The sequence below is a fragment of the Plecotus auritus genome (genome assembly GCF_963455305.1).
Source record: "Plecotus auritus genome assembly, chromosome: 6".
Taxonomy (NCBI): Eukaryota; Metazoa; Chordata; class Mammalia; order Chiroptera; family Vespertilionidae; genus Plecotus; species Plecotus auritus.
This window is the reverse complement of record NC_137773.1, coordinates 88,462,959-88,590,829: the sequence shown is the minus strand read 5'-3', so window position 1 is coordinate 88,590,829 and position 127,871 is coordinate 88,462,959. Positions and strand designations below refer to the sequence as shown.

General features: G+C 49.4%; 4 protein-coding genes across 6 annotated transcripts; 2 read left to right on the top strand and 2 right to left on the bottom strand.

The window, feature by feature from the left end:
• Positions 1-15,890: 15,890 nt before the first annotated feature.
• OLFM2 (olfactomedin 2) lies at positions 15,891-83,013 on the top strand. 2 transcript variants are annotated; one of them, XM_080674826.1, is made up of 6 exons: positions 15,891-16,020; positions 77,973-78,122; positions 79,751-79,897; positions 80,125-80,344; positions 80,679-80,785; positions 81,888-83,013. In XM_080674826.1, the coding sequence occupies exons 1-6, from the start codon at positions 15,958-15,960 to the stop codon at positions 82,563-82,565; spliced, it is 1,365 nt and encodes a 454-aa protein (XP_080530952.1). In that variant the 5' UTR covers positions 15,891-15,957; the 3' UTR covers positions 82,566-83,013. The 2 variants fall into 2 exon arrangements, with proteins under 2 accessions (XP_080530952.1, XP_080530951.1); XM_080674825.1 differs by lacking the exon at positions 15,891-16,020 and adding an exon at positions 34,114-34,474.
• Positions 83,014-86,895: 3,882 nt separating this feature from the next.
• PIN1 (peptidylprolyl cis/trans isomerase, NIMA-interacting 1) lies at positions 86,896-98,210 on the bottom strand. The gene is made up of 4 exons (XM_080674824.1): positions 97,797-98,210; positions 95,643-95,855; positions 88,609-88,719; positions 86,896-87,508 (listed from the first exon to the last, which is right to left on the bottom strand). The coding sequence occupies exons 1-4, from the start codon at positions 97,852-97,854 to the stop codon at positions 87,399-87,401; spliced, it is 492 nt and encodes a 163-aa protein (XP_080530950.1). The 5' UTR covers positions 97,855-98,210; the 3' UTR covers positions 86,896-87,398.
• A 6,276-nt stretch (positions 98,211-104,486) lies between these two features.
• On the bottom strand, positions 104,487-114,848 carry UBL5 (ubiquitin like 5). Its single transcript, XM_080674823.1, has 6 exons — positions 114,557-114,848; positions 105,825-106,122; positions 105,523-105,579; positions 105,239-105,322; positions 105,074-105,111; positions 104,487-104,645 (listed from the first exon to the last, which is right to left on the bottom strand). The coding sequence occupies exons 3-6, from the start codon at positions 105,576-105,578 to the stop codon at positions 104,602-104,604; spliced, it is 222 nt and encodes a 73-aa protein (XP_080530949.1). The 5' UTR covers position 105,579; positions 105,825-106,122; positions 114,557-114,848; the 3' UTR covers positions 104,487-104,601.
• On the top strand, positions 114,281-118,852 carry FBXL12 (F-box and leucine rich repeat protein 12). 2 transcript variants are annotated; one of them, XM_080674822.1, is made up of 3 exons: positions 114,281-114,588; positions 114,676-114,748; positions 116,106-118,852. In XM_080674822.1, the coding sequence occupies exons 1-3, from the start codon at positions 114,485-114,487 to the stop codon at positions 116,925-116,927; spliced, it is 999 nt and encodes a 332-aa protein (XP_080530948.1). In that variant the 5' UTR covers positions 114,281-114,484; the 3' UTR covers positions 116,928-118,852. The 2 variants fall into 2 exon arrangements, with proteins under 2 accessions (XP_080530948.1, XP_080530947.1); XM_080674821.1 differs by having other exon boundaries at positions 114,292-114,748.
• Positions 118,853-127,871: the final 9,019 nt, after the last annotated feature.

Here is a 127,871-nt window from a genome sequence, read left to right as displayed (position 1 = left end):
AGTAGAGGTACATAGCAGTTGCTATGGGTAGGGGGTGGGAATCGTCAGTTTGGTAAGTCAAGATGGGATCAGTTAAGATGAGAGTTGAGTTTGAGGTGGCTTGAATTGGGGATTTGATGTTGGGTTGAGTTTTTATTTACTGAGATGTAATTTAATACCATATAATTCACTCATTTGAAGTATACAGTTAATGGTTTTTAGTACATTCACACACTAGTGAAACCATCACCACAATCAATTTTAGAACATTTTCCTCACCTCAAAAAGAAATCCTATATCCATTAGCAGTCACTCTCATTTCCTCCAAACCTCTCAGCACTAGGCAACCACTCATCTTCTGTCTCTATGGATTTGCCTATTTTGGACATGTCATGTAAATGGAATCTTACACTACGTGGCCCTTTGTGTCTAATTGTTTTAAGGTGTATGCTGTAGTATGTATCAATACTTCATTCCTTTTATTGTTGAACGAGAGGCCCGGTGCACGAATTCGTGCATGGGTGGGATACCTCGGCCTGGCTGGCGATCGGGTCCAATTTGGGCTGCTGGTTTGGGGAGAGGGACTGTGGGAGGTTGGCCAGCTGTGGGAGGTTGGTTGGCTGCAGGAGGTTGCCTGTGGGAGTGCACTGACCACCATGGGGCAGCTCCTGTGTTGAGTGTCTGCCCTCAGGGTGGTCAATGCGTGTTAGAGCAACTGATTGACCAGTCGTTCACTCACTTAGGCTTTTATATATATATAGATAATATTTCATTGTCTGGATAGACCACATTTTGTCTACCCATTCATCAGTTAATGGAGATTGTTGAGTTGAGGTAGGAGTGATGGAGAGCGAGTGTGTTGAATTGGGTCAGGTGAGGTTGGGTGGGTAGAGGTTGTAGGTTAGGGTAAGTGCTTTCCCCAAACCTGGAGCTTACCCTACTTCTCCTGCCATCAGACCCACTAAGGTCACCTGAATAATTGTCTTGGATTCCCTTATTCAATAAATGTCACTAAGAATCTTACCACCATGAAGAGTGTTGATGTCCAGAGGTTGATTGATGTGTTCACTCATCACACACTTATTTGTTTCATTCTATTGAGTGTTTACTCAGTGCCAGGTACTGTTCCAGATGCTGGAGATAGAAGAGTGATGTGGTTGCTGCCCTCAGAATGTTACTCCTGAAGGACATGATAGTTATATATAAATGTGATTTCAAGTAGTGGTTGTTGTGAAGGAAAATCAAACAGGTTGCATGGCTAGAGAATGATGGTGTGGGCAGTTAGAGAGGCTTCACTGAGGAGGTGATGTTGAGTGGAGGCATGAAGGATGTGAGGGAAGAGCCATGTAGAGTCTTATGGAGTCTTGAGGAAGTATTCCACACACAGTGAAGAACCCAGAAACCCTCAAATACCAATGAGGGCTCTTGAAGGGATGCTGTTTCTCTTGGTCACCTCTTCTCCTGATTTGTTGCTTTTGCTGATTTCTTCACCCTGTGCTTTCTTCTGTCAACCCAAATGTAGACTGGACCTGCTTTCCTTTCAGTTTCTCTCCCAAACATCTTTTTTTAAAAAAAATATATTTTTATTGATTTCAGAGAGGAAGGAAGAGGGAGAGAGAGATAGAAACATCAATGATGAGAGAGAATCATTGATCGGCTGCCTCCTGCACGCCCCCCACTGGGGATCGAGCCTGCAACCCAGGCATGTGCCCTTGACTGGAATCGAACCTGGGACCCTTCAGTTTGCAGGCTAATGCTCTATCCACCGAGCCAAACAGGCTAGGGCTCTCCCAAACATCTTTATCTCTTTACCTCAAGAATGTATATGGTAACACCGATGCTGTGTGTTATTTCCTCTTCCTGGGTACACCTGAGAACACATTTCCCATCTTCCCTTGCAGTTAGATTTGGGCCATGTGACTGAGTCTGGGCTAATGGGGGTGTGGGTAGCCATAAAACTTCCTACATAGTTCTCCATAGTCCTCCATGATCTTTCTCCCCATTCCATGGTGACTCCATGGTGACTTTAGAGATCCCATATGTAGGATGGAGGTGTCAGATACAAAACTAGAAAGGGGCCTGGTTCCCTGAGTTACTGCTTGGAGGAATGCTACCAAGGAGACCTCCATCAGATATGACCAAGAAATAACTTGTTTTAAGCCCTTGATATATATTTTTTAATCCTCACCCGAGGATATGTTTTTCATTGATTCTGGAGAGGAAGGGAGAAGGAGAAAGAGAGAAACATCTATGTGAGAGAGAAGCACCGATTGTACGCCATAACCAGATCAAACCTGACACCTAGATATGTACCCTGACCAGGAATTGAACCTGAGACCCTTTGGTACATGGGACGATGCGCCAGCCAACTGAGCCACACCGGCCAGGACTAACTAAGCCTTTGAGATTTTTAAGGGTTGCTTGTTATAGCAGCTAACATTAATTATCCTAATACAGTGAATGCATCTGACATTTACTGAAGGTCAGCATGTGAACATGTGTGTGAACCAGGAGGTATCATTGTAGGACAATTAACAAGTTAAAATTTAATATGGAATATCCTTTTCCTCAAAACTGCCCACCATTGTGAATTTGCCACTGGAGGTGTGCTCTCCCCAAGTCTGGATTTCCTACCATTCTGCTGCCCTCTCTCATCTCTCCCTCCCTGACATCTCTCCCTGCCTACCCCCTTCATCCCCTTCCTCTAAGGCTGTCTACACTCAGATCAAATTTATCTCACTTTCTTATGAAGAACCATCACTCAACCCTTCTTACAGATCATATCTTCACGCCCACATGATCCATGATTAGTTCAACTGACACTGTTAATAATGATAATGATAATGACTGAGCATGTACATGCCAAACACTGTTCATCAAATGTTTTCCCTGGATGGATGTATTTGTTCCTCATTGCAACCTTAAAGGAAGTTGCTGTTACTATCCCCATTTTGCAGATGAGGAAACTGAGGAACAAAGAGGTGGAGAAATTTTGCTAAACAAAAACCCGTCATCTCCTTTGATATAATTTTTTCCTATCGTTTTAAAAATGACATCTGCCCTGGCTGGGTGGTCAGTTGGTTAGAGCGTTGTCCCATACACCAAAAGGTTGCATTTGATTTCTGGTCAGAATACATCACCATTTGGTCAGGGCGTGTATGGGAGGCAACCGATCTATGTTTCTCTCTCACATGGATGTTTCTCTTTCTTTCTCTCTCTCTAAAATAATATCAATAAACATCCTCAGGTGAGGATGAAAAAAATATATATTTATGTATATTAATATACACCCAATACACCGCCCATGGTTTGAATACAGTCAGCTGGCATTAGCCTTTGTAATTCCAATCTCACCCTGGTGCAGGTATTTTGGAGGGAGGAACAATTAATAGTGTAATAAGAACTCTTTAATTAGCTAAAAGCTCATTAAAGAACTAAGAAAGTGGGGTGCTGCTACATTAAAGGGTAATTGGCAAAGGTGTAAGGAGGGACTTCTCAACCTCCCAGGCTCAGCTCCCTCAGCTCTGTGTACTTACTCAGCAGCGACGCCAGCACCCAGTGCTGCTGGGAAAGCCCCCAGCTGATTTGCATATTCAGCGGCCACAATTAATCACTGCTTGTGCTTCCAGAGCAATTACACCCACTGTTCCGAGCACGAGCACGGAGCTGGGTGAGGCAGCCAGTTTGGAGGCATCTGTAGCTTTCTACAGACATGGTTGGGAGGAGGGGAGGGGAGTATGTGGAGTTGCAGATTTTACACACATATACACACAGACCAAGAGCCCAGGGAATCAGATCCTCATCTTGTCACTCACTTCTCCCCCTCCCCTGCCACAGCTGCAGGCCACATCCAGGACCCACAGGCAGCCTCCCAGGGGCAGGCCCGTTTTATACACACCCCTATACCCGCAGCCAGATCAGACACGTTGACACAAATAGCAGGCCACACACACAGCGGCACACATCCAATGGTGCCTGGACACATATCCAGAGCCCTCTCACACACATACACACAAACAACTGTGTTCACAAACTCGCACCCAGAGATGGAGCCACATCTGCAGGGAGACACCCATTGTCACACTCAGAGACACGCGAGGAATGCAGAGGGACACAGCCCTGCACAGAGCCAGGTGAACTCCATCATGACCATCTCTGAGATCCCCACCCCCTCTGCAACAAAGATTTACTGGGCACCTACTATGTGCTACATGCTGTTCTAGGCTCGGGGGATCCAGCAGTGAACAAAACAAAGATGGTGGAATGAACACTCCAGTGGGGCTGATAGGCAGTAAGCAAACACAGATAGGAGATGTCAGGTGGCACCATGGAAAAAAAGAAGGCAGTGAGGCAGGCCGAAAGCCTCCTCCAGGGAGGCATCCTCGAAGCAGCGGTTCCTACAGAGAGAGGGAGGGAGCCAGCACAGCCATGTAGAGTCACAAGGGCCCGTCCCCACCAGGGCAGGTGCCTGGCCTTGTGTCCTGAGCGCCCCCATACACCAGAGCTTCCTTTTGAGAGGTTGGGCCCGGGCCTTGCAGGTGACAGTGGAGGTGCTGGGGAGGCAGGGAAAGCTGAGCCGACCAGAGACTCCACTGACCATGAGAGCTGCCCTCTTCTGCCTCGATGCTGCTCTCTTCTCCTTTATACATACCCCCCCCCCCACCGCCCGCCGGTCTACTTCTTATTTATTTAATTTTTGTGGTAAAACGACCACACATAACATTTACCATCTTAACCGTTTTTAAGTGTTCAGTTCAGTGGCGTTAAGTTTTCATATTGCTATTCAACAGATCTCTAGAACTTTTTTATCGTGCAAAACGGAGCCTCTGTCCCCATGAAACAGGAACGCCCCACCCCCTGCCCTCCTCCAGTTCCAGGCACTCACCAGTCTACTTTCTGTTTCTGTGAATTTGACTCCCCTGGGACCTCCTATGGATGGAATTATACAGTATTTGCCTTTTTGTGATTGGCTTACTTCACTCAGCATACTGTCCTCAGGGGTCATCCACTTTGTAGCCTGTGTCAGAATCCCCCTCCCTTTTCAGGCTGAATACCATCCCATTCCATAGGCCTGCCACGTTTGTTTGTGTGCTCATCCGTTGGGGAACACTTGGATTGCTTCCAGTTCTTGGCTACTGTGAGTAATGCTGCTTTGACCCTGCTTTCAATTCTTTTGGATACGTATTCCCGGAAGGGGATTGCTCGATTGGGCATATTCCTTTTTTTTAAATTGCTTTCAGCCCTAACCGGTTTGGCTCAGCGGATAGAGCATCGGCCTGCGGACTGAAGGGTCCCAGGTTCGATTCCGGTCAAGGGCATGTACCTTGGTTGCGGGCACATCCCAGTAGGAGGTGTGCAGGAGGCAGCTGATAGATGTTTCTCTCTCATCGTTGTTTCTAACACTCTATCCCTCTCCCTTCCTCTCTGTAAAAAATCAATAAAGTATATTTTAAAAAAATGCTTTCATTGAGGCACACAATATATGATAAAACACACTGATCTCAAGTGCTCTGTTGGATGACTTTTGACAACTGTCTGCACACCCTAAGCAAGAGGTAGGCTGTCTCCAGCACCCCAGAAAATTCCTCATGCCTCTTTTCATGACCCCTCCAAGACACGAGCTCTTCTCAGATACATTCCTAGTGGGACAAAACGGATGAATGAAAGAGGCAGTGTGATGTAGTGATCAGAGCTAAGCCACTTGGTCCAAGTTTTTTTATTTATTTCAGAGAGAGAAAGGGAGAAGGAGAGAGCGATAGAAACATCAATGGTGAGAATCATTCATCGGCTGCCTCCTGCATGCCCCCTACTGGGGATTGAGCCTACAACCAGGGCATGTGTCCTGACCTGGAATCAACCATGACCTCCTGGCTCATAGGTCAATGCTCACCCACTGAGCAACACCAGCCGAGCCAAGTTTTTTTAAAAAAGTTATTGTTGACAGTATTACAGATGTCCCCCATTTCCCCCTCTTTTGTCCCCCTCCACACAGCCCCTGCCTCCCGCCAAGCCTTCCCCACACTATTGTCTGTGTCCATGGGCTATGCCTATATGCACATATGTTCCGTGGTTGATCACTTCTCTGTCCCTTCACCCTCCTTCCCTCTGAGATCTATCATTCTGTTCCATGCGTCCATGCCTCCGCACTTGGTCCAAGTTTTAGCCCTCCACTATCACAGGTGTGACCTTCAACCCTCTGCGCCTCAGTCTTCACAGCTGTAAAGTGGGGCAAATAATAGCACCTATAGCATCAGGTTGTGTTAGGGTTAAATTAGTTAAATTAGATCTAACACTTAGAACAATGTCTGCCGTGTGGTAAATGCTGTCAACATGTTGCTGTTATTTTAAAAGACACACGTCGGGGGAACTTTATAATGAACACTGTGTGTGCACCACCCAACCTCAGAAATAAAGCATCACACATGTAGTTGGCGCCTTCTACATACATTTCTGCCATTGCATGTCTCTCCTTTCCAACCCCTTTCTCTCCCCACCAAGGGTAGATAGATGAGTGTGGAGAATGTTTTAAACATTTAAAATTCTGGTAAAGTATACATAAGATAAAATTTGCCATTTAGCCATTTTTGTGTCCAGTTCAGTGCCATTACGTACATTCACACTATGTGTAACTATCCCCACCACCGCCTCCAGCACTTTCTCATCTTCCCAGACGGAAACTTTGTCCCCATTAACACTAACTCCCTGTTTCCCCTTCCCCTGGGAGCTTCTGCTCAGAGCATTGCTCCATGTTTCCGGCAAATCAGGCTGTATCCATGGATGACACACAACATCATCTGGCAAGTTTTTAAACTATAACTGTACAGCATTGAACATTTTCTTTTGCAACTTGATTTGTTATTCAATTGGGGTGTGTGTTTTTTTTTATCTTACCCATGTAGACACAAGTATTTCTAGTCCTGTCTTTTTAATTGCTTTTAAAATGCTTGCTTCAGCCCTAGCTGGTTTGGCTTAGTGGATAGAACATAGGCCTGCGCACTGAAGGGTCCCGGATTCAATTCCGGTCAAGGGCACATGCCTGGTTGTGGGCTTGATCCCCACTGAGGGACATGCAGGAGGCAGCCGATCAATGATTCTCTTTCATCATTGATGTTTCTATCTCTCTCCCTCTCCCTTCCTCTCTGAAATCAATAAAAATATATTTTAAAAAAATAGATGCTTGCTTCAGCATGGTTATCCGTTCTCCTACTCATGACCTTTTAGCTGTTTCCCAGTTTGCTCCTGTTCACACATCCCGGCTTGTCTGTGCACAGGATGAATGTTTCTGGGGTGTATAACACCAAAGAACGGAAATTCAGGGTACCGCCCTGACGTAGGATGTTCATGCTGTTGCCCAAACGTCACGATGTCCTTTTCCTCTCTTCACTCTCCTGAGGTTCCCTTTTGCCCCTTCCTCTCCCCACCAAGGGTAGATAGATGAGTGTGGAGATAAAGTCCAGTCTTTCTATATGGCAGCTCTGACCTCATTGTCACCATACCTTAGGAGGACCCAGCCTCCTGCACCTGTGGGCCTCGAGCTTTGCATCTGCTCTGCTCTCTGTCCACCATGCCCTGCTGGCTCTTACTCATCCCTCAGGTTTCAGCTGCAGGGTCATTCCCTGACCCTGAACCCCAAAGCTAGATCAGGGCCCCCAATTATGCTCAGAGAAGTCTGCCCATCTGTGCATGCACCACAATCTTAACTTCCTTTTTCTTTTTTTTAATCCTCACCTGAGACACGCTAGGTGTGTGTGTGTGTGTGAGAGAGAGAGAGAGAGAGAGAGAGAGAGAGAGAAACATCAATGTGAGAGAGAACCATCGATCGATTGCCTTCTATATGTGCCCTGACTGGGGATTGAACCTGCAACCCAGGTATGTGGCTTGACCAGAACAGAACTGGCAACCTTTTGATGGATGATGCTGAGCCAACTGCCGAGCCACACTCTTAACTTTCAATTACTTAACGATAGAGGCTGCCTTGTTCATAGCCACAAATTGCGTGCAGGCTGGGCCTGGAAGGAGCACCTGGTCTGTGTTTGTGGATGAATGGAGGAATCCTTCTATCTACCTCCTGGCTGGGGCAGGGACTGCACAGAGACCTGGTCTCCCTTTCCAGTCCATCACTTCCTGGCTGTGTGACCTCAGGCAAGTGGCTTAACCTCTCTGAGCTCCTCACTTTCCTTTCCTGTGAAACCCTTCTAGGGCTGTTGCAGAGGTTGAAATGGGTGAGCCCATCAGGCCTGGCTAAGGGTAGACCACGCCTGGTAGGAGCTACTATGGTTCTGAGCCAAGTTCTGGCCCTGTAACCCTGGACTGGGGCCTTGTTCCTTCCTGGTTTGGCAGGGCTGGGAAGCAATGCTGGGTCTCCTTGTCCAGCCAGCTCATCCCTCAATTCCCAAGCCTGTAATGGGAATCACATGTGCTGGATGCCTGCCCAGCCCCCCTCTCCCCTCCCCTTCTTCCTCCCCCAGAGAGGCCCCCTGAGTCATCCTGGTCACCTCACCCCTTCTCACAGCCTCATTCCCACGCTGCCCTGGCCTGGGATACACATGTCAGAGGGTGTGTCATGTCATGGGTTTCTGTGTGTGTGCGTGAACTATCTGTCTGTACTGTGTTTATGTGTGTTTATGTGTTTGAATTGTAGGTGTATGGGTGTGTTTTGTATGAACTATGTGCTTATGTTGTATGTATGTTTGCATATGAACTGCCTGTCTGTTTTGTGTGACCATCTATGGGTCTGTGCATGTGTTAACTGTATGTCTGTTTTATGACTCTCTATGTGTGTGAACTGTGTGTTCATATTGCATGTTGTTTGTGTGACTATGTTGTGGGTTATGGGTGAGTTGATGTGGGAGCTACATGTCTATACTCGGGATCTCTGCGTGTGGGCTGTGTGCCTGAATCATGGGGTGTGAGTATTTTTTGTTGGGGGAGTCTGTGTGTGTGTTGGGTCGCTGTATTTGCGAGTGCTAGGTAAGTGTTGCGGGGTTCACCTCTGATATTCTTCCACCATCTGACGGTGGGTGTATGTTTCTGTGGGCCCCAGTGCCTGGGATGTGTATCTGGCTGTTTGTTGTGTGTGCTTTTTCTGAGTGGGTGTGATATTGTGCCTGGACCATGTATCCAGGTGTGCGTCCCTGGGTGACAGTGTGCCCATGTTGTATGTTTGAGCGTCAGTTCACAGTTTGCCTGGGCAACTGGGGGATAAGTTCCCACCCCCACGGCTGGCTCATTCAGCATGCCTGTGTGTGTGTGTGTGTGTGTGTGTGTGTGTGTGTGTGTGGTGCCTGGAGGTAAGGAAGTCTCAGGAGTGGCAGCAGTTCCACAGTGAGAAATGCCCAAGAGTAGGAAAAAATGGGGCTGAGTGGTGGGGACGGTACATGGGGAACTCCAAGAATTGAGGGTTAAACTCAGGCTTCCCTCAGGAGCCTTCTCCTGGACATTGAAAGGGGCTGTGCTCTGTTCTGTGTGAGCACTCGGAAGGGGGATTGGGAAGCCTGGGCCTGGAGGGGCTGGAATGAATGGGCCCTCAGGGCCTGTGGAGCGGTGAGGATGATGCTCAGCTCACCTGGGCAGGGCCAGGCCTCCTGGATGCCTCGTGAACACTAGAGGGTGTTCCCTTGCAAACACAGCATAAAGAGCCTCGCTTCTGTAGTCAGACATGAACCCAATTATGGTCTTAGCTCTGCTGTACCTCCTCTTCGTGCCCTTGGTCAAGCATCTTAAGTTCTCTGAACCTCGATTTTTCCATCTGAGAAATGGGCCCCAGCCAGATGATGTTGGTGCCCTGCCTGTACCCCTTCAGCCCTCACATGTTCTGTGCACTGTTTGTCCAGCCTCAGGGCTGCCTCAGCTCACACACTGGCCAGGCCAGAAATGCTGAGGAGCTGACGCCCCTGGACGCAGCCCTCCTCCAATAACCATGGGTCCTGGAGGATGAACAGCCAGGGTGGGACAACTCTGAGGCATGGGTTCTACTTTCTCTCCCAGGGGTCCCCAGCAGGACTGACCCTCAGTTGCCTACGTGGATTTGATGGGAAAGGAAGAATGCACAACAACCCAATATAATACTATAGAGGTCAATAGTTGGCTTTGAGTCTGACAGAACTGGGTTTGAATCCCCTATCTGCTGTTTATGGTGGCTTTGGTCAAGTTACCTAACCTCTCTGTGGTTCAAACTTTCTGTTCTTAAATGGGGGATAATAATTCCTCCCTTACCGGGTCATTTTAAGAATTCAAGGAAATAATGCATGGAGGGGACTTAGTCTGGTGTGGAGTTCTTAGTGGGAGTCTGATGAGTGGGGATGGTTCTCATTAAAGGGGTGCAGTGCTGAGTAGGTCATCACACAACCCGGAGTATCTGGGTTTTGTGAATGACAAGGTCCTCTCCAGACAGGTCAGCAGAATGAACATTCCAAGCGCATATCAATGAGTTTCACTATAGGAAAAAGGATCCAAACCAGGGAACTTGGTGCTTAAAAACTGTAGAAAGGCTGGCCAATGGGGCTCTAGCTGAGCCTTTAGGATGACTTGCTACAGAACATCACTTCTCAATTGGCCCCGCTAGGACCTTCTGCCTCTGTTACCTATAGGAAGGTGGGGAATCACCCTCTGGGAACCACTGACTTCAAGAATATATCACCATCATGGATAAGCAAAATGAAGCCCATCCATACAGTGAAATATTAACTATACTAATAAAAGGGTAATATACTAATTAGACTGGATAGACTGGACGTCTCCCGGACATCATTCCGGACATCCTTCCTGACAAAGCTGGGGCCCGGGTGAAGCCGCCCAGGGTCCTGGGTGCCTGTGGCTGGCCTGGGCGAAGCTGCCTGGGGTCCCAGGTGCTTGTGGCTGGCCAGAGGGAGGGGAGCCCAGGTCCTGGGTGCAGGGGCCAAGGCAGAGGCGATTAGGGGCGATCAGGCAGGCAGGCAGGTGAGTAGTTAGGGGCGATCAGGCAGGCAGGTGAGTGGTTAGGGGCGATCAGGCAGGCAGGCAGGCAAGCAGTTAGGAGCCAGAGGTCCCGGATTGCGAGAGGGATCCCAGATTGCGAGAGGGTGCACGCCGGGCTGAGGGACACCCCCTCCCGTGAGCGAATTTTGTGCACTGGGCCTCTAGTTCAGCCATAAAAAGGGAGAAAATTCTGACAACATGGGTGAACCTCAAAAACATTATGCTAAGCAAAAGAAGCCAGACATAAAAGGACAAATGTATGATTCTGCTTATATGAAATATATAGACTAAGCAAATTAAAAAAGACAGAAAGCAGATTAGAAGGTACAGGGTGGGTGGGGAAAATGGGGAGTTATTGCTTAATAATTATGGGGTATCTGGGGAGGTGAGAAAGTCTGGAAATAGTTATTGATGGTAGCACAACAATGCAGAAGAATTAATACCACTGAGTTGTATACTAAAATATTAAAACGGCAAATTTTATGTTATATATATTTTTACTACAACTTAAATATTAATCACATAATATACCAAAAAGCATGGAACTACTTTAAAGGGTGAATTGTATGGTATGTAAATTATATCTCAATAAAACTATTTAAAAAAACACAATGCATGACGATAGTTGCAATTTAGAGATTTGGAAGTTACCATCATTGTCACTTGCAACTGTCTTTCAGTAAAAGCTGGTGGCATTGGTGACTGAATACAGTAACATTCTGGCAGGAAAACGCGTTGTCTCCACAATGTGTTTGCCACATGCCACTGCAATGCAGAAGAAAGATGACCTCCACCCATTTCTCCCACACACATCTCATGCTTTCCACTTTAAAAAAAATTTTTTTTATTGATTTCAGAGAGGAAGGGAGGAGAGGGATAGAAACATCAATGATGAGAGAGAATCATTGATTGGCTGCCTCCTGCACGCCCCCTACTGGGGATCGAGCCAGAAACCCCAGGGAATTGAACCACGACTTCCTGGTTGCTAGGTTGACGCTCAACCACTGAGCCATGCCGGCCAGGCTCATGCTTCCACTTTATAGAACCTAATTGGCATACAGAAGTGTAGCTGCAAGGAAGTCTGCAACACATAGTTTTTAGCTTTGCCACCTCTGTAGTATCGGATTGCACGTTACGAGGTTGGGGGGTGCCTCAACACTTGCCATCTCTTGGTTTTGCTTGTACAGCATTCTTTCCCTTTCAATGGTAAAACTTCCATGTCTGCGTCTATTTTCCACATCTGCCTTTATTCTCTATCCAGTATAGGCTGAATGAAGCTAACTTCACTCTCTGGATTCAGGGAATGATCTACAAGGGAGGTCTGGCCAAACCATATAATACATTGCTCCAAACCCATGATTGGCTCAGGGATGGGCACATGACTTGGGATGGACCAATGAGAGTCATTACTTTGCAAGCTCTCTCTTTTTGCTGAAGCTGTGGAGCTTGGAAGATGTTCCTGGGAGCCATCTTTCGCTAAAATGGAATCCCTTGTGGAGAATATCAGAGACAAGAAATGAGAGAGACAAAATCCTGATGATATAACATGCTTGATCCAACTATGCTTGAATTCCATTACCCCTGAATTTTTTAATGTCAGCTAATGGCTACCTTTTTTTGTTTAGGATTGTTCAAGTTGCCTTTCTACCACCTGCTCCTCGAGGAGCCTGACTAATATATAGAGAGGTATCAGCAAGAGCAAAGGCAAGTGTAGACATGCACGCTGTAGATTCATTCACTCATTAAATTCTTCTTTTTATTTAAAAATATTTTTTTTTTATTGATTTCAGAGAGGAAGAGAGAGGGAGAGAGATAGAAACATCAATGATGAGAGAGAATCATTGATTGGCTGCCTCCTGCACGCTCCCTACTGGGGATCAAGCTCGTAACCCCAGGCATGTGCCCTTGACTGCAATCAAACCTGGGACTCTTCAGTCCACAGGCTGACGCTCTATCCACTGAACCAAACTGGCTAGGGCCATTAAATTCTTCTTGATCATTTTTTTTTCCTGGTCAGGCCCTATGCAGGGTCTTGGGAAAACAAAGGCCTTGACGATATCCTCCTCTGGTTGGACACATGAAGGGGTCACAGGAGAGTAGAGGCAATGACTGAATGACTACTCAAACACCAATTAGGAAAACCTATTAGCTAGGTGGTAAGAGTTAGTGGGGATCCAATGCCCCCCAACCTGGCCTCCTGCCTATGGTGGAAAGCAGACTCTGCCCTGTGCCAGATCCTGAGCCACCTGGTCAATCAGTTTTGCTGCTTGAGGTCCTAGAGGAGCTGATCTCTCTTCAAAGATGGGCTACAGTTCTGACCACTACATTAATCCCAGAGGAAGGTAGACACCATGCTCATTATAGCACTGACCATGATACTGACTTTTATTTTTAATTTTTATTTAAAAAATATATTTTATTGATTTTTTACTGAGAGAAAGGGAGAGGGAGTTAGAAACATCGATCAGCTGCCTCCTGCACGCCCCCTACTGGGGATGTGCCCATAACCAAGGTACATGCCCTTGACCGGAATCGAACCTGGGACCCTTCAGTCCGCAGGCCGACGCTCTATCCACTGAGCCAAACCGGTTAGGGCAATACTGACTTTTAAGTGGACAACAGTACAACCAGGACACTGAGTATGACCTTGACCACAGTAGGACCTGATCATAATTTTGACCATAACATGTCTAGGTAAGTGTCCAAAGCAAGGGCAGAACCTGACCAGGACAGTGATTGCGACTCTGAGTACAATATAGCCAAGAAACTGATTACCACACTGACCACAACACAACCAGGAATGGCCAGTGGAGACCACAATATTAACCACAATGCTGACTCCAGTAGAACCAGGTTGCTGATGGCAGCCCAGATCACAGTTCAACAGAACACTGACCTCAGCATGTTCAGGACACTGTGTTTGCCACTGACCATAACTGTGGTCACGACCACAGCACTGAATGTATTGGCCAGGGTCCAGTCAGAGGAATAAAGCCCACCTCAGGTAGTTCAATAGCAAAAATTTAATATGTGGATTAAAACAGAGGTGTTAGTTAAACTTTAAGAGCAAATGGGAGAAGATGAATTGACTCTAGATTAGTAAGCTGCCATCAGCAAAGAGAGGAGGTGGTCGCCAGAGTCCAGGGGCTGAGCCATGGTGGATTCTGTTCAGTGTGATTGAAAACACAGAGGAGACACAACAGCCACTTATAGAGACACCCAAAGTGGGGAGAGAGGGAGATATATTCTGGCTTCCTTCTTCCCACTTGCCAGTCTCCCTCAGGCCTCCCTGGCTGAGCCTAGCCAGATGCAACAGAGCCTGGGAAGTATAGTTTGTAGGGGGTCACCAGAACCTGGAATATGTAGTTTTCAGGGACCATCTCCCCTGATACAGAGAAATCAGGTGGGGAGTTTATACCTTAGGGCATATTGACCAATGCCAATCACACAACACAGGCCATAGCTTGACCATGACAATGAACATTTCAGTGACCAGAGCCCAGGAAGGATATTGTTCACAGTCTTGAAACACAGCACTAACAAGGCCATTGCTCCGTAGGAAAGGGACAAGCAGGGCCCTTCCGTACCAGTGTTGACCACAGCCCACACTTGGTGAAGAGCTTGAGAGTTAGACCAACCAACATCCCTCTCCCATCCCATGCCTACTGCAGGCTTGGCCTGAGGTCAGCAAAGGACCAGCTCTGATTTGGAAAGAGGAGGTGAAGGGATGGATGAGATGCCTTTCCTGGCTCAGCTTCTGTTCGGTGTCCTTCATCCCTTAGCCAGTGTCATCAGCCTCACATTTCTTTTTCTAAAGCCCCCTGGGGATTGAGCTCTGGCTAGGGGCTCACAAATGTCTCTCAGCAATTCTAAGAAGAAGCAGGTCTTCTGAGAGAAGGAATGCTCTTGCCTCAGGTCACATGGCCAAGAAATGACAGAACCAGGGTTGAACCCAGGTTCTGCTGGACACCAAGCTCTTCCTCCTTGCTTTGACAAAACCATCCATAATGTGTTATCTGCCTGGCACACAGAAGGGTCGATAAAATGCCAGGCCTGCCCCATATTATGGCTGATTCTTCTATAACCTGACTTGCTTGCTGGCCCCTAAAAAAAGCCATTGAGGGGTTATGGGGAGGGAAGTTGCCTGGGGAGACCCAAGGGGTGGGAAGAGGCAGAGAAAGGTTGGAGGCAGGATCAGGACGCTCTTCATATGCAAATAATTTGTCCGAAGGCAGCCTTAATTTTGATTCTCTCAAGATTTGGTCTCACATCTTGGGCCTTTGAAACTGGGAGTAAGAGACTGTCCCAGGTGTGCAGGGGAGGGGCGACTTTGAGGGGCAGGGCCCTGGGGAATGGGACTTGGGGTGAGGAGAGTGAAAACAGGGTGCCGCTTTTGGGCGCCAGGCCCACCCTGCTGGTCATCCCCATCGGCCTCTGGTCCGTCTCAGACGACCTGTTTTTGCTTCTCACTCCCAGTCTGCATCTACTACACCCCTCCCCCATGTCCAGTTTCACAGGCTTTGACTCAGTTTCTCGAGTTCTTTAAGGGGGGAGCCTCTCAATTTCTCGTCTTTGCTATCAGGCCTTCCTCCTACTCCCCCCGCCTCTTGGTCCTCCTCCTGTCCCCATTTTCAACGTGGAAAAGGTCCAGGGAGGTGAAATTTACAAACACGTGATGGAACCCCTCCCCCATCTCCGTGACCCGCCTGCATAATGGCCTGGGGGGCTGCGGGGTTTTGTCTCGAGCTACCGACCCCAGAGCGGGCTCCCCAACATCTGTGTCCCCAGACCCCCCCGGGTCGGCGCCCAAAGACCAGCTGGGGGCGGGGCTGGGGGGCGGAGCCCGTAACAAAGACTCGGCGAGAGAGGGGGCCGGGGGCGGGGCAGAATCCCAGCCGCCGGGGAGGCGGGGGAGGCGGCAGCCGAGGGTCGCCCGGCCGGGCGGGCGGGGTCGCGCCTGGTGGCGGTCCCCGCGCGAAGGCGCCGCGAGGGTGGGTGGGGGGACAGGGCGGGGGGCGCGTCATGTGGCCGCTCACGGTCCCGCCGCTGCTGCTGCTGCTGCTGTGCTCAGGCCTCGCCGGACAGGTAGGGGCCCGGCAAGCAGGTGCGGGCGCAGGGGGCTTCAGGAGGGGAGGGCGGCTCAGAGGGTTCCCTCAGAAACGGGATTTGGGGTTCCACGAGGCCCCCAGGGCTGCGAGGGGCGGAAGTCGCCGCGGGGAGGGGCTGGAAGGTCCACTCTGGCTTTGGGGGACAGAAGTAGGGCTTTAGATGCAGCCTCAAGCTGGGATGGTTCGGGGGACAGTCTGACCCCAGCTTCGAGGTTTTCGACTCCTTGGTGACCCGGAGCCCACCACGCCCGCCATCTCGCTGGAGCTGAGGGGAGCTGGGGGGGGGGGGCACTTCAGGGGGCTTTGGGGTGTTGCTTACCCTTCACTCCCCCATCATGGCTGGAGGTGCCCAGCTTCCGAAGCCCCCCACTCTTCGCCTGCACCCCCAAGGTGGAGAAGGGGGCGGGGCTCACGTGTGAGTGACTGACGGGGACATGTGTGAGGAGCCGATGGGTGCTGGGTAAACGTGTGTCTTTGTGTCATGGCTGGGTGTGACTGAGAGTTTGTGTGGCTGGCTGGTGTGGGTCCAGCTGTGCGTGAGTTGGGTGTGATCAGGGAGGGTGTTTGTACGTGAGGAAGAGCCTGCGTGACCGCGGGAGGCTGTGACTGGGAGGCTGGTGTAACAATGTGAGGCTTGTGAGGCTGTGACTGGGGGTTGGGTGTCTGACTGGTGATGTGACAGCAAGTAAGGACTTCATCCTGGCTGAATTTGGGCAGCTGTAGCTGAGTGTAAAGGACTGTGTGTGACAGTCAGTGTTCACCTGCCGGGGTGTCCTACAAAATGTCTGTGACCAGGTGTAGCTGTGTGAGAGCTTTGGGGTGACAGTGCGCTGTTGGGTGCCTTTGAGTAAATCGCTTAAAAGGGGGCGTGAAGAAGCATGCTCAGTACCTAGCTGTGTGTGCAATGTGTGCACCCATGCGTGTGCGTGCGTGTGCGTGTGTGTGTGTGTGTGTTGGTGGTGCCTCGAACACTCCATTTGTGCTTTCACAGAAGCAGGTCTCCCTCTCCATGTTGCCCCATCTCTTTGGCAGGCTTTGAGGATCTTGCAAAATGTGGGGGTCCAAGCTTTCTTCAGCTATTGGGAAACCTCTTTCCTCCTCCATCTTGGAGGTGGGAGCACCCTCAGGCTCGCAGATCTGTAGGAACTCAGAGAGAAGCTGGAATTGGAAAAAAACAAAAACTGATAATCACAGCGAACGTTTATTAAGTGCTTATTATGTACTGGGCACCGTTTCAAGCACAAGCATGAATGAAGTCATTGAATCCTCCCAGCACTCCACTGGTGGATGCTATTGTTACCCTCACTTAACAGACGGAGAAACTGAGGCACAGAGAAATTAAGTCACTTGCTCAAGCTCAGAACACTTGGGAGTGGCAGAGCTGGAATTCCACAGAGGCAGTGCGGTTTCTGAGCCCACATGTTTACCCTCTTGTAAAATAATCCACTCCATGGTGTGGACAGCACCTGTGTAGACGCGAGGAGGGGGGTTTAGGTAGAAGCTCCAAGGAAACCAGTCCTCGCACATTCTCTTTCCTGGTCAAGAGAAGAAAGGAATCAGACCTTTGTACCCCAACCTGAAAGGGGCGCTGGGAGAGACGGTCAGACTCTAGGTAGGATTTTCAAGGAGAGGTTGGGGGGTCCCCTTCCTCAAGGACTTCTCTGTTTTCCCATCTTTGGACCCACACACTGGGCGGGATAGGAAGCATGCTCAGTACCTAGCATCAGGCTGCACATAGTAGGTGCTCAATTGGTACCCCATATGTGAACCAGAGAAAAGTAAAGAGAGTAAACTGGGAGAGACAAGAGATCAAAAGAGGCTTATACTTTAGAATTTGCTGGGAAAAAATGAACCAGGAGTGAAGTCGAATTTGATTTCCAAGAAGTATCCTTGCAACCACCACCTGGGTGCTGTCCCCCCGCCCCTGCTAGCCCCGAGGAACTCTAGTTTTCCTGACTTCCAGCCAAGATTGGCTAGGGGTACGGGAGCGTGTGTAAATCTTACAGACCCAGGGCGGGGAGGGTGTGGTTTGGGGGCGGGGCTAACATCAGGTTTCCTGGGGTGCACGGCTAAACTGGGGTCAGTGGAGGCGGGGCTAAATGGCGGGTGGGCGGGGCTAAACTGGGGTAATCCGTTGGGGCGGGGCTAGTGAGGTCCAACCACCCGCTGCAGTTCCCGCAGGCGGCCACCTCGGGCAATACCGTGTCGTAAACCGCCCTCAGCCCGCAGTTTGCCCACCAGCCTGACGCCCCAGGGAGGGAAGGGGTCTGAAGAATGGCTGCTCTGTCCCCTCCGCCCCCTGCATCGCTTCCCAGAGCTCCCTCTTCGGTCCCTGCTGGGCCCTCGGCACCACCAAGGGGTCCGTTCTAGGAAGCATTCATTCGTCCATTCTGTCAGTCGACATGATTAAGCACTGGGATGCAGCCATGAACCAAGTAATCAAATCCTTGCTCTCCTGGAGCAGATCTGCAGGAGAGACAGACAAGAATCGAATAAATACACAGCACAATGCCAAAGCTAAAAGTGTCATAAAGAAGTAGGGGAAGGGAATTAAAGAGCGATGGTGGTGGGGTGGGGGCTATCTTAGCAGAATGGTCAGGGACAGTGTCTCTAAGGAGGTGGTATCTAAGGCCACACGTGAAAGAGGCGAGAGAGGGAGCCTTCTGGTACCCAGAGGAAGAGCATTCAAGGCAGGGAAAGCAAGTGCAAAGGTCCTGAGGTGGAAACAAACTTGGTGAGTTTGAGGAGCAGCGAGAAGGCTGGTGTGGCTGGAGAGGAGTGAGCAAAAGGGAGGTTGTGGGGAGAGCAGGAGGGGGCAGGCCACATGGGAACTTGTGGGCTGTGGGCAGGAGTTTGGATTTGACCTTGAGAGCAGGGGAGTAGCACCTGTCAGAGGAGTCGTCCGTCCTTCCAGGGTCTATCTGGGGTGTTCTAGGTGTGGCCCATGAGTGCCTTGGAGCTACCAGAGAGCTCTCCCTGTGGGAAAGATGCCCCCTTCCTGACCACTAGAGCCTCCCTAAGATCTAGCGACATCTTCGGCACTATCTGGGTTTGGGGTCACCTCTTTTCTGGGGTCCCCATGGGATAGGACAGGAGTAGTAGTTCAGTTTGTATTGCATGCCTCAGGGCCATTCCCTCTGCCTGGGACACTGTTCCCCCACAATTTGTAGCTACTTGACCCCCTCTCTTTCCTTTTGCTTAAATGGCACCTCTTCCAAGAGGCCCACCTTGAACATCCACTGTCATTCTCTGAGCTCTTGATGTATTTTTCTTCATAGCCTTCATCACTATCTTTACACAATTTGTTTATTAATTCATAGGTGCTCAACAAATATTTGTTGAATGGATGAATGGATGGATGAATTCCCCTCATCCTCACAGAATCTTTTCTTTCTCAAACTGTGGGACTATTGTGCCCCGGGAAAGTCGGAGAAACACTGCCTTGCACCATCCCATCCCCATTTCTAGTCAACCACTCTCCTGGATATGAAGCATCAGGAAAACCCCTCTTCCCGGTGCCTAAAATTCCACATTACCGGGTGCTGTTATTTGGAGTTAAGACACTGTTTTAGTAGGCCCCTGTGGAAAATGTAAATGTCCCAGGTGGAGGGAAGTAAAAGGAAATCTTAAGGACTCGCAGTTAATAAATGAATTGGATATTTTCTTCTCACGGAAGATCAGGGTTGGTACTGGGTGACACCTAGTGGTGGAATGAGGTCTGTGCAGAGACTCTGTGTGTGTGTGTGTGTGTGTGTGTGTGTGTGTGTGTGTGTGTGTGACTATGGCAAAGCTGTGCTGGCTGATGTTCCTGTGTGTGTCACGGCCCCGTCCAGGGTGAAGCGCTCGCCGCTGGTGCAAAGTTGAAGGGGTGCCAAAAAGCACCAAAACCAAGATAAATAATAAATTAATGCAATATCTTAAGAACATAAAACTTCATTAAAAAAATCTGCAATAAACAAAACTTTAAGTAAAGACAGAATCCAACTCTGCACTTGCACCACTCACATTACTTGCCTCACCATAACCCTGGCTCTAAAGGAGTGTGTCTGTAGTCTATGGTGTGTGTTTAGGGATTGTGCACTTGGCATTGACCAAGCTGGGCACAGAGACGTGTGTGCCATAATCATGTCTGTGGGTGTGTACACCAGTAACTCTGTGTCCTTATGCATTGACCCTGTGGGCGTGTGTGTATTTCTCATGAGCCCAGCAGCTGGTGTGGGCAGTGACTTTGTGTGCCCAGAATTCACTGCCAGTGCTTGGGAGGCAGTGACTTGCTGTTTTCCTTTATTCATGCCTTTGTGTGTTCACTTAGGAAGCATTCACTGGGAGCCTTCTGTGTGTCGAACCTTAAACCAGACACCAAAGGCTGGGCAACAGTTTGAGCTGTTGAGGGGCGGGATGGAAGACTTCACTTCTGTGATGTTGGGTCTGGCTGTGCTGGGGAGAAGGGAGTTGTGACAGAAGCAGGAGACTTTGTTCCCACTGTTCGGGAGCTCTTGTCTGAGAACATCAACGTGTCTTCACACCCAGAGTGGAAGCCTGATCTGTGTTATACTCATCCATCCAGAGCTCAGTAACGAAGCAAGGAGAAACCAGATGGAGCAGAGAGCAGTCAGAATAGACTCTGTCAGTGGCTGTTTCCTCTTCCTTTGCACACAGTCCTAACAATCCTGGGCAAGGAAGACAGGGAGTCACAGTGTGGAAGACAGAAACCAAAAGGCAAAGTCTGCTGAAGCCACTGAGTGATATGCCAAGCAGCTCCTGACCTTTTAGGCCCTGAGAGAGTTGCGGTTATTCACAAGAAAAACGCACGCTATAGATACATCATCATTCCCACGTGAAAGACAGCAAGTGAGGCACTGGGGATGTGGAGGGCTGTGACGCAGCTCGCTGTGGAGGGGTTCTCAGGGCCACGTTGGGGAGCATGCAGCAGGCACAGGGACAGTGTCGAGTCAGGCAGGCTTCCTGGAGGAGGTGGCATATGAGTGGGGCCTTGAAGGATGAGTGAGTGAAGATTGGAGGGTGGACATTCCATGCAGAAGAAGGTTGTTGGCCAAGCTAGTGATGCGTACAGCACACGGTGGGTTCTGAAAACAGGAATCAGGTGGAGTGGGGATGATGCGCATGGGGAGGTGGGAAAGGAGGTGAGCTTGGAGAGGTAGGTTGTAATCTGGCTATAAGGACCTTGCGGGCTGGTTAAGGATTTTACAATTTATTGAGCTGACAGTATGAGGCCATGGAATGGAGTGTGTGTGCATGTCTCTCTGTGTGTGTTTCAATAGAAGGTCTTTAAAAAAAATCAGCAAAATACACATAAAATTTATACTCTTATCCATTTTAAGTGTACAATTCAGTTGTATTAAGTACATTCATGTTATTTTATTTTTAAAAAATATATATTTTATCAATTTCAGAGTGCAAGGGAGAGGGAGAGAGAGGTAGATGAGAGAGAATCATTGATTGGCTGCCTCCTGCATGCCCCCTACTGGGGATTGAGCCCATAACCCAAGCATGTGCCCTTGACCAGAATCAAACCTGGGACCCTTCAGTCTGCAGGCCAATGCTCTATCCACTGAGCCAAACCAGCCAGGGCAGTACATTCGTGTTTTTGTGTAACCGTTACTTACCACCATCCATCTCCAGCACTCTTTTCATCTTCCTGAACTGAAACTTTGTCCCCAATAAACAATAACTCCCCATCCTCTCTCCCCCAGCCCCTGACAAACATTTTACTTTCTGTCTCTACGAATCTGATTCCTCTAGGGAACTCGTATAAGTGGAGCCATGCAGTCTTTTTCTTTTCGTAACTGCCTTACTTCACTTAGCATCATGTCCTCCAGGTCCATCCATGTTGTAAAAAGGCATTTCATTCTTTTTGGGGGGCTGCATAATATTAATTGTATGTATATGCCACATCTTGTTTATCCGTTCATCCTTTGGTAGACACTTGGGTTGCTTCCACCTTTTGGCTATTGTGAATAATAATGCTATTATGAATATGGGTGGACAAATATCTTTCAAGACCTTTCTTCCAGTTTTTAAAAAAATATATATGTTTATTGATTTCAGAGAGGAAGGGAGAGGGAGTTAGAAACATCAATGATGAGAGAGAATCATTGATCAGCTGCTTCCTGCACTCACCCCACCGGGGATTGAACCGTGACTTCCTGGTTCATAGGTCGATGCTCAACCACTGAGCCATGCCAACTGGGCTCTTGCAGCTCTTTTGAATGTATACCAGAAGTGGGACTGCTGCATTATATGGTAATAATGTATTTACGGCTTTTTTCATTTTAAACAAGAAATTGAAACAACAAGATGCTTGACTTAAAGGAAAAGCTAGCTAGGATTCATTTCTTTTAGAGTAATGTATCCCTCCTTAAAGACAGATCGCCCTCCATGTAACAGCTATGTACAAAAAAGTCATAAAATTGTCCTTAGTTTTACAATGATAAATGAAAAACATGAAAATTCTGCAATCAAACAAGGTGTGCAAGGATCTTTATGTTGTTCTTTTTGTTGTTGTTGTTAAACAGTGAGAGCAAAATAACTTACTGGGATGTAAAGATAAAAGCTGAATGAGTTTCCACTCATGGAGAAAGGGGGGACTTTCACAGAACCAGTATTTTTCCCCAGCCCATCAAATACCATTGGCCATTTATTGTACAAAATGCAAATGTTGTGCACGTGCATCAGTTAGTTTATGCACCATAAGGGAATGGGGATGGGGGAAATGGCGGTGTTCTAACTGAGAATGTCTTCTTGGCCTGGAGGAACCGAGTTCTGCATAAAGTAGCAGGTTCCCTTTGTAGTGGACGCCTCCCGTCTGCTGCCAGAACACATCAGTTGTATCTTCATCCTCCCCTTCCACCTGTGCCGGCATGTCTGTGTCATTGATTGGCTGCCCGTCAAATCAGAATCTGATCTGCCTCACTGGCAAACCCTGTCCTTCACAATAGGCCTTCATTTGTTTACTAAGTGGCGTATGCCTCTTAATCTTCAGCGGTACCCAGAGCCATCCTGCCCGACACCTTTAAGACTATGATCATGTTCTTAGTCTTGACTCCTTGGGCTTTCTGTTGACTCGTGTGGGAGTCGCTTCACAAAAGACGTACCAGGTCCGCCCTGAATGAGCACACAAGCAGCACCAGAAGCCAGTAATGCATTTAAGTTTGAGGAACTCCCATACTGTTTTCCATCGTGGCTGCCCCATTTTCCATTCTCACCAGCGGTGCACAAGGGTTCCAATCTCTCCACATCCTCACTAACGCTTGTTTCTATCTGACTTTTGATTCTGGCCCATCCTCATGCGGGTGAGGTGCTTTCTCACTGTGGCTTCGATCTTCATTTCCTTAAGGGGTTAGTGATGCAGAGCATCTTTTCATGTGTTTATTGGTCATTTGTACATCTTCTTTGGAGAAATGTCTGGCTAAGTCCTCTGTCCGTTTTTAAATTGGGTTGTATTTGTTGTTGTTGTTTAAAGAGGCTTTAAAGCCAGGAATGAGACATGGTTGGATTTGTGCGAGGGACAGATAACATGGAAGGCAGACTGGAGTGGGAAGAGTAAAGGTGTGAAGACAGAATTATTTCAGGAGCTGACAAGGCCTGAGGCAGATTGGTGGCAACCAGAGGCGCAGCAAGACTAACACTTGGGGGTGGTGAGCGGAGGGAGGGTACTTCTCATTGTCTGGTGTCTGAAGTCCTTAACGAGGCCCACTGGCTCCTTCCCACCTCCTCCTGGAATTCGGAACCAGGCGAGAAGCAGAGATGACAGGAGAAGGACTGCGCTGAGAGGAGAGAAAAAACAGCTCTTCCAAGAGGGGGTGGGGAGGAAGAGACATATTTCAACACCATTTCCAAAAACTTGCTGTAACCAAGAAAAAAAAAAACCTAAAACCAGCCACAGGCTAGAAGGCTCACACCATTTGTATTCTGAGGGACACAGAGCGGTGTGTGCGTGGACAGGAATTCATACCTTGTTTTATGTGTGGGCTGAGATGGCCCAGACGACAGAGGCCACTTGGCTTGCTGCCAAGGACACTTGGTTTTGCTTGGTGTGTGATTTCTAGCTTTTCTGCTGGAAAGCTCTATTATTTTCACCTGCTGCCCATCAGAGATGGGACTTAGGTTTTATGCTTGATGCCCTAATTCATATTTTTGAACAAATTTCCTCTTGACATAAAACCTGCACAAATGGTAAAGGTGCAGCTTGATAAACTGTCTGGAGGTGACATAGTGTTACCAGCAACAGGCCAAGAAACAGAACTTTACAAAAATCCAGAGGCGCCCTCATGCTCCTTCCAGGTGCCCGCTTCACCCTCCTCTCCCAGAGTAACCCACTACTAAGCTGACATCTCTCACCACACGCTGGTTTCACCCACTTTTTAACTTCATGAAGTCATGAAGTGTGTAGTTTTTGGTATTCGGTTTCTTCTGCTCAGCAAAGTGTTTGTAAGATTCCTCCATATGGTTGTTTTGTGATAGATCGTGTGTTTTCAACTCTTTATGGTGCTCCATTGTGTGAATATACCATGATATATCTGGGTTAGGCTTTCGGGTTGGTGAAGTTTGTGGCTGACACAAACAGTGCTGACATAGACACTCTGACACATGTCTGTAAGGATGTTTGGCTATACATGTTCAGTAGATTCTTTTCATTCACAGAAGTTACCCTAAATAATAAAAGCCTAATATGCTAAGTGTTCGGTCGTTCAGTCGTCCATTCAACCAATCAAAGTGTAATATGCTAAGGTTGCTCAACTGCTCACTAAGGCATGCACTGACCACCAGGGGGCAGACACTCAACCCAGGAGCTGCCCCCTGGTGGTCAGTGCAGCTCAGCCAGAAGCCAGGCTCACAGCTGGTGAGCACAGCAGCAGTGGCAGGAGCCTCTCCGGCCTCTTTGGCAGCACTAAGGATGTCCGACTGCCAGCTTAGGAGAGCGGGCCTAAGTCGGCAGTTGGACATCCCCCGAGGGCTCCCAGACTGCAAGAGGGTATGGGCCTGGCTGAGGGACCCCTCCCCACTGAGTGCACAAATTTTGTGCACCGGGCCTCTAGTGCTCTACATAATAAAAGCCTAATATGCAAATAGTCTAAACAGCAGAATGACCGGTGGAATGACCGGTCACTATGATGCACACTGACCACCAGGGGGCAGATGCCCAATGCAGGAGCTGCCCCAGCCTGCAGGCCCCAGGCCAGCCACAGCGGGTGCCAGCAGGGGGCCCCCCGATCGCCCTGCCGGTCGCCCCACAGATCAGCCCTGATTGCCAGCCAGGCCTTGGGACCCTACCCTAGCACAAATTTCGTGCACCGGGCCTCTAGTGTTCTATAAAGACCCCGCGGACATGGAATTAACAAATACTGAATCATCACAGGGTTAGATTCCTGCAAGCCTCTGGTCACAACGTATTTGTGGACCAAACAATAGCAGCCTTGTTTTTTATGTGTTTCTGTTTAAAACACCCTATTTAATATAAATTGTGGGTTCATTAGCATCGAACTCACAGTCAATGGCAGTATAACTCATACCTGAATGAACTTTATCGACCAGACGTATTTTCTCCTGAAGACCCGCCCCAGCCTTCTTGTGCTTGGAGATGCTAGACAGCCCTTCAGCATTATGCGTAGGAGCTGCTTAAAATAGAGAAATCACCAATAAGAACCATGAAAATGTGAACAATTTGGCACTCAATAGACTGAAAAGGACATGTTTACAGTTAGGAGAGCTGGAACAAGAAGGCAGAGCATGGCTGAGGGTGACCAAGTTTTTGCCCCTCTGTGCATGTCCACGATTGACCACAAAAACCCTGCGACTATGGATTTGGGGGTTATAAATACACAGTAATGAGTAGGCGAGCTCGCCAATACAAAATCTGCCAATAGTGAGACTCAACTGTATATACCTAAGAGTAGGATTGCTGGTTGTGTGGGGTATACAGAGCTTTAGGAGATATTACCAAGCAGCCTTCCAGGCTTCCGAAGGCTCTTCAAAGCGTTTACCAATATTCTTCCACCAGTACTGTCTGAGAGGGCCACATCGTCACAACACCTGGTGTTGTCTTTTTCATTTCAGACATTCTCATGGGTGTGCAATGATATCACTTTATGGGTTTAATTTACAGTTCTTTTTAAAAAATATATTTTTACTGATTTCAGAGAGGAAGGGATGGGGGGGAGAGAGAGAGAGAGAGAAACATCAATGATGAGAGAGAATCATTGATTGGCTGCCTCCTGCAATTCCCTACTGGGGATCAAGCCCACAATCGGGGCATGTGCCCCGACCTGGAATTGAACTGTGACCTCCTGGTTCATAGGTCGATGCGCAACCACTGAACCACACCAGCCAGGCTAATTTACAGTTCTTGATGGCTGATAGTGCTAACTACTTTTGCACATGTTTATTTACCACTCAGGTATTTCCATTTGTGAAATGTCTTTTCAAGTCTTTTGCCCATTTTTTCTATTAGGCTGTCAGCCTTTTCCTTATTGATTTGCAGGAATATCTTTATCCATACATATTTTATATAAATAGAAAATCAGGATATGAGTTCTTTATTGCACATAGGATTGCAGATACCTCCTCTTACTCTGTGGCTTGTCTTTTCATTCTCTTCATGGTGTCTTTGATCAATAAAAGTTTAAAATTTTAATGTAGTTCAAATGATTTTTTTCCTTCAAGGTTAGTGCTTGCTACTGTCCTGTTTTAGCGATCTTTGCCTACCTCAGAGTAATGAAGATATCCTTCCATATTTTCTTCTAAAAGCTTTATTGTTTACATTTCACCTTTAGGATGTACAATCTACCTGGAATTGATTTTTGCATATGATGTGAGGTAGGGATCAACATTAATTCTTTCCCCTATGAATAGGTCTGATGGACTAAGCACCATGTAACCTGTCTGTCTGGGATAGAATCCTGGGGGCCTTTGGGAAAGTTTCTTAGCATCTCTGTGCCTCTATTTCCTCATTTTAACTAGAATCATGTCTACTTCATAGTGGTATTCTGAGGGTTAAATGAGTTATTACATGTATAGCACTGCAAACAGTGCCCAGTACATGATATGTATTTAATAAACCTTAGCAATAATTGTTATTGTTTCTGACAGTTGTTAATGTTTTTCCTCCTGGGAATTCTCAGGGGAAAAAACATTACTTTCCATGGCTCCCAGTCTTAGTGCACGCAGGCTGCTATAACAGAAAACCAAGACTGGGTGGTTTATAAACAACATAGATTTCTATCACACACACAAAAGACATTTATATCATATAGTCTGGAGGGCTGAGAGGTCCAAAATCAAGGTGCGAGCAGAGATGGGGCCCGGTGAGAGCCCACTTCCTGGTTCACCGATAGTGTCTGTTGCTGTGTCCTCCTCACGTGGGGGAAGGGGCATGGGAGCTCTCTGGGGTCTCTTTTAGAAGGGCACTGTCCCGTTCAGGAGGGCTCCACCCTCATGACCTAATCACCTCCCGAACACCTCACCTCCTAATACCATCGCCTTGGGGGTTAGGGCTTCAACATGTGAATGTTGGAAGAACAAACATTCCATCTACAGCACTCCCAAATACCATGCTTAGAGTGATGATGGTGACGGAGCGGGGAGGACACTCTCTGGAGATATTTCTGCATCAAAAGCAGCCGCACTGTTGCTGGCTTGACTGGTGGAGTAGGAAGAGAGAACAAAGGGGTAAAACGGAGCAAGATCTGTAGTTTCTAACTATGGGTACACCTGGGCTATGTTTCTGGGAACAAGGAGCATAGGGTGCAAAATTTAAGGAAGAACTCATTCTCATGTCAGTGCAAGCACAGGGCACCTCAGGGAAGGGGCCTTGCAGGGGAAGTTTAAGAATATTCCCTCTTTTAACAGTTTTATCCTATATAATAAAGAGGTAATATGCAAATTGACCATCACTCTGACACACAAGATGGCCACCACAAGATGGCCGGCAGGGGAGGGCAGTTGGGAAGGACCAGGCCTGAAAGGGAGGGCAGTTGGGGGCGATCAGGCCTGCAGGGAAGGGCAGTTAGGGGTGACTGGGCTGGCAGAGGAGGGCAGTTGGGGGGAACCAGGGGAGGACAGTTGGGGGCAACCAGGCCTGCAGGGGAGGGCAGTTAGGGGGGACCAGGCCTGCAGGGAGGGCAGTTGGGGGGACCAGGCCTGCATGGGAGGGCAGTTAGGGGTGACCAGGCTGGCAAGGGAGGGCAGTTAGGGGTGACTGGGTCAGCAGGGGAGAGCAGTTGGAGGTAACCAGGCCTGCAGGGGAGGGCAGTTGGGGGACACCAGGCCTGCAGGGGAGGGCAGTTGGGGGGACCAGGCCTGCAGGGGAGGGAAGTTAGGGGTGATCAGGCTGGCAAGGGAGGGCAGTTAGGGGTGACTGGGTCAGCAGGGGAGAGCAGTTGGAGGTAACCAGGCCTGCAGGGGAGGACAGTTAGGGGTGACCAGGCCAGCAGGGGAGGGCAGTTAGGGCAATCGGGCCAGCAGGGGAGGGCAGTTAGGGACAATTGGGCCTGCAGGGGAGCAGTTAGCTGTCAATCAGGCTGGAAGGGGAGTGGTTAGGGGGTGATCAGGCTGGCAGGCAGAAGCAATTAGGGGCAATCAGGCAGGCAGGCAGGCAGGCGAGCGGTTGGGAGCCAGTGGTCCTGAATTGTGAGAGGGATGTCCAACTGCCCGTAGGTGGGATCGGGCCTAAACGGGCAGTCGGACATTCCTCAAGTGGTCCCAGATTGGAGAGGGTTCAGGCTGGGCTGAGGGACACTCCCACCCCCGTGCACGAATTTCATGCACCAGGCCTCTAGTTTAGGTATAATTTACATACCATAAAATCCACCTGTTTAAGTGTGCAATTCAATGGCTTTTAGTAAATTTACAGAGTTGTGCAAACATCACCTCCATCCAGTTTTAGGACATTTCTATCACCCCCTGCCCCCAAAAGATCCCTCGTGCCCATTTCAGTCCATCCTCACTCTCACCTGAAATTATGAAACTGCCTGAAATTAGTGATTGTCTGGTTCTTTCACGTAGCCAAATAGTTTGAGGCTTATCCATATTGTAGAATGTGTCAGTAGTTTGTTTCTTTTTGATGCTGAATGGCATTCCATCATATGGGTGGGCCAGTTTTATCCATTCACCAGTCGATGGGCATTTGGATGGTTTCCTTCATTATGAAAAATGCTGCATTGAATATTCACATTTAAGCCTTTCCATGGACATGTTTTGATTTCTCTTGGGTAAATGGAATTGTTGGGTCTTATGGTAAGTTTCTGTTTAACTTTTAAAGAAATTGCTAAATTGTTTCTCAAGGTGGTTGCAACATTTTATACTCCCACTTGCAATAGGTTCTGGTTTTGCCACATCATCACCAATACTTGGTACTGCCTTTTTTTTTTTAAATCCTCACCCAAAGATATGTTTTTATTATTGATTTTAGAGAGAGAGGAAGGGAGGGAGGGAGGGAGGGAGGGAGAGAGAGAGAGAGAGAGAGAGAGAGAGAGAGAGAGAGAGAGAGAGAAACATTAATATGATAGAGAAACATCAATCAGCTGCCTCCAATATACGCCAGGACCAGGACCAGGGATTGAACCCACAACCTAGGTATGCGTCCTGACTGGAAATCAAACCTGCAACCTTCTGGTGTACAGGTTGATGCTCCAACAACTAAGCCACCGGCCAGGGCAGTCCTGCCTTTTTGATTGAGGTTGTGCTGGTGGATGCCACCTGCTCTAGTCCCACTGTGAAAGGCACAAATGGAGCTGTCCAAGAAGCAGATGGGCACAGGCCTCTCAGTTCCAGGTGGAGATCTGGGCTGTAGATATACCTCTGGGAGGCCCCAGCTGTACATTTATTTAATCAGTCATTCAACAAATTCTTGGGCCAATTACTGCCCTAAGTCTTGGGGATGCAGCTGTGAAAAATACAGACTTGTGAAATTGCAAGTCTAATGGAGCAGACACACCATAAAGAATAGAATGTCACATGCTGTTCAAAAAAATAGAGCAGTCAAAAGGATGGAGAGTGGTGTGGATGAGGTGGCCAGGGAAGGTCTATAATGGCCATATTACTCAGAGCCCAGTCAGGGAAACAAACTATTCTAGGGTTTCAAAGAGAGGGAATTTAATACAGGATTGGTTGAGTGTGAGATGGAAGAGCTGAGAAGCCAAACTGATGGAATGATCATGGAATCCAGCAATAAGCCATAGTACAAAGCTGAACCTTTCTAATGCCACGACCCTTTAATACAGTTCCTCATGTTGTGGTGACCCCCAACCATAAAATTATTTTCGTTGCTACTTCATAACTGTAATTTTGCTACTGTTAATGAATCGTAATGTAAATATCTGTGTTTTCCAATGGTCTTAGGCTCTACAGCAGCGGCTCTCAACCTGTGGGTCGCGACCCACAGGTTGAGAACCACTAGCAGGGTCGCCTAAGACCATTGGAAAACACAGATATTTACATTACGATTCATTAACAGTAGCAAAATTACAGTTATGAAGTAGCAACGAAAATAATTTTATGGTTGGGGGTCACCACAACATGAGGAACTGTATTAAAGGGTCGTGGCATTAGAAAGGTTGAGAACCACTGTGTTAGGGGGACATGACAAAGGGTGATGTGATGAGAAAAGGGCTCTTGTGTGGGAGTTGGCTTCAACCAGTCAGAATACCCCACCCACACCCCAAGCTAAAGGAGAGAAATACCTTGGCTCCTTCCTTCCTCCCCACTTTCCAATCTCCCTCCGTTGCCTCCTATTGGATGAGTTTAACAGGAAGCCTGTGTGCAAGGGAACCTGGGAAATGTAGTTTTCTGGAGAAGGGTAGTGCATGTATCTTACCCATTCAATGACAGAACAGAGGTATAAATGAAGTAAATGAGCAAACCATGTATATCTGTGGTAATAGTGTTCTGGGTAAAGGACAGCAAGAGCTAAGGTACTGAGGCCAGATGGAACCCAAACTCTGGCATGATGGTCTAGGATTCCAATAATTACAGGCTGTTGTTCCTTGTGATTAAGCCCCTCTAGGCTAAGTGTACAGAGTGAGAGGGGCTGGGGACCTATGACAAAGCCTTGGAAAATATAAATATTTAGTGAGAAGGCAGGAGACAGTGATGGCGCAGCTAGAGAAGTGGGGGCAGAACTAGAAATAATAAGGTGTCTGAAATCAAGGGACAAATGACTTTCAAGAAGGAGGGAATGGCCCAGCTGGTGTAGCTCGGTGGTTGAGCATCGACCTATGAACCAGGAGGTCACAGTTTGATTCCCGTCAGGGCACATGCCTGGGTTGTGGGCTTGATCCTCAGTAGGGGGCGTGCAGGAGGCAGCCTATCAATGGTTCTCTCTTATCATGGACGTTTCTATCTCTTTATAAATATATTTTTATTAATTTCAGAGAGGAAGGGAGAGGGAGAGAGAGATAGAAACATCCATGATAAGAGAGAATCATTGATAGGCTGCCTCCTGCACGCCCCCTACTGGGGATTGTGCCCGCAACCTGGGCATGTGCCCTGACTGGAAATCGAACCTGGGACCCTCTTCAGTCCGCAGGCCTACGCTCTATCCACTGAGGCAAACCAACTAGGGCTAAAAATATATATTTTAAAAAAGAAATAATTTTCTCATCTATTGAGATGATCAGGTGATTAAAAAAAGGAGGGAATGATCCATGAAGACTAACCTATGAGAGTGACTGAGGGCTCGTGTGAGGCTGTGGGACTGGCACCTTGGAAGGTCATCAGCCACTTTGGAGAGGAGTTTTGGAAGGATGGAGGAGGTGGGAGGAAGTAGAGATAGCAAGGGCAGATGTGAGTGAAGTCCACTCCTTAGACAAGCTTGGCTGAAAGGAGCTAGGGCCATTTCCTACAGCACTAATGCTGAGTGAGATTATCATTGGCTTCCAAATCCTCTAAGCCAGGAGGCTTGAAGCCCAGTGGTTTTGGCATCTAAAATCAGACCGGGGTTCAAATCCTGGGACCCCATGTACCTACTGGGTACCCTGAGTTGGTCCCCTCTCCTGGCTGAGCCTAGTTTCCTCACCTGTAAATAGGGAAGTCACTGTACTTTTCACGGGAGGTTGCAACGACTGCTCAGCAAGCAAATTTGCAGTGTTCAGCCCTCATAAATGCAAGCTGTAGCACAAGTAGGCAAGGACACATCTCATTTTTTAAAGCTCAATATCAGTTGCAAATAATAATAAGAACGGTGGCCCGGCCACGTGGCTCAGTGGTTGAGCGTTGACCTATGAACCAGGAGGTCATGTCGATTCCCAATAGGTGCATATGCCTGGGTTGTGGGCTCTATCCCCATTATGGGGCGTGCAGGAGGCAGCCGATCAATGATTCTCTCTCATCATTGATGTTTCTATTTTTCCCTCTCCCTTCCTCTCTGAAATCAATAATATATATATATGTATATATATACATATACATATATATATATATATATGTATATATATATATATATATTAAAAGAACGGCGGTTACTATATATGAAACACCATGTCCCAGACACTGAAAAATGCTTTACAAGCACCATCTCCCCCCACTCTCCCCAGCTCACTCTGCTCCATTTACAATGGCCTTCTCCCTGGTCCTTGAACACTTATGCTCCTGCCCAGGGCCTTTGCACTTGCTGTTCCCATTGCCTGGAACTCTTCCCTCAGATATCCAAATGGCTCCCTCCCTACCTTCTTCAAATCTCTGCTCAAATGTCCCTTTCCCCAAACCACCCTGCTTAAGGTTTACTCCGTATTTATTTATCTGCCCACCTGAATCCCAATGTCTTATTTTACTTTTGTTTTCTTATTTCTTGTCTGATTCACCCCACAGAATGTTCAGCGACACAAAGGCAGGCATTTTGTTTGTTGTTCACAGTGCCTGGGACGGGGATGCTCAATATCTTTCAGTGATTCTCAGGACACTGGAGCCCTTTACACACATTCGGTCCATGGTCCTTACATCCACTCACTTGGCAGATGAGGAAACTGAGGCAGAGAGAAGTCATTGTCGGAAGTCACACAGGGGCAGAACCTACCTCTCCCTGTTGCTAAGCTCAGAAAAGAAGGACCGTTCAAGGCACGCACCCCCATGTTCAGGGCTGCTCCCCAGGCGAGACCTTGCAAAAGCCTGAGTCATCGCCGCCTCCAGACGGCGGCGGCCCGGACTGAGGGCGGTGGCGGCGCGAGGTGATGCGGGGACGCCAGGAGGGGGCGTGAGTGCAGGGAAAACAGAGGAAATTAAACTCGCCGGGCGCTCCTCCCGGCAGCTCGCCGCCCCTGCTGGCGGCTGGTGCGTGGGTGGGAGGTGCGGGGGCTCTGCACGCCCGCTTCCCCCAAGAGGTGGGCCCCGGAGTCCTGGGGCCTGGAGAAGGGTCCCAACTGTCAGTTCCCGCCCTCACTCCTGGTTCCAGTGGTGACTGGAGAGCCGCCTGGGACTTGTCTGCAAAAGGCTGCCAGTCTCCGCTGTACCCGGTCATCATGCCGCCCCCGTGCACCGGGGAATCCTCCGCTGCCCTAGTGACCCCCATTTCCGCACCTTTATCCAAGTCACCGCGTCTACTGGCTTCGGACCCGCCACTCTGGGCTTCCCTGGTTCTGAAACGACCCAGAGTGGCCCAGGTCCCCGAAAGCCCCTTCCCAAGGAAAAGGAGACTCTGGGCTGCGGGATTCATGGGGGCGCACCATCCTGCCCCCCGCCCCCCAGACTCTCATACCTGTGTCCCGGGTTTTAGAGCGGGGTTGCTGTCCTAACCGGAGATGAGTGGGGACTTGGGACTCCGGTCCCCTGCCAGCGTGGGGTGGTCGCGGGGGCCGAGCGCCAGGGATTCTGTGCGCGAGGGTGGCCCGGGAACCCCGCTGGTGCTGGGAAGGGGGGCGACACCGCTGGGGCGGGGCTGGGGATGCCGCGGCTGGGGGAGTGGGGCGGGTAGGGGCGCGGAGGTGGTACCTCTCCGGGAGGGGCGGTCCCGGGCTGGGGGCGGCCAGCCTGGGGAGGGGTGTGGGGCAGTCGGGGCACCCCCCGCCCCCCGCCGGGCTCCGGGCCTGGGCCGTGACGTCACGGCGGCTGGAAGTGCCCGGCGCGGAGGCGCGGGAGGGGGCGGGGGCCGAGCCGGCGCTTTATAAGCGGAGCCCGCCCGGCGCGCGGAGCCGCAGCCCGCGTCCCTGAGCCCCCCGGCCGGCGGGTCCGACCCCAGCTCGCGCTCGCGCCCCCGGGGCGGCTGGGCGGCGAGGGACGGAGCGCCAGGCGGCGGGCGGGAGCAGGGGCGCGCGGCGGGCGGCCGCGGGGCATGAGGCAGGGGCGCGATGTCGGTGCCGCTGCTCAAGATCGGGGCCGTGCTGAGCACCATGGCCATGGTCACCAACTGGATGTCGCAGACGCTGCCCTCCCTCGTGGGGCTCAACGGCACTGTGTCCCGCGCCGGCGCCTCCGAGAAAATCGTGAGTGGCTGCCGCGCGGGGGGCGCTCCCGGGGGGCGTGGTGCCCGTGCAGCCGCCGCCGCCGCAGCCCCCGGGGACCCCCGTCCTCCAGTTTCCCGGCCCGGGGGCGCCCTCTTGGGGCTGGGGCTGGGCGCAGAGGCGGCGGGCCCGGGACCCTCAGCTACTGTTATTGCTATTTCTTATTATGAGTGAGCAGCGTCCGAGTGGCAACCATGTACGAGGCTCGCTCCGCCCGGGGTGGAGGCGGCGGGGTCCGGGCTGAGTGGGACAGAGCGGAGGTTAGGGTGGGGGACACTGCCTCCGAACGGGGCAGCCTCGGGGTCTCTGAGTGCCTCCCCTTCAGGATCTCTCCCTGTTTGCGTCGGTGTCTCTGAATAGTCCCGTGTCTGTCTGTCTGCCTGTGTGTGTGTCTCTCTGTCTCTATTCCTTTGCCTGTGGTTTGCTTCCGTTTCTGTCTCTCCCTGTCTCTGTTGCGCTGTCTCTGACTGTGTATCTCTTTTTGTGTGCGTGTCTCTCTCCCGACCCCCCGCCCCAGCATCTCCCTCCTCATTACCTGCCTTACCACGTGCTGAATATTTATTCCCATAACTTGCCCTCCCAGAAGGGTCTCAGCCTGAGCGGAGGCTGACGCTGCCCCCAGAAGCTCCAGTACTGCCCCCTCCCCCATGCCATCCTACCCTCTATCACCTTCATCCTCTAGCTTTCCTGCCACAGAGCTGGAGGGGAGGGAGGGGGTGTATAATGGTGGTCCTGGTGTCCTGAGGAGAGGCGGGGAGGCATCCTCCATCGAAAACTTCCCTCAGCCTCCTCCAGATATGTCCCTCCCACCCCTTCCCCTCTTCAATCTGTTCGCGGGACTCCTCCCCTTGCATGGAGCTGGGATGCTTGGGCTCCCTCTCCTGCTTAATTTCCCCCCAACTTCGCCAGCAACCCGGTCTAGCTTCCAATGGTTACCACGCTGCTTCTTCCTATCCCTTCCATGAAAGAAAAGGGGTCTTTGCTCCAAAGAGTTTCAGGCAAGCGGAGAGGGGGTGCCATGCACTGTGCCCAGGCCTGGCTGGCTCAGCCCCTGGGGAGAAATGGCACTGGGTTTGGCACAGGTGAGGGCTTTCAGTCCAAATTCTCAGACTTGAAGCCAGTGTGTGAACCAGTGTCTTTCTGTGTGTCTCACAGTATGCCCTGGTGTGCCCATCTCTGCATAAATTTCAGTGTGTCTGTGGGTGGGTGTGTGAAAGGGGGCTGCGAGAAAGTTCATGTGCTTTGCCAGCATGAGGGTCTAAGTGTATCTTCGTGTGTAAGGGTGCAGCCCAGGACGAGTGTGAGTGTGTCCCTGAGTGAGTGTGTCTAGGTGCAGATGCACCTAAGTGTGTATCTGCAGCTGTATGTCCCTGACTGTGGATTTGCATGTGTCATGTGATTGCATGTGCACATGTGAGTTTGCATACATGAGACAGCCTTCTTGTTGTTACCTTCTGAGGGGCAAGAAAGATGATGTTGTCTCATTGAAATTAGAAGCCAGATTCCTCTCCCCCACCATCTTAGGAGTGCGAGTTTTTGTAAATGTGTGCATGGATTATGTGCAGTGTATGGTGTGTAAATGAGAGCATATGCTATGTCTGAGGAACATGTACATAAGTGTGTAAGAGTGGGTCTCTGAGTTATGATTGTGTGTGTGCATATGTGTCTGTACAAGTATGTACATATGCATATGTGTATTTTATGTGCATTTTAAATGTAGACATGTATGTCTTCAGAAGAGTGTGCATATATGTGCAAGTGTGTATCTATGCCTACCTTGTATTATATGTATGTGGGTGGATTCCTTTGTGTACCATGTGTTTTCTGTAAATATTAGTGTGTGTGTGTATGTGTGTGTGTGTGTGTGTGTGTGTGTGTGTGTGTGCGCTCAAACAGACCTGGTCTCCACTCTGGCCCATCCGTAGTTAATAGCACCTTGATCAATGCTTCCATGAAATTGCCTGCTGAAGCTAATAGTTCTCCCACCCCTGATCCCCACCCCACCCCTGAGTCTCACTAAGCTTTGCCAGAAGGGCTCTGTGGAGTGAGAGCCAGGATCTGGGAGGGAACTGTGACATGAAGGTGTTCTAGAAGGGTCTTGGGAGTATCTCATAGATCTAGGTGGGATCCAGACTTTCTCCCAACTTGCTCTATGACTTGCTCTTGATTCTGGGCCAGTGAATTCACCTCTGTGTAGTTTATTCATCTATAAAATGGGCATGGTGATTCTTACCTCACAGAATTGTCATGGTTAACAGATCTACTGTCAGCTTTCCATCCATCCACCCATCCATCCATCCATCCACCCATCTCTATTCTTCCATCCATCTCTCCATCCATCCATCCATCCATCCATCCACTCATCCATTTATCTTTTCATTCTTCCATTCATCTCTTCATCCACCTCTCCATCCATTAGCCATAATTTGTCTCTCCATTTCTCCTTCCATCTGTCTATTTCTCTATTCCATGTATTCAGTATCCCTCCATTCAATCATTATCCACCATCCAACCATTTCTTCATCTATCCTCTATTTATTCATCCATCTCTCCATCCATCCTTCCATCCATCTTGTTTAGTCAACAAAATCATTGAGTGCTTCCTCTGTGTCAAGCACATGTATGCTTGAAAGCCCCAGCCCAGTGCCTGATATAGATTCTCAGTTAGAGACAGGACTCCAAGTCAGACACCTGGGTTTGAATTCTGGCCCTGAAATTTACTAGCAGGATGACCTTGAGGGAAATTATTTGATCTCTTTAAGCTCCAATATCCCCATTGTCAAGGAGAGTCAGACTCCCCATTAAACCATAGGACCCACGTGGACATCAATGTTTTGCTCACTACTGAACCCTAAGGCCTGATGCATAGTAGGCATGCAATAAATATAGAATGTCTCCCAAAATGTATATACACACTTTGAATAATTATAAAGACAGTGGTTATTAAAATACATTTCATTCCCCACCCCCACCCCCGGGCCGGCGTGGCTCAGTGTTGAGCGTGGACCTGTGAACCAGGAGGTCATGGTTTGATTCCCGATCAATTGGGGCACATGCTGGTGTTGTGGGCTCGACCCCTAGTGGGGGATGTGCAAGGAGGCAACTGATCAGTGATTCTCTCTCATCATTGTTGTTTCTCTCTCCCTCTCCCTTCCTCTCTGAAATGAATAAAAAAATATATTTTTAAAAATTTAAAAATACAGTTCATTTTCAAAATTGAGCTGTCAGCTGTTAAAGTGTATATACAGGGACACTCTGTATTTGTCAAGTGGCTGAATCAACAATCAAATCTTCATAAGGATTCAAGGATTCAACTTTCAAATGGAAACAAATGGTTGGGTGCACATAGCTTAGCGATTTTCAACCTTTTTCGTCTCATGGCACATATAAACTAATTACTAAAATTCTGCGGCACACCAAAAATATATTTTTTGCTGAGCTGACAAAAAAAAAGGTATACTATTGGTTCATTCATGCTAGATGGCTATTGTGGTGCTGGCTGTTGTCATTTTTTTTTTTTTATTTGACAATCTAAGGGAAAAGAGGTCAGTGCCCTTGACTAAATAGTCAGGTATTGCACGTTTTTAAAATTCTTGTGGCAAACCAGTTGAACATTGCTGATATAGGTGCTCAGTAAGGAGGAGGTACTTTGTTTGCCATTGTAGCTAAGCACATAATATGCCTGGAATAAATATTTTTAAGTGTTTAAATCAATAATCCACTTTCCTAAGGAGTGGGAAGAACAAATGGGAGTGACTAGGCACATAGCAGGTGCTTAGTAAGGAGGAGTTGTAAGAAGCTATGGAGCACCAACATGGGTAAGTAAGCTGACGGGTTCAGGAGCGCAGGGAGTGAGAATCCCCAGTTACAAGGCAGAAGTTTGAATGCTGGTATTTGGCTTAATAAAGAGCCTCAGTTGTGAGGTGTGAGAGCTGGTGAGCCCAGACTCTCTGGGCCTTCTTGTCTCTGGCTTCCCCTGCCCGATCTGATCCAGAGGAGCAACTTAGCATCCCAAGAGATTCTAAGAGAGGGTGTTATAGACCATCTCTGGAAAGGATGGGGAGGAAGCTGCCACTGCTGCTATCTTTGGCCAACTCCCAGCCATAAACCATTCTTGTGGGATGTGAGCCTTCAATGGAATGGCTCCTCACCTGGGGGTCATAAATCCAGAACCAGACTAAAAGCTGCCAGCCTCATTGCCACCGGCCGCTGTCATTATGGGGCCTGAAGTGAGTTACCTGCACCTTATATGTTATGTCCTTGTCCATTCCCGCATCCTTAAGGGCTGGAGGGAAGAAAGGGGAGATGGACGAGGCTAGTCTGCTTGGGAAGGACCCTCTTCCTCAGGAGAGGAATGGGAGGGGCTAAGCAGCTATCAGCAAAATGTTCTCTGAGGACCTTCCTGTGAAGAACCCAAGTGCAGAATCCATGTCTTTTTTTTTGACAGTTTTGAGGAGGAAAAGACCCCAGATGCTCTATATGAGTCAAGAGAGGCCGAGTTCCACTGCAGTGACAAACAGCCCCATGTCTCAGTGATTTATTTCTCTCTTGCACTGCGTGTCCATTGTTGGCTGGAGAGCACTGTCCATGATGGTCACTCAGGGATCCGGGGTGATGGAGGCTCTATGGTGATGTAATCACAGAGACTGGAAAAGGAGAACCCAGCAACCCTCCATCCTCCCCACCACCCCCAGCTAGAGCCTTGCCCTGAAGGTAACACATGTTACCTTTGTTCACATTTCATTGGTCAATGCAAGTCACATGGCATGCCCAACCTCAAAGAGGGTTAAGAAGTGTGGTCCTACCATGACCTGTGTGGAGAGGAATGGCCTAATATGTGTGAACAACCCTAAATACTGTACTGCTGCACTCAATCTCTCCTCCTTTCATCCTACGTGACAAGAATTCTCTTAGAGCATGTCTTCATTCATTCATTCATTCATTCGTTCATTCAATGAATATGTATTAAGTTCCTATAATGTGCCAGGCCCTATTCTAGGTATCAAGATACAACAGTGAACAAAATAGACAGATATCCTTGTCCTCGTGGAACTAACATTCTAGGGCAGGGTGGGGAGAAATAAGTATATAGGAAAATTTACACTGTTTCAGGTGCTGAAATGTGCTATGAAGAAACACAGCAGTCAGCAAAAGCAGAGTGGAGAGTGACAAGGCGGACTTTTAGATTGAGTGGCCTCTGTGAGGAGGCAACATTTGAGCAGAGATCTGAGGGAAGTGAGATGGGCTTAGAGGAAATGAATTATGGGTAGAGGGAACAGCAAGTGCAAAGGCCCTGAGGTGGGAATATGTCTGGAATGTTCGAGAAATGGTGAGGAAACCAGTGTGGCTGGAGCAGAGTGAGCAAGGGGTGGCAGGGGAGTGTGAGGAGATGAAGGTGGGCTGGTTGCAGAAGCCACATCATGTTTGAGATGGGGAGTCTTGTAGGAATTTTAGATTTAACGTGAAACTCCTCATGCATCCCCTTCCCTCTCATGCTTTCCTTTTCTCTGTTGCTCTTTTAACCTTCTAATATACTCTATGTATTTGGCTTATTTATTTTGTCTGATTCTCCCCACTATGATGTCAGCAACTTGAGGAAGGGATATTTTAAAAAATCAATTTTTGTTGATTGTTGTAGCTCCAATGCCTAGCCCAGGGCCTAATACACAGTTTGTGTTTAAGAAATACTTGTTAAGCCTGGCCAGCATGGCTCAGTGTTGGAGCGGTGACCTATGAACCAGGAGGTAGGTCATGGTTCGATTCCTGGTCAGAGCACATGCCTGCGTTGTGGGCTCCATCCCCTGTGTGGGGCATGCAGGAGGCAGCCGATCAATGATTCTCTCATCATTGATGTTTCTATCTCTCTCCCTCTCCCTTCCTCTCTTAAATCAATAAAAATATATTTTAAAAAAGAAATACTTGTTCAATGAATAAATGGGATGTTAATGAGGGTTCTGAGCAGAGGAGGGATGGACTTGGCTCAGGTATTCAGTTTCTCTCTGGCCTCAGTGGGAAGGGCAGGGTAGGAAGTGAGGGTGGGAACTGGGAGACCAGGGAGGAGATGACTGCACTGGTCCAGGTGAGTGATGATGGGGACTGGACCAGAGCAGGGGCCAGGCAGGTGGAGAAAAGTAGGTGATTGTGGATTTGACCACACCTGCCATATTCACCTGCTCCCAATCGTGGACTCACAGCTGCTGCTCAAACACCTCAAAGTGTGAGGAAATATTTATTAAACACCTACTTTGAACTGGGAAGGGCTCTAGACTCTGGAATATAAAAATAAACAACGCCCCCAACTTCAGTCACATCACAGTCTCATCAACAGAGATGCTAGTGATGTTTTGGAGTGTTATGGGACAGAGGAGGGGTGCTGATACCGGCTGGGGTGCCGTGGAGGTTTCCTGGAGGTGATGATGCCCAAACTGTGTCTTTAAGGAATTGGCCAGATGAAGACAGAGCAAGGGCATCCCTACAGAAGGAACAGCATGGACAAAGGCTCAGAGGCTCAGAGGCAGTTCAGAGTGGGCGGAGACCTAACACCAGGTTAGGGGGAGTGTGGAAGTGGCCCCGAGTGGTCAGAAGGGTCTGTGTCACAAAGGGATTTTGCTTGAGGTGCCTGTACTTCATCTTGAGTGTCAAAGATGGAGCCTTGGAGGGGACAGGAGTCAGGAATTAATATGAGGCTGCCTACTGCATTTTTTCAAGAGACCTAATTATTGGAAAATACTTCAAGATGGTGAGTGTGAAATCTGCCTCCTTTTAACTTTTGCTCACCTCACTTGCCCAAAATCTAAACTCCTTACCCTGGCCCAACTTGTGAAGCCTCAGTTTCTCCATCCATAAAATGGGGATAATAGCCAGATGTACCTTATAGCATTGTGCTTAGCAGTGTGCCTGACATATGGAAGGTGCCTATAAAAGTTAGCTGTTGTTATTTCTCGCCATCACCGTTATTATTACAAGACCCTACCTGCCTGAATCTCAGATCTTGGACCACTCATCTATCCCTCCACATTGTTCTTCTCTTTTTAAAATGTTTTCATTGATTTCAGAGAGAAGGAGGGAGAGGGAAAGACAGATAGAAACATCAACTATGAGAAAGAATCATTGATCGGCTGCCTCCAGCACACCCCCTACTGGGGACTGAGCCTGCAACCCGGGCATGTGCCCTGACCTGGAATTGAACCGTGACCTCCTGGTTCATGGGTCCACCCTCAACCACTGAGCAACACTGGCCGGGTTCTACACTCTTCCTGTTCCCGCCTCCGGAACTTCGCACTTGCCGTGCCACCCTCTGGGAACACCCTTCCCGTAACCCTCCCTCTAGCCAGCTCCTTGTCACGGCTCAGGTCCTAGCTCAAATGTCACCTCCTCAGAAAGATGTCCCTGCCTGCCTCGGCTGAAACGTCCCCGCGCTATTATGTGGACCTGTTCTATTTTCTGCCCAGCACTCCTAATGATCGGAAATCATCATGGTAATTGTTTGTTTACCACCATCAGAACTGGAAATGCCATGTGAGCAAAATCTTTGCCCCTCTTGCTTATCACCGGGAACATCTCAGTTCAAGCGGTAGGTGTTTTCCGAATGGTCTCGGTTCTGCCCCGGGAGACCACGGCCCCTGAGTCCTCCCGCGGACACCCGTGGGTCTGGAAGAGTATTCCTGTGACCCGCGTCTTCTCCCAGGGCTCAGAAGGGCCTGTTTCTCAAAGCAGTTTTTCTCGAGTCCTGGTTTGAACGAGTGTCCAGAAAGGGTGCACGTTGCCAACTTCCCACATAAAGGTCTGGGGGGTGTTGCCACCAAAGAGCAGGGCAGTCATCCCCAGGGAGCAGTGTTAGCCCCTCACGTGCCGAGTCCTGGGTGGGGCTGGGGACGCAGCAGCAAACGGGAGAGACTCGGTCTCCCCCTCACAAAGCTCCGTAGGGAGACACAGGCAGCGTGGAACGGTGCGAATGACTGTGTAATTGCAGTTCGATAGGGGCGAGGAAGGAGCTGATGCAGAGCCATGAGGGCATGCGATTGGGAAGGGCGGTCAGGGAAGGCTTCCCCGAGGAGATGACATTTGCCCTGAGACATGAAGGATGAATAAAGCAAAGGCAGAGCGGGTAAGGTGGAGGGAGAGAGGCCAAGTGAAGTGGGGGTGGGGCTTTGTGAAAGTGTTGGAGTGGGACAGCGGGGTGTGTGTTTGAGGAGCTGGGAAGGTAGGAAGGAGCCTTAACCCATGAGGTGACCACCACCCTGGGCCCAGTCCACCCCAAGTGTGATGCCAACACCTATAGAAATGGCTTGAGGTGTGGCCTTCGCCCACCCAGTCAGACCACAGGCAGCTTTCAAGGCCAGGTGGTCTGGGCCGCTGGAGTGAGGCGAACGCTGGCTTCCTCTTCTGCCAGAGGAGGCTCTGGTTTCTGCCTCTTGGCGTCTTTCAGGCCCCCAGCGTCCTCTCACCTCTGGCCCTGGTGATTGATGCCTCTTTGTGAAGCTCGGCCAGGGAGCAGCCGGGAAGCTGGGCGAGGAAGAAAGGCAGCCCTCTGGGGGCCCCAGGCGCTTTGAGAGTCGGATGTGGGGTTGGATGTGTTCACGCGTGGGAGGGAAGAGGCTCCCCCTGGGAGACCAGGGGGGCCAAGCTCCTTCCCAGTCCCTGTCTCTCTCAGTCTTAACGCGTCTCTATTTTTAAACTCTCGTCTTTTGAGTCTCTCTCTCTCTCTCTCTTTTTCATATCTTTGTTCCATTAACTGTCTTTATTCCTTCTCTCTTTCTAGCTGTGTATTCATAACACACAGCAGGCATGTAATAGATGTTTGTTGAGTGAATATTGATGATTATCTCTTTGCCTGCCTGTCTGTCTCTGTCATAAGGTCTTTCTCCCATCTCTGTCTTGTCTCTATCTGAGTCTATTTTGTCCTCTCTGAGTCTATTTTGTCCTCTCTGTCCGTGTGTCTCTGTCTCTGTTTCTTTCCACTCTGATTCTCTCTTGTCTCTTGGTGTCTCTGTCTCTCAGTCTGTCTGTCTGTCTCTGTCTTTCTCTCTCTGAGAGTCTATTTTCATGTTGCCAGAGTCTCGTCTCACGTCCAGAACCCTGACAGGGGGTGGGGGAGAGACTAGAATTCTCAGACCTGAGAAAGCTCTTGAGTCAGGATAGAGCCAGGACCTGTGGGGGGTGCTGGGCAGGCCAGACCATCACGAGCCCTTGAAGGGTGTTGGACTCTTGGGGTATCCAGTGACCCCCTCTCCTTCCCCCCATCCCCATTCCCCCCTGCCACCAGGAGGACATATGCCCCTCTAGGATCCAGCCCCAGTGCTGGCTCCAGGATGGAACAGCTGTCTGGGCTGCAGCTGCAGAAGCTCATTTTGAACAAGGGAGATGATTGCAGGAGCGATGGGGGAGGGAGAGCAAAGGGGAGGGCCGCAGGGCCAGAAGGAATCAGGCGTGATTGTTGCTGCTGCCGCAGTGGGTGGTTTGCCCAGGAGATGGGGAGACTGGGAAAAGGCAGAGGGAGGTCTGTCTGCCCAGCCGCGGGTCCACCTGTCCCCACTTCTGGTCCTCCCTGTTGTGAAGTTTCGCCGCCTGTCGCTCCCTCTTCCTGCGTCTCTGCCTCTGCCTGTGTCACTGTCTCCCGGCTCCTGCTGTCCTGCCTCCTGCCCAGTGATTCCCGTGATTCCGTTTCCCCATCTCTCCTGCCTGGATCACGGTCTCTCTGCCCACCACTCTGCCCGGATCTCTTGCATCTCAGAGCGTCGCTGCCGTCATTATCAGAAGCACAGCTGAGGTTCAAGCAGCCTTTTGGACTGCTCTGTCTTTTTCTTGTCATTTCTGCGCTACTCAGGGGCTGGAGACGAGTAGAGATGGCAAATTCCCAGGAAACGACGGGCTCCTGTCTTTCAATAAAGAGATATTTACAAAGATATCTCAATTAGAACTAATTAATTAAGCGAGCCACTCTTCCCCTGCCCTCTCCTCCACCCTGTCGTCCCGCAGCCTCCTGGGAGAGAAGCAGCCAGTGAGTGGATGGCTGTCTCAATGTTTAATTTATAACAGCCTTCTCTCCGCGCCCCGTCAACCCATCCGGAAGGGCAAGGTGGCCACATGGGTATAGACTCAGAGCGTGCCGGGGCGTGTGCATGTACATGGAGCCTGCCCTGCGTGTCAGGGTAGATCATGGCACGTTTGAACATGCCTGGCATGTCTCTGTGGCAGGCATGCCGCTTTGTATGGGGAGAGTCCGATGGCCACTGGGCATGTCTGAGCACATGGACATGTAGGCGCAGGTCAGAGCCTGTCTCTCCGGAGAATGTCTGAGCCCAGCATGCCCACGTGTGTCGGGCGTTTCTCCTCGAGGGCATGGCCAGGTATGTCTTGCAGGGCCCCTGGCTGGGAGCCTGGAGGCATGACAATGTCTACAGCTTCCAGGAGGAGCTGGCCATACCCCCAGCCCCAGCCCCTCAGCACTGGTGAACGAGAAGGGTTGGGTTCCAGCTCTTGTCTGCCCCTTGCCCTCTGTGGCCTCCCTCCCTTCGTGCATGAGTTCAGAGCCCCCAGTTTCCCCCGTGGCTATAGACTTACCAGCCCCCTTCCGATGACCTCGCAAGCGCACCTCTGCCTGCCCCTCCCACCCCCTACAGAGGAGTCACCAGTGCAGAGGGAAAACGATGCTTTTCAATGGTTACTTTCTAGTTATGAAGCCTTCAGTGTAATACTCAGCCCGGAGCCCTCGCGGTATGACCTAGAGGGCGATTCAGGCCTCACATGAAGACAGGCGTGATGCTGCAGCCCTGACTGTAATGTCCAACAAGGTGACGCAGCTCTCGGTGTAATGACACGTCTGTTGATGGAACCCTCAGTGTCGCGCCCCGGCGAGTGGTGCAGCCGTCAGCACGGTGACAGATCTGGTGATGCAGCCTTAGTGTGGTGCCCGGACAGTGCTGGGGCCGTAAACTCGAAATACCTTGAAATGTGACTTCGGTTCTGCAGACAGGCACTGGCTGGGACATTTGGTGCAGTCGGAGGAAGGGGAGTGTGCTCATTGGTGAGTGCGTTCCCTGGCTATTCCGGGAGGCCGGGATTCCCCACCCCCCACTGGCCTGGCCGAGGCTGGCTTCATTAGCCCTGGTAAGTGCCCTGTGACCTCAGCAGGACCCCAGGCTTATTTGTAAAGCATGAATTCCGCAGGAGTGTTTCAGGGCTGATTGCAATGCTAATGAGTTAGTCAGGGAGCCCTGAGAGGGCAGCTGGGAGAATGTACACAGATGTCACTGCCTACTGAGAGGAGTGTGGGAATGTTTCCAGACACAGGCAGGCGAACGCATATGGATGTAGAGCATTAGACGTGGAAGGGCATGCATGTTCTTAAGTGGACATGCGTGACATGTCTGTGGTTTCTGGGTGGACAAACACATGTATCTATGGCTGTTCAGAATAGCACACAGAGGGCCAAGATTATTATTTTTTCTTTTTTCTTTCTGTCTTTTTTGTTGTTGTTCTTAATCCTTACTCAAGGATATTTTCCCATTGGTTTTTAGAGAAAGTGGAAGGGAGGGGGAGAGACAGAGAGAGAGAAAGAGAGAGAGAGAGACATCGATGTGAGAGAGACACATCAATTGGTTGCCTCCCACATGCGCCCCAACCAGGGCTGGGGATCGAGCCTGCAACCAAGGTACGTTCCCTTGACTGGAATCGAACCCGGGACCCTTCAGTCCCCGGGCTGACACTCTAACCACTGAGCCAAACTGGCTAGGGTGGACGAAGAGTATTTTTAAGGAGGCGTTCACCTGTGTGATGGGCACACTGTGGCAGGGCTGTTTGCAGGTCTAGGCAATGCACATTTACATACATGGCTGTAGGGCGGCACATGGACATGAATGCTCAAGGAGAGAGGCAGATAAACATAAATATATCCGGTATACAAATATCAAGATTGACTTGCGGGCTCATGAACTGTACCGAGTATAAAGGAATAGCATGCTGTGACCGTGTCTGACGGAAGGAAATGCTCATGGCCGTGGGCAACAGTGCACATACACTTGCACATGTCCACTGATGCCCACTGGCATTCGTCTGGGTTTACAGGTACGTGCATCGATACACATGGCTAGTCACAGATGTGTCCAGATGTTCCATATGTGTCCAGAATGATGCTCACAGATGCCGGTGGATAAACATTGATGTCCACAGACACTCACAGAACCCCTGTATGCCCCAACAACTACATGCCACTATTTTGGGATACAAATAACCAAATCTCTTCATAGTCCCTGGACTTCTGGCAAAGGGAGATTTTGAAGCCAACAAGAGTGGAGAGGGAGTACAGAGTCACACCATCCAAGAATACAGAGCCTTGCTCACTTGGCTGTCCTAGTGGAGATTCTTCCCTGTTGACACCCCCTCCCATCAGAGCTAATCGGGGCAGCCAGTGCTCAGAAATGGCTCAGAGTGGTTCCTGGCACAAGGAAGAGCCCAGTGCATGTGAGGGACCATCACTGTCATTGAGTGGAATCGTTATTACCATAGGAAATGCAGATGGACCCTGGTCCTTTGTGTCTAGCTTCCCAGCCTTTCCTCTCATCCCCCTGCCTGACCTGGCACCCAGCCCGGTGTCCCTCGAGCCTCCCAGCTTCATCTGTTCCTCTCCTGCTCTCCCTTGAGAGAGCCAGCCCTTGAAAACCTTGGTTTCCTCTCTCACTGGTGGGCTCTTTCCTGACACCTCTCTTCATCCTCATTTGCCTCCAAGCATCACAGTTCCGGTCTCTCTGCTTAGGGGTGGTTGGGTATCCGAGAGTCAGTTTGGAATAGAAAGCCGCCTAAAATGGCCCAGTGAAATAGGAGCTTCATGTAATGAATGCAGGGAATCTCACAAAATCCAATAGCTGAGGCTTCCAGAGACCTGGAAAACAATAATCCACTCACCCATTTCTCAATTTAGTTAGCCAATATCTATTATGCACTTACTATGCACCAGGTAGACAAGATGGAGAAGATGCTTGCTCTCATGCAGCTGACATTTTAGTGGGAAGAGGCCAGTAATAAACAAATACGTGAGAAATGATCATCCAGTAATAGCACTGTGCAGAGGGGTGGCGGTGGGGCTGGGGCTACTTTGGATTTAGAAGCAAATCTCTACTTTCCTGTCCCCACCCCGCTCTGAGCACCCTTTGTTTCTGCACCCCTCACTCTAGCCTGTCCATGACTCTGGGCTTCTGCAGCCTCTGGTCCCCCATGAACCTTTAGCTCCACATGGCCCCACACCTTTTAATCACCTTGACCTCCATGTTTCAATTCCAACTCCCTGGACTGGAGAATTTGCCTTCAACATATATCAGGAATCCACTTGTCCATTTCTCTGAGGCTGGACACTTGGGCCCCTGGGAACATGTGGGTAGGGAGGTCTCCCTCTCAGGAGGTATTTACAGGTAAGGGCATTCTCTGGGAAGGGGCACTGGGAGGGGAGGCAGTGATAGACATCATCATTCATTCATTCACTCACTGGACCAACTGATTGAGTGCCTAGGCTCAGGCACTGTCGTAGGTGCTGAGACACAGCTGTGAATATCATGGATCTGCCGCTATCTTGTGATGTTTATTTATACTGGAGACACAATAAACATGTAAGCAAATAACTAAACAAATTCATTTTGGATAGCTAAGTGCTGTAAAAAAAAAAAAAAATAGACGTGAAAGAAAGTGACCAGAGAACCTCATTTTGTTGGGACATTGGGGTAGGCTCTCTGAGGAGGTGACTTTTCCCCCAGTTTTTTTGAGATATAATTGATGTATAAAATTGTGTAAGTTTAAAGTGTGCAATGAAATGATTTGATATATGTATATATTGCAAAATGATTGCCACATTAGAGTTAGTTAACACCTCCATCATCTCACATAATTATGTGTGTGTGTGTGTGTGTGTGTGTGTGTGTGTGGTGAGACCATTTAAGATCTACTATCAAGTATATAATTCAAGTAGAAGCCTGATACACGAAGATTCATGCAAGAATGGGCCTTCCTTCCCCTGGCTGCCAGCACCGCCTTCGCTCTGGCCGGAGCTGCCTTTCTGCTTCTGCCCAGAGCTGCCTTTCCGCCTTCCCACACTGCCCAGAGGCCTGGAGTGGCTGGGGTGGTGCAGAAGGCCTGTGTCATTGCCATGGCAAGCATCCCACCCCACCCCTAGCTGCTCGGTGCCTGCGTATGCAAATTAACCCACCATATTTGTTGGGTTAATTTGCATACTCACTCCTGATTGGCTGGTGGGCGTCACAAAGGTACGGTCAATTAGCATGTTACTCTTTTATTAGTGTAGATATTGTTGACTGTAGTCATCGTGCTGTACAATAGATCCCCAGAACTTATTCATCTTACACTTGGAAGTTTGGGGAGGCAACATTTGTACAGAAACCTGATAGATGAGGAGTCAGCCATGGAAAGGACAGGAGAGGAACATTCTGGAGAGAGAACTGCAAGTGCCAATGTCCCTGAATGGGAGAGGGAACTGCAAGTGCCACTGTCCCTGAATGGAAATGAGCGCGGTGACTGCCTTCTGGAAAGGGAGGGCTGGGGTGGCTTGAGAGGAGGAGGGGATGAGGTGGTATGGGCTGGCAGGGGACACTGCATTAGGGCCTCACAGGCCAAAGTGAGTTGTTAGTTTTTATTCTATTCTAAATGCAATGAGAGGACAAGTTGCAGTGGGGAGAAGCGCCATGATCTGATCCCCAATGTTTAAAGGTCCCTTCTGTTACAGGGAATGGATTCCAGGGAGACAGGGTGGAAGCAGGGAGATCAGGGAGGAGTCCAAGCAAAAGCCAGTGGTGGCTGAGCCAGACCGAAACATTGGAATCATGAGCAGTGGGGAGATTCGGCTCATTTCTTAGTAGTAGAGCCATCAGGACTTGCTGATGGATTAGATGTGAGGGGTGAGAGAAAGGAAGAGAGAAACAGGGTGGTAGCTGGAGAGAAGCATGAGGCCTAGGGAGAATTTCTTAAAAATGGGGGAATAAGAGCAGACCAGATGTCAGCTGGTCACCCTGCCTTAATGACCGGGGGGAGATAATGGCTTGCACCCCCTTCCATGCTCCATGGAAGGCCAGTGTCTCCCCAAGATTACCACCCTTCCTGGGGGCCTATATTCTCTTGGTCATTCCTGTCTCTGTCTCCCTGCTTCTGCTGATCATTGCTCCCCATTTGGCATCTATTGCCCTTTGGTCTCTGCTCTAATCTTTATCTAGACTGAGAGCTTAGATCTTGAGGTGATGGAGAGCCCCAAATGCCAGGGCATACCACTCGAACTCGATCCTGAAAGCAGCGGGGCCATTTACCCACCATGTTTTTGTTCAACAAGTCTTTTTGAGGACCTACTAGGTGCTCATCATGGGAGTTAAGATGGTGAGCCAAGCAGACATCGATGCATGGAGCTTCTTTCAAAACAGGACACAGGTATGATCAAACATTCACGGATAGAACTGGCAGCTGTGATAACAGCTTGAGGAAAAGATCCTTGGTGTCATAGGAGCTTTTAATAGGAGGATTTAATCTAATTTGGAAGCTCAGAGGAAGTCAGAGCTGAGATCTGAAGCAGAAAGCAAAGGGTATTCCAGGCAGAGGGAACTGCTTATGCAAAGGCCCTGGGGGTGAGAGGAAGTGTGGACAGTGTGACAGATTAAAGAAGGCCTTGGAGGGGAAAGACAGAGTAGGATGAAAGCAGAGAGGTAAGGAAAGGGCAGACCTGCTGGGCCTCGGGGCCATGTTAAAGAGTTTCAGCTATATCCTAAGAATAAAAGGAACTTACCAATGAGGTTTGGTTGGGAGGATAACATGATCAGATGTGCATTGTAAAAGTTCTCTGAGGCTCCTATGTATAGAATGGACTGGAAAGGGAAAGGGTAGATGAAGGTAGACCAGACAGACTTTCTGAATTGTGGGGGTGGCTTGGATCACCGAGTGGTGCTAAAGATGGAGAACCATGCATGAAGTATGAAAATACCTAGGCATTAAAGTCAACCAGACTTGATGAGGGAGTAGGAGTGGGGGTGGGGATAGTGCCTGGGCATCTGAACCATTGACCTGGGGCAGTGGGAATGGTGACATGGGAGTACCGCCTGAGAACTAGGTTCAAGAGAAACAGACTTGCATTTCCTTCTGAGCATGCTGGGATTGAGATACTTTTGAGACATCCAAGGGTGAGGGTCAAGAAGTCCATTGTATATTTGGATCTGGAGTTGTGAGGATGTATATGTATGTAGGTGGTGATGGGAGGTTTGACAGGGTTAAGAACACTTAGAGAAAGATCGAGGCAAAGAGAGAGCCCTAGGCTGAGTCTAGAGTGGTGGTCCTCAGCTAGGACTTTGCACCCAGGGGACATTTGGAAATGTCTAGAGATGTTTTGTCGTTGCAACTGGGAGGGGATACTACTGGTAGAAGCCAGGAATGCTGCTGAGCATCTTATAATGCCCACAATTGTTTTCTGGTAAAAAAATCAATAGCGCTCAGGTAGAGAAACCTGGGTTTAGAGTAACATGTAACAGCCAGGTGGAGGAAGATGAGTCTGCAAAGGAGATGCATTGAGGTAGGAGGGAACCATGCAAGTATATGTGATGGTGCCCAAGAAAAGGAAACATATGGAGAAAAAGAGGGCAGTCAACAGAGTTGAATGCTGCTGAGAGGTCAAGAAACTTGGCAGGCTGAAAGGCATCCGTTGGATTTAGAAACATGAGGTGGAGTTTGCAAGAGCTATGCTGGTGGTACTGTCAGGATAGGAGTGGTGGAGGAGGGAGTTCAGGAAGTGAGGAAATGGAGGCAGTTGGTGTAGGCCAGTGGTTGGCAAACTCATTAGTCAACAGAGCCAAATATCAACAGTATGATTGAAATTTCTTTTGAGAGCCAATTTTTTTAAACTTCTTCTAATGCCACTTCTTCAAAATAGACTTGCCCAGGCTGAGTCTATTTTGAAGAAGTGGTATTTTGTGGAAGAGCCACACTCAAGGGGCCAAAGAGCCGCATGTGGCTCGCGAGCCGCGGTTTGCTGACCACTGGTGTAGGCAACTAAGAAGAGGAGGGGAGAAGTAGGAGACAGATGAAGGGACCAGTCAAGTAAGGTGTTTTGCTTTTTAATAGGAGAGACTTCAGTTTACTTAACTACTGAGAAAGTGCTTCTTGAGAGGAAGAGGTTGACTACGCAAGATAAAGACAATTTATTGATGATATGAGATTCCCAAGAAGGTAGAAGAGGAACAAAGCAAGAAAAGCTGCACCAACCTTAAGATGAAGGGCAGCTCTTCCATTATAACAGGAGAGAGGGGCCAGGATGGGGCAAAAGTTCATCAATTACAACAGGGGAGAAGAGAGACTCCATTTTATGGCTCTCGTCTTCTCCGGGAGTTCACGGGAGGGTGGAGGAGAATGGAGAATGTTTCGAGTCTTCCTGTTCAGCTCAAATCGCCCCACGACAGTGTGTTGGCCTTCCTATGAAGAAAGCCCTCTTCAAAGTCCCCTCCTGAACTCCTGGCCTAAGGTTTGGCATCTGAGCCTAGAGAGGGCTCAGATGGGGATGTCCAACTCCAGTATTTATGAGGTAACCTCATGATGGATTCTCAAAGTCCCCAACTTGTGAATATTAATGCCATTCATAATAGCCCATCAAGAAAGCCTTGTAATAATTCTTGAGAAAGACTCATATAATCTACTTTAATGAATCTTAGATAATGGCATTGGAAAAATAAAATCCCCTCACCCTCAGTAATCCTTAGTCACACCAATCATTTGCAGTGGACATTCATCCAAGAGTCCTGAGCACTTGGGGGAAAATGCTCCATGAGTTGGGAGATGCTCAGGAAAAGGAGACTTTAGCTATGGCTTTCTCACTTGATTGTGAAAGTTGAGGAAGGTGGATGCAGATACTGAGATAGACCTGGTGGAGACTGGGTTCTGAGATAGACCAGGTTCAGCTCAGGTTCGAGATTAGGAATTAATTCAAGTCCTGGGACAGAGCAGGGATATTCCCCTGAGGTCTTTTTAAAAATATATATATTTTTATTGATTTCAGAGAGAAGGAGAGAGAGAGAGAGAGAGAGAGAGAGAGAGAGAGAGAGAGAGAGAGAGAGGAGAGAGAGAGAGGAGAGAGAGACATCGATGATGAGAGAGAATCATTGATTGGCTGCCTCCTGCACTCTCCACGCTGGGGATCAAACCCACAACCTGGACATGTGCCCTTGACCGGAATCGAACCAGGGACCCTTCAGTCTGCAGGCTGATGCTCTGTCCACTGAGCCAAACCGGCTAGGGTGCCCCTGAGGTCTTAAGATACTCCATGACTGACTCCGAGACAGACTAGGGTCAAACCTCAGCCTGGAGAGACAAAGGCTGAACTTGGATCTGGGACAGACAAAAGACAAACTTGGTCCTAGGAGACCAGGACAGAGTCTGGGTCCTGGGTGGAGCAGGGTAAGATAGACAAGGCCTAACTCAGCTCCTGGGATAGACCAGAGTTGAACCAGAGTACTGGGATGGACTAGTGCTGAACCCATATCCTGAGATAGACCAGAACAGAGCTCATGAGGATAGAAACAGAAAATGGGCTGATCGTGGGGAAATTAGGGCAGAATAGGTTTGCCGTGTGGGGGTCTCCCTGCTTGTTGAGCCACTTTGCTCAAACTATTGAGGACCTCTGGGATTAATGTCCATGGCAGATGACGTGGCGTATTCCAGGACTAATGAGGGGAAGTGAAGTGAACTTTCCAGTGGCAGCTTATCCTAGGACCCAAGTTTAAGCTAGCTCAGGCCCAAGGACCTGGAAACATGCTCAGCAGAGCTGACAGCTTGGAATGCCCAGGGTGGCCATCCCTCCATCCATGCTGGCGGTGACCCCACTTATACAGACTAGAGTGATGCCCATACTCCGCACAGGCTCATCACACATGGGGACTCACATAGTCACACCACAGCACATACACACACACACAGCACCCAAGTACAGTCCTAGAGAGAAGAACTAGAAAATTTGTGGACATTTCTATTGACTGCCACAGTCTCTTACACATTCCGAGAGTTAACACGCTCACATATGCAGTCCATAGACGCACACTTCATTCCCTCTCGTATGGACCAGTCTTTCTGACCTGTTCCTCTCCATAGGATGAGGCAGGAGGCCACACATGCCCTTCGCCTGGTTTGCCTCCAGAGTGCCTTTGTCTTGTGGCACATCTGAGCGGTCTCCCCCTCCCTCCTGAGCTGGGGGTCCCAGGGTAATAAGTTTCCAAGCTGGAGCTAGAATCAGGGCTGAGACAACAGCGCAGACACCTTCCCTGCCCCTGGAGTGGGCGGTATTTTTCCACAGACACTGGGGAAGAATAATAATAGGCATTGAGAGATCTCCGTATTGGCCAAAAACCCTCCCCATCTTGCCAGCTGCAGCTTGGAAGGGGAGCTGGAGGGGAGAAGGCAAATCCAGAGAGACCCCATCCTCCCCACTGCAGGTACCCCCCCCCCACCACCACATGGGGCCCTCTCCTTCCTCTCAAGGCCTGCCCCACTCCTCCCTCCTTCCAACTACTTAAATATTCCAAGGCAGGAAACTCATGAATATTTATAGGGCCCTAGCAGTGAGGGAGATAAAAAAAAAAAAGGAATTTATGAACCAGGATACGTCTATAAATAACAGGCCTGTGGCTGATGGGGTTCTTCCCTCACCCCCCACATTCCTTCAACTTTGGCTCTAGCTCCATCCAAGCCTCGCAGAACTACCCCTGTGCACGTTCACACGCGTGCACACACACGCACAAACACAGCGTGGCTGTGGATGCACGAATTCCTGTCCTCCAGCGCACTGTCACACATGCACACATTCACATGCGGTTGAACACAGACACGCGTCCGCACCTGCCTGGGGCCTGGCCCCACTGCCTCCCTCCCACACACAGACACTGACATGCAAAATCTGCCTGAACTTGTCTGGCAGCCTCCTGTGTCCACTTTCAGGCAGATACAGCACTTGGGCTCAGACTGGCACACACTACAAGTTGCATGTAAGCGCGCGCGTGCACACACACACACACACACACACACACACACCCACACACCACAGAGGCCCCCGGCTGCAGCTCACAGGCCCTCTCTCTGACCCACGGCTTAAGCATGGTACTTCCCCTGTCTGGGCCTCGGTTTCCTCATCTTTGTAAGGGGGATGCTGAGAGTCTCTACCTCAGAGGGTGGCTGTGCAGATTTTTAAAAACAACAAATAGCCTGGCTGGCATGGCTCAGTGGTTGAGCGTCAACTTACGAACCAGGAAGGCCACGGTTCCATTCCTGGTCAGGGCATGTGCCCGGGTTGCAGGCTCGATTCCCAGTGAGGGGCGTGCAGGAGGCAGCCGAGCCATGATTCTCTCTCATCACTGATGTTTCTATCTCTCTCTCTCCTTCTCCCTTCCTCTCCGAAATCAATAAAAATATATTTGAAAAAAAAACACACAAATAAAAATAACAAATAGATACCAAGTGCCTGTTGTGTGCAGGACACTACTCTAGGTGCTGGCGACACAGCAACGAACAGCAAAAGGTAAAAAATCCCTGCCTGACATCTGGAGGGGAAGGAAGGCAATACGCAAAATTCATGTGCAAATGGTGTGTTGGAAGCTGCTAAAGTAGGGGGCGACTAGTGCTGAGATACATGTAGTTCTGACTGGGGGAGAGGGGAGCTCAGGGAAGTGCTCTTGAAACATGACGTTTAAGTAAAGATTTGAAGGAAGGAGAAGGACATTCCAGGTAGTGGGCATAGCCTGAGCAAAGACTGGATATAAAAGAAACATGCTCTGGGTGTTGCAGGAATAGTGAGGAGGCCTGTGCGGCTGGAGCACAGTGAGCTGAGGGGAGTATGGAGGAGGTGAGGGGAGGGAGGTGACTGGGCTGATCTTGCTGGGCCTTGTGGGCCATGGCGAGGATTTTGGTTTTTACCCCCAGTGAGGTGGGAGCCATGCAGGATTTTTTAAAAAATATGTTTTTATTGATTTTTAGAGAGAGAGAAAGAGAGAGAAATAGAAATATCAATGAGAGAGAAACATCATTGATCCACTGCCTCCTGCATGCCTCCTACTGGGGATCGAGTAAGCAGGGCATGTACCCTGACCTGGAATCAAACCGGCAGCCTCTTGGTTCCTGTGTCAATGCTCAACCACTGAGCCACACTGGATGAGTGCCATGCAGGATTTTGAGATGAGAATGTGACCTGGCATGCGCGTTCTCTCTCTCTCTCTCTCTCTCTCCCTCCCTCCCTCCCTCCCTCTCTTCTTTTCTCAAGGTGCGTACTTTTGCCCTCTCGCTCACTCCTAAGCTCCAAGGGCCCCCTTTGCCTCTGTAACTTCCTTTCTGAGCTCCCACAGCCCAGCTGGCTCACTTTTTCTACCTCTGTGAGTTTCTAAATAAACTTTTGCTTGTATTTGAAAGAAAAAAAAAAAAAAATGTGACCAGACTCAGGTGCTCATAGGTGCCCTCTGGCTGCTGTGGTGGGAACAGACTATGGGAGGTGAGGGTGGGAGTCAGGGGGCCAGGGCAGAGGCAACTGTACTGGGTAGATGGTCATTGGGAGATGGAGCAGTGAGTAGATTCTGATGATAAAGCTGTACAAGGAAGAGACAATGAAAACCGTCTGTAAATGAATGCATTCAAGAACTCATTCTTTAATTCCAGAAATGTTTATTGAGTATCTACTATGTGCCAGGCACTGTTCTGACTGGAGAACACAGCAATGAACAAAGTGAAAATCATCCTGCCCTTGAGGATCTATTAATATCATGGAGGAGACAGGCAAGAAACAGGATGCATTTAATCTAGGGTCAAGGAGTAGGGAGTTTCATACAGAAAAGTGCAGCAGAGTGAGCCTCGGGGAGCCATGGGCGCTGCACATGTAGATTGGGTGGACTGGGCAGAATTTGTGATGCATTTTGAAGCGAGGGCTCCCCTCAGGTTGGCTGACAGATTGCATGTGTAGGTGGAAATGACAGAACTTGGTGCCTGGGTGTGAATTTGAGCTTTGAAGAATACTTCCTTACATTGAATGGTCATTGTTCTCCCCTCCCCCCCCACGTTAGGTTGGGTTCCTGAGAAGCAGAACCTGAGATGGGGAGTTGGAGTGCATGATTAATTGAGAGTGGGGCCTAAGCGAAGTAGAACTGAGCGGGGAATGGGTTGACCAAGGATGAAGTTTCCAGTAAGGTCTAAGCTTGGCCTGATCCAGGGGGGTGGGGTTCCCTCCAGAAGGTAAATTGTACTGCAAAGGGGTGGGCTTTTGGGCTCCTGCATCAATCAACCATAGGCTGCTCCTGGGGGTGGGGAACACCTGCGAGGTGTCTCCAGGGTGTGCTGGCTCCCAAAAACCAAGGGCAGGTCTCCAGAGAAGGTCACAGGTGCTAGCTGCGGGCCTTCGCTCTCAGCAGCTGCAGGGTGGGTGCACCCGGTCAGGGAGGGGATCTGGGCAGCGCCCCAGGCTCCCCCAAAGAGGGTCAGAGGAGCACCAGGCATTTATGCCAATCACAGCATGGATGTCTGACACCAGGGCCTGTTCTCAGCTCGCTCGGTATGGAAATCAGGCCAACTTGGCACCGGGGCTCCCCTGACACAGCTGAGATCCTTTCCGGATTCATTAACTGCCAGAGCCTCAGCCCTTTGCTTCCCAGATTGCCTGGGAATTGCAGAAGGGAGCTGAGGGGAAGAGATGCTGCCCCGAAACAGGCCGGAACGGCTCGTTTAATTCTCCCACGGCCCTAGGGGGCAGCACAGCTCTCACCCCCATTTTGCAGATGTGGAAATGGACGCACAGAGAAGTTAAATCACTTACCCGAGTTCACACAGCTAGAGTGTGGAGGAGCCAGGATTTGAACTCAGGTCATTAGGCTCTGGGGTCTATGTGCTTCAGAGCTATACTCAACTGCCTTAAACCCCGTGCCTCCTTCAAAATCCCAGAGCCCCTGTATCCACTCTGAGAGGGAGGGGAAGGAGGGAGGGGATCCTGAGGGAATGGAACAGAAGGTGTGTGGAGAGTGGGGGAGAAAGAGGTGACATTGAGGACTTGCCATGTGCAAGAGACATTCATTTATTCGTTCATTCATTCCTGACCTGCTGATGCCTGCCTACTCTGTCCAGCATGTGCTGGTGTTGGGGCCACAGTGGAAAAGAAGAAAGACCTAAAAAAAAAAGAAAGAAAGACCTCAGCCCTGCCCTTTTGGAGCTAACAGTTTAACAGGACACACAGACTCTCACCTAGGCAAGGAAGAGAATAAAATGTAAGAAACTTGCTAGAGGGGAGGGGTAGGGAACTGTGGAGACACACACAGCAGCAGATCGGGACCTGTCTGCAGGGATGGGGAAGGCTTCCTGGAGGTGGTGATGTTTACTCTGAGCCCTGGAGGATGCACAGAGTTTGAAGAGTCCTGGGGCAGCTGACAGGAGTGCAGCAGAGAAGAAATACCAGCATCTGTACAGCTCACAGACCTGGGTTTGAAATTCCAGCTCTGCTACTTAATATATAGAGCAAGCACCATTACCTCAAGGTTTTAAAAACTTATACAGCCCTAGCCGGTTTGGCTCAGTGGATAGAGCATCGGCCTGCAGACTGAAGGGTCCCAGGTTCGATTCCGGTCAAGGGCACATGCTCGAGTTTCAGGCTCGATCTCCAGTGTGGGGCGTGCAGGAGACAGCCAATCAATGATTCTCTTTCATCATTGATGTTTCTATCTCTCCCGCTTCCTTCCTCTCTGAAATCAATTAAAAAAAACTTGTACAAATATTTATGGAGTACCTACTATGTGCCAAGTGCTTTTAGGCATTGGAACATGGTAGAGACCAAGACTTAAGGTCCTTGTACATGTCCCTCCTAGTGGGTCATACACCGCACCAGCCAACAAATATATAGTATGGTTTCTGCCATGACAAATGTCAGGCTGGGAGATGGAGACTGAGAAGGATTTCTTTAAGGGGGCAGTCAGGGGAGGCTTCCCTGAGGAGGTGACTTTTAAATTTAATTCTTAACTCTGGACAAGAAGGATCCAGCATTACCACTGTTCTTTCATAGGCTTATGGTAGGTGATGAAATGGGACAGTAGACATGAGCAAAAGCTCCCTGAGTGTGTTGTTCAGTAACTAAGACAATTTTAGAGAGAGGCAGCCTGGGTCCTGAGTCCTGTTAGCTAGCTGGTCATTTACCTGGTGTCCCTCAGATCCATTCCTTCCTCGCCCTTCCCTTGTTCTCTATCTCAGGGCAGTTGACTGAAAACTACATTTTCCAGGTTGCCTTGCTCACTGGCTTCCTGTTAAACTCAGCCAATACAAGGCCGTGGTGGGAGTTTAGAGGCGGGAGGAAGAAAGAACCTGGGGGATTTCTCCCGGTTTCTTTGCTGCAGGCAGGGCCTGTCTCCCCCTGGGTCTAGTGCCCACCTGGCATCCACTCAGGCAGCTTGGTGGCCTGGCTCCTGGGCTCAGTAACACTACTCCTCCCTTTCCCCTGCCAGCCCTGCAGCTTCTTGCAGTTGCTATTCTTTGGGTTATTTCACCTTCTCCCCTGCCCTCTTTCAACCCTTCTGGCTCCTCTGCACCACATTCCCCACGTTCAATTTCCTCCACGAGCCATCAGGCATGACCTCTGACCCTGAACAGGCTGGTGACACACCAGCCACTGCCACCCGACTTTTCCTCCCTGACCTTCAGCTTGTAATACCGCCAACCTCCCGGAGCTGTTGTGAGGCGAGTGGAGACAGTAGCAGTAGCCCACATTACACGGTTCTTATTTGTAGGGCTTGGAGCTCTGCACAGGCACTCATTTAACCTCCACAACCATCCTAAGAGACGGGTGCTACTGTTAGCTCCGTTTGACGGGGAAACGGAGGCACGGTGAGGTTTAAGTCACTCGCTCAAGGTCACCCAGCTGGGAGGTGGCGCTAGGAAGTCCCTCACGCATGCATCGTGCATGTGAAGTGTCTGGCATATGGGCAGCGCTTGGCAAGTTGAGGACAGTGATCGTTGCTACGTGTGGCTGGTCTCTGGTGAGGCCCAGGATGGAGGTGATGCTGAAACTCCACCTCGGATGGACACAGGCACCGGCGGCCACAATGCGTGTTGATTGAAGGCCCTTTGGGATCTGCCACCTGGAAGAACATCCCTCAGCCTCCTGCTGGCGCCTGGCCCAGCCCTGGGGGAGCGGGGGCAGAGGGCCTCTCCCTCGCAGCTTTGGCTGGGAGCAGCTGCTCAGCGCTTAGCCAGAATCGATTTCCCTTCACTGGGCCCATTCTCGCTAACAAAGAGCTCCCTGACCCAGGTGGCCGCCACTGCCCCCTCCCCTCTGAGCGGAGGACGTGCCTTGCTGCTGGCTGGAGCTGTTTTCTGTCTGTGGGATTCATTTCTTTGAAAGCTCTGGAAAAATCCTAGGATGGAGTTTTCAGCCCCTCAGGTACTCACCTGCAGTTCACTGGCAGATATCTCTGTCTGTCTTGCCCCGGCCAGTCCACCCTCCATGATCTTCCTGACCAGATCCTTCCCCCACTCACACATGGTTATGGGCAGAACTCCCTCCCCAACTCCCCATTCATATGTTGAAGTCCTCTCCCCCAGGACCTCAGAATGTGACAGTATTTGGAGAAAGGGCCTTGAAAGAGGTAATTAAGTTAAAATTAGGTAATTAAGATGGGCCTAATCCAATATGACTGGTGTCCTTATAAGAGGAGATTAGGCCCAGCTGGCATGGCTCAGTAGTTGAGCATCAACCTATGAACCAGGAGGTCACGGTTTGATTCCAGGTCAGGGCACATGCCGGCGTTGCGGGCTTGATCCCCAGTAGGCGGCCTATAGGAGCAGCTGATCCATGATTCATTGATGTTTCTATCTCTGTCTCCCTTCCTCTCTGAAAGCAATAAAAATATATTTTTTAAAAAAATAAGAGGAGATTAGGACATAGACACGCACAGAAGGAAGACCATGGGGAGACCCAGGGGGAAGATGGCCACCCGCAAGCCAAGGAGAGAGGCCTCGGGAGAAATCAGTGCTGGCGGCACTTCCTCTTGGGCTTCCAGCCCCAGAATGGTGAGCAATTAAATTTCTGTTAAACCCTCCAGTCTGGCGTACTTTGTTATGGCAGCCCCAGCAAACCAATGCACACAACCTTCATGGCTTCCCACCCCCTCAGGGTGAACTCTGAGTCCATTATTCAAGACCCTGTGTGGCCCAGCTCCACAACACTGTGTCTGGCAGGGTCCCAGTGCGAAACCTGGCTCCCTCCAAAAGGATGAGTAGGGAGAGTCCAACAAATGACTCTTTTCAGAACAGTGGGCACGGGTAAGAGAACAAGCAAGGGGGCGTTGAAGACCTCTGGGGTCAGCAACGAATGGGAGCTGCGGCTACCCGCAGGCCTCAGGGAGAGCCCTGGCTGCAGGAGAGGGTAGTAGTCTGCTCGAGCTGCCATAACAAAATACCAGACCAAGTAAATACCAATACTCAAACAACATAACAAAATACCAGACCGAGTAAATACCAATACTCAAACAACATAACAAAATACCAGACCGAGTAAATACCAATACTCAAACAACAGACATTTAATTTCTCACCATCCTTGAGGCTGGAAGACCAAGGACAAGGCGTCAGCAGGGTTGGGTTGGCTCCTGAGCTGAGACCTCTCTCCTTGGCTTGTTCATGGCCCCCTTCTCCTGTCTTCACCTGGTCTTCCTTCTGTACATACCTGTGCTCTGATCTCTCTATAAGGACAGCAATCACATTGAACTGGGGCCTCCCCTAATCACCCCTGTAGTTTCTTTAAAGGCCCTGTCTCCAAATACAGTCACATTCTGAGGGCCTGGGGGTGAGGACTTCAGCATAGGGATTTAGGGGAAACACAACTCCGTCCATAACGTAAGGGATACCCAGAGGAGCCACCAGATTCAGGGGAGGGATACAGCCACTGTGGAGCCACTGCTTGGCAGACTCTCCTCTGCCCCCAGCCCCAGGCTCCTGTGGCTGCTTCATTAGCTACACTGTTCAGTCTTCAAGGCCTTCCCCCATGCAGCCGCAGCCCCGCCCGCCCCGGGAGCCTTGCAGCAAGCACCTCCATTTTGAAGGGGTGGCTGCAGCTATCCGTGTGAAATGCCTTGGAAGATAAATTTACCCCATGACGACCTTTTCCACGTGCTGACGGATTGATTTTAGCAATCTATCCCCAGCCAGTGTGCTCAGCCCCAGCCCCCACCATAGGCGATGATGGCTGCAAATTTATGCCCGTGCCAGAAACTGAATTCCTGTACATCGAGGGAAGTGTCTGAAGAGCTCACCCAGGCTCATTTTTACTTCTGACAAACTTCAGTCGAGAGATTAAACCCGGGCCGGTGTCTTCCAGCAGCAGGGACCGTGGTGATGGGGAAATTACTCACTGTGGGCATTTCTCTTACATTCCCTGCCTTCAGCGTGGCCTCCAAGGGCTGAGAAAGAAAAAGCAGCCAGGCCCGCAGGCCTGCATGGTGAAAGGGAATTCCCACCTCTGATCAGCTAATGTTAGGAAAAGGGCACACTTTGTGTACCCAAAGGCAGGCCTCTCGGTCCCCGTGGTAAATACCGGGCCGTTCAGCGGGGAGGGGCAGTAGAGCTTCTAATTCATGGCCAGGCTCCTGCACCAGCTCCGGAGGCTGACTCGGTCTCAGCAACTTGGCAAGGTTCTAAGCTTCCTTGGGTTGCAGCAGAGAGGACATCCAAGTGTGCATACTCCTGGAGCCCCCTCACTTCCATTCTGCCCCCTCCAGAGGCCCAACATGGTGGAGAGAGAAACAGAGACACCAAGGGGCAGCTCTGTGAAGAAAGAGATGCCGTCTTGCTAGAAAGATCTCTCCCGCTTGCCTTGAAAAAAGTGACTGTCTGATGCAAATGTAGCTGTTTCTCTTTGGTACAATATTAAAGAAATGAACCCTTGATGTCTACAAAAAGGGATCAAAAATGATTCTTTCTTTCTGAAAGGAGAAGGGCTTTTATTCCTCTGTGAACTTTTCTAGATCTAGCCTCTGGCAGGGATGTCTGCAGAACACGGAGTGTGGGAGGATAAAGCCGTAAATGACTGCATGCATGTATTCATTCATTCAGGAAGTGTCTGTGAAGCAGCTGCTGCGTGCCCCGCATGGGGCTGAGAGCTGGGGAGACTGCAGGGACAATTAGAACTCCGTTCCTGCCCTCACAAGCCAGTGGGGCATTCTATACGATCCCCGACCTCTAGTCCTCAAAATTATCATGGTCGTGAAAAACAAGGGAAGACTGAGAAATGATTATGGACCAGAGAAGATTAAGGGGGTGTGACGACGAAGTGCAACATGGGATCCTGGGTGTGATTCTGGACCAGAAAAGGACATGAGTGGAGAAATTGGAGAAATCCAAATAATGTCTAGAGTTTAGTAATGGTGATGCACTGTTTAGATGTGACAAATGGACCATGGATGTATGTAATGATGTTAACAGGAAACTGGGTGAGGGGCATCTGGGAGCGCTGTACTATCTTCATAACTTTTCCATAAATCCAAATAAAAAGTTTATTTTAAAAAAGTCAGTGGGGAACAGGGAACAATTCTAGAACAGTGCTGTTTCTGTGAGTTGATGTAAAAGCTCCCCGTCACTGGGCGGGCACTCACACAGTGCCAGATGCTGTGATTGACTACTTTTTTAAAAAAAATCTTTATTTTTGAGAGTATGACATATGTCTCCCTTTTTCCCCCTATTTCCCCCCTCCACCTGGTTTCCACCTGGCCCCAGGCCTTCACCACCCTATTGTCAGTGCCCACAGGTAATGCATATCTATATTAATAAAACAGTAACATGCTAATTGACCATACCTTTGCGATGCCCACCAGCCAATCAGGAGTGATTATGCAAATTAATCCAACAAAGATGGCAGGTTAATTTGCATACGCAGGTGCCGAGTGGCCAGGGGTGGGGAGAGACGCTTGCATCATTGCCATGGTGACGATGGAGGCGTTCCACCCCACCCCAGCCCCTGCGGGCCTCTGGGCAGCGTGGGAAGGCGGAAAGGCGGCTCCGGCCAGAGCGAAGGTGGTGCCGGGAGCCAGGGGAAGGAAGGCCCATTCTTGCACGAATCTTTGTGCATCAGGCCTCTAGTCTATAATAATAAAAGTCCAGGCGTCATGACCAGAACGACCAATCAACCAGTCACTATGAGGTGCATTGACCACCTCTCGGTCTCTCCCCCCAGCAAGCAGGCTACCGTCGCTGGATGGCCAGCGGGGAACCACGGGAGCCAGGCTGGGAGGCAGTGGAGCGGGACTGGGGACTGGACTCATGGGGCAGCAGTAGCTTTGCGGAGTGTCCCAGGGTGGCAGGCAGTGTCGCGGAGCAGGGACATGGCTCTGATCACAGGCTAGGCCTAGGGACCCTACACGCACATGATTTTGTGTGCTGGGCCTCTAGTATGCATATAAGATCTTTGGTTAATCTCTTCCTGATCCCCTTGCCTCTTCCTTCTGAGACTCTTGTTTGTTTTCCTCTTATCTTCACTGGAGTATATGTTTTACTGATTTGAGAGAGAGAGAGAGATCAATGTATGAGAGAAATATCAATTGGTTTCTTCCAATATGGGCCCCCACTGGGGATCGAACCCACAACATAGGTATGTGTCCTGACTGGGAATCAAACCGGCAACTTTTTGGTGCATGGGGCCATGCTCCAACCGAGCACACTGGCCAGGGCCTGTGATTGACTTTTGACGTAATTCACCGTCCTGACAACAACCTTGTAAAGTCCAGCCATTATGCTCCCAACTTTTATTTATTTTTTTTTAAATATTTTTATTGATTTCAGAGAGGAAGGGGAGAAGGAGAGAGATAGACACATCAATGATGAGAGAGAATCATTGATCAGCTGCCTCCTGCATGTCCCACACTGGGAATCGAGCCTGGAACCCGGGTATGTTCCGAGACCAGGAATCGAACCGTGACCTTCTCATTCATAGAGCGAAGCTCAACCACTGAGCCACGCCGGCCGGGCAGATCCCAACTTTTAGATGAGTAAGCAGAAAGGTCAAGAGAGGCACTGAGGGGTTAAGCTACTTGCCCAAGCTGACACAGGAAGGAAAAGATCAGAATTTGGATTTAAACAGCCTGAGCTGTTAAACGCTACAACCGCCTGTTCACGCACAGGTATTTAGTGAGCAGCCCCTCAGGGGCTGACTAGGGAAATAAAACTCTTCTCGGTCTTTCAGGGATTTTAAGTCAGGGGCTTGGTTACCAAGATGATGGAAGAGATGAGAAACTGAAGAGAAGGTGAAGCTGATACTCAGAGATGAGCAATAGCAGAGAGCCTCTATTCTCCCCGCCCCACACCCGCCCCGGGACTGGGGGTCAGATAGAAGAGGTGGTATAGACCAAGTCCAGGAGTGTGACTACCAGTGGGAGCTGAAGCCACAGAGGAGGTGCAGCCACTGCAGAGCACAGGAGGCAGAGAAAGGGGGTCAAAACTGTGCCCTGCTGTAACAGAAATCCAAAGAATGGTGTGACTTACACAACAGACATTTATTTCTCACACCTGTGGAGGCTGGGAAGCCTGCGATCGAGGCGCTGGCAGGTTCAGTGTCTAAGGAGAACCGGATTCCTGGTCATAGCCCACGTCTTGCTGTGTCCCCAGGGCATGAGTTCCACTCCAAAGGCCCCACCTCCAAATGCCATCACATTGGCGGTTAGGTTTCAACATATGAATTTTGGGGGGACAGAAACATTCAGTCTATAGCAAAGCGTGAGCTCTGTAAGTGTTAAATAAAATAGAAAACCTTGGTGGTGGGTGACTGGTGCCTGGCCCACTCCTTCATCCATTCCTATGACTTTTGGTCCTGTCTGTCTGCTGACAGCACCCAAATGCGTATCTCTCTGCTCCCCTTCTCAGCTGCCGACTTCACAAATTCACTTGAATGTGGTCACAGCATCATGACCTGAACATGCCTTCAGGCCGGACTCCTGATTTCCATCCCCCGCCCCCAAAGCTGCTCTTCCCCCACTTCTCATGGATTCCCCCTCCAGCGTTCTCCAGCTCAGTAAATGGCACCCCTATTCATCCACTCCATTACTTGGGTTCCAAATATTGAAGAAATCCTCCATTTCCCTCTTTCCCTTCTACTCCTCCCCGCAGTTCATTGGACATCCTTATACCCAGTGTTTTGAACTCCGCATCTGGTAAAGTGTTCACCTCCATTTTGTTTAGTTCTTTTTCGGGAGTTTTCTCTGTTTCTTTCATTGTGGACATGTTTGTTTGTCTCCTCATTGTGGCGGCCTCTCAGTGTTTGTTCCTGTGTAGTAGGTAGATCTGCTACATCTCCTAGTCTTGTCAGAGTGGCCTTATGTGGTAGGTGTCCTGGGGGCCCAGTGACGTACTCTCACTGATCACCTGAGCCAGATGTTCCAGGGGTGTCGCTTGTGTGGGTGGTGTGTCCCTTCCTCTTGTAGCTGAGCCCTGATGGCTGTTAGCACATGAGTGAGTGAGACTGACCCTCAGGCTGACTGGCTGTGAGGACTGGCTGTGACTTCAGGAAACCAGCTGTTGTGTGTGGGCTGGCCCCATGGAGCAGCATCATTTTAGCCCGACTCTGGTGTCTGCCAAGTCCACCCTTTGTGTGTGTCATTTGCGGCACTAATTGTGTGGTGCTCGGTGGTCTGACCCCAGCCACCAGGAGTGTTGGTTCTGGGGCCTCTTGGGAAGGGCTCAGATGCAGGCCAAGGTCAGCCACTCCATCTGAGCCCCTCCCAAGAGGCCAGGCCCGGGCCACCTGGTGGAAGCTAGGAAGTGCTCTGCAGTTGGCAGCTGTATGTGCTAGGCTTGGAGGGGCCTGGGAGTGGTTATGCTGTGAACCGAGGCTGGCGGCCATCATGCCAGTCTGGAGGCCACTTAGCCAGAGGGACAGGGCCCTCGGAGGCCAACCATCGCTTGCTTGGGGTTCTTGGACCTTGGAGAGATTGTAGGAAAGTTTGCAGTGCCTCTTGTGTCAATTAGCCTCTGAAAAAGGTTCGGGCCAGGCATGTGAATCGGGTGAGGTGGGTGCCAGAGAATGGCTAGGGCAGGGAGATCAGTGTCAGCTAGGTTGATGGCGACTCAGCTCTGGCACCGACTGGCACCTGCAGGCTGTGTGTGTGGAGGGCTCCACAAGGAACAGTGTTGCCGGCCAGCACTTTGTCCCGGAGAGAGCTGCCCCTCCAACCCTCGCCTTGAAGCCAGAGAATTCAGTTCCTCCTCATATATCCCTGGTGCCTTTAACATTTTTAAAAATATATATTTTGTATTGATTTCAGAGAGGAAGGGAGAGGAAGAGAGAGATAGAAACCTCAATGATGAGAGAGAGTCATTCATTGGCTGCCTCCTGCATGCCTACCCTGCCCCCACCCCTTCCCACCACTGGGGATCGAGTCTGCAACCCAGGCAAGTGCCCTGATCAGGAATCAAACTGTGACCTCCTGGTTCATAGGTTGATGCTCAACCACTGAGCAACACTGGCTGGGCTGTCCCTGGTGCTTTATGAGCTGGTGTCCCTCTTCTGGAGCTTAGGGGGAGTGTTTGTGAGTGAGTCTGTGTGGGGGCCCTTTAAGAGGATGCCCGAGTCTACAGCAGCCCCTGTCTCACCAGGACTGAGTACCTGCTGATTTTCACAGCCAGCTGTTATAGGGACTGGTGCCCTGAGGAGCCAAGTGTGGGGCTGGGACCTCTCGCTCCTCAAGGTGGGGGTGGGAAATTGGGAGAGGTCCTCTGCATCAGAGATATCCCTCTAGATTATTTTTTTTAAAAGATTAAAAAAAATTAATTTTGAGAGAGAGAGGAAGGGAGAGGGAGAGGGAGAGAGAAACATTGATGCGAGAGCAAAACATCGATTGGTTGCCTCCTGCATCCTCCCATCAGGGATTGAGCCTACAACCCAGGCATGTGCCCTGACCAGGAATCAAACCGGAAACCTTTTGGTAAATGAGACAACGTCCAACCGAGCCACACCAGCCAGGGCTCCCTCCAGATTTGTAACTGCCACACTCATTTCATGTGTTTTATTCCTAGGTATTTTCTTCTTTTTTGTTGCAATTACAAATGGAATTGTTTTCTTAATTTCTTTTTCTGACATTTCATTGTTAGTATATAGTATATATGGATTTTTGTACATTGATTTTGTATCCTGCAACTTTACAGTATTTGTTTATTGATTCTAATAGTTTTTTTAGTGGAGTCTTTAGGGTTTTCTATATGTAGAATCATGTCATCTGCAAAAAGTGACAATTTTATTTCTTCCTTCCAATTTGGATGTCATTTATTTATTTCTCTTGCCTGATTGCTCTGGCTAGGGTTTCCAGTAGTATGTTGAGGAAGTGGTGAGAGTGGGCATCCTTGTCTTGTTCCTGTTCTTAGAAGAAAAGCTTTTAGTTCTTCACCATTGAGTATATTAGCTGAGGGTTTGTCATAGATGGCCTTCATTATATTGAGGTACTTTCTTCTATATCCATTTATTGAGTGTTTTAATCATAAATGGATGTTGTATCTTGTCAAATGCTTATTCTGCATCTATTGATATGGTCATATGGTTTTTGTCCTTTATTTTATTAACGTGGTGTATCACATTGCTTGATTTGCATATGTTCAACCATCCTTGCACCACTGAGTGAACCCCACTTGACCGTGATGTATTATCTCTGTAATGCATTGTTGTATTCAGTTTGCTAGTATTTTGTTTAGGAGTTTTGCATCTATGTTCATCAAGAGATTTTGATCTGTAATTTTCTTTTTCTGTGTTGTCCTTGCCAGGTTTTGGTATCAGGGTAATGTTGTCTTCATAAAATGAGTTAAGAAGTATTGCTTCTTCTTCAATTTTTTTTGGAAGAGTTTGAGAAGGATAGGTGTTAAATCTGCACTTTTTTTGGGGGGGAGTTTTTAAAAAAATTATCTATTTTTCTTTATTGATTAAGGTATTACATATGTGTCTTTATCACCCCATTGCCCTCCCCCACGCCCCCACTCATGCCCTCACCCCCCTGTTGTCTGTGTCCATTGGTTAGGCTTATATGCATGCATACAAGTCCTTTGGTTGATCTCTCCCCCTTACCCCCATCCTCCCTTACCTTCCCTCTAAGGTTTGATGGTCTGATCAATGCTTCTCTGTCTCTGGATCTGTTTTTGTTCATCAGTTTATGTTGTTCATTATATTCCACATATGAGTGAGATCATGTGATATTTACCTTTCTCTGACTGGCTTATTTCGCTTAGCACAATGCTCTCCAGTTCCATCCATGCTGTTGCAAATGGTAAGAATTCCTTCTTTGTTACTGCAGGGTAGTATTCCATTGTGTAGATGTATATTTTTGGGGAGGTTTTGATGACTGTTCCAACTTCCTTACTTTTGATTAGTCTATTTAGATTTTCCAGTTCTTCATGATTCAGTTTCTGAAGGCTATATTTCTAAAGACTTGCCCATTTCTTCTAGGTTATAGAATTTGGTGCTGTACAGCCTTTCATAGTATTCTTGCATAGTCCTTTGTGTCTCTGGGGTGTCCATTGTAACTTCTCCTCTTTCATTTCTGAAAAAAATTTTAAGTTTTTATTTTATTTTATTGAATTTATTGGGGTGACATTGGTTAATACAATTATATATAGATTTCAGGCATACAATTCGATAATACACCATCTGTATATTGTATTGTGTGTTCATCACCCAAATTCAAGTCTCCTTCCATCCCAATTCATCCCTTCTTTACCCTTTCCTACATCGCCATCCCCCTTCCCTCTGGTGATCTTCATACTGTTGTCTGTGTCTATGATTTTTTTTCTTTGCTTAATTTCTTCACCTTTTTAATTCTGCCCCAACCCCCCTCCCTTCTGAGAGCTGTCAGTCTGTTCTCTGTATCTATGAGTCTGTTTCTATTTTGTTTGTTCATTTATTTTGTTCATTAGATTCCACATACAAGTGAAATCATATGGCACTTGTCTTTCTCTGACAGGCTTATTTCACTTAGCACAATACCCTTCAGGTCCCTCCATACTGTCCCAAAAGGTCTGATTTCTTTCTTTACGGCCAGGTAGTATTCCACGGTGTAAATGTACCACAGCTTTTCTTTTCTTTTTTAATCCACTCATCTACTGGTGGGCACTTGGACTGCTTCCAAATCTTGGCTCATTTCTGAATTTACATTGAGTCTTCGTATTTGTAAATTCTCTCACAAGGCAAGCTCCTCCACCCCTTCCCTGGACTCCAGGGCAGGAAGTCAGTTGAACTCAGAGGCCTGTGTCTCTTCCCGCCTTTCCTGAGAAAGTCTGTTTCATTGATTATTGGTCCACATCGGCACTGTGATGGCAGAGACGAAGGCATGCTGGAACATAAGTACTGGCTTGGGCTGGGGCTGGGAGGGCGCTGGGGTGTTCTGCTAAGACTTGGGTGGCTTTAGAGGGTTGTGCTGTGTTGCCAGCCTGGAGAGCCTCTCAGGGCAAGATGGGTTAATTACATTGGGAGGGAAAGAAAAAATGAATGAGTGAATGAATGAGCAAGTGAGTGAATGAATGAATAGACAGACTAGAGGTTTCTCCCAGCCGGCCCCTCCCCCAGCCACAGGCTCTCACAGGCAGAGCCCCAGCCGCTCAGGCTGAGGGAGGCCCCAGCGCTCCCTCTCGGCATAGATGAGCTGATATCTTCTTTAAGGCCTGTCATGCTTATCACTCCGAGGATTTGCCCAGTGCCTCGAGGTTTGACAGGGGCAGCCTGCTATTATCTCAAGCCCTCCAAAGGGACGTGGCCCCTGTCAGAGCTCAGAAATGGCAGACAAGCGTGTCCCCGATCATTCATCGTGGCCATCCTGCCACCCTTCTAAGAGAAGCCACGGTTGCCTCCGAGCCCACTGGGTGTCCGTCTGCAGCCTGATCTCAGAACATGCCTCCTTGGGAGAGGCAGAAGGGGAAACGCACGGTGGATCTTCGGGAGGTTTGCTCTCTGTCCCACCGGCCCACTAGATCCAGTCATTCAACAAATATTCATTGTGACAGGCCTGGGGATTCGGTGATGAGCAAAGCACACAGAGTTCCTCCCACCCATGAGGTCCATTAGGCCACTGATCAGGCTTGCGGGAGGACAGGGGAGGTGAAGCGTGGTGCTGCGGACTGGAGCCAGATGGCCCGGGTTCGAATCCCAGGTCCACCACTTGCAGGCTGTGAGACTGGGCAGGAGACACGAGCCCTCTTGCACCCAGTTTTGTTGCCTCTCAAAGGAGGATCAATGACAGCGCCTGCCTCCTTGCATTGTGGTGAGAATCAAGTCAGTTAAAACATGCGAAGTACTTAGAACAATGCTTAACAGATAGTAAGAAATAGAAGGATTAGGGCAGTGGTTCCCAGCGTGGGGCACACGCCCCCCGGGGGCAATTTGATTTTTAAGGGGGGCAATTTGAGAATGAGTTATTAACAGTGAATTTTTTGCATTTCTTATGGTTCTAGGGGCCTCATGTACAGTATGTAAATATATATTATAACATATTTATGCATTTCAGTTCTCTATTATATGTTTTGAAACTTTATTTGCTCTTTTTTCATATCACTTCATATTATCATTATTTTTTAAACAATTTCTTAGTGATTTCTTCCTCAGTACTTCAACTGTCCTTTCGTTCATTTATTTTTCTCTTTCATGGATGCCATGGTCTTTGGAAGCTTGCTTAGACCAAGTTAGTGGCCTTTTAGGCTTCCTCCACGTGACTGGGAGTTCACTTTTTGAATAATAAGAATTATATGTCACGTGGGCGGGGAAGGGGGGTCAGGATTTTAGAGATGCTTAGGTGGGGCATGGCCAAAAAAAGGTTGGGAGCCACTGGATTAGCACAGGATGCCATGGGAGGTGGGTTACTGGAAAAGGTACAACAGAGGCTGCTTTTGGAAAAGACATTTATGCTTGAGCCCCAGGAAGTGGGGAGAGGGAGGCCGGCCAGGAGATGGGGTGAGAATGTTGACGGCAGAGGGTCCAGCCAGTGCAAAGGTCTGGAGGAGAAAAAAGCATGGTGTGTTTCAGCAAGGGTTGGACCACTAGAAGATGGCACAGAGAGGACCCGGCATTGCGAGCCTCGTTGACTGCTGGTAAAGATGAAGCAGGACTCCCTCCGCCAAATGACATCAAGGCCATGTCCTAAGACAGGAAACCGCCAGGCCATGTGGGGGCCAGGACGCAGCAAGCGGCTCCGCCCATCTTCTGCGGGGTTCCTCTCTTGCTCACTCTGCAGCGCCATTGGACTTCCCGTGATTCCTCTTCACTCTGCAGCCTCAGCCCCAACTCCACAGGACTTTCATCAGTCCTTCCAGATCGTCTCCACTTAGTGACTTAAGCTCTAACGATTTTAACTGTAGGAAGTTAGTGTCATGAGGGTTATAATTGATAATCAGTAGCAGCAAACACGTATGATGATTGTTCTCATGGCTCGTACGTATAGTATTAACACATTCAAACTTCCCAGCAACCCTGCGAGCTGGTACAGTGATCATGTCCATTTTACAGATGAGGAAATGGCAGCACAGAGAGGTTAACTGAGTTGCCCGGGTCACACAGCAAGTGAGTGGCTGAGCCAGGACATAAACCCAGGCAGCCTGATCCAGGGCACTGTTCTTGACCGTGTGGCTCTCCTCTACCATGTGAGTGGGAATAAGAGACAGCCAGAGGAAGGGGTCATTTCTATCGTAACGGTGGTGTCTGGAAAGATGCTGGTGACATCACACAGAGTCCTTTTTGGGAGGACCGTGGGAGAGATCCTTGCCTGTTCTTGGTACCAAAAATACTTGAGCTTTCTCCTGAGCATCTGGTGTACTTTGTTTCAGGACACGGGGAACCGCAGAAATGACCAGCTTTCCTTTTCTGAGTTGGCAGCTAAGGAGCTAGGAGCCAAATTTATGGCCCAACCATATGCTGGTTGTTCGGGGTCTTGAGGGATCAGTTTTTCTTAGCCTCTCTTCTGGCTCCATGTCCCTGCTTTTCTCTGTCTTCCTTTTCTCCCTTGCAAAAAAAAAAAAATCTTTACAAGATCAATATGCATTAATTGTGGAAAACTCAGAAAATAAGATACCCTTGAAGATGGCAATAAAAATCCCCACTAATCCCCAACTTGAATGTCTGCATGGTATTCCCTCCTGTGAATGCACCTTAAGTTTTGAAATCAATACTCGTATGATTGGACAACATGAGGGGAAAATTCCAGCTGTCCAATTTTTCCCCAGGACTTTAACGAGCATCCTTGTAGCAATTGTTCGTCCACATGATTTCCCTGGGCTAAATTCTTCGACTTGGACTGGCTGGGTCAAATGCAAATGCAAAAACCGTCAAGCTTTGGCTTTGGATTGGCAGACTGGCCTCCAGTAACACCTAATTCCCACTCTTTTTTAAATTGGAGCTATCTGTGGTATTTTACATATCCTTGTAAACCACTCGAGTCCTCTCTGGAACAAGGCAGGGTACAAATAAATGTATAAGCCCCAAGCCACTTCTGCTTCCTGATTAAATTGTCCAGCCTCAAATGCAATAATATCCTTGTCTTATTAAGAGCCAGCTGCTTGCTCTATTCTTGTTGGCTAATCCCCCGTAGCCAGTGCTGGCTGGCTGGCTGCCCCCAGGATCTTGGAGCAATCCCTCTGCCCCTGGAAGACCCAGGAATTGTTTTTAAACCAAGGCGTGGGTGGTGGAGCTAGGCACTGAGACCTGGGTGTGACAGTAAGAGAATTTTTTCGTGAGTTTCTCAGACTCAGTCAATCCTGAATCTGTTACAGAGACATCGGCTTAACTGGGGTAGCAGCCTCTGTGAAAGTATTTGAAAAACCCCAGCCAGAAAGATGAGCTGAGCAGCCACTGAGCACATACCCTCTTAGAGGCCATTAGCAGGGATATTAAACTCGGAACCAGCGTCTCAGCCAAGACAGCAGCTGGCTTCTGGGGAGCATTTGCCACATCTGAGGTGAGACAGGCCACCTCATTGGAGGTGTCATTACCTGGGCTCTCACACCTGCTGTTACAGCATTTCCCATAGCACAGGCCATGCTCTGTCCCTCGGTCTGTGACCTCCAAGAGTTCATGACTTTGGTTCCAAGCTCAACCCAGTCTGGGAGAGCAGGCACTTGGACCCTCAAACATCAAGCCTTCCAGGCCATCCCAGTGGCCCCTGTTTAGTATTTGATCTTGAACCTGACAACGGGTGATCTCTGCCGTGCTGAGAGTTGGCGGCCAAACGCCAGGCATTTAATTACACTGCTGCAGAGAGCACTCTGGCGAGGGGTGTCCACACAGACAATTATTTTAGGAAAGCCGTGGATGCCACCTCTCCTCCCCACTTAAATCTTGCTTCTCTTTTGCAATTCAATATTTCAGTTGTTGAGAGAACATGGATTATTTGCTTCAAAGCACAGCCCAGGAGATGTAGAAAGGAGATGTTAAATAGGTTGAACTGGGCAGCTTGGTCTCTGCACAAGTGAGAATTTTCAGGGGGTTCGGTCCAAATTGCTTGGGGATCAGAGCCAGGGAACGTGGATGGGGAAGCTTGGACTCAGTTTGTTGCTGTGAGTGTGTGTGAGAGTGTGTGTGTGTGTGTGTGTGTGTGTGTGTGTGTGTGTGTTTTAAAGAACTGGATTTGTTGTGAAAGGAGGCAAAGCAAGCTATGTTCTTCCAGAAACTAGGGGAAAGCTTTCTTGACTCACCCTTCTTGTCTTGAGTCACCCTTCTTGTCTTGGGTTGGGCTCCCTCAGGAGCAGAGGTGGAGAGGAGTTGAGTACAAGTATTCACCTGGGAGGTGATCCCCAGAGGACCCAGTGGGACAAGTGAGAGGAGAAGGGAAGGAAACCCACGCAGGGTGAGCTAGTGAGCAGCATGCTGCTGTGGGCACCTGGAGTACAGGTCCTAATGGGCTCCCCTGGGAAACTACGTGCTGTGCACACCTCAGAGTTCTCCTACCAGGGAGGCGAGAGGGAGGTATTTATCACTAACTCCTAGGAGGCAGGGATGGGGCCTGCGGGTGGGAGAAACCTGCTCAGTGCAAAGGCAGAGCGGGCTCAGACCACCAGGGAAAGCCCTCGGCATTGGGTGATTCGGGCGCTGCTGCCACAAGACTGCAGAGGCATGAGTGTTGGCTCCACCTGAATCATACCTGCGCGCAGGGGAGTGTGGGAAGGTGAGTGACGTCATTCCTCCACATGGGCTCGTAAAGAGGGATTCCCCCAACTTCAGAAGATTGTGCATAGGCACAAACAATGACTAATTACAGTAGTTTCTTATAAATCAATGAGGAGTCAAGCTCGTCTGTACAATGATATCACTCACATTCTAATAAGCTTTTCAGAAAAAGACTTTATTGAGTGGGAGAGAAAAAGGTGGGCGTATAATAGCTGGAGACTCCAGGATTGTGCATAACACAGCCTGGCTTCTGCTGGGCGCTCAGTGAATGGCTTGCAAATGATCAGTTATTACAGGGCTTTGTTTCTCTGTAAAACACTTGGACTTTTATCAGAATTTCTTCAGTGCCCGTAGGAATACATCCTGGATGGGACCAGAATCTTTCACTTCCCACCTCTATGTTCACCACCCATCATCTCTCCACCTCTATGCTCACCACCCATCTCTTGCCGGATGTGCAGTCACCCTTACCCTGGTCTCCTGCCCTCATCCTGCTCCCTGACCCCCACAGTCTGTTCCCCCGACAGCAGCCAGAGGGAGCCTGTGAGCACTAGACTCAGGTCATGTCTATCTTCTGTTTAGAACCCTCTGACTCCCACCTCACTCAGAGCAAACATCTACTCTTCCTCACTGCCTACAGGCCCTGAACATGTGGCCCTGTCCCCTCCCTGCTCTCCTCTCCCTCCTCCCTGCCCCCCCCCACCTACCCCTTTGCTCCAGCCACACCAGCCCCTTCCCATGTTTCCTAATCATGCCAGGCAGGATCTTGCCTCAGGGCCTTTGCACCTTCTGTTCTCTCTGCATGGAACATCCTTCCCTGGCTTCTCCCTCACCGCCTTCAGGTCTTGACTCAAATGTATCTTCTCATGGAGGCTTTCCCAGGCCACCCTAAAATTGCAACCCCAACCACCTCTAACCCTGTCGCCCATCATTTTTTCCCTGCATTACTTCTCTCGATGGCACTCATCGCCCTTTAAATACAGGACGTTTACTTAATGTTTTTTTTTCTGTTTCTCTAATGTGCACTCCTAGAGGAGCTTTTGTATTTGTATGTTTTGTTCACTCTGTGATTTCAGGATCCAGAACAGAGCTGGACACACAGTAGGCGCTTAACAAATACTTGTTGAACAAATGAGGCATGCCCCGATAAAACACAAAAGGACTGGGACTTGTGACTAACTCCAGAAGCTCAAGGGGGCCTGATCTGGAGACCCAGCATGTTCCAGCCAGTGGCAGTCAATGCTTTCTTAAATTTCATTTTAGTTTTCAATTACAGTTGACATTCAATATTATTTTACATTAGTTTCAGGGGTACAGCATAGTGGTTAGACATTTACATAATTTAAGAAGTGATCCCCCCAATAATCCAGATACCCACCTGATACCATACATAGTTATTACAATATAATTGACTATATTTCCTATGCTGTATTTTACATCCCAGTGACCGTCTTGCAACTACCTATTTGTACTTTTTAATCCCTTCACCTTTTCCACCCATCCCTCAAACCCCCTCCCATCTGGCAATGTCATTTTTTCTCTCCATCTATGAGTCTATTTCTGTTTTGTTGGTTCATTTATCCTGTTCTTTAGATTCCACATATAAGTGAAATCATGTGGTATTTGTCTTTCTCTGTCTGACTCATTTCATGTAGCATAATTCCCTCTAGGTCTATCCATGTTGTTGCAAGCGATTTCATTCTTTTTTATGACCGAGTAATAGTCCATTGTATATATGCACTGCATCTCCTTTATCCAGCTATCTACTGATGGCACTCAGGTTGCTTCCATATCTTGGCTATTGTAAATAACATTGCAATGAACATAGGGGTGCGTATATCTTTTTGAATTAGTGTTTTGGGTTTCTTCGGATATATACCCAGATGTGGAATTGCTGGGTTTTAAGGTGGTTCCATTTTGTGTTTTTTGAGGCTCCGCCATACGTTTTCCACAGTGGCTGCACCAATTTGCATTCCTACCAACAGGGCATGAGGGTTCCTTTTTCTCCACATCTTCACCACACTGTTGTTTGTTGGACTTATCAATGATAGGTGTGAGGTGATATCTCATTGTGGTCTTTTTTTTTTTTTATTGTGATGTTGAGCATCCTTAAAAATTTTTTTATTGATTGATTTGAGAGAGTGCAAGGAAGGGAGAGAGAGAGAGAAAGACAGAGAGAGAGAGAAAGAGAAAACATCGATTTGTTGTTCCATTTATTTATGCATTCATTGGTTGTTTCTTATATGTGTCCTGACCAGGGATCGAACCTGCAACTTTGGTGTATCAGGACAATACCCGAATCTGTAATCAACTGAGCTACCTGGTCATGGAGCATCTTGCCATGTCTATTGGCCATGTGTATGTCCTCTTGGAGAACTGTCTACTCAGATCCTCTGCCCATTTTTTAATTGGACTTTTTTTTTTTTTTTTGGTGTTGAGTTTATGAGTTCTTTATAAATGTTGGATATTAACCCCTTATCGGATATTTTGTCAAATACCTTCTTCCATTCAGTAGGTTGTCTTTTTGTTTTGTTGATGGTTTCCTTTGCTGTGCAAAACCTTTTAGTTTGATATAGTCTGATTTATTTTTCTTTTGTTTTACTTGCCTGACGTAAATAAAAGAAATATATTGCTAAAAGAAATACCCGAGTTTTGGCAGTCAGTGTTTTTTTGAACAAGGCACAAACTTACCTGACCACAGAGGACCCTTTTTCCAGCACACCTGGTAAGATCGCCAGTATTCCAAGGATCATGGCTTGCAAACACAGCCACAAGAGATCCCAGAATTACCTGAGTTATATCAACTAACTTGAAGTTTTGCTTAGGAGGAGTCTTAAAGTGATGGCTTCTATTCAAGGGCCCGGGAGGCTCCATCAGGATTGTCATCCTGTGGCCATTGCCTTGCTTGGGCATCTCAGGAGCAGGGGCAGAGATGGGGAGGGGACAGCAATAGGGTTGTGCTTAGTGGCCTCTGAGGTGTATCCGGAGCTTATGTGTCTCTGGGCTGAGGAAGCAGAAAGGGAGGTCCGGGGTTGGGTGTCCGAGCAGCCCTATTTCTAATGGTGGTTATGGAGGCAATGTTGTGTGTGCGCAAATGTGTGTGAGAGATTAAATTCCTGCCTGTGGAAGGGCTCAAATCCCACAATTCCTTGCGGTGTTCTCTTACTCTCCATACCTCAATCTTGTCATCTGTAATATGGGGTCCCATGCATCAGTCACTCTGCACATTCCAGGGATCCAGTAAAAGGCATTTGTTGTTTCTCCAGCTCCCCTTTCTTCACCAGAGAGGGCTGGGTGAGTCGCCCCTGGATTCCTGCTCTCTAATCCGTGGCTTCCCCACAGACCCTCTTCCAAAGCCCAGAAGAAGGCTGGCAGCTGTATACTTCGGCCCAGGCCCCTGATGGGAAATGCATCTGCACGGCCGTGATCCCCGCACAGAGCACCTGCGCCCGAGACGGCAGGAGTCGGGAGCTGCGGCAGTTGATGGAGAAGGTGAGAACCTTCCGGTTTCTTTGGGGAATTCGGAGAAATCTCCCAATTCTCATCTTTCCCTCCGCTCCCATCCAGGTCAGCCAGGGCCATGTCTAGCCATGCAGGTTATTCGGAGCTGGCAGACAACCGGCCTCCCCTCCAGATAGATATTTTAGTTAGTATCTGTTCAGCGATTCTTTGGCGGAGAAGCTGAACTCTGTGTGGGAACCAGGAGGAAAGAGGACCCCAGTGGCAGTATCTGTCGCCTGCATGTGTGAGCTCCACCCTCACTGTGCACGCCCCACTCAGCCATTTAGTTTGTCATACTCACCTGCTAAGAAGGTGTTTTGTGTCCCTTGAGGAGGGGTCTCACCCTCTTTGCCAAGAGGCTCGTATAAAGATTCCTTCCCCTTCTGATCATGGTCAATAGAAAATGGTCCCCATTCAATACATCCCTCTGTAGACTTGGTGCCCTTTATACACTGCTTGCTGTCCTTGCCACTGCACAGCTGACTGTCCATTAGACAGTTCTAATGTTGGTGTTGAAAGGGACCAGCTAACTCCCACAATCACCCTATAACGGAGGAAGCTGAGGCTTGGCAGAGAATGGAAGAGACCCTGTCATCACAGGAGTCTCCCACCTATTACCTCTGCGGGCTCCTCCTACCCACTACACCAGAATTGCTTTCCCCAACAGTTTGGGACTTCCATGTGATGTCCCTGGTTGTTTACAATGGCTATATCCTGTTCTGTGGTGGCCAGGGTGGGTATCAGGCTGTTGAGAACTTCCAAGGTCATGTGGAAAGTCTGTGTTTCAACAACTTGCCCTTGAGTTCACCTTAGCCAGGTGGGGCTCACCTTGGCTATGTGCAGCTCACTTGACCTAGGTGGAGGTGGGAGCTAGAGGGCCTTAAGTCTGGGTTAGGAGGCCAAGGGATAGGGAATTTCAGGTTATGCATTTAGCCAAAAAGCATTTATTAAGTGTCTGCTTAGGACCCATGCTGGGCACTAGAGATTTGGCTGTGGACATGCTAGATACCGGGTCTGCCTCTGAGGATCCCCTCTGAAGGTAACAGATGAATAAGACCGTTTCAGATAACAGTCATAGTTGGGAAGATAATAACTGGGTGAGGGGAGAGTGGGTGAGTGTCTACTTGAGACGGTGATCAGAGAAGGCTACTTACTCTGAGGAGGTGATGCTGGAGTTGAGACCTGAATGATGAGAAGGAGCCAGCTGTGGGAAGACAACGGGAACAGTGCTCCAGGTAGAGGGATCAGAGAGTGCAAAGACCCTGAGGAGGAAAGGAATTTAGAATCTGTGAGAGTGAAAGGGACTGGTGGTTGGAGTGGATGCACATGCAGAGAGGCAGGCAAGGGGACAGAACCAGCCTGCAGAGTCTACAGAGGAAGGGAGATCCAGTCTTCCCTTTGAAAAACTCCCTCTAGCTGCTCTATGGAGAACTGTCTGTTGGGGGCTAGGGTGGGAGCAGGAGGCCAGGGAGGAGAGGAGAGAAGTGAAAAGTGATGGTGGCCATTCTGGGTGGAACCGATAGACGGGCTTGCCATCGGGAGGCTGTTGGTAAGATCAAGGGAGGAGAAGGTTGGCTGGGGGCAGGAGTCTGGCTGTCTCTAACCCTCCCAGCTCCTAGGTCCAGAATGTCTCCCAGTCCATGGAGGTCCTTGAGTTGCGGACGTACCGTGACCTCCAGTACGTGCGCAGCATGGAGACCCTCATGCGGAACCTGGATGCGCGGCTCCGGACAGCTGATGGATCCCTCTCTGCCAAGAGCTTCCAGGTGGGTCCTTTGGGGTCAGGTCAGAGGTCAAAGGAAGATTTGGGAATGTTGCCCATTCTTCTGAGAGTGAGATTGCATCTGGGAAGACTGAGGGTTGGCTGGGATCTAGGGTCCATTATGGGCCAAATGTCAAAGATAGGGGGTGAGGCTATGGGTCAAAGGGTGGGGTCATGTCTGGGTTAAAGGTCAGGGATAGGGATCAGCGACAGTTCCGTCTTGGTGAGCAGGAACTGAAGGACAGGATGACGGAGCTGTTGCCTCTGAGCTCGGTCCTGGAGCAGTATAAGGCAGACACGCGGACTATTGTGCGCCTGCGGGAAGAGGTGAGGAATCTGTCCGGCAGTCTTGCAGCCATCCAGGAGGAGATGGGTGCCTACGGGTATGAGGACCTGCAGCAGCGGGTGATGGCTCTGGAGGCCCGGCTCCACGCCTGCGCCCAGAAGCTGGGTATGCTTTGACCCTTGACCTTGACCCCTTACCTCCATGTCCAACCCCAGTACCACCTGTGTATGCAGAAGCCAAACAATGTTGACCTTTAACATCTAAACTTTGACCTTTGATCTCCCTTTCCAAGGCCACAAATAGACCCCAAAGCTGAAAATGGCCCTGACCTTTGACTTCTAGCCCCTCACCCCCAACTTAACTCCATCTTGGAACCAGATCTCTGGATCCATTCTCACCCCTGGTCCCACCTCTTCCCAGTCCCACTTTATCCTTGCTCTACCTCCCTTGGGCTCTTTCCACCCCTGACTCCCTTATTCCCCCTGTTCCTGCCTCTCAGGCTGTGGGAAGCTGACTGGGGTCAGTAACCCCATCACCATTAGAGCCATGGGGTCCCGCTTTGGCTCCTGGATGACGGACACGATGGCCCCCAGTGCGGACAGCCGGGTGAGTAACTGTGCCCACCACAGGAGTTGGAACCTGGGAGGGACATCCTGTGGTTGCCCATAAGTGCCTGGTGATTTCACACCAATGATTCTCTTGTAGCCCAAAGTGTCTTTGGATCTTCAGAGCCCTTGGACCTCCCCTTGACTGGTGATTACCAAGTGATCAGGACCTTCTAGTCATCTGAGTCCTCAAGTCTGTTGACCTCTGATGTCTGTATAGAGACTAATGGTTACTGGTACTACTGACCAGCTCCCAATGGCCACTGACCTTTAAGTAACTATCTAGTAACCTGTGCCTTCACAAGAACTAGAGCTCCCTCCAAGCCCCCCACTCAGCACCACTCAGTGACCTTTGGATTTCCAGTGGCCTCTATGTCCAGAATTGCCAATCACCTCTGATCTAGAGGAACCGTTCTTTAACTGCCCAGTGACTAGTGACTGATATCCTTGCCATGAAAATTGGCCTCCCAGGGATTATGGTGGTTCAACCACGTGGTTAAGAGCTTGGGTTTGGGAACCAGACTTGGATTTGCATCTCAGTTCCAATTCTTAGCTGCCCAAAGTTCCGTCATGTCTTGGATACTCAATTTCCTTATCTCCAAAAGGGCCGTGATGATGTTGGCATTAAAGTTAAGATGCATAGCCCAGTAACCAGCCCTAGTAAGGGCTCTAGGACTAATGAATATGCTGATGAGTGATGATGATGATGAAGGTGCTGATCACAGGCCTGGTCATCTCATGGTTGCAGGGGTTACCATGGGCAATGAATTCAAATGACCTCTCATCAGCCAATGGCTGTCCAGTGACCACTAACCATCCAATAGCCAATGACCAGTAATTTTCCAGGTCCAGTGAGTCCCTAGAGACTGCAATATCCCCTGATCCGTAGGGATCAAGCCCTGTCCATTTAGTGTGTGTTTTAAGACCAATGGCACTCCCTGATGTAAGGATCCCAATCACTATGACTATGATAGGTCATGAATGATCACTACTGACTATTTAGTGACTGTTGATCCCTAATGACCATGGTTGATTCCTGAGTGATTGCTGCAGACTTTGGGTCATTGGCAGTGGTCCCCTAGTGACCAGTGGCTCTCTCATAGGTCTGGTACATGGATGGCTATTACAAGGGCCGGCGCGTTCTGGAGTTCCGCACTCTGGGAGACTTCATCAAAGGCCAGAACTTTATCCAGCATCTGCTGCCCCAGCCGTGGGCAGGCACAGGCCATGTGGTATACAATGGCTCCTTGTTCTACAACAAGTACCAGAGCAATGTGGTAGTCAAGTACCACTTCCGCTCACGCTCCGTGCTGGTGCAGAGGAGCCTTCCAGGGGCTGGTTACAACAACACCTTCCCCTACTCTTGGGGTGGCTTCTCTGACATGGACTTCATGGTAGATGAGAGCGGGCTCTGGGCCGTGTACACCACTAACCAGAATGCAGGCAACATTGTGGTCAGCCGGCTAGACCCGCACACCCTTGAGGTCATGCGATCCTGGGACACTGGCTACCCCAAGCGCAGTGCTGGTGAGGCCTTCATGATCTGTGGCGTGCTCTACGTGACCAACTCCCATCTGGCCGGGGCCAAGGTCTATTTTGCTTACTTCACCAACACGTCCAGCTACGAGTACACGGACGTGCCCTTCCACAATCAGTACTCCCACATCTCCATGCTGGATTACAATCCCCGGGAGCGGGCCCTCTATACCTGGAACAACGGCCACCAGGTGCTCTACAATGTCACCCTCTTCCACGTCATCAGCACTGCTGGGGACCCCTAGAGGGCCACCAGGGGCCCTTTCTACTCTGCCTGTGTCCCTTCAAGTTGATCTGTCTCTGTCCTGCCCCACCTCCCCTCCTGTCTTTTTTTTTCTCTCCCTGCCTTTTGCCCAGCTTTCATTCTCTGCCTCTGTATTTCTATTGGTGCATTTTCTCAATGTTGTCTCTTCTCCTTTATTGATCTGATTTTGATACTCCAGTTCTTTGTCATCCTGCCTTTTTATTGATGTCCCTCTTTCTTTTTACTGATCCGACTCTCCAGATCATTCCCTGTCTCTGCTTGTCTCTTTTCCTTCTCCTCTTTGCTTCCCTCCCACCCATTCCCTTCTCCCTCTCTCTGAACCTTTCCTCTTCCCCTCCAAGGAGCTGAGTGCATGGATCTGTTTATTTTTATTTTCATTTACACCTTTACCTTTTTGTTTGCTGGAATAAACAGGACCTTTGACATTTGATGCGTTGGTTGTTGTGTCCAGAAGGGGCAGAGGAGGCAGTGGTGCAGGGTAAGTCTGAGCCTGGAGACCCATCCCCGCTGGATCCCTATCCCATGCAGCAAGTTTTGTGAGCCAGGGCAGGGAAGCCCATACTGGGGGGCAGGGAGGGGGGCGGCCAAGCCCTTTGTGGAAATAGGCAAAGTTGTTTCAATGGGAAACAATTTGTTTGAAAGCAATTTGATCCAAACACCTGAGAATTCTGTCGCAGCAATGAAAAGTGGCCTCGAATATTCTCCATTTTCTCACTCATTGATCAGTCTGGTGCATTGCTGAGCCCTCTGGCAACTTTTTAAAGGGGGTTATAACAATTTGGCTGCTTCTAGAATTTGGGTATGAGTGGGTAGGACACAGAAGTTTTCATTTTTCTTCTCTCTTTGCTTTGTAATTACAAAATCATTTTATATGAGTGGCACCTGTTCTGAATTAACAAAAGGCCAGAAACAGCCTGAAGGTGCCCTGGCGCCTTCAGTTGAACACACCCACACCTGGACCCCATTCACCTGGAAGGGGCTTGGGCAGGCATGGGCCTGACATCGAGGACCCAATGTGGAGACTGCAGCTCCTGGAGGCGGAGGACAGGAAGAGCTGGGAAGTATTGGAGACAGGAAGGGGTGTGAGAGGGAGTCAGGTAGAGATGGGGGCAGCTGTGGAGTCACAGAAGGGAAGAGCAGATGAAGGCTTGTTTTTGCCAGGTCCCCAGTGGCCTGGATGATACAGCAAGGGGAGTGGGAGAGTGACCTCTGGGGCCGGTGGCTGGGAACAAAGGTCGTACTGTCCATCACAACATATGGTCCCCACTGAATCCTGAGCAGAAACTGTGCAAAGAACCCCACCCCCACCCCGCTGAGGCCAGAGGCTGTGAAATCTGCTCCTCTGGGTGTAAACCCCCCATTCCCCTAGCTCCTCAGCTCTAATTAATGGCCTCCTTGATTAAATCATCTCCGTTCCACACTGGCATCTCCAGGAACTCGGGACACCAGGGCCATATTGTGAAGGAAACCAATGAATAATAAATGTGACTGCCTAATGCATTCATTTAAAACCAATTTTTAAAGAAATGTTCAAAGAGGAGCAATTAATTTCCATTTAAATTAACAAGTTTGACAGGAAAAGAATCGATCCCTGGATAGACACGTTGAAAGGCACTTTGCTCTGTACCTGCTTAGAAGACAGGCCCTGGGCTGGGGCACTCAGAACATCCACCCGCCACCCTCCGACTGTATTTATTTGGAGGCAAATCTCCAAGGTGAGCAGGGCGTGGGGTGGGGAGATAGGGCATTGTTCTCCTATTTTCCCAAAGTAAGGTGAGGGACTGGGACTGCTGAGTTCCACAATCTTTGTCCAAAATATACAGACTTGGAGACTCACATGAGAAAAGGGGTAGGCGGGTGTGTGTCTGTCACATCTGCACGCCAGTCCTCAAATGGATGCCACAGGCACCTGGCATCATACCTCCCCACCACCCCCTTCACATACAGGCAGGCTTAGCGCTCCTTATATTGGATATACTTACAGGGATATACAGTTGACCCTTCAACAACACGGGTTTGAACTGTGCAGGTCCCCCCTGCCCCCACTACAGCAAATGTATTTTCTCTTCCTTAAGATTTTTTTTTTTCAAACTATGAGAAAGTTTATTTAGAAAGTTACAGAGGTAGTAGAAGTGAGCCTGCTGGGTTGCGTAGGCTCAGGTGCAAGCAAGTTACAGAAGCAAAAGGGCCCGTGGAGCTTAGGAGAGAAGGGCAAAGGTCACATGCCTAGGGGAAGAGGGAGAAGGGCAAGTCGGGATGTACTCTGAGAGGGAGAGCACAGATTTCCTTAACAACATTTCCTTTTCTCCAGCTTACTGCAAGAATACAGTATATACTACATATAACATAGGAAATCTGTTAATTGACTGTTTATATCATCCATAAGGCTTCCAGTTAACAGTAGGCTATTAGTAGTTAAGTTTTTGGGGATTTTTGACTGCAAGAAGGTCAGTGCCCCTAACAGCCACGTTGTTCCAGGGTCAACAGTATAGCCAACAAAGGACAAGCAGGAATAATTCACCCACACCCTCCCCAGGCCAGGATCATCTGTCATCTGTTTGGCCACCCTCTCTGCTAATTCTGACCTCCCCTCATGGAGGTGCACCTGGCTCCATTGGAAAGCAGTTGCAGTACCAGCGTTTCCCTGAGTTGAGGGGACACGAACTGGCCCTGCCCTGTGGCCACAGAAACCTGGGCTGGTGCACAGGGTGGAGGAGTGAGCACCAGTTCCCTGGGACAAAGTTCAGCGGGGAGGGAAGGCTACAGGGTTGTCACCATCCTGAAGGCAGGAGGGGGTGGGTGGGGGGATGTGGAGCAGGTAAGGAAAGCCACAGCCACTGAGCCATGAATCAGCCTGACTCTGAGTGGGCTCTGGGGACATGTTTATCTAACAGGGACGTTCTTTTGTGTTTGGGTTTTGGCTGCTGCACAGCTAGACAAAGGAAGGGGAGGGGGGCCCACAAAGGCAGGGGCACACCCAGACTGGGGAGGTGGGGAGATGGGAAGGGGGTTACTCCCAGGGTCCCACCTAGACACAACTAGGGATACATGGCCACATGCACGCGTGAGAGAGACATGGATGCCCGGCGTGACAGGGAGCGCCACAAAGACCAGGACAGGAAACACCCCCCCTCTCCCTGGCAGCATCTTAGCCACCTGGGAGCCCAGGGACACCTCCTCTGGGCCTTCGCTTTAAAGCAGAACTCTGACACCCTCCTGCCCCACAAGCACTCACTTCTGATCCTTCCCAGAGGCACCACTGGGCCAGGAGGGGTGTGATCACTCCCCTGACTATACAGATCTGTTGACACAAACAGTGGGGTTGCTTGCTGCCTGCCTTGTGGCCCCCAAAGGTGATGGAAGATTCTGCCAGGAGGTGCAGCCAACTAGCCGACTCTCACCAGCCCACTAGAGCTGAAATTCATTAAACCTTCCTAATGATAAATGCTCCAGCAGGCGGCAGGCGGAGAGCAATTGCTCCAGAAACCTGCCAGATTGGAGTCTGCCCAAGTGACTGAGACTCAGCCCTGGGTTCGTGCCTCCCTTGGGGTCAAGGCAGTCAAGGCTCTATTTTGCTCAGGTTCCCAACCCCTGGCAGTCTGCTATCCCCCGATGCAGGCTAGTCCCCATTAAGGGGGCAGTGGAGTGGGCATAACCACCGAACAGGCCCATAACTCCCAGAATGAACTCTGAGTCCCCAGCCCAGGCCCTGGCACAGGGGCAGCTGTGAGGAAGGGATGAAGAGCAGGTAGGCTATACCCACAGCCTCCACCCTAAGAGGGAGAGCCCACCACCTCCCCCATCAGCCACAGGGATCCCCTCTGCTCTGACAGCCTCCTCCCCTGCCCCGTTCAGCACAAGGCCTCCCCAGCATCTGCAGAGGCGGCAGGACCCAGGCGCAACCTGCCAGGGAAGCATCAGGGTGCGGGCATCCTTCACTCTAACTGGGGTGGCCTGTGGGTGGGGGTGTGTGTGTGCCGGGAGCACCCAGGCTAGAGAGGCTTAAATCTGGCTCTCCCAGGATCCCCTGCAGGTCTCCAGCTCCATCTGCCCTGCTGAGTCCAGGGCTGTGGGGTCCAGGCAGGGTCCTTGCATTCTGGAACATCCAGGTCTGAGGACCGCTGGCAGATTGGTGCCCCGCTTCCCTGGAGCCTGGATGCTGGGATGCACCCTGGCTGTCCTCAGTCCCAGAATGTGGAGGCTTCTCGGGGAGGAAATGCAGGCTGGACACTAGGGGTGACGGGAGAGGCCTGCTCCCCCGACAGTGCGCCCTCCCCTCAGCGGGAGGAAATGAGACACAGGACAGTGGAGCAGTGGTTCCAGGTTTAATGGAGGGTGCGAGGGTGCTGCACTGCTGCTCAGAGGGCCCCACCGCAGCAGCAGCCTGGGCACCACATAGAGCATCTGCTTTTTGCAATTTAATAGAGGAACATGGCATAACCAGAAACAACAGAAGGCCCTCCTACCCCATCCTGGACACGGGACAGCTCAGCTGACGAGGCCTTCCCTTTGGGACAGGTCACCCCCAGCCCCTGGGTCTGGGAGCTCTGGGAGCCTCCCCACACCGCTGTCCTCCCGAAGTCAATTCCAAAAGAGGGGGGAATCTGGCGGGGACAGCCCCAACCTGGGTCCGACAGGGAGCCCCTAATGGTGCAGAGCCCCATCTCCTAGCCATTTTGGGAACAATAAATACTGTGTGACATCAGCAGGGAGAGGCGCCCATGCTCGGCTGACAGCAGTAAGCAGGGCCTCCAGGCCCAGCCACCCTGCCTGCCCCGCCCCACCCCAAGGCCAGGCTGGGCCACCTGCCCCCTCACTCCGTGCGCAGGATGATGTGGATGCCGGAATCCGTGAACACGGGCCCGCTCATCTCCCCCGTCCGAAGCGCAAAGGAGGCATCTTCAAATGGCTTTTGCATCTGACCTGGAGAAACGTAAGGGATGAAGTGTGGGGATCAAGACGAGGCAGAAACTCGGACCAGGCAGGACGGCCAGATGGGGCTCCCGCCTGTGCCTGGTCTCCTACTCATCTGTCACTTGGTTTATGGCCCTGTCACAGTGCTGAGCAGCCCAGCTGGAGGTGGCAGGGCCATTAAAGAGGCCCCAGGAAGCCTGAGGACAGCAGGAGGGATGTCAGGCAGAGCTGCTGTTGCTGCTGCGTGCTTAGTGATGCACTTTAGTGATGAATGTTTCCCTAGACCCAGCTCCCAGCCCCTGCCACATCATCTGTCCTGTCTGCCCCGTCGGCCTCCCGGGGTGGGTGGCAGCTCCTTGTTGGTTACCCCACACCTCTTACCCCATCCTGGGCATCTTGGGATGGAGGGAAAGGCAGATACTTTAAGAAGAGGAGGTGGTGGTCAGCTGGTCCCCTCTGCTCCTCCCTTTCCACTGCCCCAACCAGTCAGCCCTAAACTCAGAGCTGCTGATCCAACCCATCCTCCCCTCACCCCTAGTTCCCCACCAGCAAGGGAGGGGCAGAGGTTATGGGAGACTACCCTGGGGCTCTCAGGGGCCCTGCCTTATACTTCCAACTGGAGGAGAGGCAAAATGCAGCTTGGGGGCCTCCCAGTGATGGAGAAAAGTGTGCAAAGAAACACAGACTGACTCCCTATCCCAGGAGAGAATGACTCGGGAGAAGGCTCTGCAGTCATCCCTGCCCTCTACGAGCAAGGCAGCCTCTGAAGCCTGAGGAAGGGACTGTGCTGCCACCTGGTGGACCCTGAAGGCCTGTGCCGCAGGGGCCACCCCGCCCATCCTCCACAGCAGGTGGGGGGAATGTCCCGCAGTGTAGGCCTGCAAAAGAAATCATTTGGTCTGGCCCTGCCCAGGCATTAGGGGTGAGTAAATTAAATGTTTGAGCAAACATTAGCAGGCTAATTTTTAAGTTGATAATTTTGTATGGCCAGTGAATGATGTCATAAATACCCAAATGGTCCTTGGCAGAAAAAGGTTCCCCACCCCTGCTCCACAGGCTGGTGGGCCAGAAGGTCCCCCAGGGCTTGGTGGTGCCCATTACTTGCGCACCTCTGCTGAAAGCACCCAGGTCTCCCCTGGCCTTGGCCGAGCTGCAGTCACTGTACTGTGAAGCCAGAGATTCAAAGTCTTCCTCTCCGGACTTGATCTTCTGGATGTAGCCTGTGGACACACGACATGAGGGACACAGGAGACCATGTCAGGGGCGGGACAGGCAGAGAGCTTGATGAGCGGTAGCACATCACTCAGAAGGAAGCTGTGCTACCTTTGCTCTACTGTGTACACGCACACATGCATGCACTTGTGAATACTCGCCACCCGCACAGGCTAACACATCGCCACAAATGCCTTCTCCCTGCACACGCCTGAAGGCACAGGAGTCCATGAAGTGATGCCTTCCACACGTATGTGCGCTGTGACCCTGAAGTAACCTCAAGAGCCATGCTGGTCTCACAACCCATCCTAAACTCCTGCTGCCTTTATCACTCTCCCCCAATCCACACAAATATAACAAGAATTCAGCAACCCAGGTATGTGCCCTTGACCGGGAATTGAACCCTTGACCCTTCAGTGAGTGGGCCGATGCTCTAACCACTGGCCAGGCAAAAAGTCAAGCTTTTAACCACCCCCTGCCCCATAGTTCACAGCACCCAAATCTTCCTCTGAGCAGCCAGCTCTCTCGGACTCCTGTATGACCTCAAGGTCATGGTCACCCATCTGCCAGGGACCCGTTAAATTGGCATGCCCATGACAGTATGTTTACCACCTGTCTCACTGTACATCACAGCAGCAACCACAGTGTCCTGGTGTCTGATCTGCTTGATGCTCCCACAACCATCCCTATCACCCCTGCCTTCCCCATGTCCCTGTCACTCTTGTCTTGTCCTCACCATCCCTTTGCCTCTGAGTCTGAATTTTTAGTCATTTGCCAGCAGACCACAGTGACATGCTACACAGTGCCGGACATGGAGAACTTGAGAAATGTCACTTGCTACCATCATTCCCCCTTCCATTATGGGCTAACATCCCTGATGAGGCTGTCTCTACTTCTCCCTGACCTGCCCATCCCTGGTCCTCCTCGCTGGCACACCTGTCTGGTCTGGTGTGTTGCTTGCTCGGGCAGACTCACTGATGTGACAGAAGCCCCACTTGCTTGCCTGCACGATGTGGTGGCTTTTGACCATAATGCCCTGGTGTGGTTGGAACACCTCCCTGGGGCTGCTAGGTGGTGCCTCTGTGCCAGATACAACCATAGGTGATTCTGACCTGCACCAGATGTCACTAGGATACCCCTCTTCCTCCTCTCCCTGGACTTCCAGGTATCTCCTTGCTCTCAACCTCGGAACACCAAGGTTTCTCCTCCTCTTCTCTTCTGTCTGGACCTCAATTTGCCAGCCCGGGAATCCTGAGCACACAGCGCACCACCCCCTTCATGTGTACCTGCCTGCCTTAAAGAGACACACTGTCCGCACATGCCCAGCACCTGCAGAGCCAGGCCGAGACCTGAGCCCACTCCAAGCACCGCCTGGCTGCATCCTCCAGCAGCTGGGCCATGGGCATAACTGCAGGGACCCTCAAGACCAGATGGTCTGGCCAAGAAGCACACAGTGTGTGTGTGAGCAGGCGCTGCCAGCCTGAAAACCAGATAAAAGTCAAGCTTTTTGTTTTTGTTAATCCTAATCCGAGGATATTTTTTCCATTGATTTTTAGAGCAAGTGGGAGGGAGGGGAGGAGAGAGGTAAACATGGATGTGAGAGACACACATTGATTAGATGCCTCCTGGACGCACCCCAACTGGGTAGGGGATCTTGAACATGCAACCCAGGTACATGCCCTTGACCGGGAATTGAACCCTCAACTCTTTAGTGCGTGGGCCAATACTATAACTACTGGCCTGGGCAAAAATCAAGCTTTTAACCACCCCCTGCCCTATAGTTCAAGCACCCAAATCTTTCTCCGAGCAGCCAGCTCTCTCAGAAAACATTCTGCTCAGATGGAGCCTGAAATGATATTTAAAAAAACGTTTCCCTCTTTAGTTCACCTTCTAGAGGCTGACCTTCAGGAGTCTGGTCTTGGCCACATGCCAAGATGCAAGGGAACCTTCAGATTCCTGTGTCCCCTCAGCTCCACTCTTATACCCCACAGGGTGTCCCTCCCAGTCCTACCCTGCTTCTATGCTCCCTCAGCCCCATCTACCCGCCACCTTGATGGTGTCCATAATGCCATCCTTACTCAGGCAACTCTTCCCAGTTGAAGCTGGCCTGCTGTCTTCTGCCCGCAACTCCCCCGCCCCAAGAGCCTTTCCTAAGATCCTGCTCTGTGAGGTGCCCCCCTGGGCCCTGCATTTAACACTGTCCTGTTTGTGCGTCTGTGGCCTGCCTTGTACCAGAAGGACGGGGGCTGGGTTAGCCTTGCTCACTGCTGTGTCCCCAGCACCTGGAACTATACAGAGCAGATGTTCACTAATGTTGAAGGAATTCATGAATAAATGAGACAGAAACAGGCCACAGGGAAGGAGGGAGAGGGATCCACCACTGAGCTTTGTAGGCAGAAATGCCAGAATCTCATACTTTTTCTGTGAACCTCAGGCCCAAATATTAAAGAGAAGGCAAGACAGAAAGAATGAACCAGACACCCTGGCCTTTTCCCGGCAATGCCCTGGCCTCACCTGACTGCGTCAACACCAGTCACCAAGACAGCGCCCACCCAACCCCCATCCAACGGAGCTCCAGCTGGGACAGAGAGCTAGGCAGACCAGGCAGCCTCACCAGGAGCTCCCAGTCTGGAGCTGGCACCTTCCGCCTGCTTGGGGAGTTCAGGACTCCTGAAACAGGATGCGCAACAGAACAGCCTCTGCTGGCAGATCACAACACAGGCCTGAGGCTGAGGGGGTGGACTTGGAACCTTCACTGCTGTGTTCAGATCCCAGCTTTACTGCTCCTGTACTCTGTGACCCTGGTGGGTGACTTTTCCTCTTGGAGCCTTACTTTCCTGACCTGTAAAATGGGCTATTAGCAGCTCCTACCTTGGAGCAGGGCCTGGCCCAGAGCAAGCCCTTGACAGGTACTAGCTATCGGTCCCCACAATATGGACTGAATTGTGTGCCCCAATTCATGTGCTGAAGCCCTGACCCCGCAATGTGACTGTATTGAGAGATGGGCCTTTACAGAAAAAATTAAGGTTAGGTGAAGTCCAATAACTAGTGTTCTCATAAGAAGAGACACCAGAGAGTTCCATCTCTCTCTCTACATGGGCACACACCAAGGACAGGCTTTGTGCTGACAGCAAATTACCTGAGGGAAGTGAATGAACAAATAGGGTCGTCTCTGACCCTAAAAAGGTTTGGAGACAAACAAGGGAAGAAGCCTGGACAGAAAAAAGGTAACGGGTTTAGTTCTGTCATCCCAGAAGTCCCAAGATCCAGCAGACAGGGCCCCGGGAGACCAGAGACCCAGCCTGAAGCCAGCAGGCTGGGAGTCACTGACCTAGGGTGGGAAGATTTGAACCACAGCACTAACTGACCCTCGATCCTTGGACAGGTTCATGGAGAAGCCCTCCCCACCTGCTCTCCATCCCTCTGTTTCTCCATGGCCTGGCCTCCGCAGACAAGGACACCAGGATTACAGGCAGCCAGTTCTTGAGCTCTGATAGCTCCTGGCCACAACCCAGCAGCTGCAGAGGAGCCGGCGCTGAGAACAGGGGCATCAGCAGAAAACTTGGAAGCACTGGCTCTCATTGCAGGCAGCCTGTCCCCTTGGGCAACGGGCAGCACTGGCTCTGAATGGGTACTGATGAGACTCCAGACCTGGCTGCCAGCTACAAAGTGTGCTGCCCAAATCCTCATCTCCTGATCACCTGGAACAAGCCCATGACAGGGGAACATTCACTTCCATGGGAGAAAAAAGGAGCCCAAACGCCCCAAGCTCGCTGTCATGGCACCAGACTGCATCTCACTGCTCCCTCCTAACAACCCTGAAGGAGGCCTGCCTCAGCCCCAGCTCAGTGTCTCAGGGCATGGAGGCAGAAGAGGAAGATCACTGCCCAAGATCATCAGAGGGTCTGCCCCTGAGCCCACCAGCTCCTGCACCCCTGCCCAAAGCTCTCTCCATGGGCCCGAGTTCTTTCCATCAGCCTCGGGGAAGCAGCAGGGGCTGCCAGAGAGCAAAGGCCTGGTCTTGACCTTGGCCCCCACCATACACACCTAAATGACTGAGGTCAAGGCTCAGCACATAGACAGTGAGCGCCAGACAATGAGCCCATTGCTCTTCTGAGTACTCCCTGGACCTTCAGGGCCACCTTGTCCCCATTTTACAGAAAAGGAAACCGAGGCTCTGAAAATGAAGACACTTGCCGAAGGCCACACAGCTGGCACCAGGACCCATTTCTGTGTGACTCCAGGTCGGGCTACATGGTTCCGACTTTACCCCACCCCCGCCCATCTAATCCATCACCTATTCCTCTGGATTCTGCCTCCTAAATCTTTAGAATGCTCCACCCCTCCCACCCACCTCCAAGTTCAAGTCACATCATCTGTAGATGCAATTCCTCCCACAGCTTCCACCAGGCCCTCCAGCACAGGTGGGCATGCCCTACCCCTGCTAACCCAGTCTGCGTCCACTTAAGGTTAGGCCCCAGGGCCCAGCTGCTTACGGGGAGCATCCTCTCCCAAGTTACCCTCCCCAAGACCCAAGCCGACTTCAGCACTCTCAGGCCCCACAACAGTGTCAGCCCTACCACACACCTGTCCCATCCTAGTGATGGGGAAGCATCCTCGCCTGCCACTCCCAGGCAGTCCTCACAGCCTGACAGCTGAGCCCAAGCCCCCTCCCAGCTGCCTTCCCAACGTCTCTTCCTCAGGCCCCTCAGATTTAGTGAGTCCCTCCTCAGACTGCATCTCTCTCCAAGTCCTCTCTACCAGTGGTGGCACCTCTTGTCCCTCAATCGCCAACGCCTTTCTCTCTCCTCTGGTCCAGAAGCCTTGAAACAGGGACCACTTGAGCTGGGAGGACCCAGGATGTCATCTCAAGATTCTCTCTGGGCTTTCTCCACTCGCTTCCTCCTTTGCCCCGAGGCAGCCAGATCCACCCCCCGCGACAACCCCCTCTTCCCCATCACTCATAGCTGGTCCCAGCCAACCTGGCCTCTGGACCTTCTGGCTTCCCTGGCCGTTCACCCTCCAGCCACACAATTCTGAAAGCACACCACTGCAGGGCCCCTCTCCGGGTCACACCTGGCCATGTTTCCTGCAATGACCAGGAAAGACCCCAACTCTCTGCCTTACTGTAGGCCCTCCTCAACCTGGCCAGGACCTGCCCTTGAAGGATGCGGTCCCTCTTCAGTCCCCTGCACAGCATTCCAGAGTTCCGTTCACAGCCTAGCACCAGGCCTTTATTTCTGACATTTCCTCGGCTAGGAATCCTCTGTTTCTTACTGCTCCACGAAATAATGCTGAGGGCTCACATGGGCCAGGCTGTGTGCTGGGTAGTGGGGAAACGGGGGGACAGAGCAGATCCAGTCCCTGCCCTTGTGAAGCTCAGGAGGCAGTTTTTAAATCTGCCTCAGATTCTGTGCAAGAACTGAGATCCTCCCTATAATGTTATGAGGCATGAGGCTAACAGGTGCCATTTATCATGCCAGACACCCTATGGGGGAGGGGGTATGCATGTGTGTAAGTAATATCTTACCGGCCAAGTACTGGACCAAGTGATATGATAGCTAAGCACAGCCAATACTGACTGGCTGTGTACTCGTTGCCAGGCCTGTGCTAATAACAACAATCATAATCACCGCGAGTAATTATAGAATGTTAACTAAGTGCCAGGTGCTGTTATTCGTGCTTTACTGTATTAGGTAAGAGTCCTCACAACTGCCCTGTGAGGTGGGTCCTATTATAAATACTAATTTTACAGGTAAGAAATTAAGGCTCAGAGATGTTAGGCAACTTGCTCAAGGTCACACAGCCAGGACCTGGCAGAGTCCAATGGGAACTCAGGCTGTCGGGGCATGGATGAGGGAGCAGTTATGTGGGGCAGGAGCAGCCAGGAAGAGGTCTGGGGTCTCTGGTGGGAGAGGCTGAGTGGCTGATGAAGTCACAGGTGAGATCCAGATTAGCATTGTCCAACAGGAACTTCTCCCGAGGATGAAGATGTTTAAATCTGCACTGTACAAGACGGCAGCCCTAGCCACAGGTTGCTGCTGAACACTTGAAGTGTGGCCAGCATGACTAAAGAACCAATTTTTAACATTACTTCATGTAAGTGGACATCGCCGCATGTAGGTAGTGGCAGCTATACTGGACAGCTCTAGGTCAGGGTTCTGCCAACAATGACCCACAGGCTTGCTATTTTTATAAGCAGAGTTTGATTGGCATATAGCCACGCCCATTTGTTTACATTTTGTCTAATGTTATTATTTTACAAAGCAGAGCTTACAGACACTGTTTGGCCTGTAAATCCTAAAATATTTACCATCTGGCCTTTTGAGAAAAAGTTTGCCAACCATTGTTCCAGACTCGGAGAAAACAGAAGAGAGCCAAGACAGCCTCCTCTCTCCGGCAGAATGAACTTACCAACTGCTGGCCAGTTCTGTACTGCTACCTTCCCTCCCACCCTCCCTCCCTCCCTCCCGACCCACTCCTGGATGCACCGCAGAATCCTGCTTGATGACAGTATCATCAATCACTCGCACTGACTGAGGGCACACCGCGTGCCATGCACTGTCGCATCTCACTGAATTTTCACAACGACCCTCAGAGGCAGGTATATGACGATGCCCATTTTATAGAGGTGAAAACTGAGTCTCAGGGAGGTGATGTGGGCCCCTGAGGTCATAGAGCTTACAGCAATCTGCTAGCCCCAACGCTGGGTCTTCCCACTCCTACAGATGGAAAGAAAAGGAGAGGTGGCCATGTGGGCCAGGCTCACATCATGTGCAGGCACTTTTGTGTCGGCCAATGCCACACCTCACAGCTGAGCAAGCTGGGGTAGAGGGTCTGGTGTGATTTCTACGAGGCTTGCTCTGCCCCCTCAGGGAGAGGTACCCTCCCCTCCCCTTCCCCCCCAGATCCTGTCTCCAGTTCTGCTCACTGTTGATCAGCTCCAGGGCCTCCTCCTTGGTCCGGGTTATCTTCTCTTGCCTCCAAGATGAAGGCCGCCGTGACTGGCTGTGCTTGACCAGTAGGTGTGAGCAGCGCACCCTGGTAGGTTCCCCCTGTCCATTTTTGCCACTGCCACTGCTGTTGCCACTTGGCCGCTCCCACTGGCTGGCGTTAGTAATGTGATTGAAGTAGTACACCCGGCCTGGAGGGAGAGGAGGTGGATATTCAGCTGGGCCTGCTCAAAGGACACCACCCTGAGGCCAGAATAAGGGACTGGCCTAAGAGATGCCATGATTCAGCAAATTCACTGTGTCCACCGCATGCCACAGGCCCTTAAGGAGCTAACATTCTAGGTGGGGACAGATCGCCACCAGTCAAGCAAATAAGACACGGTAACTTCAGTCACTAATAACTTTGAATGAGCCAGGGTGACACAGAGAAGCCAGCCCCACCCCAGAGGTGGACCAGGGTCGGGGAGATGAAGTGGTTCCAAGCATGCACTCGGCAGTCAGACCACCTATTCCAACCTGGTTCTGCCTCTTACTCACTGTATGACCTACCTTCCCCAGGCCTCGGTTTTCTCACCTGTAACATGGAGATGACAACAGTACCTGCCTGGTGGGCTGTTGTAAGGACTGAATGAGTTCACATCTGTCAAGTGCTTAGGATGGTTCCTGGCACACCTTTAAGAGTGTGATAGCTATTACTATCTCCATTTTATAGATGACAAAACTAGGTAATGTTTCCCAAGTGTTTACTGTGCTCCAGGCTCACTATGGAGGGAGGCAGGAACCGTACCCAGGTGTGTCCGACACCAAAGCTCTGCTCTTTCCCCTACAGCATACTGTGCTACACAACAAGGGGTCAGAGGTTACTCAGCGACTGAGAAGTATGGAATGAACACGGCACACAAGAAACTTGAAGTGGGAGGGGCCCAGTAGAAAAGGGGTGTCATTCCACGGGCCCAGAGTTTGCCTGGGTTACATGGAGGACTTGTGCCCAGCACTGTGAAGGGCTAGATGTCATCCTAAGGGCTGTCAGGGCCAAGCCAAGCAGAAATGGCAGAACTGGGGGGCCAGAGTTGAGCAGAGCATCAGGTTTATGGCACAGGTCACAGTCACAGGCCAGGCTAGAGCAAGGTGAGTGAGAGCTGAGCCATGGAAGGTCTATAAAACCTTGGTAATGGACTCTATCTCCTTGAAAAGTGGCGGTGAAGTGAGAGATGAGGCCATCAAACTTCATGGGGTTAATGTGGAGAGTCCATGATGAGGCATGCAAAGTGCTCATCAGAGTTATTACTGCGACGATGACTACTATGGACAATGAAGGGGTGGAACAAGATGCAGGGCCTGCTGCTCTGCAGTTTGCAGTGACAAGGGTATGGGGCCCTGGAGTCAAAACGACTGGGTTCTAACCCGGTCCTTAGCCCCTGCCCCCGGAAATGAATGACTTTGGGCAAATTCCTTCATTTTTCTGGCCTCGGTTTCTTCACCTGCAAAATGGGGTTAATGACTGCCGACTACCCAGAGTTGTGGCCATTCAGAGAAGACACTTAAACGCTTGGCACAATGCCTGCAGCTGATAAAAGTACCCTGTTGTTGACATTATTACTATGGATAAGCCTTATATCGGACCCAAGAACAGGGGCTCAGCATTAGGTGTGGGTGGCAGGAGTGGTAGCAGGAGTAGGTTGTGCATCAGAGGCCGGGGCACACCCTGGGGCTACACTCTAAGCATGGGCTTCGGGTGTTCTCCCCCAGAGATGGACCACCAGGGCCAGCGGGGTGCAGACACGTTCCCTAGCGAGGTCAGGTGCATTAGGCCGAAAGGTGTCAGCCCGGTCAGCAGGGCCAGGACCATCGCCTGGAGGAATGCTGTGGGATCACCAGCCCCTCCCCGCGTCCCCCCCCCCCCCATCCCCCGCAATGCGCTGGGCCTCCCTGGCCCCGGCCCAGCCTGTTTTCTCTCGCTTCCCGGCTCCAGAGGCTCGAAGCCTCCACAGGGCGGGCCGGGGCCGTTACTCGGGATGATGCGGAGCCAAGACCCCACGGGAATAGGGCGGCGGCGCCGCGCCCGAGGGCGAGCTCGAGCCTTGCTCCCGCAGACCCGCGCGGCCCCGCCCCAGCCCGGACCCCCGCGGCACCTGAGCTGCGGCTCATGCGCTTCTCCCAGCCGAGGGGCAGCTTCTCCTCGTCCGCCATCTTCCTTCCTGCGGCAGCGCCTCCTCCGCCTCCGCCGCACCGCCTCTGCCGCCCGCACCCGCCCAGCGCTGTCGCCTATTGGCGGGGCGCGCCTTGCACCGGGCCTGGCGACGACTCCCATTGGGCGTCTTAACTGGCTTTCTATTGGGCAAAAGCGAAAGCGGGCGTATCCATCCCACCTTTTTTTACCTGGGCCCCCCTCCTTGCTCTCCTCGGGCCTCTAAGTGGTGAGGAAGGGATACACTCCCGCCTTCTCAACTCCCTTTTTCAAGCTTCAAAGAAGTCCCCATCCCTCCTGCGCGTCCTTAGCCTCAGAACCTATCTGATTGGCTACTGCAGCCGCAATTCCCGTCTTCCTAAGCCGTTTCCGGAGGGCCGCAGCCCACCTGACGGAAGTGTCTAGCTAGTGCGGAGGTAAGGGCAGCCGACCAGATGCTTGGGAGAGGCGGTGCTGCCTTTACTGTTGCCATAGCAACGCAGTTGCCTTGGTGATAAAGCATCTAATAACCAGAAGCCTAAATCTGGCTTCTCTATCCTTCCTCTTTCCTTCAGATGTTCAAGACTAACCCTTATTTTATTTTTTGTGCAAAGCTAACCCTTTTCCTGTGCCACTGACCCAAACACCTTCACTTATTCCTTCTCAAGCTGGGTCTTGCCTCCATCCTGATGACTGGTGGGTGTTGGCATTGCCACTCAGATGGGGACATAGAAAGAGGCGAAGGTTGGAGGATGATGAGTTCAATCTGAGTCAATTTAAAATGGAGTCTGCGGCGTCCACGGGACACTGACGAGGTGGTTGGGGACCCAAGGCTGGACATAGATATGGAAGTAAAAGAGACTAACAGGAGAGTTCAATTATAGTTCATCTACAGCATGGGCCCTCATGTGATCACTAAAAAGAATGAGGCACAGTGAAAAAGAGGGAAACATGTTCACAAGAAAGTAGAGACAGGATTCGGGAGAAGGTTAAGAGCACTTAAGAGCCATGACTGGTTTGGCTCAGTGGGTAGAGCATCGGCCTGCGGACTGAAGGGTCCCGGGTTCGATTCCGGTCAAGGGCATGTACCTTGGTTGCGGGCACATCCCAGGTGGGAGGTGTGCAGGAGGCAGCTGATCGATGTTTCTCTCTCATCGATGTTTCTAGCTCTCTATCCCTCTCCCTTCCTCTCTGTAAAAAATCAATAAAATATATATTAAAAAAAAAAAAAAAAAAAGAGCACTTAAGAGCCAGATCGCTTGAGTTCAAAGCCTGGCTCTACCATTTGCTGTGACCTTGAACAAATTACTTACTTAACTTCTGCATTTCAGCTTTCCCACCTGAAAAAATGAGGGTAAGAAATAAAATATATTTCATGCATATCTTTGATGTAAAGTGTAAATGAGTTAATTTATGTAAAGCACTCAAAACAGTGCCTGTCTGGCCCATACATAGCAGGGATGATTTTCTGGGTGGAAAAAAGCAAATCATAGTACAGCATAGCAATTATAGTATGTAGAAAGGCATAACAAAATGAAAAAATTACTTAATGACATCATCTATGGAAATATATCGAAGTATTAAGAGTATAAAAAAGCAAGCTAATGAACAGTATCAGTATTAGAATATGTATAATTAACGGTGTAAAAACTATAGATTTATATCACAGAAAAGTTCTGGATTCAATCAAATATATTATAACTACCACTGGTGATACAGATGAAGAAATGAACAACTTAAATAATGCCATTTTGATTTTTTACAAGCAAGAATTAGCATAATAATCCTTTAAAAATATATAATGTTAGAGTTAGGGCAGAGTTACAAAAGTAGTATAAGTGTTTTATTATAGAAGATAGAATTTCATATACTCTTCATCTAGTCTTCCCTTGTATTAGCAGATGCTAATAACAGAACAGAGGTTCTTAACCAGAGGTGATTTTGTTCCCCAAAGGACACTTGACAATGTCTTAAGACGTTTTTGGTTGTCACAAATGGGTGGGATGGGGGGGGGGGCATTGTTACTAGCATTTAGTGGGTAGAAGCCAAGGATTCTGTTAAATATCCTGTAATGCACAGCCCCCACAACAAAGAATTATCCAGCCCCAGATGCCACCAGTTCCAAAGCTGAGAAACTCTGCCATAGAGTAATTATCAACATTAAGAAATCAACATGGTGGGTGGCAGCAGTGTGGAGGTGGTTAATGGGGGAATAAAGAGGACATCTGTAATACTTTCAACAATAAAAATACATTTAAAAAAAGAAATCAACATTGGTACATTGTACATTGGCACTCTTTTTAAAAATGTTTTTATTGATTTCAGAGAGGGAGAGGGAGAGAAAGAAACATCCATGATGAGAGAGAATCATTGATCGGCTGCTCCCTGCACGCCCCACCCTGGGGATCGAGCCTGCAACCCAGGCATGTGCCTTTGACTGGAATCAAACCCAGTACCCTTCAGTCCGCAGGCTGATGCTCTATCCACTGAGCCAAACCAGCTAGGGCAGTACAATACTTTTAGACTAGACTTGAATCCACATCGTCACATCTCCTTAGTCTCTTCCAACATGTGACAATTTTTAGGTCTTCCTTGTGTTGCACGATCCTGATACTTTTGAATAGCAGAATGCCCATTCTGATGTTTTATCATGATGGGGTTTGTTGGGTATTTTCTCATGATTAGATTGAGGTTATACATTTTTAGGGAGGATACCACAGAGATGATATAACCTCAGTGCATCATACCTGGTATGCAATGTATTCCTGGTTGTATTAAGATATCTATTGTTGCAATGACACTTATCTCACAACTTAGTGGGTTAACACTTATTTTCTCACAGCTTCTATGGGTCAGGAATCCAAGCACAGTTTAGCTGGTGGCTGTGGTCTAATTTGAAGGCTTGACTGGGGCAGGATCTACTTCCAAGCTCTCTCAGGTGGCTGCTGGCAGGATTCAAGTACTAATAGGATGTTTGTCTGAGGACCGCACTTCTTTGCTGGGGGTTTTTCCATAAGGCAGCTCACAACATGGCAGCTGGCTTTCATCAATGAACAAGTGAGCAAGCAAGACAGAAGCCAGTTTCTTTGCAACCTCATCTCATAAGTGATATCCTACCACTTTTGCGATGCTCTACTTGTTAGTAGCTACACCTAGCCTGTACTCAAGAGGAATGGATTACACAAGGATGTGACTACACAAAGATAAGAGGGTCATTAGGGGCCATTTTAGAGGCTGCCTACCACACTTGCAATATTAACTTTGGTTAAGGTAATTTCTGAACTTAATACTTTTGAGGGATACTTTGAGGCTGTGCCCTTTCAACATGCTTCCATCCTTCTTATTTTGGCACTAGATGCTCCATGCCCAGCTTGTATTTTCCCTGCTCTTGCTCTAGAACCAATCACTTCTCCAAGAAGCTCTAGTTCCTTTCATTGGAGAATGTTAAAGATCTGGGTGCTGGACATGCTCATTGCACTGGGGTGTCACTGCTTCTGGTCCCTCTAAGTGGAAAAAGCAAGTATATATATGTATGCACACATATCTGCATGTCTATATACAGAGTAAATAAAAACCATGCATCCACACTGATGCCTCTAATCCAGTCCCACAGGTTCATTCTAACAACACCCTTCCTGCCTCATTTTATTTGTAACTTTAAAAACAACATATTTTTATTGATATCAGAGAGGAAGGACGAGGGAGAGATAAAAACATCAATGATGAGAGTCATCAACTGGCTGTCTCCTGAGCTGTGGGGATCTAGTCTGCAACCCAGGCATATCCCCTGACCGGGAATCGAACCATGACCTCCTTGTTCATAGGTCGACACTCAACCACTGAGCCATGCTGGCTGGGCTATTTGTAACTTCTTTCTCCAGCAGTGAGAAACCTGGCTCTCATTACCTACAATATATTTACCCATTTGTTCAACTCGTATGTGTAGATACATATGTATGTATAAAAGTTTCAGAATTTTTAAATCCTATCCCTGTGAGGAACATATTTACCAACTAGAGTACAGTGTTTTTCTACACTTCTTTTTGTCTTTAGCCTTCTAGTAGCCTATCATATACTTTTCCCAAACTTAGGTCAGCTTCTTCCCCACCTTCTTTTGTGTGTGTGTGTGTGTGTGTGTATTCACCTGAATAGTCAGGGGACTTCACCTATTTTATTTAGGTTTTCACTTTTTCAAATTCCAACCACAAGCTAAATACAATTGGAAACCAGTTAGCACTAAGTTTGTTCCAAAGGAATAGGATCATTCAGATTTACTCCAATAAAGTATCTTCCCCACCTTCTTCAGTGTGGTCATGTGATTCATTTGTAATACAAGCAGATTCATTAGATGGTCTGCATTCCATTTCTTCCTACATTGTTTCTGACAAATAAGTCCTGCATCCACCACCACAGTTCCATCATCAAAGAATCCCTCCATACTGCCCTTTTATGTAAAAAAAAAAAAAATCAATAAAAATACCAATGAAAAAGAATGAAACATATAATTTACATGGAAAGATATCAAAAGCATAAAAAACAAACTGATGCACAGTATGTGAATATTATAAAATGTATAATTCTCCCAATTTTATAAAAACTATCGGTTGTATTTCGGAAAATGTCTGGATTCACTCAAATATGTTAATAACTGCAGTGGTGGGAGGGGGGATGTTAATATGAAACAATTTTTGTTGTTACCTCACCTGAGTATATTTTTTTCCATTGATTTTTATATAGTTGAAGGGGGGTGGAAGAGACAGAGAAACATTGATGTGGGAGAGAGATATCGACTGGTTGCCTCCCACACTTGCCCTGACCGTGTCAGAGATGGAGTCTACAACGAGGCAGGTGCCCTTGACCAAATCCAACCTGGGGCCCTTTAGTCCTCAAGCCAACGCTCTAACCACTGGGCAACCAGCTAGGGCTGAAACAATGTTTGAAAAAACATTTGGATATTTTTTACAAGCAGATATTAGCATAGTTATCTTTTAAAAGTAAAACTGACGTTTATACAAATGCGCTTAAAAAGTTCTGACCTCAGGAGAGAAAGGGGTGAGGAAAAGGGTTTTACTTTTAGCACATATTTTCTATGCCGATTTGAAATAAGGAATCACCTTGTCAGGGCTGTCATGTAGTTTATTTATTTTGCTTTACTTCAGGTCTTACATTTAATTTCTTTCTTTATATTTTTAAATTAAATTTATTGAGGTGACATCTATCCTATATAATAAAAGTGTAATATGCAAATCGACCATCTGGACAACCATCCGGGATGCTATGATACCCACTGGCACCAGGCCAGCCAAGGTGGGTGCGATGCGATTGGTCGGGCCGGGCCATCACCCCATGATAGCCCCGCAGAGGGAGGCCCAGGCCACTGACAGGCAGGCTGTGGCCGGTGGGCGGTGCCTCCCTCTGCAAGGGAAGCCTGAGTCCCGGGTGCCAGAGGGAAGCTTGTGCCATCAGCTGGGGGAAAGAAGGGCTACTCTTGCACAAATTTCATGCATCGGGCCTCTAGTTGGTTAATAAAAGGCTGTCCTGTAGTTTAAAAAAAATTTTTTTAACAGATAAAGGGGGATATTGAGCTCTAAGGGTAGGAAGAGCGAGGTTAGTGGGAGACAGACATGTCTTAGGGATAGAAGGGAAGCCAAGAGGCAGGTAGAGAGACCAAAGAGAAACCATTCTCAACGGACTCCAGGCCAGCAGCCTCCCAAGCAGCTGGCAGGTCCATCTCCCCAGAAGCTTGGTGGTGAAGCAAAGGCAGATGCTGGCAGGAGCTTGGGGGTTGGGGGGGTTGCAGGGGGCTGGGGTTGACTGTTGAGTTACTGAGGAGGATAGGGCAGGTCAATACAAGAGAGGGGAGAAAGAATAGAGCAAGGTTCTGGGTGAAGCTCTTGAGAAGGGCTCCAGAATATGGCTCTGGGAAAGGACAGGGACCAGGTCGGCCCCAGGATCTGTGGCTAAGGGAACAGAGATGGGGTGTTTGGTGTCCTGTCTACTCACACCCAGGAGAAGAAAACTGGAGACAGCTGGTAACACTACATAACAGACATCCTGCTGTTCTATCTACATTATCTCATTGAGATGTGGGTATCATCATGGTACCCCATTTTAGAAGAGGAAACTGAAGATCAAAGGAAGCTGACAACCCCAAATCCCACTACTAATGATCAATCAAAATTCAGCCTATGCCACACTGTTTTGCTCTGTCCACTAGGATTTTGTAAGTGCCAAGAACTGTAAGTGCTTACCTTCGTTTTATCTCATCTACACTTTGCAACACGACCATGAACTATCAGTTCCAGTTTGGAAAAGGAAATGAAGGCTTAGGGAGGTCAAGTAACTTGCCCAGGTCATTGTTGATATAAGAGCTGGGATTCCACCCATAGTCTGTCTCAATCCAGAATCTGTATTCCTAACTACTACATCTACTGTCCCTACCCAGAGGGCCCTGGGTCTCTTAGGGTGACAATAATCCCAGGATCTCTTGCCCTCCAGAAACCCACACAGGCTCCCAGTCTCCTGGCTTGCTCTTCCCTCACTGATCCAGTCAATCTTGAACTCTTATTGGGCAGCTGGGCACTGAGAGTATAGTGACAACCAGATACCAACCCTCCCTCATCAGACAGGCCTCATTCAAAGATGACAACAATGAGGCTGTTCTAAGTTTTTATTAACATGACTTTTTAAAAACAAGCATCCATACCAGTGCTGGGGCTGAGGGCAGGAGAAAGGGGAGGGGGGACAGGGCACGAGGAAGGAATTCCGCTTTATTGGTAATAAAGCTCCAGGTTCATCCCATCATGGATTTCATCTGAAGTGAAGGTGTTAAGGAATCCTTCACTGTGGATTCGGCCCCCACCCTTTCATCTCTCACAGCTGGGCCAGGGGGGCCTGTTCGCTCCGCCCAGGGCCAAGGAAGCCATTCTGGACTGGGTCATTTTGATTTGGAAAAAATACAAACTATAACATTTCATGCTCCTTTTGCACCGCAGACATGGTGGAGTCTCACTCCACCCCGACCTCCTCAAAAGTGTCTTCTAAGCCTCAAAATATTTCTCCAACCAACCACCCTCCTCCCCCAGCAAAATGACATACATGACTCGCATTCTCCAAATGCTTACCACGTGCTACATACTTGGTTAAACACCGTATGTGCACAGTCTCTGACAGACCCAGTGTTGAACCAAGAACCAGGACACGGTGTGGAGCCCTTTCCTCAAGAAATCACACGAAGGATACAGTCCCCCAGAGAAACGTGGTCCTTAAAAATCGTGTACCTGCGGGATAGACACCTTTCAGACAGAAACCTAAGGCGGTCTTCACCCTGGAGGCAAGCACGCCCCCCACCCGGACCTCCGGCCTGGTCCCCGAGCCCCCGAACCCCCGCTCGGTCACTGCACTCACCACTTCTTCAACACGATCTTGTTCCAACGGGTCCCCGTTTGGGCTGCGATCAGCTTCTTCAGGTCCCCGATGGTGTCATCGGTGCTGGCGCAGAGGAGTTAAGGGAAACGGTACGGGTGGTAGGACGCCGGCTAACTGCACTTACAGGCTCCCCACCCGCCGTCCTACAGCACAGACCCAGTGGCCTATGCCAGGCTCCCCACCCGCCCCCCTACAGCACAGACCCAGTGGCCTATGCCAGGCCCCCCGCCCCCCGCCACTGTCTCTCCGCCGCCCGTGGATACTTGCACTTCACGCGGACCTTCTTCCCCAGACGGTCGTTGCAAACAACCTCGATCATCCTGTCCGGAGCCACACAGGGTGGGGGTTGGGAGGCAGCACAGTCAGCACGTTAAGCGTCTCCCGCACCCCAAGACCTCAGGTTGAAACTTGCGCTCACTTCCCACCCCCTCAGACCCGAGTCCTCTGGGGCCCCAAGTTCCGTGTCCCAGGACCGCGGAGCCTCCCCGCTTCAGGCCCTTGGACCGTCGATGGCCGGATCCCGTCCGCTTTCTCCAACTCGGGACCGCCCCACCTGACCCCTCACCTCGAACCGCCTGGAACCTGCCGACGCCACAACCTTGTCGCTGGACAGCAAAGCGGGGGCCGGAGGCTGCGCTGGAAACCGGAAGCGGAAGTGCGCAGCGTAAAGCGCCCGCCCCTTCCTTGGAGCCTGGTATCGCGGGCGGCATACAGTGCGGTCCTCCGGCGCGGCTTTGGGGACTCCAGACTGGGCAGGGGGATCTTTGCGGTTGGTGTGCGGGCCGAGTGGGGGTCCCGGCCCCGTGGAGGGAGAGTCAGAGGTCAGGGGCCGGGGCCCAGCTCGTTGGTTGAGGCGCTATTCGCTGTGGGGAGACACCGTCAGTTGGTGGGGACCCTAGAGGGGCCCGGGTGACATCGGGGAGGGGTAGGTGACCTGTCGCTGCTGAGCCCGACGGAGCCTCTCACTGCAGCTACCGGGAGCGGGTAGAGCCCTGCAGTCATCCTGGGGGCCCCTGCCTTCATTCAGGGCTGGGCCTTCCCTCTGGCTATTGCTCTGCCGCCTGGGGACACCTGCGGTGCAGACTATCATATGTAATTAAACCTTAATATGCCAGCGGGAGGACCAGTCGCTATGACGCGCACTGACCACCAGGGGGCAGACGCTCAATGCGGGACTGACCCCTGGTGGTCAGTGTGCTCCCACAGGGGGAGCGCTGCTTAGCCAAGAAGCTGGGCAGGCGGACATCCTCTGAGGCGTGCGGGACTGCAAGGGGGCGCAGGCCCTGCTGAGGGACCGCCCCCCCCCTCCGGTGCACAAATGTTGGGCACCGGGCCTCTAGTAGTCAATAAATGAGGGAACCACCGCCTGATCTGGCCTGGGTGCCACCACTTATTAGAATGAACTTTGCGCGCTAACCGGCAACATCAGCAAAGAAACTGGTAACAGCACATGCAAAACCTTCCAGGCCTTTGTCTTAAAGAAAGGTCACTCCCACTCTGAGGCAATATTAAACTTGCGGTGTAGCCCCTGTACTGCAGGGCTGATGAGACAGGGGTCACCCTTCCCTAAATGCTGTGGATGAAAATAATCTCGCAGGGTGCTCTGATCATACATTCCAAACTGGGAGGTCAAGGTGGGTAGTCTCGTCCCAGGCGTATGCTGCTTTTGTAAAATTATATTTGCTTTAAGCAAGCCCTGTCCATTGTTTCTGTGCACCTAGATCATCACCTTTGTAATAAGCTTCACCCCCAGCGAGAGAGCACGCAATCTTGTTAACTATCATGTAGTCCAATCCCCGCCTTGCTTTCTCTCATCTGCATGTAGGTTCCCTCAATTTCAAATGCATAAAAGCTGCAAAACTGTTATTCTCTGGAGCATTTCAGATCTGGCCTCCCAGCACAGGTCATCAGTTTGGCTCAGATGAACTCTTATAAAAATTCTCTACAGGTTTGGATGTTTCTTACGTTGACACCACCAGATGGAATTCTGAGGCTAATTTTCCTTGTTTGATTTTTGGTATTTTCCCAGATTATCTACAATGAACATATGTTACTTTTGTAATTGGGGGTAGTTATGGGCTGGGGGAGAATTGAAAGGGGAGGAAAAGAAAGTCTGAGATTGCTGGGGGCTGGGCTCCATGGGGAGTGGTGAGGATCCTGGGGTGGGAGGTGTGGGCTGCCAGCTCCAGATGGGCTAATGGGAAGTCCCAGGCCTAGGCCGCCAGTGCTACAGACACTTCCCTGAACCCAGGTGAGAGGGGGAGGAGCCTCAGGGGACGGGACACCACACCTTCCTGACCATCCCCACACTCCGGTAATTATAACTTGGGGCTTCCCATGAAGGGGCTCAGTGACTGCCCATTGAAGGGCCAGGGCAGCCCCAACCCCCTGTCCGGGAGGCTGTAGGATCTGTAGCCAGATTTGCTTCTGGGGGAGGTAGGTGCTTCCCAGGAAGGAGAGTTCCGGATCATGACGCAAGGAGCAAGCTGGGCAGCCCTCCTTGTTCCCGGGTTTCCGACCCACAGGAAGGATGTGGGGATCCACATGTTAATAAAAACTTAGAACAGCCTCATTGTTCACTCTGCAGGCAGGGCAGAAGATGGTTCTTAGGAACCTCCTGAAACTGCTGAGAGCAGGGACACCTGGGTTCTGCTGAACTTAAAGGCAACCCTCCCATCCAGGGTTTACCACGGGGGGAATAATCTTAGGGGTGGAGGGAGTTGCTCAGGAGGTCCCTTTCCCCGACATCTCAGTGTGTCAGCAGGCCTTGGAGATACAGCAGTGACCCAGGTTGTCCTACCACCTCAGACTTCAGTCTGGTAAGGGAAGAAGACAAGTACAAAGACAAACGAAGCAGTCCTTGCAACACATTGTGACAGGTGCTATGAGGGGGAGGGACCTTTTGAGTTATGTCAAAGGGCAGAAACTAATGACTTAGATTTTTTAAAAAAATTGATTTCAGAGAGGAAGGGAGAAGGAGAGAGATAGATGAGGAAGAATCATTGATTGGCTGCCACCTGCACACCCCCTACTGGGGATGGAGCTTGAAATCTGGGCATGTGCCCTTCAGTCCGCAGGCCGACACTCTGTCCACAGAGAAAAACCAGCTAGGGCTAATGATTTAGTTTAAAAAAATATATTTTTATTGATTTTTAGAGAGAGAGAAAGGGAGAGGGAGAAAGAGAAACATTTATGCGAGAGCAGGGTATCTATTGGCTGCGCCCTGCATGCCCCCTACCAGAGATCAAGCCTGAAATCCAAGCATGTGCCCTGACAGAGAATTGAACTAGCAACGTTTTGGTGCTCAGGACGATGCCAACCAGTTGAGTTTTTCTACAGGTCTTTATGTACAATAACTTGTGTATCTGTTTTATTGGAATTATAGCTATCCCCAGCCATCAAAGTGACTCCTGGTTATTTATCTTATACAAATAAAAACATAGGAGGTATATACACTGAGTGGCCAGATTATTATTGTAGAGGTGTTCTCTTTTTTCCGCCTCCAGCACGGAAAAGGAACAGGTCCAGTTCCTGAGTGGAGGAGCTGGGGATTAAGAAATAAAAGAAAGAAAGAGACCAGATAGAAAGATAGAAACAAAGCTGGGAGCCAGGTGGGACGCCATCCTCTCTGATGGAGAGGCAGGGACCCCGGAGCCCACACAGCACATTTATTTTATACCCCCAAATACCAGGAAGTATCACCAAAATTTAGGATCAAAGGAGCTTATTTGCATTCTTGAGTAGGCCCTAGTATTCCTGGTGCTTGCCTGGATTTACATATCAAAGCCCGCTCCCCGGCACCTGGACAAAGGTAAAAAGTCAGTACTGATAACGCCCCCCACCTTCTTGGGGAGGGCGTAACCGAGACGCGGCTCTGCCAGTCGCCTCGGGCTCAGCTGACAACAATTTAAAGAAATGCCCATGTGCCTTCCCAGGCAGCCCTCTACAATTATGATCTCTGAACGCATAATAATCTGGCCACTCAGTATATATATTTTAGAGGCCTGGTGCATGAATTCGTGCATGGGTAGGGTCCAGCCAGCATGGCCAGGGGGAGGGGACATGGGAGGTTGGCCGGCCTGCCTGTTGGTCAAACTCCTGGTCGAGGGGACAATTTGCATATTAGCCTTTTATTATGTAGGATATACACTGAGTGGCCAGATTATTATGCATTCAGAGATCATAATAATCTGGCCACTCAGTGTATATGCATATATATACACACACATACATATACACTGCAATCTACACTTTTTTTTAAGCAAACAATAACCTATAGGTTGTTCCAAGCAGCACAGAAAAACCCACCTCACTCTTTTTGACAATTTGAGATCCTAGAAGTAGTAGTATTGGGTCCAACAGAGGCTGCAATCGATATTGCCAAACTGTCTTTAAAGAGTTTGCATCAATTCTGCCCACCTGCACTGGTGGAGAGGGTCTGTGGCCCCACACCAAGGCCAGTGTAGGCATTTTCTGGCTTCATCTCTTAATCTAATATGTGAAAATCACAGTGTTTTACTTTTTATTTATGGGTAAGTATGAGCATACAGATGTAATTTTTAGCTTTACTGAGATATAATTGACACACAAAATTTAATGTATACATCTTAACGAGTTTTGCATTTCTTTTGAAAACAGTTTTCAGAGGGAGAAACCAAGATGGCGGCATAGGTAAGCACCTAAACTGCTGCCTCGCACAACAATTTCAAAACTACAACTAAAAGACAGAACGTCTATCACCCAGAACCACGGGAAAGCTGGCTGAGTGGAAGTTCTACAACTAGAAGGAAAGAGCAAACAGCATTGAGGGGTGCACAAGCGCTGAAAAGCTGAGGTACGGAGACGCGCGAATTGGGCTGGCGACGGGTGACTGAAAGCGCTCTGTTTTCAACCCGAAGGGAGATAAGCTCCCGATTACTCCGAACTCGTTTCTGGGGAGACACGGGGGACCCAAACTCCTACAGGGAGAAGCTGGACTGTCTGCCGTGGGGTCGGAAAGTGAGGGAGGCTTGCTTGCAGGGCTACGCGCAGGAACAATTGTTTATTGTGCTGGGGCGCGGGACTCGGGGACAGGGTCGGAGCCGCAGAGCCGGCTTACTGGCAGCCATCGCTGTTTGCCACGCCCTAGCCTAGTCACGCCCTGAGACCCCGCCCTGCACAATCTACGAACCCACCCAAGCTCCAAGCAGCAGCTTTAGCATATGAATGGCCTGCCCTATCGCAGCTTAACCTAGCAAACTTGCAGCCCAGGTCAGACAGCTCCAAAACCTCCAAACCCCAAGCAAAGAGGAGAAAACTGTAGTTCTTGCTGTAGCTCCTGCTGGGTGGCCTCAGACAGTAGCTGACCTGCACCCCATTGGAGATCCAGAAGCCAGTGAACCTAGTGGTCAGTGTGAGACACCAGATTTCAACTCCTCACATCCATAAGTGATACATTCAAGAGGCAGACTCAGTGAGCACCAAAGCCCCACTGAAACAAGCCCTGCACCATAAGCGTGTCTCCAGCGCAGCAGTTCTTCCATTATAGACACAGCGGGTCCTCACAGCCAATTGGCCTGGAGGTCAATTCCTCCCAGTGTACCAACAGCAATCAAGGCTTAACTACACCAAGACTTTGCACGCAGCCCACAAAGGGGTGTACCAAAGGCGTCCACCTCAGGTGATTGGGGAGGCTGAGCTACTGGCCCCTATAGGTCACCTACCACACAAAGCCACTCCATCAACACAGGGAAGCAGCAAAATGCGGAGACAAAGAAACATGTCACGAATGAGAGAAATGGAGGAAAGCAAACTAATGGACGACATAGTGTTCAGAACCACATTTATAAGGTTACTCAAGAATCTTCTAAAAACTGCCGAGAAACTTGATGAGACCTTCAAGGACCTTAATGAGAATGCCAAAAAAATGGAAAAGGACCAGTCAGAAATTAAGCATACACTGTCTGAAATAAAGAATATACCGAAACTCAACTGTAGATCAACGTACCCCAAGAATCAAACCAAAGATCTGAAATATGAGGAAACAAAAAACACCCAACCAGAAAAACAAAAAGAAAAAATCCAAAAATATGAAGATAGTGTAAGGAGCCTCTGGGACAACTTTAAGCGTACCAACATCCGAATTTTTGGGGTGCCAGAAGAAGAGAGAGAGCAAAATATTGAAAACCTATTAGAAGAAATAATGACAGAAAACTTTCCCTACCTGGTGAAAGAAATAGACTTACAAGTTCAGGAAGCGCACAGAACCCCATACAAGAGGAATCCAAAGAGGACCACACCAAGACACATCATAATTAAAATGCCAAGAGCAAAAGACAAAGAGAGAATCTTGAAAGCAGCAAGAGAAAAACGGTTAGTTACCTACAAGGGAGCACCCATACGACTGTCAGCTGATTTCTCGGCAGAAACTATGCAAGCCAGAAGGGAGTGGCAACAAATATTCAAAGTGATGAACAGCAAGAACCTACAACCAAGATTACTCTACCCAGCAAAGCTATCATTCAGAGTTGAAGGTCAGATAAAGAGCTTCACAGACAAGAAAAAGCTAAAGGAGTTCATCACCACCAAACCAGGATTACATGAAATGCTGAAGGGTGTTCTTTAAGAAGAGGAAGAAGAAGAAAAAGGTAAAGATAAAAATTATGAACAACAAAATGACATCAAATACATACCTACCAACAAGTGAATCTAAAAATCAAGTGAATAAAAAATCTGAAGAACAGAATGGACTGGTGAATATAATAGAATCAGGGACATAGAAAGGGAGTAGACTGACAATTCTCAGGGGGGAGGGGATGTGAGGGGTGCGGGAAGAGACTGGACAAAAAGCTTACACCTATGGATGAAGACAGTGGCGGGGGGTAAGGGCATGGGGTGGGGTGGGGAATCAGGTGGAGGGGAGCTAAGGGGGAAAAAAGAGGAACACCTGTAATAATCTGAACAATAAAGATTTATTAAAAAAAAAAAAAGAAAAAAAAAAAGAAAAAAAAAAAGAAAACAGTTTTCAACTACTCCAATTCCTGCTTTAGTGTGTATGTATTAAAAACATGTTTATCGCCATTGTAGGCTCTTGAGGGTGTGATTTAGCAAAGCCTATTCAAAACTAGACTTTATTTGATCTTTAAGCCATCAAAGTGATTCCTGGTTATTTAACAAAAACATAGGAGGTGTATATATGCATATATACACACTATGGGTCGGGGAGGAAGAAATTTTCCTCTACCTTCAAGGTTCTTTCAGCTGGTTTAATAATGGACATCAGATAGATTAGCAGGAGAAAATAACCAAATGTCTTTTGAGTTTGGTCCAGGTTCCTGCCCCACCTCCGACTGTTGCCACTATTTCCATTTTCTATCATTCGCATATATATGTACCTGCATACATGAGAGACCCCAAATGCATGAGATTCAGAGACAAAGGAAAAACTAGGGATGAGGTAAGGTGCCTTAGGGGCTTCAAGGTCTTTGCAGGATGATGGGAAGAGCAGATGCTTAACAAATAGAAGTTTGCCCTGTCCTACAAGCAGGTGAAGTTACCTCAATTTCTTATTATGCACAAGCCCCGTAATTCAAGTCATAGGAAGTCAAGGGAGGAACAGAAGTTTCTCGGGCGCTGGAGGCTCAAGTTGCCTTTAGCTCAAAACAATTTCCATACCTTAGAGGCACATCTTGGGGTGACTTGTTCTGAACCCCTACAATACATATACGTTCATATAAATGTACGAATATATGTATACTAGAGGCCCGTTGCAGGAAGATTCCTGCAAGAAGAGGGCTTCCTGCGGCCATCTCTGCTTCTCTCCCATCTCCGCGGCCCTGCTTGCTTCTCCACAGCTTCGCTCCCTTCTGCAGTGCTTGGCTTCCTTCTACACTGTCTTCAGTCTTCCCTCTGTGCTTGGATATGCAAATTAGCTTCCATCTTGGTTGGGTTAATTTGCATACCAGCTCCTGATTGGCTGGTGGGCATGGCTTGTGGGCATAGCGGAGGTACGGTCAATTTGCATGTTTCTCTTTTATTTGATTTTATATATATATATATATATATATATATATATATATATATATATATATATATATATATGAATGCTTAGCTCCAATAATTGTGGTAAATCTGGAAGCAACCTGAACACTCATCAATATGAAAATGTTTCAATAAATTACTTTCCTTATGAATTGCTATTTTAAAAATGAGTGATATTTGATGGGATCATCAACTCAGCCCCTGTGAGAACAATTTGTCACTATCAATCAAAATGAAATGTCAACACGCCCTTTATTTTTTTTATAAGAGAGCCCATGATTTTTTTGTTAATCCCCACCTGAGGACATTTTAAAATTGATTTTTAGAGAGAGTGAAAGGGAGGGAGAGAGACACACAGAGAGAAACATAGATGTGAATTGGTTACCTCTCGCACACAAGAGTGGAACCCGCGATGGGGTCTGCAATCAAACACGGAATTGGCTGGGTAGGTGCCCAATCAAACCCGTGACCCTTCAGTCCACGGGCCCACACACTATGTACTGTGCCAAACCAGCTAGAACTTAACACGTCCCTTAAGTTATTCCATTTCAACAAATTTATCCTCGTGCATATGCATCAAAAAGCATTGTTAGGTATTAAAAAGTAGAAGCCTCGCTCTCCGCCAGGTCCTCTGCCCCCAACCCCGCTCCCAGGGTTCCTCACCGCCTCCGCTACAGCCTCCCAGCTGGACCTTGTTTCCCAGCCCCGCCTTCCAAGACTCTCTCCGTCTGCTCCCTGGCCTCAGCCAGCCTTTTGAGTTTGGTCCAGGCCCGGGCGCCTAACCCCGGCTTCGGCCTCGTCACCGCCCCAGCTCCGCCCCCGGGCCTCTCGTCACAGCTCCAGTCACGCCTTCCGGGCGTGGTCCCCGCCCCGCCCCGCCCCGCCCCGCCCCGAACCATCGTCACCGCCCTAACCACGCCTTCCGGGTTGGTCCCCCCCCCCGACATCGTCTCCGCCCTAACCACGCCCCCTTGCGTCATCGCGGCCCAGCCACGCCTTCCCAGCTTATTTCTGGTTTGAAATTGAAGGCTCCTTGGCGGCCGGGGCAGATCCCCGGCAGGAACTCAACCGCGTTCCCTCAGAAGGAAAGCTAAAACTTTCCATCGGCTACCGGAGCCGTGGCTACCTCCCAGCTGGCACCCCACACCCCCCGCCTCCGGGGGCGCCCCCGGGCGAGTCCCGGAGTTCCTTTAGCCAGAAGTGGAAATGCGAGTCGGCGGGGTCATGGCCACTCTTTCGGACCTGCCGGACTCGGTCCTATTGGAGATCTTCTCTTACCTCCCGGTGCGGGACCGGATTCGCCTCTCCAGGTGCGGCCTCGCCTCGCGGTGGGGGCAGGGCGGGGGACGAAGGGCCAGGCAGGTCGGGGTTGCTCTCACGGCGGTCTCCCTCCTCAGGGTCTGTCACCGTTGGAAGAGGCTGGTGGACGACCGGTGGCTGTGGCGACACGTCGACCTGACCGTCTGCAGGGTGAGTGCGGTAGGCCGGGCGGGCCTGGGCCGCTCGCGGTTCGAGCCTAGGCGCTCCGGGGCGCACCCCACCCGGCCGTGTCGCTTACCCGCTCCTCTGCGACCTCCTGGCCTGTTTCCCCATCTCCAAAATGTAAATAACCGAGACAGTGCGGGGAATGGGCGATAAATGCTGGCTGGTGATGAGATTATCACTTAGGATCATTATTACCGAGTCTTTATGGGGACATCATTTTCCAGTTAACAGAATTAACTTCCTGAGTAGTTAACTATTTCCACTTTCTATCATTTGCATTTTACTTTTTTTGTTTTTATGAACTATTTCAAATATATGGAAATGTATAGAGGATGACATGGTTTCAGATAAATAGGTACTCACCACCAAGACTTAACCTGTTTTAGCCTTTGGCCGTATTTACTGCAGGTCATGTGAAATATATATATATATATATATATATATATATATATATATATATATATACACAACATTTATTGATATGTTTATTGAACTTTTTGAAACCCTCCTCAGAGGTAACCACTATTCTAAAATGGAATTGTAGCCTTCCTTTGGCGTTTTTATTCACTTCCTATGTGTGTGCCCATTAGCAACATACAGTATTGTTAATGTGTTTCTAAAGTTTAGATAATGCTATTGCTACTATTTAGATAATTAAATACTATTTTAACTTATATCCACCCACAATTAGCTTTATTCACACACTACTTTGTAAAGATTGATTTGAGAGAGAGAGAGATATCTATATATATAAAAGGCCACCCACCAGAACGGCGGAATGAGGGATGGCTATGACACGCACCGCAGCAGCCAACCAGCCTGATCCGGGCCCCTATCATTTGTTTTCTACTAAGTCTAACTTCCTAGATAAATTTTTGACAGCTTTCGCTATTATCAGGCTATGGCGTTTTGTTTTGTTTTTAAAAACCTAGATCTAATGTACCCTGGGCAGTTTTAGCCTTTTTCAGTTTTATTTTACATTGCTTACTTCTCTCCATGGTGGTCATTAAAAAATTGAGAAAAACCTGGGGGGCTGCTTTGCTGTTTTACTTACTCCAGAACATAATGAGAATCCACTCTGTTGCTAAAGACAGATCTGCTATGATCTTCTCTTTCCTTCACTGCTTTTGTTCAATTCTGGGAGTCAAAGTGGTGGAGTTAAACTGTTTTGTTCCCCCCCACCCCCCGGAGAGGTGTCTGGTTGGGTGAGGCTGGTGGTGGAAGGACAATTCTAGGGGGGCAGGAGAACCCCAGCTGGGGCTTGTCTGACTCCAGGCGGGCGGGGACCTTGAAAGATCCCCTGTATCTCTCACCTCCTCACCCCTATCTTTGGCTCTTACAGATGCGGCCTAAAGTCATGTGGCACCTCCTTCGCCGGTACATGGCATCCAGACTCCATTCCTTGCGGCTGTGTGGCTACCTGTCCACAGGTTCCCAGGCTCCCCAGTTGTCCCCAGCCCTGATGAGGGCCCTGGGCCAGAAGTGCCCCAACCTCCAGCGTCTCTGCCTGCACGGTGCTGACCTGAGCATGGTGCCAGTCACCAGCCTGCCTTGCACCCTGAGGACCCTGGAGCTGCACAGCTGTGAGATTTCCATGGCCTGGCTCCTCAAGGGGCAGGACCCCACTGTGCTGCCCCTGCTCGAGTGCCTCGTGCTGGACCGCGTCCCTGCCTTTCGGGACGAGCACCTACAGAGCCTGACGTGCTTCCGCGCCCTGCGCTCACTGGTGCTGGGTGGCACGTACCGGGTGACTGAGGCCGGGCTGGATGCAAGCCTGCAGGAGCTGAGCTACCTGAAGAGGCTGGAGGTGCTGGGTTGTGCCCTCTCGGCCGACAGCACCCTCCTAGCCATCAGCCGCCACCTCCGGGATGTGCGGAAGATCCGGCTCACCGTCACGGGCCTCTCAGCTGCTGGCCTGTCTGTCCTGGAGGGAATGCCGGCGCTGGAGAGCCTGTGCCTGCAGGCCCCGCACGGCACCCTGGAAATGCTCTCCCCGGCTGAAATAATCTCCTCCTGCAGCACCATGCCCAAGCTCAGGGTCCTTGAGCTGCAGGGGCTGGAGTGGGAGGGTCCGGAGGCAGAGAGGATCCTGTGTCAGGGCCTGCCCCACTGTCTGGTCATCATCAGGGCCTGCCCCAAGGAGTCTACGGACTGGTGGCTATGACTCACCACCTGTCCCTGAGACCCTTCTCAGTTTTCATTAATGAGCAAGCACCTTGCAGAGGGCAGGTAATTAGGCTAGACGGCCCTGAAGGCCAAAGGTAGGGAGAAATGAGGCCTTGGCACTGCCAGACAATTGGAATTGTTTGTCAGTTGTGTGGCTTCTGTGACAGCAGCCAGTCTGGTCCCCACATCTGGAAGTGGGGAAGACCGTCATTACCTCATGCTTACGTTGCAAAGCCTTACACTTTACTGAGCCCCAGAGGTCTTCAACGAAGGGTCTTTCTCAGGGTGGTCCTCAGAAACAGGATGGGTGCACAAGAGTGTGGTTGGGAGTCAGGGGGCCCTGAGGAGCCTGGAAGGACTGTCTACCTGTGCACCCCACACCACTGATTATACCTACATGCATGGAGAAGACACAGAAAGTGCAGGTGTGACTTGTCTCTTGTGATCAAAATGTTAATGAAGGTTCTAAACTATTTTTTTATATTTTCAAGTTTTTCATAATCTATATTTTGCTATTAAAGAAAAACACTCACCCTAGCTGGTTTGGCTCAGTGGCTAGAGTGTTGGCCTGCGGACGAAGGGTCCTGGATTCGATCCCCGCCAAGGGCAAGCACCTCAGTTACATACTCCTCCCCCGCCCAGGCCCTGGTCAGAATGTGTGCAATCGATGTGCTTCTCTCACATTGATATTTCTCTCTGTTGTTCCCTCTCTCTATTCCACTCTTTTTAAAAATCAATGGAAAAATATCCTCAGGTGAGAATTTAAAAAAACACCCCAAACAAAGAAAAATACTCATTTCCCCTTGTCCCCAAAACATTCAGTTTATTCAACAAACATTTCTAAGCCTCTGCAATTTTGCAGGCATTGTCCTAGGTGCTAGGTCACAGCAGTGAACCAAACGGATAAGACCTGAGGGGACAGGGTGATAAACAGGTAAGCACATGCACAGTTTCAGAAACTCAGACAATAAACCAGGGTTATATGATGGAGGCGGATGTTTCGTAGAGTGGCCTCTGAGCCAAGACCTGAGAGGTGAGGAGGAACCAGCCCTGGGAAGCACTGAGGAAGATGAAAAAGGCAAAGATGCGGAGCTGGGGGTGAACTTGGCATTTTCCAGGAACTGGAGGAAGGTCAGTGTGGTTGGGGGAACAAGGGGCGAGCAATAGAATGTGAAGGGGTGAGGTTGAATGGGGCCTCACAGATGGCTTAGGTTTTAGGGGCTCCTTTTCCTGCCTTTTGAGTCTGAACTACTTGAAAGGTGCAGGTGGCGGACTGAGGGTAATCATGGGCCCCAACCACAAGCTGAGCGTTACTTCTGATCTGAGCTGGGTGGGAGGGCTTTGAGGACTCACCAGCGGCCCCATCAGCAGTGTGCCTGCTCTGTGGTGGGCAGAGCCAGGAGAGAGAAAAGAGGGCTCACCTGGGTACCCTTGATTTTTTTATGCCAAGCGCACCCATTGGAGAAGACCTGGATGTTTCCCCATGGTTTTCCCACTGGAGGGTGGAGTGGAAGTTCCTTCCCCATCTGGCCACATGAGGACTGGGGTGTGAGTTCTCCCTAGTGTGGCCATGGTTAGGGTCTATTGGTCCCACACTGACAAACCCGGCAGTTCCAGCTCAGCATCTGGGGGACTGGGCTGATCCAGGCTGGGGCACCGGGGACGAGAAGTGTCAGGCAGGGAAATGAGGTCTCTCTGGAGATCTGGGGTCCATTGTGTGGAGTATGATGGAAGGGTCAACACCAGTCCTGGGCTGGGCCCTGCTGGTCCTGGGAGTGGGCTGCAGATGCCCCGCCTGGAGCAGCTCCAGGGGGAAACGCTCCCTTTCACTCTGCCTTTCCAGTACAAATGGAGAAGCAGATATGAAGTTAGAGGCAGTGGTACACATGTAAACATTTTTTGTAATTAAAATTCTTTATTGTTGAAAGTATTACATGTCTTCTTTTCCCCCCATTGAACTCTCCCTGCCCACCCCCACCCCCCAGCACAGGCCCTCACCCCACTACTGTCTGTGTCCATTGGTTATGCTTCTATGCATGCATACAAGTCCTACGGTTGATCTCTTACCATGCCCCTCCCCTGCCTCCCCTATGAGGTATGACGGTCTGTTCAATGCTTCTCTGTCTCTGGATCTATTTTTGTTCATCAGTTTATGTTGTTCATCACACATAAACATTTAACAGACAGTGTTAGCAGGTGGTGGTGGGGAAGTCCTGATCTGTTACATTTGTAGAGTGTGTAGACTTCTGTGGTATAAATACTGTCATCGTGGCTGGTTTCAAGCTACCAATAGTTTAACAACTGATTCACAAAATTCCTGAAAGTTTAGAAGTTGGTTCTGAGCTGCCATGAGCCCGGCACTGGTGAGAGGTCCTACTTTTAGAGGACTCACTCACTTCCCTGGGGTGGTGGGGTTATGGGACATCAGACAGAGCTCCTCCCCTCTTTGGATTCCCCCACTCCTAACCATTGCCTTCTCCCAAATAAGGGTCTGCAGGCTTAAGAATAACCTCCATTTAAAAATATACCTGGGCCCTAGCTGGTTTGGCTCAGTGGATAGAGATCGGCCTGCGGAACAAAGAGTCCCAGGTTTGATTCTGGTCAAGGGCACTTGCCTTGGTTGCAGGCTCCTCCCTGGCCCAGGCCCTGGTCAGGGTTTGTGTAGGAGGCAACCCATCAGTATGTTTCTCTCACATTGATGTTTCTTTCTGACTTTTCCTCTCTCTTCCACTCTCACTAAAAATCAATGGAAAAATATCCTCAGATGAGGATTAACCAAAAAAAAAAAAAAAAATCCTATATAATAAAAGGCTAATATGCAAATAGACCAAATGGCGGAACAACTGGAATAACTGAACAACTGGTCGCTATGACGTGCACTGACCACCAGGGGGTGTGCACGGAACATGGTGGGTGTCGGTTGTGGCCGGATGGTGGAGCAGGTGAGTGGGGGTGCCAGACCAAGGTGGGGCACCGGTCGCTGTCATCTGAGTGAGCCTATGGTAGTTACTGAAAATTCTTTGGTCCTGTGCGCCGCGGTCTCGCCCAGTGCTTGCACCTGCTGCAGGCACTGGCCCTGCTCACACCCACTGCCAGCGCCTGCCCCTCTTGCTCCCACAGCCAGCACCAGAGCCACTGCTCACACCTGCTGCCAGCACCCGATCGCACCCACTGATGGTACTGGCCCCGCTCACACCCGCTATTGGCGCTGGCCCCAATCGCTCTGCGCTGTCAGTGGGTGCAAGCGGGGCTGGTGCCGTCAGTGCATGGGAGCAGCGGCAGCAGGAGCAGCAGTAGTGTGGCTGCTGGCAGAGAGGGGACTGGGGGCCGTGGCAGGAGGGGTCGGGCGGAAGTGCAGAGGATGGGCTGAGACCCACCCCTGTGCCCACCACAGCCTCATGGCTCACAGTTCCTTTCAAGGTGCACTGGGCCCCTAGTAAATAAATAAAATACATACATACATACATAAATACATAAATAAATAAATAAAAATATATCTGGAATTTGTTTTAGTCATGGATAGTGACAGACAGGAAGACAATTGTCTTTAAAAAAAGGTTTATTACATACAATTCCCAAGAAAAGGGGGCACACCATGCCACTCAGGGCCACATGGGAGGAGCACCAGAATTGGTCAGAAAGAGTGAGGGGAAAGCATGGGCAGAGCCTTTGTTATGATTTTTATGGGAAGGAATGGGGGAGGCGGGGGAGGCAAGCTGAGCAAGCCTAGAATTGACTAGTTTGAATAATTTCTGTGGGCCTAGGTGTGGTCCCTAGTTGTCTGTTACCTGGTCCTGGGGTGATTTAGGGCAGGGCAGGTTGGTTTAGAGTGGGAGAGTTGGGTAAAGGAGGTGGCTGAATTGGTTGGCTTGCATTTAAAAGTCATGCTCAAAGGCAAGTTTGCTGTCTCTAGGAATTACCTGGGAGGGGTGGTTTCCCCCCAATTTGCAAGGCCCTAAGATGTCAACGCATCATAAAATATAGGGAATTAAACAAACATGATGAATGCTCCCTCCAGTAAAGGTTAAGGACAATCACAATAGCTGACATTTATTGTTTATCTTGTTTCACTCCATCATGTGTGGGCTCCTACCAGCAGCTCAATGAAGAAGGTACAGAGGAAGAAACCGAGAAACAGAGAAGTTGCCCAACGTGACATACCTGTTAAAAGAGCAGAACCTGAGTATCTTATTCCACAGTCGTCACCGTTATGTGAAGTTGCCTTGTTGACATGTGACAGTATCTGAAAGGATGTCTCAGTAACTATGCCCCATTAGGAACTAGACATGTAAGATTTTTTTACAGCTTTTTAATTTTTACATTTTTTACAGCTTTAGTGAGGCATAATGTATAATAAACTATATATTTAAATAATTTGGTGACTTTTAAAAATACGTTTTTATTGATTTCAGAGAGGAAAGGAGAGGGAGAGAGAGTGACAGAAACATCAATGATGAGAAAGAATCATTGATTGGCTGCTCCTGCACTCCCCCTTCTGGGGAATTGAGCCTGCAACCCGGGCATGTGCCCTTGGCCAGAATCAAACCTGGGACCCTTTAGTCCGCGGGCTGACCATCTATCCACTGAGCCAAACTGTCTAGGGCCACAAATCTGCTTTTTTAAAAAAATTTTGTAATTGATTTGAGACAGAGACAGACATTAACTTGTTGTTCCACTTATTTATGCATTCATTGATTAATTCTTGTCTGTGCTCTGACTGGGGATCAAACCCACAACCTTGGTGTATTGAGACAATGCTCTAACCAACTGAACTACCCAGCCAGGGCTCACTAATATGCTTTCTGTCACTATAGATTATTTTGCTTTTCCTAACATTTTATGTGAATGAATCAGAGTATGGACTTTTTGTGCGTAGGAGAACCAATCTCATTTCTTTCACTTGGCATAGTGATTTTGAGACTCATCCAGGTTGCAGTAGGAATCAATAGTTTGTTCTGAGTAGTACAATATCCCTGCCCCCCATACCCAAAGTGAACCACAGTCTGAAAATGTTCCATTTCTCCAACCATTGACATCATCTGCTCCTGACACCCAACCATCAGGATCCATGGTTCAGGTGATCCTAGATGATCCTCCTTCTGACTTATCCCCAGAAGATCAGTAGTAGCTTAACATTACATCACAAAGCAAATGTCACTGACCTCACTTCACCTCATTATGTAGACATTTTATCATCTCACATCATCACAGAAAAAGGCTGCATTCAGTACAAATATATGTGCGTTAATCCTGACCTGAGGATATTTTTTCCATTGATCTCTAGAGAGAGTGGAAAGGGGGAGGAGAGAGGGGAGGGAGGGAGGGGGGGGGGAAGAGAGAGAGAGAGAGAGAGAGAGAGAGAGAGAGAGAGAGAGAGAGAAACATTAATGTGAGAGAGAATTGAGCTAGGAACTGAGAGATCGTAGCATAGGGATTCTCTTACCTAAAGAAGACCGTATATCCTTTATGTAAAAGAGAAGTTTACAGAGGCATTAGGCCTGATTTAAAACTCACCTGAATGCTATAACTTGACAGTCAGAAAAATAACTCTTGATGCTGCTGTTTCGGAAGAGCTGGTTGAGCTGAAAGACAAGGTAAAGTTTCTCTCATCAGAACCCCAGGCTTTCTCGGAGAATGTTCAGCCACTGAACAAACTTCTCCATCTATGTTTTTTCTTGCCTCAACAAAGGCTAGTGAAGGTATGTGTGCCCAAAAAAGGCTTTGTTCCAGGTAGGACTTAGCTACATGACCTGGGACAGACAGCTGGGGGAGCTCTTGTGCCTATTTCCTCATTTACAAAATGGGAATAAGAACCTGTATTTACAAATTGTTGTGAAAGTCACCATCTGACTACCTGGCATCCACAGGTCAGTCCCTAAAGGCATGGTGGGCGTGGCAGGTGACTTGTGCCAGTGCCCTGTGGGCACTCACAGTGGCTGCTGAGCTGCCTGGGGCACCACTACCCATGGACCATGGTTTGGAGAATGAGATTATGGTTCTGGCCACGGGCTTGGATCTCAGGTCTTCCATCACCTGGACTGCCCACACAACTTTCACACACTTTGCGAGGAATGTGGCCACCCAAGACCACCAGGGCTGCGGCCGCTGGGGTAGCAACCTAGAGGGGCGCAGACATCAAGGAGGAGGAGGCCTGGTGCTGCACACAGAGACTCCTGAGCTTGCCAGTTGCAAGTGCATCTCTGTGGCTACTTCAGCACAGTGCGGGTCCAGGCTACCCCAAGGTGCTCTCAGCGAGCACAGGGAGACACAGATGGGCCTGAGCCACCCGCGTTGCCACATCTGCCACTGCCAGCCCCAAGCCCCAGGCCCAGAAGGCAGCTCTGAAAGTGGACTGGACACCGTTGGAGGACAGCAGCCTGTGAGAGGTGGTGAAGGGTCTGTGGGCCTTTGCAGAGCAGTTATGTGCTGTAGGAGCACCCAGGTGCAGACAGGGTAGGAGCAGAAGTGTGGTGGGGGGTGTCCTTTGAGGAGAGACAGGTTTGCAGAACCCTGAATGGACAGAGGAAGAGAAAGGGGAGAGAGAGGAGAGCCACACCCCACTTGGGCCTACTTGCATCCTGTCCCTATTCCAGGCCATTCCACTCCAACCCACTCCCCTCCCACTCGTACTTTCATCATCCATTACCATGGATGAACTTTGAGGACATTATACCAGCCACAAGATGGTGGCGCCCTGTCCCTTCAGCCCCGCCCCCAGGTGGGTCTGGCTGCTCGGTGCGCCTGCTTCTGGAGTCCCCCAGTCCCTTCAGCCTCCCAGCTGCCCAGGGCTGGCCCAAGGTGCAGGCAAGCCTCGGATGGCAGCTGTCCAGCCAATGCCTGAGTTGCAGGCAAGCCTCAGATGGCAGCTGCCCAGCCACCCAGGGCCGGACAAGGTGCCAGCAAGCCTTGGATGGTGGCTGCCCAGCCACCCAGGGCCAGTCCAAGGTGCAGGCAAGCCTTGGGTGGTGGCTGCCCAGCTGCTTGGGGCTGCCCATGGCTCAGGTAACAAGGGCCATGGCAGCAGAGGTGTGATGGAGGTGTCGCCTTCCCCTGATGGCCAGGTTGTCTCCTGCCCCTGAGGGCTCCTGGAAGAGGGGGAAGGCAGGGCTGAGGGACCCCCACTCCAGTGCATGAGTTTTCATGCACTGGGCCTCTGGTTTCTTAATAAATCCAGTGCAACCAACCTTTCTCCAGCTTTGGACTCCACCACTATTTCTATTGCTAAGCAACAGAGGAAGTCATTAGCTTGCATTTCAGGTCTAGGTTGTGTGAGAAATACAGTTTGCGTATGCATAGTTGACTTATCAGAAAATAAAGATATAGATGCAATTTCACTCTATTCTTAAATCCTGCTATTTACTATATATATATTTCATCTAATCCCTTTCCTCATTTCTATCAACTCTATGATTAAATTCTACTACTTGATTCTAGTGAGCCTTCCCATTCTTTCTGTATATAATGCAAGTCCCCCCCCAAAAAATATGCCCCCTCAAAACCATAGTCCTTCCACATAGATCTACATAATATTAACATTTTAATGTATTTCTTTATAATAACTTTTCTATATTTTTAAACAGTTGAGGCCATTATCTAAAATTGTTATACTTTTTTTTTAGTTTTCTGATATAAGTAACTAGAGGCCCGGTGCATGAATTTGTGCACCAGTGGGGCCCCTTGGCCTGGTCTGTGGGATCAGGCCGAAACTGGCTCTCTGACATCCCCTGAGGGGTCCCAGATTGCGAGAGGGCACAGGCCAGACCAAGGGACCCCACCAGTGCACGACTGGGGCCATGGAGGGTCACTGGAGGTTGGCCAGCTGGGGAGGGACAGCTGGAGGGCTCCAGGGCGTGTCCGTCCCATCTCGCTCAGTCCCGATCGTCCAGACCCAAAAACAAGCTAACCTACCAGTCAGAGCACCTGCCCCCTGATGGTCAGTGCACATCATAGCAGGCGGTTGAGCAGCCTTAGCATAGAAAGCAAATATCATTAGCATATTACGCTTTGATTGGTTGAGCGGATGACCGGATGACCTGACACTTAGCATATTAGGCCTTTATTATATAGGATGCTGCTTCTGATATTATAAATATAAATGTAATTCTTGACCCTTCTGAATGTACTTTTTTGTTTTTAAAAATTTGAAATAACATTTAAATTTTGAAACACTCACAGAAATGTTGAAAGTACAGTTCAAAGAATTTTATTTTCCTTACTCATTTGAGGGTAAGTTGTCAATTTGACATCACATCTCCCCTAACTATTTCTTTGTGTTTCCCTACAATAAATAAGACTACTCTTCTACATAGCCAAAATCCAGAAATTAACAATACCATCTAGTAATACGCAGTCCCCATTTAAGTTTGGCCAATTGTTCTAATAATTCTTTTATAGCAACATTTTTTTTTATAGTAAAAGCATCTGCATGTCCCCTACTGGGGATCGAGCCCACAACCCAGGCATTTGTCCTTAACCAGAATCAAACCAGGGACCTTCTTTCTGCAGGCCAATGCTCTATCTACTGAGCCAAACCAATTAGGGCTCAGATGTCTTTTATATGTTAGAATACTTTCCCATCACAAGTTATATACCAAGTCATGTTTGTCTTTCTGAAAATTTGTCACAGTCATTTCTACCATTTCTGCATTGATCACACTGGTTCACCTGTTATGACTTAGAAGATTGTAGTCAATAGTCAACACAAGCCAAAGTAATAAATGTGCAGTTGGCTCATGTGAAACCCATGTAGACTCATTTTATGAATAACAGGGAGAAGATTTATGGTAATAATGTAACCGAAACTCAACCTGCAGCTGCCTGCCACCTTGAAAGCCAAACTCGTGAGACAGATATTGATGAAAAAGGAAAGTGGTTTATTCAAGTGCCAGACACTCGAGAAGATGGGGAGTCTTGTTACAAAGCCCATCTTAACGGCTTAGTGCAGGCATGGATTTTATAAGGAGGGAGAAGGAAAACAGGACAAAGATATCAAGGGGAGGGGGTTGAAAGTTCTCTATGTGCAGGCCAGCACAGTCCATTCTGATAAAGATCTTGAAACTGGTCGAGTGATGGGCTGGTACGTGTCATCCTGGTCTTGGTCATCTTGGTTCTACATCATCCTGTTCTATGGCTGAAGGTCAACAAATCTCCTGGAACTGGGATGACTGAAGGGCAGATTCTGTATCTTCTGAAGTTAGCTCCTAGGTTTCTCATACAAACATGCTGCTTATCTGAAAACCACATATTAGAGTCAGCATTTATAGAAACAATGTCAAAAGAATGGTGGGATGAGTTACAATTCACCACTTACAAATTTTCTTTCATTTCCATGGAAGTTAGATCGTTATGTCCAAAATATTTCAGAAAACTAGAAGAATTTAGGATCCAGTCTAGGTTATTGGCGAAAAATAACATTTTACTGACAATTAACTGAATTAGAGTCTAATATCTCAATTGTGTTATAGATTTTATTGAAACTTTTTAAAAATTATTCTTATTTTTATTAAACAGTCAAATTATAACCAATTCATTTAGTGTATTAAGTCCTGTTTCAATTTAGCCTTATTATTTGCATAAACACAATAGAAAGAGGAATTCATTACATAGGCTTTTAAAAATCTGTTTTGCTAGAATTTCACAAGAAATTTTCAGATTGAATTTTAAATAGCCTCCCAGGGCAAAAAGCCAAGCCACCCAGTTACCATCAGGCTTTGCCTGTGGATTACTTACAGGTTTGGGTAAACTCCTCATGTTTCAAGTTCACCAAAATCTCTTCAGGTCTTTCCTTGTCATTTCCCAGGAAAGGTACCAGGACATTTTTCCAAGTGCCTTTTCTTGGCTTTAAAGTCAATCTTTATTCTTTAAAGTTTTTTGCTGACAGTTAGAGTCTAGGCATGACTTCCACAAACATAATATTCTAGTCAAAGTCTTGGTTAATAAAACTACAATTGGTCTGTTATGAAGAAATCAGATTCTTATGGGATTCATGCAAACAAACATATTGCCATGAAAATAAGAATAGTCACTTATTAAAAGAGTTTTTAAATTCTGGAGAGATCAAGTTTGGAGAAAAATATGTTTTAATATTGATTATTAAGGTACAATTCACAAAACTGCTCTAAGAAAACAAAGAAAAAAATTAAAAAATCAGCAATATTTTTAACAAAGTCATAAACAATAATTATTTTCAGTTTATTCAGTCCCATAATCAATTCTTATTTATCTTGATTATTTGACAGTATTTCTATGACTCCAGTTACTTCTTAGAGTTCTATAAATCTTTATTTATTTTAAAGGTATGATCTGAAAATTTATTCTTAAAAATTCATATTTAGAATAAGTCAGAAGATGTAACATTTTTGCAAATGCATAAGTTAAGTAATGACTGTGTATAAATGGCAAAAATATTTAAAATGACATGGCTATAGATTTGATTATAATGCAATTGACAAAAGAATTTGTTTTTGTAACAATATTTTAAGATAACATTTAGAATTTGAAATGGAAGTATATCAGATTAAGAAAGCAATTAATTAATTCCCCAGTGTCAGTTGTACCTGGGATTCCAATGGGGAAATTACAATTGGTTTTGAAAAATTAAGTGGCACTTCCTGGCTTTTTCTTTTGTCATTAAAATTACCACTCCGTTTTACTATCTAAGTACCTTTATTTGTTCCTTATTCCCTCCCCTCCATTTCCATTTACCTTCATGAGTATTCCTCCTTCATTGTCCTTTCTCCTTGTAATATGTGTGTCCCCTTTAAAATTCTTTTTCATTTTTCAATTTCCTTTATTCTTTCTGTTTTTGCTTCTTACCTCTACACAATCCTTCCTCAATTTGCAAAGACCCTATGCAACTTGCATGAACTTTCTGTGACATCCATGAACCTCTGTGTCTCTTAGTCACTTTCCGTTTTTAAAAATATATATATTTTATTGATTT

Excerpts from the sequence above, each read along its gene's own strand:
- OLFM2 (XM_080674825.1), top strand. The coding sequence starts at position 34,340 with ATGTCGGTGCCGCTGCTCAAGATCGGGGCCGTGCTGAGCACCATGGCC. Across the intron at positions 34,475-77,972 it reads CCGGCGCCTCCGAGAAAATC|ACCCTCTTCCAAAGCCCAGA; the intron begins GTGAGTGGCTGC and ends GCTTCCCCACAG. Across the intron at positions 80,345-80,678 it reads CGCCTGCGCCCAGAAGCTGG|GCTGTGGGAAGCTGACTGGG; the intron begins GTATGCTTTGAC and ends CCTGCCTCTCAG.
- PIN1 (XM_080674824.1), bottom strand. The coding sequence starts at position 97,854 with ATGGCGGACGAGGAGAAGCTGCCCCTCGGCTGGGAGAAGCGCATGAGC. Across the intron at positions 95,856-97,796 it reads GCGCATGAGCCGCAGCTCAG|GCCGGGTGTACTACTTCAAT; the intron begins GTGCCGCGGGGG and ends CTCTCCCTCCAG. Across the intron at positions 87,509-88,608 it reads CCTGGGTGCTTTCAGCAGAG|GTCAGATGCAAAAGCCATTT; the intron begins GTGCGCAAGTAA and ends ACGTTTCTCCAG.
- UBL5 (XM_080674823.1), bottom strand. The coding sequence starts at position 105,578 with ATGATCGAGGTTGTTTGCAACGACCGTCTGGGGAAGAAGGTCCGCGTG. Across the intron at positions 105,323-105,522 it reads AAGGTCCGCGTGAAGTGCAA|CACCGATGACACCATCGGGG; the intron begins GTATCCACGGGC and ends CCTCTGCGCCAG. Across the intron at positions 104,646-105,073 it reads CCACGTTTCTCTGGGGGACT|ATGAAATCCATGATGGGATG; the intron begins GTATCCTTCGTG and ends CCTTCACTTCAG.
- FBXL12 (XM_080674821.1), top strand. The coding sequence starts at position 114,485 with ATGCGAGTCGGCGGGGTCATGGCCACTCTTTCGGACCTGCCGGACTCG. Across the intron at positions 114,749-116,105 it reads TCGACCTGACCGTCTGCAGG|ATGCGGCCTAAAGTCATGTG; the intron begins GTGAGTGCGGTA and ends TGGCTCTTACAG.